This window comes from Babylonia areolata, chromosome 26 (assembly GCF_041734735.1).
Source record: "Babylonia areolata isolate BAREFJ2019XMU chromosome 26, ASM4173473v1, whole genome shotgun sequence".
In the NCBI taxonomy this organism is placed as follows: Eukaryota; Metazoa; Mollusca; class Gastropoda; order Neogastropoda; family Buccinidae; genus Babylonia; species Babylonia areolata.
The window spans coordinates 10,264,905-10,399,904 of NC_134901.1; the positions used below are offsets into that span (position 1 = coordinate 10,264,905).

At 41.4% G+C, this 135,000-nt stretch overlaps 4 protein-coding genes across 8 annotated transcripts in view; 1 reads left to right on the forward strand and 3 right to left on the reverse strand.

Moving 5' to 3' along the window:
• Positions 1-25,796: 25,796 nt before the first annotated feature.
• On the reverse strand, positions 25,797-47,559 carry LOC143300598 (centromere protein L-like). 3 transcript variants are annotated; one of them, XM_076614378.1, is made up of 12 exons: positions 47,334-47,559; positions 44,665-44,788; positions 43,149-43,235; positions 42,602-42,726; positions 40,738-40,822; positions 39,723-39,770; positions 37,663-37,826; positions 36,232-36,319; positions 34,890-35,004; positions 33,408-33,510; positions 29,566-29,625; positions 25,797-28,966 (listed from the first exon to the last, which is right to left on the reverse strand). In XM_076614378.1, the coding sequence occupies exons 2-12, from the start codon at positions 44,768-44,770 to the stop codon at positions 28,880-28,882; spliced, it is 1,068 nt and encodes a 355-aa protein (XP_076470493.1). In that variant the 5' UTR covers positions 44,771-44,788; positions 47,334-47,559; the 3' UTR covers positions 25,797-28,879. The 3 variants fall into 3 exon arrangements, with proteins under 3 accessions (XP_076470493.1, XP_076470492.1, XP_076470491.1); XM_076614377.1 differs by having other exon boundaries at positions 47,330-47,559; XM_076614376.1 differs by having other exon boundaries at positions 47,320-47,557.
• A 4,222-nt stretch (positions 47,560-51,781) lies between these two features.
• LOC143300178 (uncharacterized) lies at positions 51,782-78,043 on the reverse strand. 2 transcript variants are annotated; one of them, XR_013057627.1, is made up of 15 exons: positions 77,983-78,043; positions 75,586-76,386; positions 72,743-73,180; positions 71,144-71,332; positions 69,983-70,067; positions 69,070-69,544; positions 66,060-66,154; positions 64,409-64,493; positions 62,867-63,014; positions 61,643-61,780; positions 60,234-60,387; positions 57,994-58,108; positions 57,107-57,345; positions 56,276-56,687; positions 51,782-56,183 (listed from the first exon to the last, which is right to left on the reverse strand). XR_013057627.1 is itself a non-coding variant. In XM_076613736.1 (14 exons), exons 1-14 carry the CDS (start codon positions 78,021-78,023, stop codon positions 56,484-56,486), a joined length of 3,207 nt encoding a protein of 1,068 aa, XP_076469851.1. In that variant the 5' UTR covers positions 78,024-78,043; the 3' UTR covers positions 51,782-56,483. The 2 variants fall into 2 exon arrangements, 1 of the variants encoding a protein (XP_076469851.1); XM_076613736.1 differs by having other exon boundaries at positions 51,782-56,687.
• A 22,851-nt stretch (positions 78,044-100,894) lies between these two features.
• On the reverse strand, positions 100,895-106,891 carry LOC143300670 (glucose-fructose oxidoreductase domain-containing protein 1-like). Its single transcript, XM_076614507.1, has 4 exons — positions 106,765-106,891; positions 103,884-104,102; positions 102,219-102,500; positions 100,895-101,788 (listed from the first exon to the last, which is right to left on the reverse strand). The coding sequence occupies exons 2-4, from the start codon at positions 104,061-104,063 to the stop codon at positions 101,063-101,065; spliced, it is 1,188 nt and encodes a 395-aa protein (XP_076470622.1). The 5' UTR covers positions 104,064-104,102; positions 106,765-106,891; the 3' UTR covers positions 100,895-101,062.
• Positions 106,892-118,285: 11,394 nt separating this feature from the next.
• Positions 118,286-135,000, forward strand: part of LOC143300445 (CD109 antigen-like) — a 153,263-nt gene continuing 136,548 nt past the window's right edge. The window contains exon 1 of one of the 2 annotated variants that reach the window (XM_076614109.1): positions 118,286-118,362. The gene's annotated coding sequence lies outside the window, so the exon portion shown is untranslated. Of the gene's footprint in view, positions 118,363-131,617; positions 131,641-135,000 lie in introns of those variants that run through there. The other variant, XM_076614111.1, reaches the window with a different exon arrangement.

Below are 135,000 nucleotides of genomic sequence, written 5' to 3' on the forward strand. Positions count from 1 at the left end.
GTTCGAGGAATTCGTTTGCGTTTGAGTGCGGTTTTTGGTGCGAATGGTTTTGTTTGTATGATTTTTTTTTTTTTAATCTAGTATTGCATTGGGTTTGCTACGGCCTCTGTATATGGGGTGTAACAGATCATACAGCATGTTAAACCTATGTTTAGCATAAGAATATATGTACTGGATTCAGTAGAGGATCCTCGACCTGGATGGAGTTTATTTTCCTTTGTGTATAGTCATTCATGGTCGATTTAGGAAAATGCAGTTTAGAATACTCTGAAGTTCCCACAGGAAGACCGACAATTGGTCGAATTATTGAACAAAACTGTTTTGTTCTTTTTGCGTGGCTCTCTCTCTCTCTCTCTCTCTCTCTCTCTCTCTCTCTCTCTCTGTCTCTCTCTTTGAAACACATACAAAAACACACGCGCGCGTGCACACACACAAATACACAGCCACACACATAGGCACACGCACGTACACACAAACATACTCAGACAAACACACACGCATGCACGCACACACACACACACACACACACACACACACACACACACACACACAGGCACATACACACACACACACACACACACACACACACACACACACACACACACATAGGCACACGCACGTACACACACACACACAACACATACACATACACACACACACACGCACGCACACACACACACACACACACACACACACACACACACACACACACACACACACGCAAACAGAGAGAGAGAGAGAAAACACCCAATGTTCTCCAGAGTTCAGAATGTTCGTTCCATAATCCTTCATTCCCTGTACTCCAGTGCAGGGACATACATCTCACGTCGCACAGGCTGAGCTGAAAGAACAACTCCCCAATAACCCCCCCCCCCCCCCCACCGCCCCTCCCCCCACCCCTCACACACACACACCCTCCCCCTCCCCCTCCCCTCCACCCCGCCCCGCCCCTCCCTTTGGCATTGCCAGAGCTCTGCCAGACAGGCATCACAAAGGACAGGAATGTTTTGTGGGGCCAGTGTGACGCAGGCAGAATGGTCAGTCATGGGTCATATTCACTGAGAGGCATCGCAATAAATTGTCGTTGTTGTTTGTTTGTTTGGTTCCCCCACCCCCCCCCCCCCCCCCCCCCCCCCCCCCCCCCCCCCCCCCCCCCCCCCCCAACGAGACCCAACCCACGCAGGTTCCCTGTCATTAATTTTAAGCTTCTGAGACAGACAGACTGCAAAGGGAGATAATGATTTCCCCTTGGAGCCTGACACCACTGGGTTTTTTTGAATTTTTTTGTTTGGTTTTTTTGTTGTTGTTTTTGGTGTGTGTTTTTTGTGTGTGTGTGTGTTGTTTTGTTTTGTTTTTGTTTTTGTTTTTTTTTTTGGGGGGGTGTTTTTGTTGGGTTTTGTTTTATCTATTGCATATCACTTGCTGAGCAGTGTCACATTCGTCTAGACTCGCTGGATGTCGGGGGTAGAGGGGTGGGGTGATGCCTTCTTCTTTTTCTTCTTTTACAAATTCTACTGCTACTTCTTCTTTGGCTTCAACTTCTTCTTCTTCTTCTTCTTCTTCTTCTTCTTCTTCTTCTTCTTCTTCTTCTTCTTCTTCTTCTTCTTCTTCTCCTTCTTCTTCTTCTTCTTCTTCTTCTTCTTCTCCTCCTTCTTCTTCTCCTTCTTCTTCTTCTTCTTCTTCTCCTTCTTCTTCTTCTTCTCCTTCTTCTTCTCCTTCTTCTCCCTTAACTCTGTGAAGAGTCACTAGGTCGCCGCACAGAAGAACTGTTCACCAGATTCCTCCAGGTCTGTCTGTCTGTTCGTTAAAACCTTTGGTCTCTGCAGGTAGTTTTCCTTTCAAATCTGCAAGGTTGTCAGTCCAACGGGCGCAATAGCCAAGTGGTTAAAGCGTTGGACTGTCAATCTGAGGGTCCCGGGTTCGAATCACGGTGACGGTGCCTGGTGGGTGAAGGGTGGAGATTTTTACGATCTCCCAAGTCAACATATGTGCAGACCTGCTAGTGCCTGAACCCCCTTCGTGTGTATATGCAAGCAGAAGTTCAAATACGCACGTTAAAGATCCCGTAATCCATGTCAGCGTTCGGTGGGTTATGGAAACAAGAACATACCCAGCATGCACACCCCCGAAAACGGAGTATGGCTGCCTACATGGCGGGGTAAAAACGGTCATACACGTAAAATTCCCACTCGTGTGCATACGAGTGAACGTGGGAGCTGCAGCCCACGAACGCAGAAGAAGAAGAAGAAGAAGTCAGTCCAACCTTCTTTTTTTTTCTTTATCCTTCAAGAGTTCATTGTAAAATTGTTTGAGCAAAGCAGTTGTGTCTTGTCACCAGGCCACACTAAGGGTGCGGGGGGAGGGGGCGGGGGCGGGGGGGGGGTGTGGTGGGGGAGGGCAGGGGGGGGGGGTTCAGCCCATGCTAAATGCACGGCCAACTGCAGGGCTTGGAAAGTTGGTAGTGGATTTAGTGGCTCGTTGATTCAGGAAAAACGTCATTTTAGAGGACCGCTTTTAGCTCGAGGAATTCGTTTGCGTTTGAGTGCGGTTATTTTGCGTACGGTTTGATTTGTTTGATTTTTTTTTTAATTAGTACTGCATTAGGTTTGCTAAGGCCTCGGTATTTGGGATACAGCAGATCATTTAGGTGTTTTGTGTGTTGTCACCAGGCCATACTATGGGGGTGTGGCGGTGTTGAATCCATAGTTAACTCACTCAGTACGGCCAGTCCTCTCTTCTCCTCTACACAGACCCCTCGGATATCCAGTGGGTGTCTCAATGACCCAAACGTTAGCTTCCGTCGTCAGAATTGTGGTATTCTTTGTCAATATTCACCTCTTCAGTATAAGAGCCTTCCGCTTGCAATATTTTGATGATGATAATTGGGGTGAAACGCTGTTAACGTCGTCTCTTTCACCGTTCGTATGGAGAGAGTAAATGCATGGCGATCCGCTGGGCCTGAAGGGAGTTTTGAGAAACGTCAGAGAGGTGTGTGTGTGTGTGTGTGTGTGTGTGTGTGTGTGTGTGTGTGTGTGTGTGTGGTGTGTGTGGTGTGTGTGTGTGGTGTGGTGTGTGTGTGTGTGTGTGTGGTGTGTGTGTGTGGTGTGTGTGTGTGTGTGTGTGTGTGTGTCTGTGTCTGTGTCTGTGTGTATGTCTGTGTGTGTGTGATATCGTAATATTACTACTCATTCAATGTTATTGTCTTTTTGAAAAGCGCAATGCACACATTTTTCTTTCCACTTTCTCTGTCTCTTTTTCTCCTCAGTCTCCCCTCTGTCTATCTCTTTTTCTCCCCTCTGTCTATCTCTTTTTCTCCCCTCTGTCTGTCTCTTTTTCTCCCCTCTGTCTATCTCTTTTTCTCCCCTCTGTCTGTCTCTTTTTCTCCCCTCTGTCTATGTTCTCCCCTCTATCTATCTCTTTTTCTCCCCTCTGTCTATCTCTTTTTCTCCCCTCTGTCTATCTCTTTTTCTCCCCTCTGTCTATCTCTTTTTCTCCCCTCTGTCTATCTTTTTCTCCCCTCTGTCTATCTCTTTTTCTCCCCTCTGTCTATCTCTTTTTCTCCCCTCTGTCTGTCTCTTTTTCTCCCCTCTGTCTATCTCTTTTTCTCCCCTCTGTCTGTCTCTTTTTCTCCCCTCTGTCTGTCTCTTTTTCTCCCCTCTGTCTGTCTCTTTTTCTCCCCTCTGTCTATCTCTTTTTCTCCCCTCTGTCTTTCTCTTTTTCTCCCCTCTGTCTATCTCTTTTTCTCCCCTCTGTCTATCTCTTTTTCTTTCCCATCTCTTTCTCTTTCTCTTTTTCTCCCTCTTTTTCTCCCCTCTGTCTATCTCTTTTTCTCCCCTCTGTCTATCTCTTTTTCTCTCCCATCACTTTCTCTTTCTCTTTTTCTCCCCTCTGTCTTTTTCTTTTTCTCCCCTCTATCTTTTTTTCTCCCCTCTGTCTATCTCTTTTTCTCCCCTTTTTCTCCCCTCTGTCTATCTCTTTTTCTCTCCCATCTCTTTCTCTTTCTCTTTTCCTTCCCTCTGTTTTTTTTCTTTTTGTTTTTTTTCTTCCATTTTTGTCTCACCCAATATTTTTTTTAATTCAGTCATTGTTTTTTCACTTTTACATCTCTTTAAGAAAAAAATAAATAAATAATAAAACTCTTCCGTCACCTTCTTTTTCAGATTAATCTGAATTTGGAGAGGAATTTCGAATGAGATAGAATAATCAAAATGACAAATGATTGGCTCAAATTTCCTTTCAGAGAGAGAGGGGGGGGGGGGTTGGAAGGGGAAGTGAAGGGGGTGGGCTGGTAAATCAAATATTCTAAATTCATATGAGAGGATTGAAAACGAGATGAAAAGCTTGTTGACTTAGTTTTATGACAGGCAAGAATAAGAAGAGAGAGGGAGGGGGAGAGAGAGGGGCGCGGGGGGAAGAGAGAGAGAGAGAGAGAGAGAGAGAGAGAAGACAAGACAAGACAAGACAAAATCTTTATTATCTAGGGTTATAGATAAGCAAGTAACATGCTTTTTTTTACATCCAGCCCTCTCCCTAAAGAGTAAATAAAGCTAAAGAAGCGAAAAACAGTAAAAGGAAGAAACAAAATCAAAACACAATCAAAATACATCAATACACATACAGTAATTTCCACCCTAAGCAATATAAGAGGGGAAAAAAGCATCACACACACACACACACACACACACACACACACACACACACACACACACACACACACACACACACACACGTGCACTCACTCACTCACACGAGAGGGAATCCACATAAGAAATTGTCGAAAGCAATATTGGATTTCAAGTGACGTCAAGTTTTCTGAACTGGTAAATTTTTAGATTCTGCATAAAGTCGTAGTGGAAAGTTAAAGAGAGAGAGAGAGAGAGAGAGAGAGAGAGAGAGAGCTCGAATTCGAACTCGAACTCGAATTCGTACTCAATAAATAATTGAATTGACGAATGAATGAAAGCAGAAAGAAAATCAGTAGACAGCAAAAGCAAGAAGAAAGTAGAATGACAGACACACAGACAGAGTCTGTTGTAGTTGGGTTTTTTTGCGTTTTTTTCTACCTTTATGATAAAGAGAGACAGAGAGATTTAACTCACTCAGTACGGCCAGTCCTCTCTTCTCCTCTACACAGACCCCTCGGATGTCCAGTGGGTGTCTGAATGACCCAACCTTTAGCTTCCGTCGTCAGAATTGTGGTATTCTTTGTCAACATTCACCTATTCAGTATAAGAGCCTTCCGCTTGCAATATTTTGATGATGGTAATTGGGGTAAAACGCTGTTAACGTCGTCTCTTTCGCCGTTCGTATGGAGAGAGTTAAACTTCAAATAAACGGATGCAGGGGGGGGGGGGAAAAAAAAAAAAAAAAACCTGCTGCTTTGTTGAATTTCGGTGAGGGGGAGGGGAGGGGGGGGGGGCCTGGGAGGGAGGCGCGGTGAACGAATTGCTTTTATCAATTTCGTATGAGAAAATAAAACAGCTGAAAAGGCAGACCTCTCCAGTCCATTTCCTTTCGTCTCCGGCTAAGAGAAAGAAGTGACCAGAGAAAAAACACACACACCACTGAACTGCATGCACCCTTATTTCCCTGCCAGGTAAAGAAGACAGAAAATCAAGACACTGTCCTGAAATTGCGTGTGTGTGTGTGTGTGTGTGTGTGTGTGTAATCTTTTCCACATTTTCGCCTAACATTTTCGTATTCATCAGAGGAAATGGCTATTGAAGCTGTGAAGTGTTTTCAGCTTTGTTTCTTTTATTTTTTTTTCTTTCTTTCTTTTTTTCTGTTTTTTTTTTTCTTGCATCACTCACATGCCGCTCATTGTTTTGTTTATTTTGTTTTTGTTTGTTTTGGTTTTGTTGTTGTTTTGTTTTTTGTTGTTGTTGTTGTTGTTTTTTTGTTGTTTTTTTGTTTTTTTGTTTTTGTTTTTTTGTTTGTTTGTTTGTTTTGTTTTTAGCGATACTGATGCGTATTAATTCCGGAAATACCAAGTCTAAATCTAGTCCAAAAAAACTGAAGATGACGGTCCATATTAGATATAAGATAATTCTTTACTGAGTATAAGTATAAGATCTGTGTAAATCAAATCTATCACTCGACTGTACATACTTCTCCCAAATTTGCCATTTACAGTCTGTTAAACGCTGACTAAAAGTGTGTGTTTTTTTAATATAATCTCACCGACCGCTTGAAATACCCATACATACCCAAACCCAACTTCATAAAGACATGTCCGTAAATTTGACACCCCAATTTTCTTTTTCCTCAAAGATCTTAATCATAAGATTTACGTGGTAGACTGCCATTGTTCATCTTTAACAGTTTCAACCAATAACGAACACAGTTTACTGCAGAATTTATTTATATATATATACTTTTCCAAAAAGTTCGGAATTAAAAAAGAAATCATGGTTGATTTCTACCGAGCAGTCATTGAAAGTGTGATAACCTTCGTTATTACTGTTTGGTACGGAAACATTACCAAGGCAGAAGTTGCAGCCCTTAACAGAATCGTAAAAACTGCCACCGACATTACCGGGGCTGATCTACCTTCTCTAGAAGACATACATTATAAGCGGCTACTCAAAAAAGCAAGACCAATCAGCCAGGACGAATCACATCCAGCTTTGGGGATTTTAGAGATGCTCCCCGTGGTCGGCGGTACAGGAGTAAAAGGACGAAAACCAATCGCTTCGCCAATAGCTTTTTCCCCAAAGCAGCCAATGCCCTATCTCTCGAACAAATCCAGTACGATAAATAGAATTGTGCCATCGACAACCATCTACCTGAAGATCTAGTCATCAACCCCATCCACATGTAATATGCGGCTTCTGTTCAAATGTGTGAGAGAGAGAGAGAGAAGAAGAAGAAGAAGAAGAAGAAAAGATAATGCTAGCGGTTTCGTTTCAAATGGCTTTTCTCTGCAACAAACGATGGGCAGGTGAACTGCTCTCCGATCTTTATTTTGTAGTTCGTAAAGACAGGATTACGTAAAAAAAAATTTAAAAAAAATTGAGACTCTCAGTTTATGTTCTTCATCGTGTTGATTTATTGTTGTTTTTTAAAGTGTGTTGTCATTGGTAAAAACAAATCTTTATTTCCTTTCTTTTTGGCTCATTTTTGTGTATACGTACAACGTGAGTCCATGTCATAAACTTGTGTTTTGTGTGTGTGTGTGTGTGTGTGTGTGTGTGTGTCCTGAACCCCCTTCGTGTGTATACGCACGCAGAATATCAAATACGCACGTTAAAGATCCTGTAACCCATGTCAGCGTTCGGTGGGTTATGGAAACAAGAACATACCCCGCATGCACACCCCCGAAAACGGAGTATCGCTGCCTGCATGGCTGAGTACATAAACAAAATGGTCATACACGTAAAATGTTACATGTCTGTGAGTGTGTATGTGTGCGTGCCTGAAATCTGATTGAATGACACAGGTAGGCAGCCTGTTGTGCAAATGATCCCGTGTTTGTAAAGCGCTTAGAGCTTGGTATCTGACCGAGGATATGCGCTTATATAAATATCCATATCAATCAATCAATCATTGCAAACTTGAACAAGTTTATATTCTCTGGAAATACGTTGTCCGTTCAAACCAAATCTGCGTTGATGATAGGGAAGAATCGCTCAATGCCTTGCATTCTGATCATAATAACCATGCACTTCTAAGTAGAGCACCAAAAAAAAAAAAAGACGCCAAAAATGTTCTGCAAAGTCAGGTTACTGACTTACTTTCCCCAAACCTATTGCATACTCCTACACTTGTTCACATTCCTGTTTCTGTTTGGGCTCCTTTGTGTTACTTTGAGTAAATCAACAACAACAACAACAACACATAAAACAGCAACAGCAACACCACCACTAACAACATCAACAACAAAAAACAATATCAATAAGATTGGGGTGGGGTTTTTTTCAGAAGGAGAAAGAAACAAAGAAACGTGGACAAAAGCATCCAGAGTCTTCTTTCTCTGTGAAGAGGTTTTTTGTTTGTATCCTGTTGTTGTTGTTGTTGTTGATGATGATGATTTACAGCGCTCCACCTTAAGCAGTGACGTCACACGTCTGAAGGAAGCCAGTGTTTCACATTGGAGATTGGTTGTCGGATTTCTTGGCCAACAAAACAAAAGGATTTTCTGTCCACCTTTCTTAGAGCTGGAACATCAAACTGAAGTAATTGTTTTTGCCTTCAATCGCTTCTTCTTTCAGACCCGGATACGAACCCGGCCCACACGCATCACAAGACCTTTTCACAGCGTAACTTGAAATCACACCAACACACGCAACTCTTCTTGTGCAGGTTTGATGAAGCGCTCTTTCGACGGATTTTCTTCGTCTTCTTTTTTCTTTTCTTTTTTTTTTCTTTCTTTCTTTCTTTGTTTTTTATGGGTGGGGTTCAGGTTGGCCGATCTTTATTTTCTGTTAATTTTTCAAATGATACTTTTACGCGTGGAGAGAGCAAAGTACCATGACTGCTTGCGATTGTGGATTTGGAAAGTTCGTGATGTCAATGCTAATCGACTTATTCACACACACACACACACACACACACACACACACACACACACACACACACACACACACACACACACACACAACACACACACACACACACACACACACACACACACACACACACACACACACACACCAAGTAAACAAGCAAACAAACACTGATTCTTTCAATGACCTGGAAAAAAAACACCCCAAAACATCAGTGCCAAAACAGCGGACCAGGTTCAGTTCCTGTCCGCACTGCTTATCGCAGCTACCCCGGAAATGGCTGGCTGTTTCTCCGATCCTAACTCTGGTCAGACAGCTGGCAGCCACCAAACTGGGCTGACCAGTTCACTGGAATGAAAAGCTCCCGTCTCGTGAACACGTGGTGTTGGGTTGCTTGGGCCAGCTTTGCAGTGCGGAGTTTGCTAAGCGTACAGATTGTTCAGTTTTCTATGTAATTAGCGTGGACGTGAGGATGTTCTGTAATGAAGAACTGTGGGAACGAGATTCTCTTGAAGACGCTGGAGACGAACTGGCCACAGGCTCCGCAAGCCTGCATCCAGGACAGGCCACACCTGGGGACAGCTGGGGACCATTGTGAAGAGGACAGGCCACACCTAGGGACAGCTGGAGACCATTGTGAAGAGGACAGGCCACACCTGGGGACAGCTGGGGACCATTGTGAAGAGGACAGGCCACACCTGGGGACAGCTGGAGACCATTGTGAAGAGGACAGGCCACACCTGGGGACAGCTGGAGACCATTGTGAAGAGGACAGGCCAGACCTAGAGACAGCTGGGGACCATTGTGAAGAGGACAGGACACACCTGGGGACAGCTGGAGACCATTGTGAAGAGGACAGGCCACACCTGGGGACAGCTGAAGAGGACAGGCCACACCTGAGGACAGCTGGAGACCATTGTGAAGAGGATAGGACACACCTGGCAACAGCTGGGGACCTTTGTGAAGAGGACAGGCCACACCTAGAGACAGCTGGAGACCATTGTGAAGAGGACAGGTCACACCTAGGGACAGCTGGGGACCATTGTGAAGAGGACAGGTCACACTTGGGGACAGCTGGAGACCATTGTGAAGAGGACAGGCCACACCTGGGGACAGCTGAAGACCACTGTGAAGAGGACAGGCCACACCTGGGGACAGCTGGAGACCATTGTGAAGAGGACAGGCCACACCTGAGGACAGCTGGAGACCATTGTGAAGAGGATAGGACACACCTGGCAACAGCTGGGGACCTTTGTGAAGAGGACAGGCCACACCTAGAGACAGCTGGAGACCATTGTGAAGAGGACAGGTCACACCTAGGGACAGCTGGGGACCATTGTGAAGAGGACAGGTCACACTTGGGGACAGCTGGAGACCATTGTGAAGAGGACAGGCCACACCTGGGGACAGCTGAAGACCACTGTGAAGAGGACAGGCCACACCTGGGGACAGCTGGAGACCATTGTGAAGAGGACAGGCCACACCTGGGGACAGCTGGAGACCATTGTGAAGAGGACAGGCCACACCTGGGGACAGCTGGAGACCATTGTGAAGAGGACAGGACACACCTGGGGACAGCTGGAGACCATTGTGAAGAGGACAGGCCACACCTGGAAACAGCTGGAGACCATTGTGAAGAGGACAGGCCACACCTGGGGACAGCTGGAGACCATTGTGAAGAGGACAGGCCACACCTAGAGACAGCTGGGGACCATTGTGAAGAGGACAGGCCACACCTGGGGACAGCTGAAGACCATTGTGAAGAGGACAGGCCACACCTGGGGACAGCTGGAGACCATTGTGAAGAGGACAGGCCGCACCTGGGGACAGCTGGAGTGACTGACACAGGACCAGGATGGCTGGAGAGTGCTTGCTGGCGGCCTGTGTCCCAGACGGGGCAACAGACGTCGGTGAGGTGAAGAGAGGAAAAATTCTGAACACGTAGCAGCTAAGACCGCCACATGTTTCATCAAACTACTTTACCAGCGCTGCGACTGTGGCAGAGACAGGGTGGTGTGGGCAAGGGGTACGGGGGAAGCGTCTGAGTCTGAACAGTTTACTGGTTCGGGCAAAAGCCGGTTTCAATGGATGAGCACCTGCACAAAGACATTAAATAGCATTCACACACACACACACACACACACACACACATATATATATATATATATATATTACACGTAATAAATAAAAAAGAACGCAAAAGTAAGCAAATAAGGAATTTTGTTTGTTGTTTGTTTGTTTGGGGGTTTGTTTGTTTTTTGTGGGTTTTGTTTGTTTGTTTGGGGGGGGGTTTGTTTGTTTGTTGTTGTTTTGTTTTGGGGGGTTTGTTTTTGGTTTGTTTGTTTGTTTGTTTTTTTGTTTTGGGGTTTTTTTTATACAAAACTAGCAACAGCAAGGATTACCTTTCGCCGCTTTTGATAATCTACTATGCGCTACGGATCTGGAATGCCTTAAAATATAGGAAACTATGCGCAGTGATGTGTGTCTGTGGTTAGAAGCAAGAAGAAGAGAAAGCTTCCAACTCGATGGACTGTTGTAATATTTATCAGGAATGCGTTCTTCTCTTAGTTCTGCATACCTAAGGTACCTCAGTACAAAAATCGTACTTTCGTTTCCACTTCATCTATACAGAAAAGTCAGGAGTAGTCACCGGCTCTTTTCAGACACGTAATCTACGTATCTTCAGAGAGGACACACCCAGCCGTAATATGACCAGATATCGTTTATTCTCTCTCTCTCTCTCTCTCTCTCTCTCTCTCTCTCTCACACACACACACACACACACACACACACACACACACACACACACACACACACACACACACACATGTTCGGGTTCAGAGAGATAGGATGATGCGAACAAAGATGATTTTAATGATGAATGAAATGTCAGACGTTCTTCTGGAAGAAACATCTATTCTTCCTATCGATTATTAAATATCGGGAAGAAAAAACTACTGAGACTCGCGCACTGCTTTCCTGCTCCCTCCCCACCACTCTCCCCACCGGCACCCCCACCACTCCTACCTCCTCCCTCCTCTCCACCTACAGCCGTCTTCTTCAGCTTCCAGTCATGATAGCGTGTTGATGGAGGAAGCAATACATCCTGTTACGTTTTGTCTGAGAAAAGCCTCAGGTCGATTTTCGCGCTGATTAGATTGGGAGGAGGGGGGTGGGGGGGGGGAGGGGAGACAGAAAGAGAAGAGGGTGAGATGCTGAGTCTTCTCAACCCCCCCCCCCCCCACCCCATCCCCCCATTCCCCATCCGCACCCCCTCCCCCCCGCCTCCCCCCCCCTCCTCCCCGCACCCCCCGGCCCTCTCCCCAATTGCCATTGTCTTGGCATTTGTGGCAAACATACTTTAAAAGTCGGCTTGTTTTGTTTTTTGCCATTGTCTTGATGATGGTAGGGTCCGGGTCTTAATGAGTTAATAAAGAAGGTGATCGGTCGTTCGGTGAATGTGTTAACGATCGGTCGTTCAGTGAAGGTGTTAACGATCGGTCGTTCAGTGAAGGTGTTAACGATCGGTGGTTCAGTGAAGGTGTTAACGATCGGTGGTTCAGTGAATGTGTTAACGATCGGTCCGTCAGTGAAGGTGTTAACGATCGGTCGTTCAGTGAAGGTGTTAACGATCGGTCGTTCAGTGAATGTGTTAACGATCGGTCGTTCAGTGAAGGTGTTAACGATCGGTCGTTCAGTGAAGGTGTTAACGATTGGTCGTTCAGTGAATGTGTTATTGGTCGGTTTTCTGTTTAAGGGCGTAGGGAAAATTACACATTAAATTTTTAGTTTTCGTCGTCTCTCGGTGTCTGTCTGCCACTCTGTGTGTGTGTGTGTGTGTGTGTGTGTGTGTGTGTGTGTGTGTGTCTGTCTGTCTGTCTGTCTGTCTGTCTGTCTCTCTCACCCCTTCTCTCTCTCTCTCTCTCTCTCTCTGTCTCCTCTCTCACCCCTCTCTGTCTCCTCTCTCCCCCCTCACACACGTACACACACACACACACACACACGCACACACGCATTATACGTGCACACCGTGAACATGCACGCACGCACGTGCGTACATACACAAATTCACGCTGTACAGAATAGGAGAGAAATGCAGACAGGGCGACAGAACGAGTTTTGCCTGAGGACAAAGACTGGGCCACGGACAGTTTCAGTTTCAGTTTCAGTTTCAGCTTCTCAAGGCGGCGTCTCTGCGTTCGGACAAATCCATATACTCTACCCCACATATGCTAGGCAGATACCCGTGATCAGCAGCATAATCCAGCGCGCCAGCCTGGTTTGAAAACATTGTATGGATACTTCTGTCCCTAAAAGAGTGGGTTTCATCTTCGGAATTGTGACAGAGAACAACTCTTTTGTAGCCGGGGGATCTTTTTCTCTTTTTATTTCATTTATTTATTTTTGACTCACTTGTGTAAACAAAGTAAGTCTATGTTTTAACCCGGTGTTCGGTTGTCTGTGTGTGTGTGTGTGTGTCTGTGTGTCTGTGTCTGTGTGTCCGTGGTAAACTTTAACATTGACATTTTCTCTGCAAATACTTTGTCAGTTGACACCAAATTAGGCATAAAAATAGGAAAAATTCAGTTCTTTCCAGTCATCTTGTTTAAAACAATATTGCACCTCTGGGATGGGCACAAAAAATTAAAAAGTAAAGCCTAATTATATGCAAACTGCATTTACTGTTATATTTATATTTTTTGTATTCTCTAAACTTGGCAGTTTGATCTGATATTCTGACCCAACAACAAGAGCAGTCGTTATTATCATTTTTTTGTTCAAACAGGAACCTCTTTTGCTAAGCATGGAAGTTTTATTTATTTTGCAAACGTTTTGGTGCAGATAGAAAAACAGGGAAATTACTCTGTAATTAATGCTAGGGGACTTAATTTGCTTTAAACTGATCTTTCTCATCTTAAACATTACATTTTGAAATTATACTCAATACATAAAAAGCTTGGATTTTTTTTTTAAGTGTATCACAAGTGAGTCTTGAAGGCCTTGCCTCTCTTGTTTTTATTGTTTCTTCCTTTTTCTTTACAGTGCGCCATGTGAATGCTGCAGGCGGGACCTTGGTGTTTCGTGTCATGCTGATGACTGGATGCCCAGTTTCATTCTCCGTTCAAATTTGGGTGGAAGGGCCAGAGGGGGGGCATCCAGCGTTTTGCGGGTTTTTTGGTTTTTAGTTGTTGTTGGGTTTTTTTTGCTTCTTGTTGTTGTTGTTGTTGTTTGTTTTTGAGCGGTTTTTTTTTCTTTCTTTCTTTCTCTCTTTGTTGTTGGTTTTTTGGTTTTTGTGGGGTTTTTTGTTGTTGTTGTTTTTTTTGGAGGGGGTTGTTTTTTGTGGGGGTTTTGTTTGTTTGTTTGGGGGGGGGGGGGGGTTGTTGTTGTTGTGTTTTGTTGTTTTTTGCTCGCCCCACAATTTTGGATACTTTGTTTTATCCGTTCCCATGGAGGATGATGATGATGGGATGATGACGATAGATGATGATGATGGATGATGATGATGATGGATGATGATGATGGGATAATGACGATAGATATTGATGATGGATGATGATGATGATGGATGATGATGATGGGATGATGACGATAGATGATGATGATGGATGATGATGATGGGATGATGACGATAGATGATGATGATGGGATGATGACGATAGATGATGATGATGGGATGATGATGATGATGGGATGATGACGATAGATGATGATGATGTATGATGATGATGATGATGGGATGATGACGATAGATGATGATGATGGTTGATGATGATGATGGGATGATGACGATAGATGATGATGATGATGATGATGATGGGATGATGACGATAGATGATGATGATGGATGATGATGATGATGGGATGATGACGATAGATGATGATGATGGATGGATGATGATGATGATGATGATGGGATGATGACGATAGATGATGATGATGGATGATGATGATGATGATGGATAATAGTGATGGTGATGATGGATGACGATGAATGATGATGATGATGGATGATGATGATGATGATGATGGATGATGATGATGATGGATGATGATGATGATGGGATGATGACGATAGATGATGATGATGATGATGATGATGGGATGATGACGATAGATGATGATGATGGTTGATGATGATGATGGGATGATGACGATAGATGATGATGATGATAGGATGATGACGATAGATGATGATGATGGATGATGATGATGGTGGTGGGATGATGACGATAGATGATGATGATGATGATGATGATGATGATGATGGGATGATGACGATAGATGATGATGATGATGGGATGATGACGATAGATGATGATGATGATGGATAATAGTGATGGTGATGATGGATGACGATGAATGATGATGATGGATGATGTGATGATGATGATGGATGGATGATGATGATGATGACGGATGATGAAGATGCTGCTGGGGTTGGGGTGTGGGGGGTATTTAGGTTTGGGACTACTTGACAAGGTTGTACCCTCATGATAATAATATCCCGGCGTCAGCCTAACTGAGAAATACAAACCCTCGCTGTGTTGGTCAGGAACTTTGAGCAACACTCCCAAAGACGCATCCGTGAAGTGGATAACCCTTGACTGTGTGATCCCTATGTCTCTGTCTTGTCATCTCGTGAACAGCTCCTTTCTCCGTGTGGAAGCTCTGGAGGAGTGATTAACAGATGATGACTGTTGTGTGTCTGTGTGTTTACTGTGTGTGGTTCGTTCGTCGGGATCGACGAGGACCATCTAGTCATCCTGGGGGTGGGTGGGTTGGGCTCTGTGGGTGCGCAGATGACTGGTCAGGCCAATCCGCGCCTGGAAGGTTCTGACGCAGTGTGGACAGGGGATGGTGGCGGCTGTCGGGGACTTGCTGGCACTGCTTTTCCTGGCCTGTCTGCGTTGCTCTGCTGCAGCGATTCTGTTGGCCTCACAGGATTTGGCGCCTTTGTTGACAGCTGAACGCCACTTTGGTCTGTCCATTGCATTCAGCTCCCATGTGTCGTGGCTGATGTTGAAGGCCTTCAGAGAAGCTTTCATAGTATCTTTGAGGCGCTTCTTTTGGCCTCCATGGGAGCGCTTGCCATGTTGGATTTCGCCTTACAGCAGTTTCTTGGGGAGCCGGTGTTCTGGCATGCGAACTACATGTCCTGCCCAGTGCAGCTGGGCCTGCATCAAGATGGTGTAGATGCTGGGCAAGTTTGCACGAGTGAGCACCTCTGTTTACTGTACATGTGGAGAGACACACGGACATGCAGAGAACAATCAGAGAAAGGTATGCTGAAGCTTCCTCCATTTTTCTTGCTTGCTGGCTCACTTGCTTTCTTTCACGGGAAGGAAAACTTTCTTTTCACTCTTTCGAGTTTTGGAAAATGCAACTAAGCTATTCAGGCGTTGGTTTTTGTATTCTATATCTGTTTTGTTTTATTTGTTTGCTCGTTTGTTTGTTTGTGAAACTCGTTTGAATATTGTCACACGAGGGCGCTGATAAAACAAAACCAGTCTTTATACTTCACACTACGTGCAACCTGCTTGTTATGACAGCATTAACGACCCTTGAAATTATGAAACGATTGAATCGGATGACAGCCCGCAGTAACCAGAAACCCTAATATTGTCGTCGATTGGAAAATGGGGGTGAGTGGGGAGAGGGGAGGGGTAATCAATTTCCTGCGTTGCCTGTTATGGGGAAGGTGGAGGTAGGAAGACGGGGGTGGGGGGTGGGGGTTTGAGGTGAGGGAGGACAGAGGGGTTGAATGACAATCCTGAAGAATCCCTGCAGCCCGAAGCACTGGCGACAATTAAATCGGCAGCAATAACAAGGAAGGAAAGAGTGAGGAGTGTGGCGGGGGGTGGCGGTGCGGGGTTAGAAGGGGATGGTGGATTCTGGTGATTATTCTTTTAGCTCGGATGATTTCACAGATATCTCCATTTTTGCGTGTGTGTGTGTGTGTGTGTGTGTGTGTGTGTGTGTGTGTGTGTGTGTGTGTGTGTGTGCGAGCGTTCGTGCGTGTGTGTGTGTGTGTGTGTGTGTGTGTGTGTGTGTGTGATTCGTTTTCGTCAACGTTAATGGTGTTCCTGAAATCATCACCCTCCTGCATCTCAGCATAATTGTTGTCTCTGCTGTTGTTTTTGTTGTTGTTAAACATTATCATCTTTCTCTGTGTCTCTCAGCCTCTGTCTTTGTTACTCTGTCTCTGCCAGTCTGCCTCCTGTCTGTCTCTCTCTCTCTCTCCCCCCCCCCTCCCTCTCTCTCTCATCCTTCTTTTTCTTTCTCTCTTACTCTTCCCCTCCCTTTCTCTTTCCCGCTTGTACCTCCACCACTCTTTCCATCCTTGCTCCCCCCCCCCCCCCCCCCCCCCCCCCCCCCCCCCCTCTTCCCCCTCTCCTGTTCGTTGAGTTTTTATCCTGTTTTCAACTACAATGAAGTGGCTGGCTTGACGACTCTCTCAGGCGAAAACAGCGGTTGCTTCAATCAAGCTATTATTCATTCTCGTTTCGGAGACTCCCTCCAAGGAAAATACAGACTGATTGCTGTTCATGCGCTGTTGGGATGTTCATTTGTTTCTGTTGCGCCGAGAGGGTTTTTTGGGGTTTTTTTTCAATTTTTAATATTCTATTTTTTTTATAGAATGAACGAATAAACAATGATTTTAATTACTGTTATTATTATCATTGTTGTTATTATTATTATTATTTATCATTATTATTATTATTTCTAATGTATGTTGAATTCTTGACCATAACAGATTGGGGAGGATAAAAAAAACATCTGTCGAGCCATAGTTTCGTGTTTTACATAACACAAGCGTAGGAACGCTCACCGGCGCGCTCATGCAAGCCTGCATGTATGCCCACGTGCACAATCATGCACCCACACACGCTCGCGCCCACACACACACACACACACACACACACACACACACACACACACACACACACACACACACACACACACGCACGCACGCACGCACGCACGCACGCATGCGATTCCACCACCACAACATCCACCACGGCCATCGTCGCCGTCGATTTGTCAAAATATGAGACACATCAGTTGGTTCGTTGTGCAAGTGAGAAACTTGTGGAGCTTGACAATTTTGAATTGAATGCGGAACTTAATTGGAAGCCAATGCAGCTCTTTAAACAAAGGTGTCACTTGCTCACGCTTAGATTTCCGCGCTACAAGTTTAGCTGCACTATTCTGAACTTTCTGCAAACGACTGATCCGATCAGCTGGAAGACCCACTGATACCGAACTGCAGTAATCCAGACGTGAGGTAACAGCGGAGGAGACAAGTCTAGCCATGGCAGTCTTTGAAAGATATGAACGAATGCTGGCCATTTTCCGAATTTCGAGACAAGCTGCACGGGGTGGGGTAGTGGTTAACTCTCTCCATACAAACGACGAAAGAGACGACGCTAACAGCGTTTCACCCCAATTACCATCATCAAAATATTGCAAGCGGAAGGCTCTTATACTGAAGAGGTGAATGTTGACAAAGAATACCACAATTCTGACGACGGAAGCTAAAGGTTGGGTCATTCAGACACCCATTGGACATCCGAGGGGTCTGTGCAGAGGAGAAGAGAGGTCTGGCCGTACTGAGTGAGTTAAGGCTGTCGTGCGTGGCAAGCATGGAACAGGAACCTTGATAACTTTGAAGAGGGGAAAGGGGAGGGAATGTGTGCGAGGAAACAAGTCCCATCATCCATTCCCATTTCGCCCCACTCCACTGCTGCCTGCCAAGGCCACGAACAGCGCCAACGTCATATCTTTTGGCATCGGATCTCTGGAATGAGGATGATGGATGCCTTCGCTTTCGGCCTGGACGTCTGCCATGACGTATTTTGTACAGTCAGTGGGGGGGGGGGGGGCGGTGACGTCAACGTATCGCACCGTCAGCCGGGGAAAAAAAGGGGAAGAATTAACCTGCAGTGAATAATTTGATAAGGGGAGGAAAAAAAAAAAACAACCTCCTACATGAACCAACAACCACTCTCTCATTCAGTTCATTCATCATTGTCGTAGTCATGCCATAACAGTGATAAGAATCTTTGACGAAATTCTGTCCACTGAGGGAGGAAAAGGAAACTGGGTCTGCAGTGTGCCTAACTGCGAACAGCACTACGAAAGGTTCGTGTACCGCCCGGCCGCTTCGAGGCGTTCTCACCAAACACATTTCACAATTTAACGTCTGCTTCGACCTCGTGCTGATACCTTAATGATTATCCATTTCCAAGAACCAGTCAAACATCAGCTATTTCCGTCTATTTCCGCGGTTCTTTCTTCTCTTCGCGCACCACTGCCGACCAAGTACACAAACGTGCTCTCAAAATCCTAAATTGGAGGGAAGCAAGTTGTTGGTTTTGGACTTAAACCTTGACACAATCTAAAATACCTTATTTGATTGGATATGTTGAATACGCATATCAAATACCTGATCTGATTGGCTAAGTTGAATGCGCATATTATTGGATCATTGCACCAGACTGTTGTATTGTTGGTTTTGATCACACACACACACACACACACACACACAAACACACCTTTTATAGAGCGCCTAGTTCAGCATCGTTCGCACTCACATCAAAATATTCTATTGCAAACGACAGTATTTTGGAGATTGCTGTCAAAACTGGCGTTCTGATCTGTCACCAACATGCTTTCTTAAATTCTCTCATTTGTGTGCAGGTATACCCCCACCTTCCGGAAATTCATTGCAGGAAATGTCCTCTTTTCTGCTGATATCTCTCTGTGTGTCTGACGTTTGCTTTTATCTTCTCTCGTCTTTCCTTTTCAGGTCTCGCTGGTCAATTCGCTTTTTTTTTTCTAGAAAGCCTTTAAACCTTTGTTCTTTCTCTGGATTTAATAAATAATTGGACACTGTATTGCATCTTCTTTTGATGCTTGAGAGATGTGCAGTGCCTATTAGCAGTTTTTTGGGGTTTTTTTTTTCAATTTTATCTTTGTTTATTTCATTTTTATTTTTGTTGTATTTTGATTATTATATATAACTGGCTATCATATGCACTTATGTTCATGTCCAGGTTAAGTGTTTTTTGTTCGTTTGTTTTCCACTCCTCTAGCGAAAAATTGACAGAAGTTGATGTCAGAGACAATGTCCGGGGTTCATGTGCATGACTGTGACTGGACAGTACAGAGCAACTTGTACCTACTTTTCTTTTCCTTGTGTTGTCCAGGTTGTTAAGAGAGGTACACAGAGAGAGAGGAAGAGAGAGAGTGTATGTGTGCGTGTGTGTGCGCGTGGTGTGTGTGTGGGGGGGGGGAAGATGTGCAATGCGGTTTGGCTGACTGAAATGGAGAGGCACGTAAATTTCAGTAATCTGTGTATTTGTATATAGCTATTTCCATTTGGTGCCATTTAATTTATCTTTTTATTTTCTATTCTTTTTATTTGTCTGTTGTTTTCTTCCTATGTTGGGCATGTGCTGCTGCCAAAACGAAAATCTCTGTACCAAAGTATAGACAATAAAATTTGTGTATTGTGTAGTGTATTGTGCATTGTTGTAGGGGAACCATCTTTACATTTCTTCCTGACTTTCTGTGGCCCTGTGTGGTCGGGTGGGCAATATAAGCAAGAAAGAAGAACTTGTGAGTGGTGGCCTAACAGACTCCCTTTCTGGAAAACTAAAACAAACAAACAAACAAACAAAAACATGCTAATTATACATATATCAAATGACAGTCGGAGTCCAACTGCAAAGAATAACAAACGGTTTCTGTTGTCAGTATGCAGACAATTAGTTCGCTGTCTCAGCTTTGATATATCAAGACACCCAGACAGCGAAACCCGGTAACATTAAACGTCTTTGTTTGTTGGGGTTTTTTTTTTTTTGTTTTTTGTTTTTTTTTAACACATCTACCTTCCCTTCCTCCCTCTCCCAGCAGACACACACACGCCACTTCCCCCTTTCCAAAGCCCCTCCCCCCCCCCCCCCCTCTCTCTCTCTCTCTCTCCCTCTCACCCCTTAACTACTGTTTTTATGGTGTTATCCCTATTGTCAGATTTTCAGTTCCTCTGCCTGTTGTCCTCTCATCCCCCACCCCCACCCCCACCCCCCACCCCCTTCCCCACGGTTTTTCACAGAAACACACGAGGAAGTTGGCAGAATAGTTAAGATGCTTATCTGCAAAGACCATGTCCATATTGGCCTGGGTTTCAGTTAAACCCTGTCTCTCCCTTTCTCCCAAGGTTGACTGGCAAATCAAACCGAGCGTCAAGTCATTCATATGCGACCCGTGTGCAGCATGCACTTGGCGCACTGAAAAAGAACCCAAGGCAACAAAAGGGTTGTCCTCTGGCAAAATTCTGTAGAACTCCACTCTGACAGGTACACAGATATGTATGCATATACTCACTCTAGACCAGAGCGTTGGGTTACACACACACACACACACACAGAGAGAGAGAGAGAGAGAGAGAGAGAGAGAGAGAGATTTGTTCAAATACAGTGACACCAAACTGAACTGAAACTGCTCCTCACATGCTCTGTTAACCTCAATTTTCACCACTGACTGAGACACGTCCATACTGATTTGTGTTAACCACGGATTCCTACAGAGATCTGAGTTTTCCATAACATATTTCTTTCTGTGAACTTTGGGCTGCTCTGTTGGGAAGGGTGCGTCCCCACAGTGCATCACCACCCATCCTTTTTTCTGTCTGCCAGAGTATTTCTCTTCCTATCAAAGCGGGTTTTTCTACAGAATTTTGCCAAGGACAACCCTTCTGTTGCCAACCTCCGTCATTCTGATTCCCTCGTATCTTTTAAATCTCGTCTCAAAACTCACCTTTTTCCCTCAGCAATAAGTTCAATTGTGGCAGGTCCACTTCCTTTGCGTTAGCTGTGCTTGACTATGTGTGTATACATATGTATGTGTATATAACTACATGCATGTATATGAATGTGTATTGTGTGTGCGTGTGCGTGTGTTTATAAATATAAAGTTTGTGCCTGCCTATGTGTGCGTATGTGTTAGGGTAGCTGTTAGATACACATGTATGTTAAAATGTATGTATGCAGCGTGTGTGTGTGTGTGTGTGTGTGTGTGTGTAGTCACATTTTGGTGTGTGTATGTAACATAGATATGTTTTATGTTAACAAAAGCGTTTTTGTAAAGCACCTAGAGCAGATTTCTGGATAGTGTGCTATATAAGTATCCATTATTATTATTATTATTAAGGGTTCCTTATGAACGCTTGAGCGCATGCAGCAAATGGCACCCCGGTTTATCGTTTCGTCCGAATAACCTGTGTCCAGACCAGAACTCAAGGTCCTGTGGAAGGGAAGAAACTATTGGCGAGTGTGGGGGTTTGATCCCACACCCTCAGATTCTCTTGGACGTTTTACCACTATGCCACCATACCACTAGAGTCATGTGTACGTATAGGTCACACTTGCTTTAGCTCGTCACTGTTCCTTAAGGGTGGTTTTGTTTTTTGTTCGTCTTTTTGCTGTTCCATCCTCTGCACAAGTTTGAGTGGCACGACTGCCGCACTGCTCATTCCCAGCGCCCCCCACCTCCCTTACACACCCACACCTGGGTTCATCCATAACGGTCACAGCATCAGCAACCCACAGGGAACTGTCGATGTTAGGGCACCAGGAGGCCTCACACCAGAGGAGACCCTGCACTGCTGCTGAGTCACTTTTGTGGTGTTCAGTAGTGCCTGATTTAAGAATTAATTCAAGATTTAATGTACTAAGCACACCACCTGCTATGCCCCCTACTGACAACAAAAGCTTAGTCGCGGAGCCAGAGTTAGTCTCCCCAAGAGTGGACCCAGACTGAGTGAGTCTCCCCCAGAGTGGAGGCAGAGTGAGTCTCCCCCAGAGTGGAGGCAGACTGAGTCTCCCCCAGAGTGGAGGCAGAGTGAGTCTCCCCCAGAGTGGAGGCAGACTGAGTCTCCCCAAGAGTGGAGGCAGTCTGAGTGAGTCTCCCCAAGAGTGGAGGCAGACTGAGTGAGTCTCCCCAAGAGTGGAGGCAGGCAGACTGAGTGAGTCTCCCCCAGAGTGGAGGCAGACTGAGTGAGTCTCCCCCAGAGTGGAGGCAGACTGAGTGAGTCTCCCCCAGAGTGGCCCCAGACTGAGTGAGTCTCCCCCAGAGTGGAGGCAGACTGAGTGAGTCTCCCCCAGAGTGGCCCCAGACTGAGTGAGTCTCCCCCAGAGTGGAGCCAGACTGAGTCTCCCCCAGAGTGGAGGCAGAGTGAGTCTCCCCCAGAGTGGAGGGAGACTGAGTGAGTCTCCCCAAGAGTGGAGCCAGACTGAGTGAGTCTCCCCCAGAGTGGAGACAGAGTGGAGACAGAGTGAGTGAGTCTCCCCCAGAGTGGAGGCAGACTGAGTGAGTCTCCCCCAGAGTGGAGGCAGACTGAGTGAGTCTCCCCCAGAGTGGAGGCAGACTGAGTGAGTCTCTCCCAGAGTGGAGGCAGACTGAGTGAGTCTCCCCCAGAGTGGAGGCAGACTGAGTGAGTCTCCCCAAAGAGTGGAGGCAGACTGAGTGAGTCTCCCCCAGAGTGGAGGCAGACTGAGTGAGTCTCCCCCAGAGTGGAGGCAGACTGAGTGAGTCTCCCCCAGAGTGGAGGCAGACTGAGTGAGTCTCTCCCAGAGTGGAGGCAGACTGAGTCTCCCCAAGAGTGGAGGCAGACTGAGACTCCCCCAGAGTGGAGGCAGACAAAGTGAGTCTCCCCAAGAGTTGTCACATCTCATGACAAATAAGTGCTCAACCCCCTCGTTCACCCACCCCATCTAGCTAGAGAGCAGTGTGGGTTGTGCTGTTTGCACGAGATACTCAGTCTGTCTCGGTCTCAGTTCAGGCTGTCACTGAACTGAGATCAGCCTCTTCCTTGCTAACAAATGACAAGATTCTGGGCTTTTCGCCCGCGACTGTCAGAGGAGGCAGCCGCGCCAGTCTTTGGATTTTCAGGGCTGTTTGCCCGTCTTGACGCTTGTAGTGGGGATCAGTTTCCTCCGAGTGGTCGTGGTCTCTGTGTTCTCTGTGTGAACTTCCAGCCTTGGGGTAGTGGTACCTCTCTGGAAGGTAAGAGGAGACTGTAAAGACAGTCCTAACCTGTGTTCTGTCTGTTCGTCTTGCGTTCATGTCCGTGTATGAGAAAGTGAGAGAGAGGAGGGAGTGAATGTTTAAGTAAATATATTTTGCGATTTCATGTGCATTTGTAGGATGCGTATGCGTTTTAGACATAAATTTTATAAGAATGTGATAAAATAGTTACGTGTGTTGAAAGGGTTCAACTGTAAAATCTAGATTTAAGTTTTCCTTGTGAACCCCTTCAGTTGTTAGTTCTATTAATGTGTGTGTATGTGTGTCACTGTATTATATATGATACATAAGCTAGAATATTCCAAACTACCCCCTTATCCTTTTCCGTTACAGTCCTTGCTCTTGGGTGTGGTTGTTGTCAGCCTTTTAAACTTCCGAAATAGCGCAGCTGAGTAAAATTGGAACTATTCTGTAGCCCATGTGTTGATCAGGGAGGGGTTAAACTGAAATTTTGTAAGATTTGTTTTCTTTACGAATTCTGGGCTAGGTACATTTTGGTTGTTTAATTGGGTTTGTCCAAAAGTGAATCCTACCAGTGGATAATAGGATATATACAGTGTTTTCAGCGTTCCCATTTCGTGCTCATCCACTGACTTCCCCACCCTTCCACTGACCCTCCATTGTCTCCGGGAACCCCTCTGCCTGCCTTTGGCTTCCTTAGTCCAGGCCTCCGTTGGCTGCTGCCGCCTGCCGCTGGCTTCCGTCGCCAGCGTTCTCTGGCCTGGCGCTCAGCTGTCTGGGTGTTCGTCTGTTCGTCTTCGTCGTCACTGTTCGTGTTCGTCGTCGCTGTTCTTCGCGTCTGTCGTCACTGTTCTACGTCGTCGTAACTTACTGTTCGTCGTCGTCGTCACTGTTCTTCGCGTCTGTCGTCACTGTTCTACGTCGTCGTAACTTACTGTTCGTCGTCATCGTCACTACTTCGTCACTTCATCATCAACGTTGTGCTTGTTTCCATATCTTAAAGCTGTTTTTTTTGTGTGGGTTTTTTTTCGTGTGTTATTATTTATCCATTCTGTTATTTAAGTGTTGTTGCAGCTGGGGTTGTGATTGTTTGTGGGCAAGTTATGTGTGTGATTAAACAAATGCATGTGAACCCTGAATTGTTGTAGTCTGTGTTTGTGTTGTCTGGGTGTTAGTGCTGGGCTGGGTGGGGGTTTCTAGTCCGCTCTCTTATAGAGCGTGACAAGAGTGGAGCCGGAGGCCACTACGTCCCCACCCCCCACACCCACCCATGAATCTGCAGACACCAGACATTGACAGGACTCATCCTAAGCAGGTAAGTGTGTGGGTGGGGGTGGGGGTGGGGGGGGTTGAAACTGAGGACACTATGAGAGCAGGGCATGAGAAGCCACAGATTTTGGGACTTTTTTTTTTTTCTTTTTATCGATCGAGGAGGATGGTGATAATGATGTTGCTGTGGAGATCCAGTTAGGTTTAGGACTATGTGACAAGACTGTACTCTCTGCTTCCTTTGATAATGATATCCCGACGTTAACCAGGCTCAAGAGATACAGACACTTGCAGAGTTGGTCAGGAAATTTGAACAACACACCCAAAGATGCATCTTCCCATTAACTCTCTCCATATGAACAGCGAAAGAGATGACGTTAACCGTGTTTCACCCCAATTACCATCATCAAAATATAGCAAGCAGAAGGCTCTTATACTGAAGAAGTGAATCTTGACAAACAATACCACAATTCTGACGACGGAAGCTAAAGGTTGGGTTATTCAGACACCCACTGGACATCCGAGGGACCTGTGTAGAGGAGAAGAGAGGACTGGCCGCACTGAGTGAGTTAAAGCCATAGCACACTAACTCTGAGAAGGAGCTTGCCACGAGCCAAAAAAGCCCACCTCTGCTGAGAATCGAACCCACGTCCTCCCAGCCGTATGTCTGAGATGCTAACCACTTCGCCACGACAGCTTCCTTTAGCTATTTCACGGATGTGAAACAGAACTCCTGTTCTTCCACTACACACTCAGCACAAACAGCCATACACACAGACACACATGCTATTTTACAGGATGTGTGTGTGTGTAGATGGCTGGTTTTGACAGTGTGTGTGGTGTTTCTGTTAGTGGAGTGTGTACAGTGCATTGAGTTGTATTTGCAAGACTACGCGCTGTATGAAAATGTTTTATTATTATCGTTACCGTTTTGAAGTTTGAAAAAGACTACACAGATTACATAGAAGAACTCCTTTATTGACCAAACAATGTGACAGTACATGAAGCATCAATTCATCCAACATATATATGAGCATGAACAAACAAAAGAAGCATCAACAATTTATGTACATTCTCATTTTTACAAGAAGCAGATAAAACACTGAAACTTTCTCATTTTCAAATGCACAGTCCTTCAGATGTGCACGCGCACACACACACACACGCACACACACACACACACAAACGCGCGCGCACACACGCACGCCCACATACATCCAGAATACACGCACTTAAAAAAATAACCACCAAAATCTATTTCAAAGCATCTGTAAATCAATACATGGAACAATTTTTTGTCAATGAATTTCAAATTCAACTTTTTCCTTTCCTTTCCTTTTTTATTTTTTTACAATACAGCATAAAAACATCTTATAAAATCACTATTTTTTGGCAATAAAATTTTCAATATAAAAGCATCAAAACCATTTTGTTTTTCAAGAATCTAAAAGCTTGACAAGCAAGTGAAACTGGGGTTCTAGTCAGATCCAATTTACAGCTCACTCAAAAAAAAACCCAAAAAACAAACAAACAAAAAAATTAACAAAGAAAGAAAGGAACCATAACCTTATTTTTCTGATATCTTGTTCTCGTTACATTTTTGCAAACTCTGGTCTGACACTGTCAGTTCCAGACCAAAACTTCACAAACTTGAAACAGCAAATCAACATATCCGATAAATTTTTCCTGAAAAAAAAAAAGAGAGAGAGAGAGAAAGAAAAAAGACTACACTCCTGGCATCAGTCTATCTTGTACTTTTTTTTTGTTCAGGGGAGAAATATAAAAATAAGAGAAAAAGAGGCTCACAATGTAAAATGAACTGACAAACTGAAAAGTTTATCCATCAGAAAATTAAAATACAAAAACAAACAGGCAAACTGCAAAACTGTCACACTGAGGGGGAACCAAAAAAAAAAAATTTTTTTTAATAAAAATAAAATAAAATAAAAAAGGAACGAATGGAACATTGCCAAATACAGAATGCACCAGCTGAGGGCCTGATATTGTACTGAACTGAACTAACTGAACTGAACTGTGTTGTGTTGTGTTGCGTTGTATTGTATTGTATCACTCTGTGTGAAATTTGGGCTTTCATCATATTGTAGCTAACAGGAGTGTGTGCACTGTGAGGCAGCCATCATATTGTAGCTAACAGTGAGTGTGTGCACTGTGAGGCTGTCATCATATTGTAGCTAACAGTGTGTGTGTGTGCACTGTGAGGCTGTCATCATAATGTAGCTAACAGTGTGTGCACTGTGAGGCAGTCATCATATTGTAGCTAACAGCAAGTGTGTGTGCACTGTGAGGCAGTCATCATATTGTAGCTAACAGCAAGTGTGTGTGTACTGTGAGGCAGTCATCATATCGTAGCTAACAGTGTGTACTGTGAGGCAGTCATCATATTGTAGCTAACAGTGAGTGTGTGCACTGTGAGGCAGTCATCATATTGTAGCTAACAGTGAGTGCACTGTGAGGCAGTCATCATATTGTAGCTAACAGTGTGTGCACTGTGAGGCAGTCATCATATTGTAGCTAACAGTGTGTACTGTGAGGCAGTCATCATATTGTAGCTAACAGTGTGCACTGTGAGGCAGTCATCATATTGTAGCTAACAGTGTGTGCTGTGAGGCAGTCATCATATTGTAGCTAACAGTGTGTGCTGTGAGGCAGTCATCATATTGTAGCTAACAGTGTGTGCTGTGAGGCAGTCATCATATTGTAGCTAACAGTGTGTGCTGTGAGGCAGTCATCATATTGTAACTAACAGTGTGTGCACTGTGAGGCAGTCATCATATCGTAGCTAACAGTGTGTGTGTTTGCACTGTGAGGCAGTCATCATATTGTAGCTAACAGTGAGTGTGTGTGCACTGTGAGGCAGTCATCATATCGTAGCTAACAGTGTGTGCACTGTGAGGAAGTCATCATATTGTAGCTAGCAGTGTGCACTGTGAGGCAGTCATCATATTGTAGCTAACAGTGTGTGCACTGTGAGGAAGTCATCATATTGTAGCTAGCAGTGTGTGTGTGTGTGCACTGTGAGGTAGTGATCATATTGTAGCTAACAGTGTGTGCACTGTGAGGTAGTGATCATATTGTAGCTAACAGTGTGTGCACTGTGAGGCAGTGATCATAATGTCAATCCCAGCATCATGATCCCCTGCCTTCGTGGTATGGCACACGAGGCATGGAACCCGCGCTTAGGCACCCAGCGAAAATCCGACCCCCAACAGAGAAAGGAAAGACAGGATCGACTTAGAGGCAGAAAAAATCGAACGAATCGAGGGTGCCGAGTCGAATCGAGTACACAGAATGTAAGCATACAATAAACACAAGCCGCATGCAACAAAATAAGGCCAAAAGGATACGCTGAACAGCCGAAAAAAGCGTAAGACGAGACAGAGCGTAAACCTGACAAGATGGCGTGGAGAGCCTTGGCCAAAGGAATGATTAAGCGCTTATAGTTTTTAGAGGCGTTTGATTGGCTGAGAGCGGGTGGGCCCATCTTTTCACTGTTAGCCGCGCGAAATTTGGCCAAGCAGAGCAAACCAATAGGCCTAGTTTGCATCAGTTTGACATGGTACAGTATATGACACCAAACATAATGTAGCTAACAGTGTGTGTGTACTGTGAGGCAGTCATCATATTGTAGCTAACAGTGTGTGTGCACTGTGAGGCAGTGATCATAATGTAGCTAACAGTGTGTGCACTGTGAGGCAGTCATCATATTGTAGCTAACAGTGTGTGTGTACTGTGAGGCAGTGATCATTTTGTAGCTAACAGTGTGTGGCACTGTGAGGCAGTCATCATAATGTAGCTAACAGTGTGTGCACTGTGAGGCAGTCATCATATTGTAGCTAACAGTGTGTGTGTACTGTGAGGCAGTCATCATATTGTAGCTAACAGTGTGTGTTCACTGTGAGGCAGTCATCATATTGTAGCTAACAGTGTGTGTGCACTGTGAGGCAGTCATCACATTGTAGCTAACAGTGTATGTACACTGTGAGGCAGTCATCATATTGTAGCTAACAGTGAGTGTGTGCACTGTGAGGCAGTCATCATATCGTTGCCAACAACTGAAACTGTTCCAAAGCCAACTCTGACATCAACCGCAACACTTGCCAAGCTGCATCCGCCGAAAATATCTGAAAAATCAATCCATCCAAAATCAATCCATCCATAAAAAGATATAGATATCATCATCTATAAAGTAAGACTAAACGCTTGCAATATTTTCTACAGATTATCTATAGATTATGACTAAACGCTTGGAATATTTTCTATAAACTGTTCGACAGATGTTATCTGTGATTGTTCCAGCAGTATTCCAGTACACCATTCATTGAGTCTGACTCTCCAATTTTCACAATGCAATATAAGAACAGAGGGACAGGTTTGAGCACAAGACACAGCAGTATTCAATGTGTTTTGTATAGTTCCCAGCAATCTGTAATATCCACTGCTATTGTCATGCACCATTCTGTAACTGGCGACTGATTAAAACAAACAACATGACTAAAAACTCCTCCACCCAACACCCCACAACCCAGCTATCTCCCTGTTTCTTTATTCCCCAGTCAAGTCCCTCACCAACTCTCCACACTCAGTGTGTGAATGTCTGAGCTGAAATATAATGACTGCATACGTGTCTCAATTACCTTACAATTAACAGACGACAAACCAATGAGGTGAAGAAGAGAAAGGCAGACAGAGAGACAGGCGCAGTGCCGGGAAGACGACTCACCTTCAGTCTCCCTTCACCAAGGTAGGCCACAGCCGTTCCCACCCGCACCAGTTCCATCTTCTGTCACAGTCAGAAACACTGACACATCAGCACTAATGCCACTAACACAAACAGTTCCATCTTCTGTCACAGTCATAAACACTGACACATCAGCACTAATGCCACTAACACAAACAGTTCCATCTTCCGTCACAGTCAGAAACACTGACACGTCAGCACTAATGCCACTAACACAAACAGTTCCATCTTCCGTCACAGTCATAAGCACTGACACATCAGCACTAATGCCACTAACACAAACAGTTCCATCTTCTGTCACAGTCATAAGCACTGACACATCAGCACTAATGCCACTAACACAAACAGTTCCATCTTCTGTCACAGTCATAAGCACTGACACATCAGCACTAATGCCACTAACACAAACAGTTCAATCTTCCATCAGTCATAAACACTGACACATCAGCACTAATGCCACTAACACAAACAGTTCCATCTTCTGTCACAGTCATAAGCACAGACACATCAGCACTAATGCCACTAACACAAACAGTTCCATCTTCCGTCAGTCGTAAACACTGACACATCAGCACTAATGCCACTAACACAAACAGTTCCATCTTCTCTCACAGTCATAAACACTGACACATCAGCACTAATGCCACTAACACAAACAGTTCCATCTTCTCTCACAGTCATAAACACTGACACCTCAGCACTAATGCCACTAACACAAACAGTTCCATCTTCCATCAGTCATAAACACTGACACATCAGCACTAATGCCACTAACACAAACAGTTCCATCTTCCATCAGTCATAAACACTGACACATCAGCACTAATGCCACTAACACAAACAGTTCCATCTTCTGTCACAGTCAGAAACACTGACACATCAGCACTAATGCCACTAACACAAACAAGTTCCATCTTCCGTCACAGTCATCAACACTGACACATCAGCACTAATGCCACTAACACAAACAGTTCCATCTTCCGTCACAGTCAAAAACTACACATAGACAATACTGTCAAAAAGTTTATTTGTCACAGTCATCAACAATGAACATACACAAAATAATGTCACTAACACAACTTTCCACTTCGCACACTCATCAAAACTGAACATGCATAACTACATGCACAGTAACACAAACATTCCATCTTATCACAGTAGAAATTGAAATAGACTAATGTCACATAAACTAATCAATCAATTTGCAGTACTACAACAAAACACTGAAACAATCAGCCAACCACTAAACTAAACAATCAATTTCTGTCAGTATAACTACACACATCAATATCATCTAACCAAACAGTTCAACTGCACGTCAAACCCTTGAGCACGATCAGCACAAAGCACACTAACAAAAATCCTTTCTGTCACAGTCAGAACAAAGACACTCAAGTCCTTATGATGCACTAAGTCACAACAGCATCTCCTCAAAGACTCATGACAGCATTCAGACTAATCCACAACACCTCAAACATTCCATTCCGTTAAGTCAGAACAACAGACACATCAAGACTAATGCTATCTAACACAAACAGTTCATCTCACACAGTTTATGAACATGTAGTCAGCACAAAGCACCTACAAACCCTTTCGATCATGTCATCAGACACAAACACTCAACCCACATCAGCATGTTACAGCACAACACCACAAACACCCTTTATGATCACAGTCATAGAACACAAAGCACCTCAAACACCCTCAGATAGCATGTACACAAACAAAATGAACATCAAAAACATATACAGTTATCAGAACAAACATCAAACTTCATATAGACATGTTAGTAAATACAGCAAAGCAACCTTCAAAAACATTTTATTTCACAGTAAGACAAAAGCACACAAAACTATTTCAAATAGCTTTATCCAGAACACAAACATCACACTAACTGAACACGTTAGTCAATACTCAAAATCACAAACCCAAAACCATCTAATGTAGAAATTAGTAAATAATTAATGCACCTAAACTCATGTTAGCATAGATTTTCGCAGGTGAACTACAAACAAATACAGTTAAACAAATACAGGTTTTCCAACACAATAAACTGAATGTTAAAATAAATTTTTGCAGGTAAACTACAAACAAATACAGGTTTTCCAATACAATGTTCAAGGCACCTCAAACCCCTTTATGATAGCACGTTAGTCAGACACAAAGCACCTCAAACCCCTTTATGATAGCATGTTAGTCAGACACAAAGCACCTCAAACCCCTTTATGATAGCATGTTAGTCAGACACAAAGCACCTCAAAACCCTTTATGATAGCATGTTAGTCAGACACAAAGCACCTCAAAATCCTTTATGATAGCACGTTAGTCAGACACAAAGCACCTCAAAACCCTTTATGATAGCATGTTAGACACAAAGCACTTCAAACCCCTTCATGATAGCACGTCAGTCAGACACAAAGCACCTCAAACCCCTTCATGATAGCATGTTAGTCAGACACAAAGCACCTCAAAACCCTTTATGATAGCATGTTAGTCAGACACAAAGCACCTCAAAACCCTTTATGATAGCATGTTAGTCAGACACAAAGCACCTCAAAACCCTTTATGATAGCACGTTAGACACAAAGCACCTCAAACCCCTTCATGATAGCATGTTAGTCAGACACAAAGCACCTCGAAGTCCTTTATGATAGCACGTTAGTCAAACACAAAGCACACACAGACACAGACACAGACACACCCATGGAAGAAATAGATGTGGATCTATAGAATACAGTTATGGAATGGAGTGCCTTGTTCATACAGACACTGCTTGAAAAGGAATGTTTCTACAAGACATGAGTGAGGGACTGTGACAGATAGAAAAAGGCAGATAATTCCAGGTTTGTACACCTGAAGAGCTAAAAGCCCTCCCGCTGCGTTTCTCTCTGTTGAATAATTGGGATAAAGTACGGAGTTCTATGGCAGTACTGATAAATCATTCATGCATTACAAAAAACTGCTACTCTGACAGCAGTGGCAAGCTTCAGAAATATGACTGAAACAAAAACAGTAACAATGTTCTTTTCTTTCTCCTTTCCATTCCAACCCCACTCACTCCGAGTTGAACTCTGAAGCACTTCCACCTCAGCTTCAGTTTCAAGGAGGTGGCAAACTGTGTGGACAGATCCACACACTCTACACCACATCTGCTGTAGGAAATTTTACAGATATGTGGAAATTTTTTTTTAAAAGGCAGCAGCAGATGCCTGACCTCGGCATAAACCCTTTGCACTGGTCCGGCCCTGAGAGCCTGCACCAGGGTCGTGTAAAACATGAACACAAAATGAAGCAAACAAAGTAAAGAAATAAGATGTGGAGTGATGGCCTAGAGGTAACTCGTCCGCCTAGGAAGCGAGAGAATCTGAGCACGCTGGTTTGAATCACAGCTGAGCCACCGATATTTTCTCCCCCTCCACTAGACCTTGAGCGGTGGTCTGGACGCTAGTCATTCGGATGAGACAATAAACCGAGGTCCCATGTGCAGCATGAACTTAGCGCACGTAAAAGAACCCATCACAACAAAAGGATTGTTCCTGGCAAAATGCTGTAGAAAAATCCACTTCGATAGGAAAAACAAATAAAATTGCACGCAGGAAAAAATACAAAAAAATGGGTGGCACTCGCAGTGTAGAGACGCACTCTCCCTGGGGAGAGCAACCCGAATTTCACACAGAGAAATCCGCAGTGACAAAAAAAGAGAAATACACATACAAACAGGTTGAAATATACCAAAGTGAAAGATACACAGAGGGCACTCACCCAGAGTAAACAAGAAACAGGCTGAAATATACCAACGTGAAAAATACACAGAGGGGACTCACCCAGAGTTTAACTCTGAAGCATTCATAGAAGTGCTCTTCCAGGCTCTTGACAAAGGCCCCCACCTCCTCCCCTGTGAACTCCTCACTGTCTGCTGATCGAATGCTGGGCACAAGGTGACAATAACTTCACTTCCACTTCAGCCAGTTCATGAGCACTTGTTTTGAATTATTTTCTTAAAAAACAACGACAAATGAGTGAATGGTGTTGGTTCCCATGCTCATCAAACGAATGCATACAGCAATGCAAAACCACTACACATATACACATATACGCACAAAGTTTGTGTTATAACTTTTTGTCTGTTTGATCCATTATACTTCCATGCTAAATTCTTTCAAGCCTGGTTTGAAAACGCACCTTCCCCAACAACAGTAATTCTCCAGACATCGTGTTGGCATGATCTGGTTCCAAATGATGCATGTTATATTGTGGGGAAGCTGTTCATGATTTGTGTATGGCAGGGTGCTTGCAAGTGTCTGTGCAGTCATATGTAGTGCTTGCATGAGAGCACGTTGCAGGGATGTGTCTTCTGGAGGACACCGTAGGTGTGTTGGTGCTTGTTCAATGGAGGTGAACCAGCGTATTCTGGCACCTGTTTCTGTGTGTGTGTGCATGGGGTGGGGAATATGAGGGGGAGGTGGGAGGAGGGTGGGGAAATGACATGTAAAGCGCTTTGAGCAGTATTTCTGGAAAAGCCACCATGTAAACATTATTATTACTATACTTGTGACATGCAATTATGCATGTAAACATTATTATTACTATACTTGTGACATGCTATTATGTTGAATATACCCACCAATACTATCCTTATAACAATGTGCTGCTAGTCATGAATGCTTTGACAACATAATAAGCAAATTCCATCCCTGCACACACACACACACACACACACACACACACACACACACACACACACACAAAAACCAACACAACGCACACACACAACACAACACAACACAACACACACACACACACCAACACAACACACAAACCAACACAACACAACACACACACACAACACACACACATATACGCACACAAGACAACACAACACAAAAACACAAACACAACACAAACAACACAACACAACACAACACACAACCGACAACACACACACACACACACACAACACACACACATACAAACACAGACAATACACACACAAGACAACACACACAACACAACACACACAAACACAATACAACACACACAACACAATACAAACAACACAATGCAACACACACACACACACAAACACACAAACCAACACAAGACAACACAACACACAAACCAACACAAGACAAGACACACACACACAAACACAAGACAACACACACACAAGACAACACAACACACACACACACACAAACACAACACAACACAAGACAACACACACACAACACAACACAACACAACACACACACACACACACACACACAAACAACACAACACAGTCAGCAAAGAGCACACAGCCCTACCTGTCCCACAGAGCTTTACAGTCCATGGCGTCAATGGTGTAGGTGATACGACTCAGGCCCTCACACTCCTCCGGTGCAGCGTACAGCAGCTCCACAGACTTGTTCTTCCTCTCCTCTGGGAACCAAAATATTTCAACAGTAAGCAAAAAAAAAAAAAAAAGAAGTTTTTAATCAAAATGAATAAATAAATAGCTAGGTACATGACAAGTAGTAAATAACTTTGTGTTACAACTGTTCATAAGGCCTGCAGCAACAAAAATGCCAAGGACGTGGTGACCTCAGTTTCGATACCCCTCCACTTCCATGCTTGGGGTGAGTCCTGTCAGTGTCATCAGTGTCGGCAGATTCATGGGGGGCTGTTGTTTGAGGGGCGTGGTGGCGGTCTCCACTCTGGGAGGGACGCTCACTCAGTCTGGCTCCGCGACTAAGCCATTATTGTCGTTAGTAGGGGGCTTAGTAGGTGGTGTTCTAAGTACGTTAAAACAGAACAGGCACCACTGAACACCACCGAAGTGACTCAGCAGCAGTGCAGGGTCTCCTCTGGTGTGTGGCCTCCTGGCGACCTAACATCGATGGCTCCCTGTGGACTGCCGATGCTGGAACTGCGATGGACGAACCCGGGTGTGGCCGTGTATGGTGGAATCTAAATGACCGGCGTGGGAGTAATGCCACTGAAACGGTGCAGATGATGGGGCAGCAAAAAAAAAAAAAAAAAAAAAAGCCAAGGAGGGGAAGGACTTGTGTTTCATGTTCTGTCACATGTATTGGTGACTGTGGACAAAAAAATGGCAAAAAAAGAAATAAAATCATTTCTCCTTGTTACTGTCTTTAGTACCCGCATAAACACGATATTTTCTCCCCCTCCACTAGACCATGAGTGGTGGTCTGGACGCTAGTCATTCGGATGAGACAATAAACAGAGGTCCCGTGTACAGCATGCATTTAGCGCAACAAAAGGGTTGCTCCTGGCAAAATTCTGTAGAAAAATCCACTTTGATAGAAGAAACAAATAAAACTGCACGCAGGAAAAAATTTTTTTTTAAATGGGTAGCGCTATCAGTGTAGTGACATGATCTCCCTGGGGAGAGCAGCCCGAATTTCACACAGAGAAATCTGTTGTGACAAAAAAGAAAAAATTCAAAATACACACACACACACACACACACACACACACTCAACCTGAAACTGTTCCACTCCACATGGCCACCATCACACACACACACACACACACACACACACACACACACACACACACACACACACACACACACTGACACACACACACACACACACACACACACACACACACACACACACACACACACACACACACACACTCAACCTGAAACTGTTCCACTCCACATGGCCACCGTCCAGGCCAGGTCCATGGAGGTGAGGATCAGGGGAGACAAGCGACAGTCAAAATGCATCTGAAACAAACCCACACAACCAAACAATCATTACACTCATGACAACTCAACTGCTTCTCAAGCTCCACAAACAACAATGACACCAACAAAAGCATTCAAATAGCACTGAATCTTGTGCAGAGACAAATCAAAGCACTTACACATCAGCTATTCACACACATGCATGACTTTAATTCAAACAGATAAAAGACAAAACTTTAAATACATGTACACAGAAAGCTAGAGAAACCAGGAAGAGGCAGGGAAGGGGGTTGGGCTATTTTGGAAAGAAGCAGGTTTTGAGACTAAACTTGAAAGAACTGGGTACAGAGATCTGACAAAACAAGGGAGGGAGCTCATTCCAAGTGCAACCAGAGAGCAGCCCAGCGCAACCAGAGCTGAGAGTGACTATGGGTTCAAACAGGAAGACTGGGACCACACAGTTGAAGGTTATCCACTTCACAAGCGTGTCTTTAGGAGTGCGGCTGAACTTCAAGACCAACACTGCAGGTGTCTGCATCTCCAAGCCTGGCTGATGCTGGGTTGTATCAGGAGAGTTCAGCGTTGTCAGGCAGCCCAGGACTCAATCCCTCAAACAACACAACCTTCACCAAACCAAGGCCTGAACACCCTGACCTTCATGGCCATTTGCCAACAGGTCCTCTACTCAACTCTACAGTTGTCAAGTAGACCCAAACACCCTGACCTTCATAGCCATTTGCCAATAGGTCCCCTAACTCAACTCTACAGTTGTCAAGTAGACCCAAACACCCTGACCTTCATGGCCATTTGCCAATAGGTCCTCTACTCAACTCTACAGTTGTCAAGTAGACCCAAACACCCTGACCTTCATGGCCATTTGCCAATAGGTCCTCTACTCAACTCTACAGTTGTCAAGTAGACCCAAACACCCTGACCTTCATGGCCATTTGCCAATAGGTCCTCTACTCAACTCGACAGTTGTCAAGTAGACCCAAACACCCCGACCTTCATGGTCATTTGCCAATAGGTCCTTAAACTCAACTCTACAGTTGTCAAGTAGACCCAAACACCTTGACCTTCATGGCCATTTGCCAATAGGTCCTCTACTCAACTCTACAGTTGTCAAGTAGACCCAAACACCCTGACCTTCATGGTCATTTGCCAATAGGTCCTCTAACTCAACTCCACAGTTGTCAAGTAGACCCAAACACCCTGACCTTCATGGTCATTTGCCAATAGGTCCTCTAACTCAAAGAAAGAAAGAGCACTTCCAGTGGGACTTGAGGATAGCAGTGAAGGAGAAAGAGAGAAAGACAGACAGAAAGAAAGAAAGAAGGAAAGACAGACAGACAGAAAGAAAGACACACAGCAAGAAACAGCACCTCCAGCCAGGACTTGAGGATGGTAGTGAGGGCCACATTGGCCTTGACCAGCAACAGGGGGTAGTAGGTGAAGTGCTTCTTCATTCCCACACAGGGGTTCGATTCCAGGTCCACCCCACACAGCACTGCCGTCAGCAGTACACGCCCTCCATTGCTGTTGTTGCCTGTCACAAGGAATTCATCGTGTGTGTGTGTGTGTGTGTGTGTGTGTGTGTGTGTGTGTGTGTGTGTGTGTGTGTGTGTGTGTGTGTGTGTGTCTGTGTTTTATGTTGCATATAAATGGTATGTGTGTATGTTTTATGTTGCATATAAATGGTATGTGTGTATATGTTGTGTTATGTTGTGTGTGTTATATATGGTCTGCATGTCTAAGTGTGTGTGTGTGTGTGTGTGTGTGTGTGTGTGTGTGTGTGTATGAAAAACTTGTACATGAAACATTTAAAACTGAAAACGCAAACAACAATGACATTATGTTTGAGTCCCAAAAGTGAAATATTAACTGAGTTTGCAAAGTTTCTCGAATGTAAAATGCTCAGCAAAATGCCCAAATGCAGTGCCTGTGCTGTGGGTGAATGGAAGCTATTTCAACATTATTTCACAAGTCTTGTTAAAAAAAAAACAAAAAAAAACATAAGGCAAAGGCTTTATGGCTCAACCGAGATCCTTTGTGCAGCATGCACTTAGCGCACGTAAAAGAACCCACGGCAACAAAAGGATTGTTCCTAGCAATATTCTGTAGAAAAATCCACTTCGATAGGGAAAACAAATAAAACTGCACGCAGGAAAAAATACAAAAAAATGGATGGCACTATAGTATAGTGACACGCTCTCCCTGGATAGAGCATCCCAAATTTCACACAGAGAAATCTGTTGTGATAAAAAAAAAAGAAATACAAATACAATACATAAGCTTAACCCCTTGACCACTGCTACAAGTATGCTTGTCAGTGAAGGGTTGTCACCTCACTGAGATATGATCTATGATTTATGATTGTGTGCATGCACATAAACTTGTGTGTGTTGTGTGTGGGTGTGTAGGGGGAGGAATAGGAATGAATAATTTTTAATTATGTTTGGTATCTTGTGTTCAATTTTTCCTTTTTGATATTTACGTGTATGTTCTATTTGTAAACGCCAAGGGCTTAATTTCAAGATTAGGTGTAAATGCACATAATAATAACAATAAGACAGACCTTCTTTTACCAGGACTTCTTCCTCGTAGGGGAATAAGACAGGCCTGTGATTACACAAATTAATTTCCAGGTGGATTTATTAAGTATCTTTGATCTGATTTTGGGGTCTCGTAACTTTTGTTCAGCAAAATCAATGACACCATTGTTAAGTGCACAGTTCAGTTCAGTTCAGTTCAGTTCCTCAAGGGGACGTCACTACGTTCTGATCGATCCATATAGATACACTACACCACATCTGCTAAGCAGATGCCTGGCCAGCAGTGTAACCCAACACACTCATTCAGGCCTCCAGTACACAGAAAGCAGTGACTGCACCTCAAACCTATGCCACACCAATCTCATTCTTCTTCTTCTTCTGCGTTCGTGGGCTGCAACTCCCACGTTCACTCGTATGCACACGAGTGGGCTTTTACGTGTATGACTGTTTTTACCCCGCCATGTAGGCAGCCATACTCCCTTTTCGGAGGTGTGCATGCCAGGTATGTTCTTGTTTCCATAACCCACCGAATGCTGACATGGATTACAGGATCTTTAACGTGCGTATTTGATCTTCTGCTTGCATATACACACGAAGGGGGTTCAGGCTCTAGCAGGTCTGCACATATGTTGACCTGGGAGATCGTAAAAATCTCCACCCTTTACCCACCAGGCGCCATCACCGTGATTCGAACCCGGGACCCTCAGATTGACGGTCCAACGCTTTAACCACTCGGCTATTGCGCCCGTCACCAATCTCATTCCAGCAAGGGTCAACAGTCAAGGGGTTAACACATACAGATCACACCATGAGCAGAACAGAATGGAATGAGAGACAGAAGGAAGTAAAACAAAACAACAACAACAACGACAAAAATGCTGAAGACTAACCTTTGTCAGGTTTACTTGTCACCAAGATCTGAATGGCTTCAGGATCACCTGAACACACACAAATCAAACAGGAAAAACAGGAACAATTTTTTTTTATTTTCTTTTGTCCCCACATCAAAATTTACAACATGAAAGTATCAAAAAACAACAAAAAGGAATATCAAAATATTAGCAGTTTTATTCCACCATCACCACTAATCAGTCACATCTGTGACAATCAGTGTACTTTGATCACAATGGTAATCAACCATCTGAATCTTCAATCAAACACTTAATCACTTGATTCCAAACAATATTAATGTGACCTTTTGTTTGTGAAACGTTTTGACTAAGTATGTGAGGAAACATTCAGTCAAATCACTACTTCTTTCCCATTCTGAATCACCTGACAACCCTTCTGTCATTTTGTCTTCTACAGAGCAACTGTACCGACACCACAACCCAATACCAACAAAATGTTACAAATAATAAAAAGAATATCACTGCACTGTTTCTCAAGTTCTGAAATATCTCCTAGGAATGGATGATTATCCAGTGAATTATTCTTTACAGGGTTATTACAGATGTTTAATTGCAAAATTTAAAAACTTAGAAAATAAAATAAAATAAACCCTTCAAAACATGAAAGGCCAAAAATTCAGTTAGGAATCCATATTGAATGGATTCAGATTTCATAAATAATCATACTTATGATTTTAAATTCAAATTCAAGAGAAACATTTCACAGCTGTGCTTTATCACTGACAAAAACAGTTATCAGTAACATACAGAGGCCAAAATTAAAAACTGTTAAAAAACATGGGTCATTTTTTAAAAACTCTCAAGGACTTAGCAAAGACATGTAATTTTTTCGCAATTCTTATTCTTCTTCTCCCTCAACTCTGTGAAGTCACTGGGGCGCCACACAGAAGAACTGTTCACCAGATTCCCCCAGGTCAGTCTATAATGTGTCAACTATGTCTCTGATTCTTCAATTCTTTTTTTAACAACCTGTATGAACCCAAATCAGTCCTACCTGCAGCCACTCGCAGCCCTTCGTAGACACTGAATGCGCACTGCTTGCTGTTGGCATTGTCCACTGCAATCTCTCTGTCTCCTTCCTGAAATACAGGTCAGCCACACACAACTAGACACCACTTAAGACTCAAGACTTTTCTTCTGTTCTACTCCCTCAACTCTCTGAAGTGTCACTGGGGCGACACACAGAAGATGTGTTCACCAGATTCCTTCAGGTCTGACTGTTGTGCATCAAAGCCTGGGTCTCTGCACAGGTCAGGGGTTCTTCTCTGTTAATGGTAACCATGTTACCCAGTACTACCTGCCGCATGTGGGGAGTAAACCCAACAAGGAAATCCGATCTAAAGAAGGATGGGCTACGTCAGACTTGACTTGCCCAAGACACACAGAAACCGAAGACTTCATTAGCTTGGAACAGAAACTTAAGAAAGATTTGGTATGTGCATGGGTTTTTATAATGACATCAACCAGCAGCCACTCAACACCTAAAAATCATAGAAAACAAGGGTGGCTGACGCATGCTCTCTAGTCTCTCCCTCCCAAACCAACCCCCTCGCACACAGACACAAACATGCACAAAGACGCACCTTCTGCACAAAATAATTGCAAAACACAACAGTAAGACCATCACAGAGCTAGTGCACTCATTCAAGGTTTAAAAAGTGTCTTTTTCAAAACAAAACAAATTAATATTAAACAATTTTGTTTCTATCGACTTGCATTCTGATCACCAATGTTCTGATGAGGCTGGGAGATACGAAGGCATGTCCTAGGTTATGTGCATGAACATGTCTTCACAGAACTTGTGCCCATTTTTCTCTTCCATGCTGTTTTCTTTTCAGGTTCTATGGGATCAGGAGTTGCAGATATTTTTGACAGAAATGTTTTCAGTCATGATATGGTCCGATGCGGTAAGCCTGGCATTGACCACTTGAAGGAGAATAAGAATTTCACAATATTAATAATAATCATTATTATTATTATCATTTTCATCATAGTACATAAATAGCACTTTCAAACCTCTCAAAGCTCTTTTCAATAACATGTCAGTCAGACATGAAGTACACAAGAACACATACACAAGCATGCACACATAAATACAAATGAAAGAAATAGATGTGGATCCATGAATAAATATATATATATCTAAATGGAATGGAGTGCCTTCATTATTCAGAGACTGCTTCAGAAGGGATGTTTTTAGATTTGTTTGAAAGGATGCGAGTGAAGGATTATGACAGATGTAAAAAAAAAATAAAAAAAAAAAAAAGAGGCAGTGAATTCCATGTTTGTACAGTTGAGGAACTAAAATCTCTCCTGTTGTTTCTTTCCACTGAATTTGGGGACACAAAAGATTCTATCATCAGTGGAAAAGTGGAGAGGCCCAGAAGGGACATAATTTGCTTAAATGGTCAGATCTATGTTAAAATGGATGTATGCAGTGTGTGTGTGTGTGTGTGTGTGTGTGTGTGTGTGTGTGTGTGTAGTCACATTTTGGTGTGTGTATGTAACATTGATGTAATTTTTTATGTTAACAAAAGCATTTTTGTAAAGCACCTAGAGCAGATTTCTGGATAGTGTGCTATATAAGTATCCATTATTATTATTATTATTATTATCATTATCATTATTATTATCTATACAAAGATACATTCCCAGAAATTACATAATTTATCAAAGCAGAAACATCAGATAAGAACAACAATAATGTTGTATAAATAATGATGGTGATAATAATGATAATAGTAACAATAAGAATAATGATGGCAATAATGATAATAATAATGTACATTTGTGGTGCACCCTTTCTCTTCTAAGAGCTCAGGGCCCTTTACAGGGAAGAACAAGTTACAAGTCCCTACCTGCACAACGTAGGTGGCAAGCGACCGCCCATACTGTTTGAGTGACTGGGGGTGGGTGGAGAACCTGTACAGGGGGGACAGGTAGAACACCTGCCAGGTCTTGCCAGTCAGCCCCGGTAAAGCACCTGAAGGAACACACACACTGCAGCGCTACAACATGGAGTGTTGCCCTGGTGGTCATGTGTCCACCTAGAAAGCCAGAGAATCTGATGTGCACAGGACTGAATCCCACACTGGGCAGTATCTGTGTGTGTGTGTGTGTGTGTGTGTGTGTGTGTGTGTGTGTGTGTGTGTGTGTGTGTTGGTAACAGTGCTAGTGGGTGACTGGTCACACTGCTCCTCATAAAAGAAAGATTTAAGTATTTCTTTGGAAATGTATTCCATAACAAAATGATATGTAATTCACATGGAATACTATGTTTTCCATTGTGACTACTACACCTGAACTAATAATACGATGTAACGATCTGAGACATCCACATCACACACACCCACCCCCACACTGACAGAGACAACTATAACTGATGATAATATCAGTGTTACACACCTGGTTTACCAATACTGTGAGAAGCAGGAGTGCGTCTCACTCTCAATCTGCCTGGTGTGGTTGGGGAAGATGAAGCCGGCTTGGGATCTGCACAAACAACATGTGGGTTGAATTCGTTTATAATTTTTTTGTAAATGCTATTTATTGTTTTGCCTGGGTATTTCCTCACCTCCTAATGTGTATTGTATTGTGTGGTATGGTATTGCATTATATTGTATTGAACTGCATTGTGGTGTAGTGTAGTGTCGTGTCGTGCAGTGCAGTGCAGTGTAGTGTACTCTTTTTTTTTTTTTTTTTTTTTTTTGTCAGAACAGATTTCTGTGTGAAATTATGGCTGTTCTCCCAGGGAAAGCACATCACTATTTTTCTCCTTTTTTTTTCAGCCTGCCGGTGTATTTGTTTTCTGATCAAAGTTAATTTCCTACAGAGTTTTGTCAAGGATAACCCTTTTGTTGCCATGGTTTTTTGGTTTTTTTTGTGTGTGTGTATGTACATATGTGTTTTGTTTTGTTTTTTGTGCACTGGTTGCATGCTGCACATGGGACTTCAGTTTATCATCACATCCAAAAGACTAGCGTCCAAACCACCACTCAAGATCTTGAAGATCAAGAAAATTCTGGCAAATAAAGGATTTGATCCTGTGCCCTCAGATACTCTCACTTCCAAGGCAGATACATTTCCACTTGGCCAAAATATGCCACAAATGCATCAAGACATGTTGTAGAATCCTGACATCAGGCCATGAGTGAGCGATATGTTGGGATGGTGGGGAAAAGCATGCACTGAGCAGACTTTGCCACAAGAGTGAACAGGCAACTGTTCCATACTGTATTCTGCTTTGCTATAATTCTGGCAGTACAAATTTTTCCTGCCCTGTCTTTGGTCTGAGAGTGAGACTCATAATTTTTTCAACCGCTTGTGAACTGCATCTAACATGGACACAAAATAGTGAAGTGAAAAGGTCAAGTGACTCCTGAAGTTTACTGAACCTGATTAAGATTGTAACCTGCTGACCTGGTGTGCAGAAAGCTATAAGAATAAATCTCTATGTACCATGTCTTGCTAGATAAGTAAATGTATGGCTATGAGTATGACTGAGCAAAAGTAAAAGAGCAAAAGACCAGGTGGATGGGTCAGGGAGGTAAAGGTCTTGAGAGTGAAGGGGAGGATATATGCTATTTGAAAAACCCTTGCAATATCACTTTTTTTTTCCAGATGAAACTATGAGTCAGTCTTGCAAGTTACGATAACAATACATCTGCATCTACATCTAGGCCTATAATTGTGAACGCTGCATAGGTGATGTTAGCTGTCAATCCATACAGCTTGTACATTGTATTTGTATTCACCATAATCTTAGTGTTTGCTGTCATCATTAGTGGTGCCGACTTCAATGAAGGTCAAGACAAATGTTTTCTCAGTATGTTGAATATGGATTCTCTTATATTTATTGAAAAGAAAAGAACCTTATAAAAAAAAAAATTAAAAAATTTTTTTTTAAAAAAAACAACTGTACCTCTAATTCTGCGTTGTCGAGGGGTACGCCCATATGGACAGGTTCGCCGTGCACTGGTGTAGGATAAGGCCAGTGATGTGGAGGCTGTAGTTTTTGGTGTCTCCATGGCATAGTGAGCATCCACCTACATCAACATGTTCTGGACAGTCAGTACTTACCTTACAAAAGTTACAGTATCCTAGGTTCAAAGTACCCACCCGTATGAATGTCCGGGACAACAGAACATTCTGAAGGACAACACATAAATGCATGGACCCTGTAATTGTAAATCTATGTTCTCTCTCTCTCTCTCTCTCTCTCTCTCTCTCTCTCTCTCTCATGCTATGTCTCTAATACAGATTGTGACGAGTGAGACAATGACTCACATTACTTGAGTACTTGTACTTCACCAGTAACACTAACAGTGACATACTGACAAAGGCTGAAAGAGACTGCAACAGTGCCAGATAATCATTATTCATACACACACACACACACACACACACACACACACACACACACACACACACACAAACACTTTATCAGGATCAGGATCAGGATTTGGGGCATTGTTATACACAACTTAGCCATTTTTGGCTTTTTATGCCCCTTCAGATTTTACTCTTTTTTATTGTTGGTCAGGTCGTTGACTAGCTCAGTCATTTTATTCATCAAAGTCGTATTTCATTTTTGTCAATAACTCATGTTTATCTATTATGAGGTTCTTAAAAGTATTTACTAGGTGCACATTTAATACTGTTTGTTAATTTGTTCCAATAATTTGTTACTCTGTTACTAAATGTAAACTTTCTGAAATTTGTTCTGGAATATCGTTTAAATATTTTGTCTGTACTGTTTCTTGCAGTGTCTACCTTTGGAGTACAAAAAAGGCATGCTTTGTTTACATCGTCAAATCCATTAAATATTTTGTACGTCTGTATCAAGTCCCCTCTTTCTCTTCTTGCTTTAAGTGATGGTAGTTGAAAGTACTTTAATCTTTCTTGATATGAATAATCTTTTAATTATGCTACAGATCAGCTTTGTTGCACTTCTTTGAAACCGTTCTATGGCTTGTGACTGCTTTATTTGCATCGGGTACCATACAGTGTTTCCATATTCTAGGATAGGTCTAACTAATGTTTTATATAACTGTAAAAAAGTAACATTATCTATAAATGTAAATGTTCTTTTTATTATTCCAATCATTATGTTCGCTCTGTTTATGCTATTTGTTACATGTTTGTCAAATGATAAATTTTTGTCAAATGTGACACTTAAGTCTTTTTCCTCATCACATTTTGATACTTTTATTTCTTTGTCTCCATTTTAATTATGTACTCTTTCTCTGGGTTTAATTTTCCAATATGATGTACTTTACATTTTTTTAGCATTAAAATACAGATTCCATGTGTCTGACCATTTTACTAATGTTCCATTATCTTTTTGTAAGTCCTGATAGAATTTTGGAGAGTTGTATAATTTTGTGTCATCTGCAAAAAAATTACATTATATACTCTTTAGCTGGCAAGGGAGATCATTTATAAATAAATTACATAGTATAGGTCCTAATATACTACATTGTGGTATGCCACTTATAACATCAGCTTTACCGGAGAAGGAACTATCAATCCTAACCCTTTGAGTTCTTTTTGTTAAAAAGTCCCTTATCCAGCAAAGTGTGTTTCCTGTTATTCCATAAGATTCCAGTTTCTTTAGTAGTCTTTCATGTGGTACAGAGTCAAATGCTTTTTTGAAGTCAAAAGTATACACATCTATGTTTTCTCCCTTATCTATCTCTTTTGTAAAGTCCTCCATCACTTCCAGAAGTTGAGTCACACACAACCTATTTTTGCAGAATCCATGTTGGCACTCAGCATACAATTTAGTATCAGTCATGTGTCTAACAATAGCCTCTCTTATGAATGATTCTAATATTTTACATAAGATACATGTTGAGCTCACTGGCCTGTAATTCCCTGGGTCTGTTCTTGTTCCTTTTTTGAAAATTGGTACAACTATTGCTGTTTTCCAGTCTGTGGGCACAGTCTTCTCCTCAACTGATTTGTTAAAGAGTATGTGTAAGGGGACTGCAATCTTTTCACTCAGCTCTTTAAGTAGTTTTGATGGAATGACATCAGGACCACAAGCTTTGTTTAGATTCAGAGTTTGTAGTTTCTTTTTTAACTTCAACCGAAATGTATACACTATCCAAAATCATACCATTTGACTTTGAAGCTGCATTTAGAGTAGGTACAGTACTTATATCTTCTTTTGTAAAAACACTAGAAAATAATGAATTCAAAATATACGCTTTTCCACTGTCTGTTTCTGCTGTGTCTCCATCTTTAGTTACTAATGGACTCACTCCTGTTTTCATTTTAGTTTTTGATTGTACATATCTCCAGAAAGCTTTAGGGTTATCTCTACAGTCTACATTCATGTGACAGTTTCTTTTCGAATTCTTTTTTTGCTTCCCTTACTTCTTTATTGCATACATTACGTTTGTTTGTTTGTTTGTTTTTACAAGTTTCAATGTATTTGCATTCATCCACCTTGGTTTCTGTTTATTATTATTTTTGGTGGTTTGCTGTGGGACATTGAGTATCAAACGCAGACTTCAAACGCTTGCCAAGACTCAGTTAATCAAATACAAACTCACAACGAAACGAGACTTACTGAAGAATACCTGTCTCAATATTTCCACAGCTTGCTATGAAGCACAGTCTGCAACGAGTGCAAAAAAACAACACAATATATCCCCATTAATTTGGACGACCCGCCATATTGCTCGCGTTTGATTTTCTCACTTCCGGTGGGAGTTGGCCAAACTGGAAACCATCCATATGAGGACAATCTTTTTCGTAGGTAGAGTTGCGACCTTAGCATCGGCAAGTTTGCTTAGCTTTAAGAATTTTTCCAACTTATATTAATCTGCGGATTAATCTGAAGAAAAAATCTAAACGCTAAGCAAACCAAGCGATGCTAAAACCATAGAAAATGTATGTCCAGTAATTGTTCTCGTAATGCAACCCAGGTCAAAAATATTTTAGAAATGTTTTAGTTTCAGTTTCAAGGTCTTGAAGCACGCGGACATCCATATGCGCTACACCACGTCTGCCATAGAGAAGAGCAACAGATGCATGACACTGATTTAAACACAATTCTGTGGTCAGGCCATGAGAGCCTATCCCACATTTGTCTTAAACATTAACACATGATAAACAAGAGAGGCAAGGCCTTCAAGACTCCCTTGTGATAAATTAAGTCCCCTAGCATTAATTACAGAGTAATTTCCCTTCTTTACTATCTGCACCAACACGTTTGCAAAATAAATAAAAATTCCATGCTTAGCAAAAGAAGTTCCTGTTTGAACAAAAAATGAAAATAATGACTCCTCTTGTTGTTGTGTCAGAATAAGAGGTCAAAGTGCCAAGTTTAGAGAATACAAAAAATATAAATATAAACAGTAACTGCAGTTTGCATATAATTAGGCTTTTTTGTGTGTGTGTGCCCATCCCAGAGGTGCAATATTGTTTTAAACAAGATGACTGGAAAGAACTGAATTTTTCCTATTTTTATGCCAGATTTGGTGTCAACTGACAAAGTATTTGCAGAGAAAATGTCAATGTTAAAGTTTACCATGGACACACACACACACACACACACACACACAGACAACCGAACACCGGGTTAAAACATAGACTCACTTTGTTTACACAAGTGAGTCAAAAATTAAACTGAAATAATACTATGAAACCAAGTTTGAAACATGGTGAAGGGAAACATACGTAGAATGCAAATGATTGCAATAAAAACAAGAACGAAAATGCTCAGTGAAACCATTAACAGATCTCCAACAACTAGAGAAATGGGAGGAACGATGGGACTCGGCGTCATTCCACCCCGGGAAATGTATCACCCCCCTGGTTATCAGTCCCAAGAGAAAGAAGAAGCTGCAGTGCTGACACCATCGTACCAGCTGCACAACCAGACTTGCCAATGTCACATCGGCAGACTATTTGGGGGTCACGATCACACAAGACCTAGATTGAGATCTCCATGATGTTCAGAACATCACGAACAAAGCTAACAAAACGTTAGAGTTTTTTGCATCGAAACCTTGGAGTCAGTAACACCAGACTAAAAAATACAGCCTATAAGGCTCTGGTGCAGCCTGTTCTGGAATATGCAAGCACTGTGTGTGTGGGACCCGTACAAAGAAGGGCAGATCACAAAAATTGAGGCCGTGCAACGAAGATCAGCACGTTTCGTTTTAAACCGTTACAAAAGAACCGCCAATGTCACCAACATGTTACACCACCTCGGATGGACATCCCTACAAAGCCGACGTAAGATCACAAGGCTCACCATGATGTACAAAATCATTAACAACATGGTCCAGGTAAATCCCAGGAACTAAAATTGAGAGCACCTAAGAAGAGGGACAGAAGAGCACATTCAAGGCAGCTTGCTAGACTTCAGTGTCAACGGGACTACCGGATTCACTCGTTCCTCCCGCGAACCATCTCTGAGTGGAACGATACTTTGACCGAGGCTGTGGTTGGAGCTGCGTCCCCTGGCGTGTTCACGTTGGGAGCTCGTAAATTCCACCAGTAGTGTGTGTTTTTTTGTTTGTTTGTTTTTGTTGTTTTTGTTTTTTGGGTTTTTTTGTTGTTTTTTTCGCCCCCAGCCCCTCCCCCCACCTTTAAAAGTGTCAGAATAATCAGCCTGATGATTGTGGACACTACGGATGATGATGATGATGAAACCACATGCTAGCACAACATGAGCACACACCAACACAAGTGCACATGCACACACACACACACACACAAACATGCACACACACACTCACACACACAACGGTACACAACATGAATTGTTGGAAAATGAATTGTTTTAGGACAAAATATGTCAGTAATGTTTCTTGCATCTGTGGTGCTCACATAACAACCGATCATATACCAACTTGCGATATGTTAAAGTCTCAAATCCCTGAACTGGAATCATCTTCAGTGTTGACGATCTTCAGCAGTCCATTGCTAATGTATGACTTTTTCAGTTCCTTGTTAAATAGTCCTGTTGGTTCGCTGTTATAGTTGTTAGTTTTTCATTAGAAATATGTTATATTGTTATGTGTTTTTTGTTTGTTTTGTTTTTTAAACAAAACTTAAATCAGTAATTTTCACACACACACACACACACACACACACACACACACACACACTTTCACTTACTCGTATGCGTACACAGTAATTCCACCCCCCCCCCCAAACCCCCCCTCCTCCCACTCGATTTTTTTCCTTCCCTCGTCTAATATCACTTATAGTGAAAAGACGTTAAATTAAAGAACGAACGAACGAACACACAAACATGCACACACACACTCACACACACAAGGGTACACAACATGCGTGCAATAATCTACAGTTTCACAAATACAAAGGCCCAACTCTTAACCGACAAATGTACCCAATTGGCCCAACACTGCACATCATAGTACACGAATCAGTTTCCCCTCCCCCACTCCCCCACACACACAAACACAACTCCACACACACACAATAGAAAAAACCCCATGAAGGGGGATTATGCATGCACATTCACACACGACACAGACACACGCACAATGTTGATTCCACAAAAAGAGATTTCAGTCCTATGCATGCAGGAGTTCACAACACATAAAAGCACACAAATTCCTATTGATTCCAAAAAAAAAAAAAAAAAAGATTTGAGCCACAAGCATGCAGGAATACTACAGATCCAGCGTAAGATTCCAAATTTTCATTTAAGGATAGTAGTTCTCTCCACATATGCTTGAAAAGGGAGAAGGGGGTGCAATCATATGTGTTAACTGCACAAATTTTCTGCTCGAGATCAGGCATCATGTCTATGCCCAACATAACCATGTAACAATGGTCGCCAATTCATAGGCTTCTTCAGCCTTTTGCCTGAAGATATGGAATTTCTTCCCCCCATATTTTTTGTTCCTTCCATGTTAAACATTGATTGCATTTATGTATGACAAGCTCAAAAAAGTTTCAGTACAATCCAAATGCTTTTATAACACTTTTGTGCAGTGAAATAAACCTGGACAGAGTTAGTTACAATCTTCAAAATCCATCATTCAGTTGTTTTGGGTCTTTTTTTTTTAATATGTGTAAAAAAAAAAATCAAAATTTAAATTTAAAAAAACAATGATAATATATATATATATATATTATTCTGCAGCCTTTGGAGATGGACTTGTGCTTTTTTTCTTTTTCTTTTTTTTTTTTTTAATGGGGGAAGGTCTGGGGGGAGTAGACAGCCCTGAACTCTAAAATATATTTCCCTGCCATTATTTTTATTTTGCTGATGCTCTGTCTAGCTTCTGAGATACACCTGTCATTCAAGTGTCTATCTAATAATTCTTTTTAAAGAGTATTCATGTGGTGGCAATGTGGCTAGGAAGAGTGTTTCACAAAATAACTCAGTTCATAAGAAAAAGTTGCTTTTTGTTTGTTTTTTGTTTTTAATTAAAAAGGTATCAGAGTTGGTAAAACATGTTGTCAGTGTCAGTGGATGTTCCCTTGTGTGAAAAGATTTAACCAGTGTTGTAACTGTGGTCTGAACATCTGTGAAGAATTTCATACATCTCAATCATACCACCCTGTCACCTCTCAGTTTAAAGAACTATTGTATCAACATCAACACATTTGCAATTATTATTTTTCTCTTTAATTGCCAGACCATTAATTAAGCTTGGCAGCTTGGTGGTAAATTTCTTAACCAAGAGACCATTTTGCCATGGTAGGAAGGCATGCTTGACAGGTGTGATAATAAAAACTGATATAAAATGCATGTGGAGAGGGGGAAGCGTAATGAAGGGAAAAGAGAAAAAGGAGAAAGAGTGTGTAAACAAGTGTTGTGTCGAGTCGTGTGTGTGTGTGTGTGTTTGTGTGTGTGTGTGTGTGCAGTCTGTATATGCCTAAATGAGTAGCAGTTGTTGTTTTAACGTCTATTCACTTTGGTGACTTTAGACCGGTTTCCGAGTGAATGTGTGTATGTTTTTGTGCATGCATGTGCACATTCAATCACAAAGAAAAATTCTTACAATTTGAAGAACGACAGTGACAGATAATCCTTTGAACAGTACACAGACATCAACTCGGTTATCAAGATTCTAAATGTTTATTCAAACATAACATTGAATGGTCCTAAGAGTGAGAAAAAGAAAGTAGATAAAATCATTTCTCTGGCTCTCCCAAACCACAACAAACATGTTTCAATGCAGAAGATGCATTCAATATACACTGTTTTTAACCGAACCAACACACAGCCGATGGTTAATTAAAAAAAACAAAAACTCACATACAAACTAGACACACATGAATATAAACACATTGGCATAAAATCATCTCTAATGTTATCCCAGCCATACAAGTGTTTAAGGGCGCCGTTTCTTGGCATTTTATGTATATGTGCCTCAGCTTTGAAAAAAAGGACAAAAAAAGACAAAACCCAGTAAAAATGGCCAAGAAAAAATAAATCATTATCTGTTCCTTTCTTCTGGCAATTTGCTACTGGGTCTTGTGGATAAGTGATGATGGGCACAGAAAGCATAAAAAGTTTTGCATCAGACACACACATCTTACAAATCTTGCCTTAATTAGTTCCCCTCCAAAAATGTTGGAGGAGTGGTGGCTTAGTGGTTATGCACCCAACTGGACGTGAGAGTCCACAGGTTTGAGCCTGGCATAGACCTGGGGTTTTACTCCCACCTCCATTGGACCTTGAGTGGTGGTCTGGGTGCTGGTCTTTTGGAGGATATGATCAACCTAGGTCTCATCTTGGCATATATAAAAGAACCTATGGCAACAAGAAGAACTTTCCTTGGAAAAGTTTCACAGGAAAAAAAAAGCAGACACTCGATAAAAGAAAAAAAAAAAGTTGGTGCAAGACTATGACATGCTCTCCCTGGGAATAGCTTTATTACTATTGTTGCTTATGGTCCAACTGACCGCACATGACCATATCAGGACTGCCCAACTGCACCAATGTCCAACCGTGTCAAACACAAAACTGTCACATACACCGACCGCACATGACCATATCAGGACTGCCCAACTGCACCAATGTCCAACCGTGTCAAACGCAAAACTGTCAAATACAAACAAAAAAAAACCACATTAAGATAAACCTACAAAACACAGTTCATGACACATTATCCTGACTATTTAACTCATTTGGGCTAAGATTAGGCCTTGCTGAGGACATCAGCCATTCCTCTGAACTAGTGCCTGTCCCAGTGTTTAAATTCACTAATCGCCAGAGCTTAACAGCACAGATAGTACATCATAGACTGTGGAAAACAGAAAATAGTGTGAAGGCTTGCTTGAAAAAAGAAAGGGGAATGGGCTGGGATGGCAGAAAAAGCAGACAACAGTGAAGGAAGAAAAAAAGGCAGAAATAAAGAATGCAACAGAAAAGTGGAAATTTCTATCACAGAATTTCCAGAAAGCAGAGAGCTATTTATACTGAAAGACCCCTGGCATCCGACAGGGGGCTGGGTAGAGCTGCCTGAATTCTATGGAGAGAAATCTGCTGAGGCTGAAGTTTAACACAATACAACACAACAAAGCAAAACAACAAATAAGCTCTCCCATACTGCTTTTCAGTAATGACCACCAACCTTTCAGAATCGAAATTCGTAATGAAGGTTCAGAAAGGGGGGCTGGCTGAAGCATTTTTCATATTCAGACAGGCAAAATGTGAAGAAAACACCAGACGCACACAAAAATGATGAGATCAAAAGTGAGCTCTTCACAAGTGACTCTTCAGCTTTAACGTTTCTGCTGCGTTTCACTGATTTCTCATGCACAATGATAATATTCTGGCCACCAAGTGGCATTTTGAAGCTACATCAGCAAATTGTACAGACGGCATTACTGTCTGCTTGGTGAGACAGGTCGATGAAAGGAAACTGTTCCTTATACTGCAAAGAGAAGCACTGATGTACCTTTTTTTTCTTTCTTTTTTAAAATTTGCTGCCCGTATTGTTGAAGACTTTTTCATAAATGCTATTTGGTGAAAGCAAATTAGCACAACAGGCATGTCCTAAATATTTTCATGTGTACAAAACTAGCACATTGGTCGAGTTTTTCAAGATTTTTTTTTTTTTTTTTTTAATCCATAAAAAAAAAGTTGTTTTTTTTTTTTTTATTTCTAAGTTAGGAAATGGTATTTTTTTTAAATTGGGAATTACATCCATAAAAATTATGGACAATTTGTGTTGGTTGGCAGGTATATGTATTGCTCATCTTTCTATCTTCAGGTCCACAAAGGTGTGCTGCACCATGACTGGAAGTGTTTTTATTCTGCTGCCAAAGTCTTAGTGCCATATATATATATATATATATATATCTATATATATATATATCTGTCAACCACCATTATATTCAACTATCCACTATCATTGCATGAAATCAACTATCACATAATCTTTTGATTATCAAGTTTGTTGTTACCTTGGTTCATTAATCGTCTTATCAGATCAGTTATAAAAAGCCTTCCAAATTAATATGCTTGTTGGTTTGTTTGAACAAAAGCGAATTCAAACCAAAGGATCAACAGCCAATATACACAATAAAATAATATATGATTCGCTAATTATCACATCAAATCAACAACCCAATAATCTTCTCAATTTCAGCACGTTGCTTAAGTTGTAACTGCCTTACTCACAGTGTCATCTTCTTATGGACTTGTGTGAAACTTGGGTACAAAGATATCGTTGCATCACGCTCTTGCAATATTTCAGAACTGCACTGGCTCCCAGGTATTCAACCCATCACTATCAAAAACATCAGTGCAGTTAACACTCTGATACATCTGTGGGTAAAAACTGTATGATGCTTCCTTTAGAGAAGAAAACTGAGTCCATTCTAACTACTGGCACCAGTGCAAACAGATCATTAAATCTCTTCTACTTCTACTTGTGCTAAGTGTATTCTTTTACAATCTGATACAGGTTTCCAGAAAAGCATATTGATATTGCCTCTAAAGAAAGCCCATGAAATTTCAGCTTTCTGGTTAAATCATGCTTTAAAAAAAAAATCAGAAAAACCAGCACCTTCTTTGACCTCTGATAAGCCTGTTACTTAAAACTTTTTAAAAAGAAAAAGAAAACAAAAAATAAAGAAAAGAAAAACAAACAGTAAATGCCCTTAACTTGAAATGGCTGTAAAACATGTCTGACAGTTTTCACACTGTCTTGCAATATCAACAATAATGCAAATGAGCTCAATGTGATACCAAAGTCATAAAAACATGACTTTTCAAGATATGTACATACATTCATTCACAAACTCAATAACATGAATGTCTTTACAGTTATTCTTTTCTTTTTTTAATTTTCATTTATCTATTTTTTTAAATATAACATTTCAAACTCTTTGCTGTGTGATTCAAACAACTCGCACACATGCACTGGAATAAGAAAAACATTTTCTGCACATGTAAAATTGTGTGCACGCACACATGCACATGCACACACGCAATCCTTCACACATTCTTTGACACACACATTTGAACAAAGTTTACATAGCTGCAAACAAAACCTCACGTCCAGAACAATACGGTGGGACGTGGAGAGAACAATCAACTTTTTTCCTTTCACCTCTTACAAGCCCGCACACATTCCCAAACCTATCACACATTTAAAAAAGTGAGTCACTCCACAGAAAACAACTTTAGACATGCAGAATGTCCACTACACTTGCCCTTTGGGTGAGTGAAACAGTCTATACGTCTAAGCCAACTTTTCTCTCCTTCACTGCTATCAGGATGCTGAGTGTGAAAGAATCCTTTGAGTGAAGTTCGAATTTAGTTGTGTTGGAACAGCGTTTCCAGGAAGAGGACAGTGACTTTTCTTTACAATCCTGCACAGCAATGAGGGTCTGAAAGAAGTCAAGTTGTCACACTGGAAGAGGATGAAAGAGCTAATCATTCTACCTGAACAGCAAGACGGGTCCAGGTTGAGAGAGTTTACATTTCATTGAAGTCTTCTTTGAACTAAAATCCTTTCCTTCTGGCTTTAAATCTTCTGGCCCAGAGCTAAATCTTCAAAGTTGGGGTAAAATTAAAAAACCTTCTCCTCTCCCTGGGGTTGTGGTCTTTGTTAATCAAACCATTTCCTGAAGAAAGGTGTGGAAAGAGTTCTTCAATCATAACAGTTTCAGATTTGAAAACTCTCTCTCTTTCTCACTCCCCCCATGACCCCCTCCACCTGCCCACCCCACTTTGGGTGAAATAAAACCCTCCTCCCGTTCCTTGGTGGGAGGAGGGATGGGGGGAGGGGAGGGGGGGGCTTTGACCTCTCTCTCTTTTTAAGATCGATCTACTCTTAAAACCTCCTCCTCCTGCTTTGGGCTCATGGTCTTTTATTTTGATTTTATCCTGCAGGAAAGGGTGGAAAACGAGATCTTCAATCATAACAGATTCAGATTTGATAACACTCTCAGCCTCTTAGTGCTTTTGGATAAAGTAAGTAAGACCTCGGGTGGAAAAAAGAGATCTTCAATCGTAACAGTTTCAGATTTGATAACACTCTCAGTCTCTTAGTGCTTTTGGATGAAGTAAGTAAGACCTCGGGTGGAAAAAGAGATCTTCAATCATAACAGTTTCAGATTTGACAGCACTCTCAGTCTCTTAGTGCTTTTGTATGCAGTAAGACAGGCCTCCTCTTCCTCCTCTTGTGGGGGTGGTCACAGTGTTAAATTAGATCTTTTCCTGCAGGAAGGGGTAAGTAAGCAAGACCTCCTCTTCCTCCTCTTGTGGGTGGTCAGGGTGTCTGATCAGATCTTTTCCTGCAGGAAGGGGTGGCTAAGGGCCTGACTGATGCTGAGCCTCTTGGAGGGGTCCAACATAAGCAGCTTGTCCAGCAGGTCCTTCAGCTGGGTCACCTTGCGCAGCTGGTCCTCGGGCAGCCGCTGGTACCCGATGAGGTCCGCCAGCAGGTCCTTGGTGGGGTGCAGGCTGCTCAGCACCGTCACCTTCTCCTGCACAAACACACATTGCACAATACTTCATCGTCATCTCAGTGAGAGAGCTTCAAAACCAAAAGCTGCACCCTGGGAAGTCATTCCAGACTAGAACTGTGAGGTGCCTGCTGGCAATTAATGTTATCATATATATACATGAAATTTAACCAAGACTTACTTTACGGAAAATGAAGACACCTGGGCTTCGATTTATTATCTAATCTCTTAATATATATATAATGTAAAGCTATGATTGTGTTAAGGTTAGTTTTTTGTTGTTGTTTTTTTTAATCCCCTGGCAGAAAACTGACAGAACGGTTAGCATCAGAGACATGTCCTTGGTTTGTGTGCAAGAATTTGGCCCCAAGGCAGAAAACAACCAACAGGGGTACACAAACATACTGCTACACCAGCCTCCTCCACCCGGACTGCCTTACCCGCTGGGTGACCTTGTCGACCTCGTGGTACATGAAGTTGTATGCCGCGTCAAAGTGCTGGTCCTTGAACATGCCCTTGCGGATCATCTTGTTGGGCATCTTGCCCTTCAGGTCCATCATGCACTTGAGCATGTCGTTGTTGGACTGCCCAGCAAACATGATGCGCCCCGTGTACAGCTCGTAGATGGTGCAGCCCACCGACCACAGGTCGATGGAGTGGTCGTAGCCCATCCCAATGACTGCAAACACAATGACAGGTGTTAGCGGTTAGCAGAAAAAGAAGTTTAGTGTGGCACCGCCATAGTGGCAAAGCGGTACATTCAAAGGAAATTTTTTTTCCTAAAATTATGTTTAACTAACACACTTACTGTGACCCACTGGTGCAGACTCCAGCAGGGGTCTGGATTTCTGTCCTAACCACTAGTCCGCTATGTGAAGAAACTGAAAGAAGCCGCGGCAAAGAGCCTCCCCTGGAAAGTTACCTCCCTAGCATCCTCTTTGTGACTGAAAAGTATACGTAATTAAATATCAATTTCAGTTTCAAGGTGTCAAGACATGTTGATGGCTGCAGATGCAAGTGTACACTAAGAACATGAATCGTCGTCTGCCATGTTGATGAGAAGCACAATTAAAGTCTGAGTAAAAATTCTGTGAGGATTAGGTGGTGGCTGTTTATTTTAAATTTTCATTTTATTCTAGTTTTTAACTTTAAACCCAGGCAGAACACAGTGCTGACAGAAACAATGTTTTATTTTTCCTCATTACTACAGACAGCCCAAATCAAAAACTTTTATAAACCTGGTTCTTTTTTTAAGGCCTTTAAAAAGGCATGTAATTTTTTTCATGAATTCTTTCAAAATGTGTATGAACCCTGTCCAGTCACTCACTGATCTCTGGAGCTCTGTAGAAACGACTGACAAGGTACGGGGTGATGTCATTCTCTGACACATGGGAGGCCGAACCAAAATCACACAGCTTCAGCATCAGTTTGGACTCATTGACCTGTGGACATACATACATACATGTACACACACACATATATATATATATGCATACACACACATACATGTACACACACATGTACATGCACACATACATACAGAAACACTTATAGATGTACACACACACACACACACACACACACACACACACACACAAACATACACCTGTAAATCTTTATGCTGAACTGCAAACCTTTCAACTGAGCCCCAAATCTTCAAACTGAGTAGCTAGTTTTCAAACACGCACGCACGCACGCACACACACACATACAAAATCTATAAATCTTTATACTGAACTGCAAACCTTTCAACTGAGCCCCGAACCTTTTAAACTGTGTAGCAAGTCTTCAAAATGAACTGCAAATCTTCATGCTGAACAGCAAACATACTGAACAGCCTGGCACAATACCTACAGAGACACGCCCCCTTGCCTGCCATAACGTGTGAAGAAGACTGTAGAGGAGGAGACCGAGGGAAGAATGCAGTACCAGTGAGGAGAAAAGGAAACAAAGAAAAAGCCAACAAAAGAAAGCCAGTCAAAGCATGTCCTCAGTAGCCCAGCCAACCACAAAGGGCCCACTTCCGGGTCAGAGCTGAACCGAAGAAATACTGGCAGAAGTAGCAGAGAAACTAAACAGTCAAGACTTTTAGAATAAACTGAAGAAAGCAACAACAACAAACAAAAAACAAAAAAAAGCAGCAGATCTGAAGAAAGTGAAGTCTGGGAAACAAATACCTGTAGGATATGACACAGAACAAAAGGACGCAAAACACATGACAAAAGACACACACATGCAAGAGAACAAACGACATGACAAAAGACACACACACATGCAAGAATACAAACCAGATGACAAAAGACACACAAATGCAAGAGTACAAACCAGATGACAAAAGACACACAAATGCAAGAGTACAAACCAGATGACAAAAGACACACAAATGCAAGAGTACAAACCAGATGACAAAAGACACACACATGCAAGAGTACAAGCCACATGACAAAATACACATACATGCAAGAGTACATTCTTCTTCTTCTTCTTCTGCGTTCGCTCGCATGTATACGAGTGGGCTTTTACGTGCATCACCGTTTTTACCCCGCCATGTAGGCAGTCATACTCCACTTTCGGGGGTGTGCATGCTGGGTATGTTCTTGCTTCCATAACCCACCGAACGCTGACATGGATTACAGGATCTTTAACGTGCGTATTTGATCTTCTGCATGCGTTTACACACGAAGGGGGTTCAGGCACTAGCAGGTCTGCACATATGTTGACCTGGGAGATCGTAAAAATCTCCACCCTTTACCCACCAGGCACCGTCACAATGATTCGAACCCAGGTCCCTCAGATTGAAAGTCAAACGCTTTAACCACTCGGCTATTGCGCCCGTCATGCAAGAGTACAAACCACATGACAAAAGACACACACACATGCAAGAGTACAAACCACATGACAAAAGACACACACCTGCAAGAGTACAAACCAGATGACAAAATACACACACTTGCAAGAGTACAAACCAGATGACAAAATACACACACTTGCAAGAGTACAAACCAGATGACAGAAGACACACACCTGCAAGAGTACAAACCAGATGACGAAATACACACACTTGCAAGAGTACAAACCAGATGACAGAAGACACACACCTGCAAGAGTACAAACCAGATGACAGAAGACACACACCTGCAAGAGTACAAACCAGATGACAAAATACACACACTTGCAAGAGTACAAACCAGATGACAGAAGACACACACCTGCAAGAGTACAAACCAGATGACGAAATACACACACTTGCAAGAGTACAAACCAGATGACGAAATACACACACTTGCAAGGGCACAATCAGCACAGATCCAGTAACAGACAAAAACAAACACAACCAAACACATGAATCACTGCACACTATAAGAAAAGATGGGTGAACGTGGAGAAAAGTTGCTCCACAGACATGCATGCAACAGAAGCGACACACACACACACACAAACACACACACAATCAATCAATCAATGAAAGGATGAACTCAATTTAGTCCAGCCGTCCCTGATGACAAACATCTCTATTTCCCTTTAAAATAAAACAAAACCAAAAAAAAAATGACGACGATGACTCACCAAAATGTTGTCCGGCTTGATGTCGGCATGGAGGATGCTGCAGCGTTTCATCAGCTTGAGAGCCAGCAGCAGCTGCTGTGTGTAGGAGCGGACAGCCTTGATGTGCAGCCCTATGTCCTTGCCGTACTTCTTCAGCACCTCTCGCAGGTTCATGCTGCCCACAACACAACAATGGTACTGCTGAGCCTTCAGCACACATGCCTTCCCCGGATTCTGACGATCAGTACCACAGCTGTGCCTTCAGCACACATGCCTTCCCCGGATTCTGACAATCAGTACCACAGCTGAGCCTTCAGCACACATGCCTTCCCCAGTCTGACAATCAGTACCACAGCTGTGCCTTCAGCACACATGCCTTCCCCAGTCTGACAATCAGTACCACAGCTGAGCCTTCAGCACACATGCCTTCCCCAGTCTGACAATTAGTACCACAGCTGTGCCTTCAGCACACATGCCTTCCCCAGTCTGACAATCAGTACCACAGCTGAGCCTTCAGCACACATGCCTTCCCCAGTCTGACAATCAGTACCACAGCTGAGCCTTCAGCACACATGCCTTCCCCAGTCTGACAATCAGTACCACAGCTGAGCCTTCAGCACACATGCCTTCCCCGGATTCTGACAATCAGTACCACAGCTGAGCCTTCAGCACACATGCCTTCCCCAGATTCTGACAATCAGTACCACAGCTGTGCCTTCAGCACACATGCCTTCCCCGGATTCTGACAATCAGTACCACAGCTGAGCCTTCAGCACACATGCCTTCCCCGGATTCTGACAATCAGTACCACAGCTGAGTATTCCTCACCCAAAATAAACCACAACTACAGCCTCCAAAAATCCAGAACATACCAAAATAATCAACATTTGCTCACAGCCATAAAACAGCACATATATAAACAAAACAAACAAAACAACAAGAAAAAAACACTGTCACACATAAACACCGAATGACCACTGAAACAGTAACTTACTTTATATATACACTATGAACAAGATGGAAAGTATGTGCATCTAAGCTGCCAATGTGACTGTCTTTAGAAAGGAGCCACTCACATTTTTTTTTTCAAAGAACAACCACATATTTTTCTTATTTTCATAGTGTGGTGACATTCTTGTTCCTTTCTGGATCAACAATGGAAAAACTGGGATGATAGGCATGTCTGCTTTAGTGGCTGGCACCAGATCTGCCTACCTAACACTTTTACTTGAGTACTGGATGACAAAACTGTGTGTACTTAAGTATCAAATGAAAAATTGTGAACTCACATTACCTCCATAATTACACATGCAATCATAAGAAGTTGTGCCATTTTCTAAATCTTCCCTCAGTCTGATTTCAGACAATAGTCTAAAACGTCTCATGCCTACTGCCTATGAAACACACCACCTTCAGGTAACAGTACCAACCTGAGAGACTCGAACACCAGACACAAATGATTTTTGTGGAAGAAGTGACGATACAAGCGCAGACAGTGGAAACGATCATCAGGGTCGGAGTCATTCAGCTTTCGGAGAAACTCCAGTTCCTTCAGACCTGTTTTGTGCCTGCAACACCATCACCACAACATCATCAACCACTGTCACAAAGGTCCATCAACATCATCAAAAAATTCATTAACAGAAAACAAACTTTTTTTTGCAGATCTATAGAGATGCTGAGCTGATTAGTGCCAGACAGTCCTTACTCTTAGCCACACTCACTTACATCCGAACTATTTACATGTATAACTTTTTTATATGTCAAACTTTTAACCTATTCCAATCCATTCCGTGATTTTACTGCTAATTTACTTCATAACAAAAGTAGCTAGCACATGTTGAACGATTCCATAGTGATTGACTTTTCCAGCAAAATGGCTGACAAACAAATCATTTATCAAATCACTGGAATGCTCATCATGATAATGCAATATTCAATTCAGTCCCCTTTTCAGACTATTGATACACACTAAACAAGCTGATGGTGTAGTTAGTATTATTCTGTGTGTTCTGTCCTGAATATCTCTTTCTTTCAACTGTGATAAAGAAATAAAATGTCATGCCATCTTAAAACCAAAAATTAACCAAACTCTAATCCAGCAACAAAATGGGAGCAACCAAAGCAAATTTGCAACAGATCTGAAGGCTAAGCGAAATAAACCATTCACAATCCTGAAATACGGTTTGACCCAGAACAATTACACGTTGAAAGAGTTAACTTTCTTTTATGTTTACTTCAATCCAAATTTGGTGTCAACGGACAAAGAATTCCCAAAGAAAATTAATTTGATAAAGTTAACAACACACACATACAGCCAAATCAGGGTTATGATATAGACTCACTTCCTTTACACATGTGAGCCAAAAGCATGTGGCTCTGTGCAATTTCATAAGGAAAATGTAACTGGGTTAAAAAAAAAAAAAACAGAAAAAGATTTTTACTTTTTATTTTTTGTTCAGCTGAAATTGCCAGATGACTAGTTCTACTACTAGCATAATTATCGCTGGCTCAGTTGCCAAAGCTGTTGTTGCATATTTCACCAACACACACACACACACACACACACACACTATAACACACACACACGCCCAGCTCACGCTACATCTAAACCAACAACCCTCGTCCAACCCTCCAAAACACCATTCTCTCACATCATCTCATTGTTGCGGATGATCTTGATGGCCACATCCTGATTGCCGCGGGCAGAGTCCCTGGCCCGCACGACGTTGCTGAACACACCCTGCCCTGTGTAGCCGTACACCGTGTACCGCTTCTCCAACAGCTCTCCAATCCTCACACCTGTACAACACATCACACATTGGTATCAACAACAACAACAATAATAATAATAACACATCCCTCCTGCTGTCTCACTATGCACACCTGACAATTGCACTTTGACTAAAGGTCCCATACTCTTTTACGGCCACCGGGACAGTGATTTAATATCCACTGTGTAAAGAGCTCCACATAGGTAGGCAGCGCCCAATTCTATCCTTCCACCATTTTAAACTTCCTCTATGGACGTCAGGTGCCCACTCACACCTGGGTGGAGTGAGGAAAATCAGAGTAAAGTGCCCTTCCCAAGGACACAACACCAGGCTGAAATGGGGGCTTCGAACCCTGATCACTGCTGAACACAGGACCAGGTTTCCAACACCTGATTCTGCCATGATGTCTCCACAGTGCACTGCTGTCTGTTAATTAAAACTGATCGTTTCTCACACAAAGAAATATGCTTGCTTTTATAGGTTGTCAGTTAATGTTAAAGGCGATGAGGTGGCCTCATGCGGGCACATCCACCTAGGAAGAGAAAGAATCTGAAGGGCCAAACCCCACTCTCTGCAGAATTTTCATCCCCTCCACTAGGCCTTGAGTGGTAGACTGCATGCTATTCATCTGGATGAGATGATAAACAGAGGTCCTGTGAGCACATGTAAAAGCATCCACAAGAACAAAATGGTTATCCCTGGCAAAATTTGGCAGGAAAATCCATTTGGATGGAAAAGACACTCACAGACAGGAACACAGGAAAAAAATCATATGGGTGGCACGGTCACTGTGGCAATGCACCCACTGTGCAGTCGATATTTCAAACCAAAAAAGTGTGTTTTGACAGTTTCAGTTTCAGTAGCTCAAGGAGGCGTCACTGCGTTCGGACAAATCCATATATGCTACACCACATCTGCCAAGCAGATGCCTGACCAGCAGCGTAACCCAACGCGCTTAGTCAGGCCTTGACAAAAAAATACAATCAATACAATGCATCATGCCGTCATACCTCACTACTCAACAAGTGCGCTTCTGTCTGTTCAAACTGATGATTTCTCACAGAGGAATACACTTTGAGGTTTCATTTCCATCTGTGGTTATACTACTTTTAGCAGTGGTTCAGAGGTCATCGCATAATCAATAATCAGGCTGGTTTCATGACAGCTAAAACATTGTTTGTAAATGGCAACTGCATTGCAGGGAATCTTAATCAATTTCTCAGTTTCTCAATTAGTCTAATTTGATGACTTGTGGGGGGATGTTCATGTACACAGATAAAATGTCTTGTTCTGTACAAGGTGAATTATGGTGATGTTGTGAAAAGTGAAGGTTGATATGAAACATAGCATTAAAAACATGGGTTTACTCATATAAAATCATACAATATAAAGTACAAAAACCAAGAAGATGACAGTACGTACGGTAGTATCCCTCCGCATCGTCCCAGTTGTCAGTGAGGTTGGGGTTCTCTGTCACACCCGTCATCACTCGCTTCAATGTGGGACTCTGATCACATATGACATAGTCCTTCATGATTATTTTCACACTGCATAGTCCCATTACAAATAATCTTCATATTCACACACGGCATTATCTTTCACGAATATCCTTACACAGCACAGTCCCATTACAAATAATCTTCATATTCACACACGGCATTATCTTTCACAAATATCCTTACACAGCATAGTCCCATTACAAATAATCTCAAGTTCACACATGGCATATCTTTTGTAGTTTCATGAAAACTCTCACAGACTTAATCCCATTACAAATATTCTCAGGTTCACACACAGTAAACTGTACAGTCCATGAATATTCTAGCATGGCATAATCCAGTCAGAAACACTCACTAATACTTACTAATACTCCTTCATGAATATTCTAACATGGTATAATAATCCCATTAGAAATATTCTCAAGTTAACACACAACATAGTTCTTCATAAATATAGTCTCACATGCAGAGTTCACAAAAGTTTCTCATTACAAGATCTAAAAACTTTTTTTTTTTTAAACCAAAAAACAAAAAACTTAAAACCATCACCAAAGGTAAAAAAAACAAAATTAATCGTGTCAGGAATCATATGAAAGGCATGATATTTTAAGAGCTAACTTATGCCCCACAGACGAGAACTTGTCAAGGGCTTGGATTTGGGAAACAGGGCCCAATTCTCTCCTTCAACCATTTTAAGCTTCCTCAACTGAAATCAGGTACCCATTCACACCTGGGTGGAGTGAGGAAATCAGAGTAAAGTGCCTTGACATCATGAGGAGATCAGAGTAAAGTGCCTTGACATCATGAGGAGATCAGAGTAAAGTGCCTTGACATCATGAGGAAATCAGAGCAAAGTGCCTTGACATCATGAGGAAATCAGAGTAAAGTGCCTTGACATCGTGAGGAAGTCAGAGCAAAGTGCCTTGACATCATGAGGAAATCAGAGTAAAGTGCCTTGACATCATGAGGAGATCAGAGTAAAGTGCCTTGACATCGTGAGTAGAACAGAGTAAAGTACCTTGACATCATGAGGAGATCAGAGTAAAGTACCTTGACATCATGAGGAGATCAGAGTAAAGTGCCTTGACATCATGAGGAGATCAGAGTAAAGTGCCTTGACATCATGAGGAAATCAGAGTAAAGTGCCTTGACATCATGAGGAGATCAGAGTAAAGTGCCTGGACATCATGAGGAAATCAGATTAAAGTGCCTTGACATCATGAGGAAATCAGAGTGAAGTGCCTTGACATCATGAGGAAATCAGAGTAAAGTGCCTTGACATCATGAGGAGATCAGAGTAAAGTGCCTTGATATCAAGCTGAAGCAGGGCCTCCATCCTCGACCACTGGTGAACACAGGTTCAAAAGTCTAATGCCAAACTGACTCCACCACACCACCTACTTGCAAGTCCCAAAACTAAAACCCAATTAACAAATAAGAACAATATAACAACAACAAAAAAAGAAGTGCATTTACTACTTGACTACTGCCATCTCATCTTCTTTTCCCTGCTCCACCCCAGTGATCTGGCTCTGACAGACCAGACCTGGTCATGGAAGCATACTGATACTCACATTGTAGTTTTCAGCAAACATGTCATCGTTCTCAGCAAAAATATCCAGTCCTTTCTTGGACCTATTGGCGTTCTCTGCCTCATCCGCTTTCTTTTCTGCAACACACAGCAACAACAGTCAATCACATCTGTGACGCAACTTCCTGCACTGTGACAACTTCCTGCACTCAGTGGAGTGGTGGCACGGTGGCCTGGTGGTAACACGTCCACCTAGAAGCGAGAGAATCTGAGCATGCAGGATAAAATCCCATGCTCACCAGTATTTTCCTTCCCTTCCACTGGACCTCAGTGGTGGTCTTGAAGCCAGTCGTTCAGAGATGATATAATGAGACGATAAACCTAGGTCACGTGTGTAGCATGCACTTAGCGCACAAAAAAGATCCCACAGCAAGAAAAGGGTTGTCCATGGCAAATATTTTCAGAAAAATCTGTTTTTATAGGAAAACAACTACACTTGTAAACAGAAAAAGGACACAGAAAAGAAAAGAAGAAAAAAAAAAAAAAGCACTATAGTGAAGCCCTCTCCTTAAGGAGGGCAGCCCAAAGCCCACACCAAGAAATCTGCTGTGACAAAAAGTAACACAATACAATAAAAAAGGGTGGATCATTTCAAAAGGATGGATCGGGCCAGGCGCTCAGTTTGATTCTCACATTACGCACAATCGCACACAGCTTTCACTGCTGAAGTACACACTTTGCCACTTTTTTATTCTTCTTCTTTTTCGGGGTTTTTTTTTTTTTTTTTTTTTTTTTTTTTTTTTGCTGTCCCAATATCTGCACCATCCCACCCACACCGCTCATTCCAGGCCTGCCATACACAGTCAAACCAAGGTTCATCTTCTCAGTCCCAGTGCCAGCAGTCCATGTTAGGCTGCCAGGAGACCACACACCAGAGGAGACGCTGCACTGCTGCTGAGTCACTTTGGTCTTAAGTTGTGCCTGTTCTGATTTTACACTCAGAGCTTGGTCTCCAACCAAGGCTATGCACTATATAAGTATTCATATCGTCATATGTGATCATGATTGTGTGTGCAAGTGTGTCTTTGTGTATATATAATGATGTATGTATGTGTGTGTTTGTGTGTGCCTTTGTGCATACATGATAATTACATGCATGTGTGTTTGTGTTTATGTGTGCATACGTGATTGCATGTGCGTTTGCATGTCCGCATGTGTGTGCGTTCGTGCGTGCGGGTGTGTGTGTTCATGCTTGATTTTTATGTGTATACACAAGGTTTAGTGTTTGTGTAAGCACACATGTGTCTGTGTGTTTGTGTCTGTGTGTGTGCTTGTGCATGTGCATGTGCATGCTTGACTTTTTTTTTTTTTTATCAGTTTCATATTGACAGATTTGTACTCTACTGTAGATCTAATTTTCTAGATGTCTTTTCACTTATGCAAACTGTCTAATTATGTGCATAGTGTTTTGGTTTTGTTTTCTTTTGTATTTTCAGCTGATGAGGCTGAGGGCAGTGTGATACATCCACCAATAATTCTAAAGAAGGACATCTGTGACACCTGAAACACCTGAAGAGCCCGAGCCCCCCACCCCTCCCCCCTCACCCATCATTCGCCCAACTGGTCACAGTGAACAGAAACAGGAGTTCTTGTTTACGAAGATCAGGGGGTTTGTTTGCCCAGAGAAGAAAGGTCTGGTCTGTCCTTAGCCCGTCAGCCTCAAATCTTCAAAGGCCACCCCATCCCAAAATCTGCCGCCTTCCCCCCGGTCTGCTAAAACTATCCACCAGCCAGGCCACACCACCCTCCGACAGGACTCGGGGCTTACCAAGAAAAACAAAAGAGGACTTGGAGTATAAAAAATAATTGACTGAATTGTGACCCTGGCTACAAGGGTGTGGATAAAACTGGTGAATACTATTAATATGTTGTTTCGTGTGCCTGTTGTGTCACCTGCCTGTCTTCAATAACAGTGTTATACAGGCGAACTTAAGTGACACAAATATACCACAAATATACGGGAAAGGAAATTTTCTTCCTAAAATTACGTTTAATTAACATACTTACCATGACCCACTAAAACTAACTCTCTAACTCATGCAGATCAAAGTTCATGCATTCTTGTACTTTTTCAGAAAAATTGGGGAGCGATTCTGACTTACAGCTGTTTTTCTACGTTTCTTTGTGGAATTGAGAAAATGCAAAATGTTGCCCATTCGGTTTTCATGCTTGGGCCCAGCCAGCATGCCTCTGAAAATATTTATTTTAATCAAACAGCAATGATTTGGTGACAATGAGTGAATTTCCAAAGTTCTCTGAGTCAGAGAACTTTGGAAATTCACTCAAGTGAGTCATTCTTGACATTTTGGTACCAGTTAATTGCTGGGGAAAATTCATTATTAAAATATTACAGCCATGCAAATGTTCCCTAACTTTAAACTGGAACGTCAGAGATCACCTGGAGACTCAAATGCATGTATCTCATAAACTAATAAAGATAACAGAATTCTGTTGTTTTTTGTTGTTTTTCTCTCTACTTTCAGATAAAACTGTTATCTCATTTTGTGAATATTTACCATTATCCATGATTTATATGTGCACCACTGCACATCTATATCTTTCTATATATCTTAACTACCTATACCAATATACATCTATAGATATATAGATATATATATAGATATAGATATATATATATTGATATAGATATACACACACATATACCATTTCACATAACAATGAGTGTGAAGGACAAAGAACAAAATTTATTCAGTTACAAATTGGCGGGGTGTGGGTTTGCTTTATGGGGGTGTCGGGGATGGAAATAAGGAATGTTTTTTTTCTGACCCATTAATTTTGAAAATTACCCCAATGATTTTTTTTTTAATGCACCAGTCAAATGACCCACGGTGTCCTGAACCAAACGTAAAAACTCTGTATTATCACATTATCATATCACCAAAATATTCAACAGAATAATATCTGCACTGATCTCCCGTTTCATACAATAACAGCATCACTGTATTCTTATGACACACAACAACAAAGAGTACCTGCACTCTTCTCCTGCTTCATGGCCTGTAGACGTTTCTCGTTCATGGAGCTCTCGAAGTCCACCGAGTTCTCCTCCGACTGTTCCACTGCGGCCGCCCTGTCTGCTATCACGTCACTGTCGTCCGAGGAACTGCTGCTGTCACTGTCACTGTCACTGTCGTACGTCCTCGACCGACTCCGCCTCTCCTTCTCTCCCCTGCTGCTGCCATACTGATGCTGCTGCTGTTGCTCAGAGTCTGTTTTCTCTTGGTGAGAGGGGGGGTACTGGTCTGGTTCCGGTCTGCTGGGCGGTGGTGGCTGCTGTGTGGTGGGGGTGCTGGTGGAGGAGGTGGTGGTGAGCTGTTGTTCGCCTCCATTCTGGTTCCCTGCTTGTTGTGTCGTCGTCACTGGGTCTGGTGACATGCTGTACAGCTGTTCGTCTTCCGCTGTCAGTGCCACGGGGGAGGGTTTGGCTGCCGCTTTGTTTTCCAAACTCTGCCCATAATGATAATAATCACCATCATAATAATGATAATAATAGTAATTATTTATAATATCAATCGTAATTAGAGTAGATCTATATAGTGCTATTAAACCTGTCAAAACATGTCAGATACAATGCACATAAGATCACACACACATACACACAAGCTCACACACACACACACACACACACACACACACACAAACACAACACACACACGTTTCAACAGTCACTCACACAATCTGAAACATATGAACAATAAAAACACATCAAAAACACACAAACAACTCCCCACCCCCACCCCCACACACGCACACACACATGCCCAAGCTAAAAGAGTTCAGCAGTGTGCACATACATAGAAATTTCCAAGCATAAAACTGAGGAGTCAAGATAAACTTGAAAGACTACAAAAACCAGTAAACAGTCAGACAGTCACAATAGGTTACCTGCAAAAGAGCCTGTCGTTGCTGCCTACGCTTTTCAATGATGGCGTCTTCATCCTCATCGTCGTCAGGAACCTCAATATCAAGTCTGAAACATCAACCACCATTCTAGAAACCATGCTCAGGATTCCATCAAGTCTGAGCAAAACAAAATTCAATAACTTTTCCAAAACCCTGCACTATATTTTCCAAGTCCCAGACACAAATTCACACAAAACTATGCAGAAACACATATGTTGCACAATAAAAAGGTGGGAAAATGAAATGATAAATATTTTTCAAAATCAGTAAAGATGCAAAGAAATCTGTAATGAAAAGCTGAGAAAATGAATAAACAAAAAACAGAAAAGCATTTTTTTTTTAAACCAATAGACATAGAAAAGACATTTGTAAACAAACATCAATTACAATCAAGTCCTTGACTGTTGAACCTCAGTGAAATGAGAACACGGTGGCAAAAGTTTGAAAGGCAGCTTACTGAGCTTTGTGTTCATATAACAGTATAATTAATCACTGAACAAAAGTAATGCAATCCCAAGATGATGAAGTCCAAATGTGGAATGCTGAATGACATCCTGACTTGTAAACTGTGTCATAAATATCAAGGAGGTAACAGCCCTTCACTAACAAGGAGGTAACAGCCTTTCACTAACAAGGAGGTAACAGCCTTTCACTAACAAGCATACAGATCAACAGCAGTCAAGGAGCTCCATTTTTGCTGCCACAGGTGACTTTAGATGACAAGACAGTTCACCAACAGAGGCAATTTTAGTCAATACTGAGGGCCATGTTAAACAGACTGTTTTTCACTTTGTAACAAAACCTGACAGCTGTAACCAACATTGCCACACAAGAGGAAAATGACCAACCTTCCAGCCTTGACTGAGCTTGAAGTGAACGAGTACACGGTGTTGTTTTTATACAAACCAAGTTGTGTGACTGAGAGCGTTGAGTCTAAAATTTCTGGTGCATGGGCGCGTTTTTCACACAGAAACTTGGCGGTGAAAAAGTTAAACAAACCATACCCAGGTTATAAAACACGAATTAGAAAGGGAGCATACAGCAACAAAACTGACATAACACAATCTATCCCAACAAACAACCAACATTCAAATGGATACACACGACACATCATGAATTCTTCTCCCAGTTCCATATTCTTACTCTTCCTCAGACGATTCATGCTGAACGACCTTCATGCCCTCCGACAAACTGCCCTTGAACTTGTCCTCTGGCCGTTCTCTGGAGGAGTGACGTCTGCGATCTCTGTCTTTTGATCGGTCGTAGTTTCGGTCTGACTGCCAGTCTCTTCGACGATCTGAGTCACGGGGATCATACCGTTGTCTTCCTCCTCTGTCAATGACATAGCGCATACCGTTATAGACCAGGTATAATTCAGTTCAATTCAAATGACTTCACAGTCTGCTTCAAACAATGAAAACAGAAAAATTTTCTTTTGGTGCATTTAAATGCTTTTCAAAATTCAACAGATAAATAAGTGGCATATATAAAATAAAAGGTGAACTTGTATCCCTCCTCGATTACTATGTACATAAAAATCATCAGATAAAAAATATAACATTTAGGTAAGAAAACTGTTTCATTTAAGAAACAAGTGAAATTTAGATATAAATGAATAAAAGTACACCCTTCTTTCAGTACTATGCACATGTATATCAATCATCGATTGTATAAAAGGAAAACATCCAGGTTCAGAAAAATACAGCTTTCTAGGACACCAACAGCTGGAAAGTCTGCAGAACACAGCACAACACCAAGACTGTATGTGTCAATCATAAGGGAGCCTGAAAAAGAGAAGTTGTAAATTTTCTGGACATTTTTACTCTTGTTTTCATTGCATTTCTTAACTTGCTGCACCACACACACACACACACACACACACACATGTGCATGCGCATGCACACACATTCACGGAGGTCAAAAACATCAAAATCTGAGTCTCCCATACCAGTGTGAAAAGATGCCAGTCACGATCCTATGAAAATGAAAATGAAATTACAATATGCAAGAGTGGACTCCTCAAGAAAAGTGCAATTTTGACTCATTTCACTGGCAAGAACACCTCCCCAACCCACAGCTGTGAACATCTCACTCACCAACCTCAGATTTTCTGAAATTATGCAAGAATCCCCAAACAAACCACCTCACGTTTCCAACAGCAAAGGCTCAATGATGCCAAGAGAAAGAATTTCTCCTCAGATAAGCTGAACAGTCTAAACTACAAGCCTTACATTACACTTTCAGAGCTTTGGACAACTGACAGTGACTCAAGTCTTTTTTTCTTTGTATTTCTGGGCTGCAAATCCCATGTTCACTTGATCTGAAAGTGGGTTTTTCATTATGAATAACCATTTTTACTCTGCCACTTGCTACACTGACATCCATGTAGCGAGTGATGCTTCATTTATAGGGGTGTGCATGCTGAGTATGTTCATGTTTCCATAACCCACCCATCACTGACATGAATTATCATGTGGTCTTTAACGTTGGTAACCTTTTTCATGTGTACACACACGAAGCGGAAGGGGATTAAGGCACTAGCAGGTCATCACACATGTTAAGCTGGATGATCGGAAAAAAAAAAATCCCTGCCTTCAACCCATCAGATGCAAATTCCAGGAATGATCCCAGGACCCACAAATAAGGAAGAAGCCAGTCTGTCTCGTCTTCCACAAAATCAACGGGTTACGTCACCCCCTAAGAATGTCTGAGTTACAGCTGACGTCACAACAAGAAGCCTACCTCCTTGGTGATGGTGGAGATCGACGTCGTTGTCTGTCCGCCATGTCTCCACCAGGGCGCCCTCTAGGGGGAGACATCTGACCGCCCCGATCCCGCTCCCTCCTGTCCCTGTACTCATTCCCTCCCCCATAGTCACGACCCCGGCCTCGGCCATAGTCTCTCGACATATCACTGTTGCGGCCGCCTCGCTCATTGCCATAATCCATCAAGTGCCTGTCTCTCTGCTCACTGGCGTGGTTCTGGGGCGGTGACTGGTCTCTGTTTCGGGTGGAGGTGGAACGTCGGTGATCGCCAGATGGTTCTCGTTGGCCGTGAGATCGGTCCTTGTGGAAGGAAGACTCTTCTTTGGCGGAGCGGGACGGGGGTGGTCTTTCCGACCTTGAGCTGCCTCGGTCTGCTTTCTCTTTCTCCTTCTCTTTCCTGGATGAGCGTTCCTTTCTGCACAGCACATACAGCACAAATGTTCTACACAAACACCAAGTTATACAAACATCAAGTGGTAATAACAACTAACTGTGCAAATGAAATTTGGTGACATTATAAAAACAATAAAAACAAACTTATAAAAAAGAAAAAGAATAAACAAGCTTATCAAAACAATGATAAAAAAAAATGTTCTTTTGTTCAATCTGCATTTCACTTAAGCTGATGGGTATCAGTCAGTGGAGGACAAGAGCAAGGTTATGCATCTGGTAGATTCTTTGTCGTTGATGCTCACACTACCCCAATACTCAGGGCCTGCTTCAAACACAGCGTTCCCACAGATGTGACCAAACAATTCTCAGTCCCTGCTTTTTCCACACCTTTTCCAGACCAGACTGAATATTTTCCATACCAACCAAAGCCAAAATGAATATATAAAAAAAAAAAAAAAATCATCTGCTACACTGCTGACAAATCAAACTGACACTTTGACAGATACCCTGATATCAATGTTCCATTTTCATAACTTTTTCAATATTGTTTGTTGTTGTTTTGTTGTTGTTTTGTTGTTGTTGTATGTTGATATTGTTTTTCAATGCTTTAAGTTCACTTTTGACTGGTACTGGTTAAAGATTTTGTAAAAATCAAAATGCTTTACCAAACCCTCATGGGCAAATATATTTTTCAAATACTTTTCCAACCCTGGAAATGGTTCTTTCATTTTCATGGAATTTTTTTTTTCCAGATTCATGATTCTGTACAAACTCTGTGCACAGTTGACCTAGGTTTGACATTATTCTGGAAAAAAAGTGATACAAGATATAACCTTCTGAATTTAAACTATAAATTAATCAATTTCATGTCTGAAAAAATTACCTATGGATCACTCTTTATCAGTCTTTAGTAGAGCTTTTTTCTAATGAATAGTACTATTAGTGGTATCAAAATCTGAAAATGTTATAGCTGGCACATAATGGTAATCTACAAATAAATTAAATCACATTACAGCTGTTGTTTCAGCTCTAAATATTGCTTTTGGTGTCAATCAGAGTTTGATTCGGTCTCCTTTTCAGCATCTTATTATCAGCAAGAAATGTACTTATATTTTTTCTATGCCAGTTTTTATTTGAAGTCTTAGGGTGGGTTTTTTTTGTGTGTATGTTTGTTTTTTTTTTCTTTCTTTTACAGAAATCATCAACAGTACAGTTTATAGCAAGTGATGAACATCTTCATGTACCATGCAAACTCAGTCACTTTGAATCTTTTTAACCAGAGAAAGTAAGGGCTAATCTAGACATTTCTACATAACTCAATACATAACTGTTACCATCACGATCATCCTGACCAGTGTGCAAACTGACCCTGTAGATAACTACAGGACATCAAATGCCTGAAATTAGACACAAAAGTGACAGCAAGTGTATATTTATATAAGCAGAATTTTACACTGTTAGATAGGCACTATTAATCAAAACAAAACTGTCTGTGATCCTAGACGTTCAAGCAAGCAACAAGGTATCTGTTAAAAAAACAAAACAAAACAAACAAAAAAACTCACAATAACATAAATTAAATTGTTCCTATTGTTTCAAACTAATTAAATTCAAACTGAAAAGAACTGTACACAATGTGTATTCTACCTCGGAACCAGATTACAATGAAAATGAAATGCACCGGAGCACAGCAGAAACTCTTTATGCCATGGAACTCGATTCAGAATTAGTTGAATTCCACTGACATTATATGATCACAGTTCTCCATCAAACCTAGCACTAACCTAGTAACAGATTTTAAATTAACAACTAGATTTACCTGCATTAACAGACTGTGGTATCTGAAGGTTAATCTGTTCATCTTACATTTGAATTCCTCAACCCTCCATAAATGTGGTTAATCTTTTTTTTAATATAAAGTAAGTTTCTTGCAAGCATACACTTCAGTCAGTATCTGAAACGAAAATTTCAGTGAAAAAACCCTACCTGAATGAATCACATTTTGAATTAATATTACTCATCAACTAAAACGATAATGTAACAAAAACTAACAGAAGAAAATCTTACATTGTATCCAATTTTATGTCAACAAATTAAAAAAAACGGGGGGAAAAATCATGAAGTACGAACATAAATTATACTAAAGTAAAAGTATAACTATAATACTGTTAATCAAAAAAAAAATGTTTTTATCAGAATATGCAAAATATTTTACCCCTCAATCTCAGGCAAAAAACAATACCAAAAATGTTTTAACAACAATCTTCAAATTATTAAATAAACTGACATACAGATGTGTAGTATATAAAAGTTTTTAAAAACTAAAAGTGATCATTGATAATCTGATTTTTATACTTTTTTTTAGCATGAACATTTTTGACAAAATTGTCTGTAGATGAAAATGACACATGAAAGAAAATTACGAACTTGTTGGGACTCTTTCTGCTGCTTTTGTCTGCCTTCTTGTGTTTCTTGCGGTCACCGTCTCGCCCTGCCCATCCCTTCTCCTCTTTCTTTGGTGGTGCCACCTCCACCCCCACGCCTGGCATGGGGCCCTCCGTCAGCTCTTCAATGATCTCAATGTCAGGGCTGTTGTCTTTTGCCTTGGCTATCACCACCTCCTCTTCCTCCACATTGATCTGCTCGTTCACCCTCTCTGTTAACACCACTGTTCGATAGTTCCTGGCATCAAACTCATCATCGACGTCAATGACCTCTTCAGAACGGTCACTACGGTACCCCTGAGGCTGCTCCAAACTCCTGCTCCTGCGACGTTTCTTGGCAGCCGGGCGAGTGACACGAGAAGGGAGGGTCTTCTGGATGCCGTCCAGAATTTCGCGAGCACGACGCAGCTGCTCCTGGTGCACATCATGCTCAATCTCTCCTTCTTCTTCTGACTCCGAACCATAGTCCTCCGCGATCAGACTGATAGCATTCAGAGCTGACCCTTCAGCATTGCCACCGTTAAGCTCCGCTCGCAGGCGAGCTCTTGTTTCCTCTAATCTGTCTAGCTCTTCTTCCTCTTTTGTTTTGGGTCTCTTGGCCGGAGCTGCTCCCTCGTCAGCATCAGCGAGTTCTCGCTTATGATGTTTCTTCTTCTTGTGTTTGTGGGACTTGTCCTTGCTGCTTTTGCCAGCACCACTGCTGCTGTGTTTATGCTTGTGCTTTCGTTTGTGTTTCTTCTTGTCCTTCTTGGACGAGCCTGATCCACTCTCATCTGACTCGATACTGGAAAAAAAAAATCAAAGCACAAATATCAATTATCTGATTCTTCTGAGTGGGTCAATATATACAGGGTTGTTGTTGTTGTTGGGTTTTTTTGTTGTTTTTTTTACATCATAAACAATAAAAATGTTTGCAAAGATGAAATATAATGACTAATTTGAAATGAATTAATCATTCATATTTTTCTTTTTCTTTTTTTTTCTTTTTTTTTAATGAACTGAATAAATAACCTAAAAACCAACAAAGTAATAACATAAAAACTATTCCATTTTCAATTTTTGTAAATTATACTTTGAATGGCTTCAACAGCACATTTATAAATTAAATCACTTTCCATGATCCTACATCTTGCTCAACCTGTTCACTTTTATAATGCTCTAATTTCTAAAGCTCTCTGTATTCTGACAGATCAGATATTTCTGAACATGTGGATGCTTTGAACAACAACAAAAAATGCAAACTGAAGATACAACTGTTGAACAGGAAAAGCATGCAAATAAACATTTACTGCTTTAGCCACAAGTGCACACACACACACACACACACACACACACACACACACACACACACACATGTAGAGCAAGAAAATCAGAGGCACTGAGTGATTAACTGAGTTTGTTATTGAGTAGACTGTTGTACAAATTTACTTTCACAATTCTGAGAAAATCTGAGATTTCGTACATATATGTATATCAAAATTACTGATATAATATAGTCAAACAACACAAATGCATGTATGATGTGTATTGATAGTGACAGTAATCGCAATATACATGCAAGAATGTCTGAATGTTCTGGCATTTTAATTTCAAAAGAAACCATTCTACTAGCATACACTATGCCTGATTAAACCTTTGAACAGTTCACTATATAATGATCCAAAAGCACATTATTGGACATTATCATGAGGGCAAAAGGCTTCTAGCCGATAGCCGAATATTTCTGTGATTCTATGACCACTCCATAAAAAAGATGGTAGGAAGCAACATTAATATTTCTGCTTTGATATGAGTATAATATACTGAAAGAAAAAAACCCAGTAAAACTAGCATTCAACTTCAAGCATGCATCACACCGTATGATTTCATAAGTTCAACGTCCAAGGAATGGACAGCCTAGTACTTGATGATCTCTGTGCGTCAAGCATCTGCTTTTTCTTCTTTTTATATATTTATTTATTTATCTATTTATCTTATAAGTTATAGAAGATGTGGTGAGTGTATATTGATCAATCCACATGCTCTGGGGCCTCATTGTTAGTGAAGCTGAAAAAGCCCTCCTTGTGGAAACCAACAGATTCCTATCCGTCCAACATGTATTCATTCACATCAACATGAAGACATTGCGCGCGCGCGCGCGCACACACACACACACACACACACACACACAATGATCAAAGATTAAACTTTCGAACGTTGACTTAACGAAGTATGAACCGAGACAACTGAAACTAGTTAGTGACAGTCGCACGTGGTATTGAGAACGACCCGCTTAGTTAAAAACAGTCTTTCCTCGATAAGCTGGTGTGTCTCATTTACAAACAAATTTAGATGCAAAAGTTAAATAAGAGATTCTGTTTTCTATTTTTTTCCTGAATACCTGATAATTCTTGCAGGAGGTTCTGGCCAAGCGTCAGCCATTTTGTTTTTCTGAGGCCGGAAGTTTACACTCACTCCAAATAAAGAACATGATATTTTAGAAAATCTTCCGAATGTTGATTGACATGAGGATGACGACTTTCCAATGTCAAACAGAGGTATCATTCAAGAAATAAATAAAATAAGATAAAATAAAAGTCATAAATGGGTCACGTCATTCACATCTTCTTCTTCCTTCGTGGACTGCAACTCCCGGGTTCACTCGAGTGGGCTTTGACGTGTATGACCGTTCATTTTTTTCAGAACCGCGCCATGTAGGCAGCCATACTCCGTTTTCGAGGGTAACTTCACTGATTCACATGAATTGCATCTCAGACTGGGGATTCCACTTCAGACAGGAACATTCAACCTCACTGAGTGAGGATTTACGCGAACACGGCCTCAGTATCAGTACCTCTTTAGATGTCAACAAAGACAAAAATCGCGTCAGTCTGTCACTGGAGACAGTCCAGATCGAGCTTCTTGTCCCTGTCCCAGCCCCGAATATATTCGGCATGCATGCACCTGAAGATGGCACATAGGTAAACACGGACATCCCACTGGGATCACCACACCCAGTTATATATATCATCTGCGTCCAAACTGTGACCTGTACTGAGGTGTACCTGCCTTCAGTCAATGATGTTTTTGTTTGTTTGGGGGTTTTTCCCTCTCATTTTGTTTCAGTTATTTGCCTTCTGTGTATCTTTCTTTTTTCTTTTCAGTTCTCGAGTTCTTCTCTTTTCGGAGGGGGGGGGGGGGGGTCGATGGACTGAGGGGGGTGGGGGTGGGGGGTAAATTATTCGCTTTTTATCAGTGCTCGATACAAACATGCTGCACGCCCTCAAGACCCCAGCAGCACGATGGGCACCCTTGACACCGGTATCATGGCAAGCATTCCTTCAAGTCGAACTCCTCCCTGTATATCAGTCGATCAACTTCCGGTTAACTATCACTGACTCGGAAGGCTTTTGACGGCGTAGACAGAGACATCCGATCAGTGGACACTGCTTCGACACTTTAGCGTGCCCACCAAGCTGGCAACATGATCAAGAACAGCTTTGATGGAATGAACTGCAGAGTCAGTCACGGTCATCTATACGGGGAACATTTCACCAGACATTTCCACTGATGTTAAGACTGGTGTCATACAAGGATCCTCAGTCCTGTCTCTATACCTCTTCACTCTTGCCATTAATTGGTTTATGAAAATATTTACAGAACACAGAAGAAACAGAGTCCGATGGGTGCTCAGTATTAACTGAAACAGTAGATGAACTCAGTGAAATTTGCAGGCGTTTTGCCAGCTGTCCCACAACCACGTATTGGCCGGCAGATCAGTGCAGGATCAGACTGCTAACAGTACTATCGGACACCTCATTACAGTGAGCTTCAACCCCCGTACATCAGTCCACAAGAACAAGATGTAATGAGAGAAAACGGAACCAGTACTGACTAACAACTCGGAGTCGGCACTCGGCGAAGGTAATGTGCTGGAAGAAGTGAAATGGTTCGTACATCTTGTAAGCAGGATTGGCAAGGCCAGATTGAGCAGCCTTTGTACAGTTCATGAGTATCTGCGGGAGCTCCAAAGTGCTGAAACAAACTAATATATAATTTTTAAAAAATATATGGTTTTTGAATTCCGAACATTGAGTCAGAAATTCTGCTGCATGGTGCTAACACAGTATATAAGTAGTGGAAGATGACAAAATTTGCTCCTAGCAAAGCGCTAACGTTCACCAACAGATGTCTGAGAAGAATCTTCCAGAGCCACTGGTCAGAGGAGATCACTGAGAAACATCGACCTGTGGATCAAGACACAACACTAGTCAACTGAAAGTGAAACTGGAAGAAGAAGGAATAGACGCACACTACGAAAACAAACGTCAGGCATCACCAGACAGGCCCTGACATGGAACTCCCAAGGGAAGATAATGAGAGGCCGACCTAGAAACACCTGGTGAAGAGACTCCCAGACAGACACCAAAAAGATGGGTCTTACCCGGAGTGTGATAGTATCAAACGCACGGCCTCTTGTTGATGGCCAGAATACCTGCAGTGTGATACTACAATTAAACGCAATATGAACGCCTCTTGTTGACGGCCAGAAACCCAGAAGGGGGTGAAAGACCGAAAGTAAAATAACACTACACTTGTCTCCTACACGCAAGGATTGCAAGAGCAAGCGCAACTTTTGGTAGACTCAATGCAAATGTCTGGAACAGAAGAGGCATTAGTCTTGAGACCAAGCTAAAGGTCTACAGAGCAGTAGTTCTCCCCACACTACTGTACGCCTGCGAAACTTGGACAGTGTACCAACGACATGCCAAGAAGCTGAACCACTTCCACACAACATGCCTCAGGAAGCTACTGAACATCAAGTGGCAAGACAAGACCCCAGACACAGAGGTGCTCGCAAAAGCCTCCCTTCCCAGCATCTTCACCATCCTGATGCAATCCCAGCTTCGCTGGGCTGGACACGTGGCGCGCATGCCAGACCATCGGCTGCCCAAAAGGCTCTTCTATGGCGAGCTGCAACAAGGGAAGAGATCACACGGAGGTCAGAAGAAGCGCTTCAGAGATACTCTGAAAGACTCTCTGAAAGCGTTTGATATCAACCCTGACTCCTGGGAGGAATCTGCAGTGGACCGTGACAAATGGCGCGCTGCTGTGCACAAAGGCGCCAGGTTGTGCGAGGCCAACAGGACTGCTGCAGCTGTTGAGAAGAGGCAGGCCAGAAAGTCACGGGCAAACAAGCTCCCTGACAATGATATGCCTGTCTTTGTCTGCCCCAGCTGTCAGCGAACATTTCGTGCGCAGATTGGACTATTCAGCCATCTGCGCACTCACAGATAGATTCATGAGCATCCTTCCCCCCACCCCACCACCACCCTCCCCCCATCCCCCATCCCCCATCTGGATCAATCAATCAATCAATCAAAAACACTTTATTAATCCACATGGAAATTAAGTTGTGCAATCACAGGCTCATTGTAAACACCGGCATAAAATCATGCGCAACATAAGAAGAGATTAAAACTAGTCAAATAAGAATTCCCAATAGCTGACGATATACTAACCCCCCCACTCCCCACACACACATACTCATGTTAAGACAATAGGGTATTGCACAACAATATTTACAAATGAAAACATCCAACAACAAAAAAGGGCATAAGATTACTAAAAATGACATGCGCGCACGCACGCACACACACCCACACACACACACACACATGCACACACACACACACACACACACGTTAAGACCATAAGGTATTGTACAACAATACATAAATAAAAACATCAAGGGAATAAATCGTATATATAAGTAAAATGCACACACACACACCCACACACACACACACACACACACACGCACACACACACACTCACACACACACAAACAACGTATGCATGCACATAACATATGTCACGCCAATAAGATTAGAACATTAACATTAAGATACATGAAATCCAAGTAAAATAAGAAAATATTTAAAAATCACTTCCGATCACACACACACACAAATGCTTGCTTGCCCGTGCTCACCCGCTCAGTCCCACATGCACGCATAATGTCTGCTCCCATACACTCGTCTGCTGGTGAAGTTCAGGTGTTGCTGTGGCGAGGGGGCTTGGGGGGTGGGAGGGTTCACTTAGTGTATTGGATGTTTTGATTGTGTGCGCGAATGGCTGTAGGAATAAATGAATTAATGTATCGAGATGTTCTTGCGCGTGGAGCTCTAAACCTATCACTTATGTCTGACCTTCTGCTATTAATGTCATCATGTAGTGGGTGTCTTACGTCGGTCAAAATTGTTATTAGTCTGTCAGTCAGTTTTCTATTGTGCATGTCGCTAAAGGTGTCTTGTCTTATACCCACCACCCCACCCGCTTTCCTAATGACTTTTTCCAACCTGTCTTTGTCATGTTTGGTCAGGTTTCCCCCCCAGCACACGGCTCCGTATGTTAAAACACTACAGACAACAGATGTGTAAAACATTTGGAGCATCTGCTTGCATACATTAAAAGATTTCATTTGCAAAAACACCGTGTCGCCACTGAGCGCAGCGCCACCTCTTCCAGGTGACAACGATGGTCATCATCGATCTCGATGGACACACCACCACACGCAAGGAGACCTTCAGCACTTGATGGAGTGGTCTGCCCAAACCTGCAGTGATTTTGACATCACTGTTAACAATGGACAGAGGTCAGGGGTCAGAATGTCAACACACATACCACACTCGATAGTATTTTCTTCCCCTCCACTAAACCTTGAGCCAGTGGTGGTCTGGATGCTACAGTCATTCGGATGAGCCGATAAGCGGCGAGGCCCAGTGTGTAGCACGCACCTTGCGCACTTAAAAGAACCCATGGCAACGAGGCCAGTTGTTGTTCTGGCAAAATTTGGTAGAAAAATCCACATTTCAATAGTAAAATAAATATATACACATGCAGACGATAAAAGAAGAGGAAGATGGTGACGCTGCACCGGCTGTGGCCACGCGCTTCACCCGGGGAGGGCTTTGGAAATGTTTTCGTACCAAACAGTAATAGCGAAGGTTAGCACACTTTCAATGACTGCTCTGTAGAAATCAACTATGACTTTTTTTCTTTTTTCTTTTTAAATTCTGAACTTTTTGAGGCGCCGAAGAAAGTACAGGCGCTGTTGTGCTTTATTAACAATTTTTTTCCGTATTTTTCTCCCATTTCAAATCTTTGGAAATGATCAGTCCGAGAAATTTAAATTCGCTGATGATCTCTGCTTGCTTGTCTTTAATGACTTAAGTGGTAAGGGGTCAGATCTGGTCTTCCTGGAATCTAAAATTAATTCTTTTGTTTTTGATACGTTGAGTTCTAAGCTGTTTTGATCACACCAGCTGACAAGTTCCAGTTTGCTCCCATTCAGGGAGAAAAGTTGGAAATCCGTATCCCCATGGAAATCTATCTCTCTCTATCTAGATATCTATCTAGATATGTACCTCATATATATATATATATATATATATATATAGAGAGATAGATAGATAGATAGATACTTGAGTGCACGAACTCACGAGCACACAAGCACTCTCATTCACACACACACACACACACACACACACACACGATATATCTTCACTTTTCTTTCTTTTGTCTTTTAGTTGAATACGTCATTTCCTGGTGTCTTTTAGTGTTTCTTTACTTCGTTCTCCTTGAACAGTTATACTTGATCAACCCTCGAAATGTCTGTCTCTCTCTGCCTCTGTCACGGTCTCTCTGTGTCTCTGTGTCTCTGTGTGTGTGTCTCTCTGTGTCTCTGTCTCTCTGTTCTTGTCCAAAGCCTTCACCCATAGAAACAAGTCTATCTTTGGTTAATGACGCATGATTACATACCAATCTGCCCATCTATCTTTTGTCTTTTTCTTCTTCTTTCTGTCCCTCTCTCTCTCTGTCTGTCTTACTCTGTCCTTTCTCTCTTTTCTACCCTTTGTTTGCTTTACATATATTGGCGCTGTTCTTTATAATGAATGTTAACACGGAAGCCCCCACCCCCACCCCCCTTACCCCTGTTGTCACGGGCAGAAAGGCCTAAACAATAAACCATTCAGACTTCAGACTTCTCTGTGTCTCTGTTTCTATGTCTCTCCGTGTCTCTCTGTCTCTGTCTCTCTGTGTATTTCTCTGTCTCTGTGTCTCAGTCTCTCTCTCTGTGTCTCTCTCTGTCTCTGTCTGTCTGTCTAAACGAAACAAGAACAGTTATACTTGATCAACCCTCGAAATGTCTGTCTCTTCCTGTATCTGTGTGTGTGTGTGTGTGTGTGTGTGTGTGTGTGTGTGTGTGTGTGTGTGTGTGTGTGTCTCTGTGTGTCTCTTTGTCTGTGTGTGTGTGTGTGTGTGTGTGTGTGTGTGTGTGTGTGTGTGTGTCTCCGTGTCTCTGTGTGTCTCTTTGTCTCTCTCTCTCTCTCTCTCTCTGTCTCTCTCTGTGTTTCTCTGTCTCTGTGTCTCAGTCTCTCTCTCTCTCTGTCTGTGTCTGTCTCTCTGTAATGATAAATATACTGAAATGGTTTAATTAATTAACTCTTTTTAAAAGAGAGAAAGAGAAAGGTTCTTAGCTGATAACGAAAACCTCTCAGATGCTAATCAGTTGTCCACATGTGAAAATGAATCGGAAGATGATGTCCACCTTTTGTTTCACTATAATGCTTACAACGACAATATGAAAAACTGTTTAAAAATGGACTCGTTCACCGGTGTTCCTGATCAAAATAGTGTTGCGAACACTGACTCTTTCATGTAATAATCAATGTGTTCTAAAGGAGCTAGCGAAATCCATTGCAAAAACAATGCAAATAAGAAAAAAAGAAAAAGGAAATTATTAGTGACAGTAATTACTCTTGCAGTTCGTTTCACGGGTCATTATGATGGTTATTTTCATCTTATCTTATCTTATGCATAGAATCATTTTAGCGGGAACTTTTCGACTGATCTGGCACAAAATTTTCATTTTGAAAGACGCAGCAAATCTCAGGTCTCTGTTCTAAATGAGATTGACTCATTCAATTTGAAACCCAGCCTGTGTTACTCCAGCAAACCAATTTTGCTCTGGAACCAGACCCCATCATAATATCAAATCCCTCATTGGCACAACAATTAATCCGGCTATTTTGAAAACACGTACCAGGTACACTGATGATGTTCAGTGTTGACCCTTTCGTTACCAATCCACACTTTCCTGTTCTCTGCATTATCGTTATCATTCAACCAGAAGCAAGGCACCTCTGGCATATGACCTCGAATATTATCATTATTCTTTGTACCAAATTAGTTTCCGCTCTGAACACTTTGCATTTTTTGGGTAATATCTTGAGCTATGATGTATAATATGTATAGGTATACCCGGGGACTGACTGGAACCCCCCACCCCCACCCACAAAATTGCCTGTTTATGACACTCGATAATAAAGAATTATCAATTAATCAATCAATTAATCAACCAATCTCTGTCTGTCTGTCTGTCTGTCTGTCTTGTCTCTCTCTCTCTTGCACGCACACACACGCTGTTGTCTGTCCCAACCTCTTCTTGCTCTGATCTGCAGGCTATGAGGTGATTGATTCATTGATTCAAGGGAGCACTGTAGTCCAACAACCTAAAAATGGATAGAGCAATCGCCGCGGGTGGAGGAGGGTGGACTGTTGTATGGTACTGGATTGGATTGGATTAGATTGGATTACTTTTTGTCACAACACATTTCTCTGTGCCGTTAAAATCTTTAATTCGAGATGTGCCCTCTCCGGGTGAAGTGCGTCGCCACAGTCGGTGCAGCGTCACCATCTTCCTCTTCTTTTATCATCTGCATGTGTATATATTTATTTTACTATCAAAGTGGATTTTTCTATTAAATTTTGCCAGAACTACTGGCCTTGTTGCCATGGGTTAAGTGCGCAAGGTGCGTGCTACACACTGGGCCTCGCTTTATCGGCTCATCAAATAAAATAAAATAACATTTTTGTCAAACATCTAAAGCACAACATGTTTTTTTTCATCTGAGATGTATCAGACAATATCTAATCTTTTTTTCTTTTCATTTTTATTGCAGTTTTTATTAAACCGATAAAAGATAACTTAAACACACACAAAAAAGAAAGCAACCACTGCTTGTCCTGTGTTAGACTTTTATTCAAACGATTTTTTTCTTTTCATAGCTCTGTGACAATTGTGTACATCATCAGTGTCACTGATGTGAAAAAGTGACATCATTTTATCATGATTGACGATTTACTAAGTACTGACATTGATTGAGAGGTCTTGGGTTGTGGGTCTATAGAAAGTGATAAATATTTTGACACTGACCCAAACTAGTAGCTTTGTCTTGTTGTATGGTTCGTGTGTTTGGGAGGTGAAGGAGGCAATTGCACTCATGCACTGCTGTTCATTCCGTCACATATTCCCGCACATACATTTGCAGTGACACATCCCCAGAACACCACACACACAGAGTACAGAATCATGGACAGTTGATAAACAACACACACACACACAAACACACACAAATATCCACAGATAAGACAGGTATCAAAGCACACACACACACACAGAAAGAGACAAACAGAGAGATATTCACACACACACACACACAGAGAAAGGGAGGGAGCGAGAGAGAAAAAAACAGAAACAGAGAAAGACCAAGACAACACTTCAAACACCCAACACAAAAATCCTTCATGATGAAAAGGAAAACCCAGTGGAATCCTGTATTTCATACCTCCATGGACCACACCACACACACACACACACACACACACCACACACACACACACACACAAACACACCACACACACACAAACACAGAAAGGGAGACAGAAAAAAAACCCAGAAACAGAGAAAGACCAAGATAACACTTCAAACACCCAACACAAAAATCCTTCATCATGAAAAGGAAAACCCAGTGGAATCCTGTATTTCATACCTCCATGGACCACACCACACACACACACACACACACACACACACACACACACACACACAGAGTCAAGGGAGACAGAAAAAAAAAAACAACAGAAACAGAGAAAGACCAAGATAACTATTCAAACACCCAACACAAAAATCCTTCATCATGAAAAGGAAAACCCAGTGGAATCCTGTATTTCATACCTCCATGGACCACACACACACACACACACAGAGTCAAGGGAGACAGAAAAAAAAAACCAGAAACAAAGACAAAGACCAAGATAACACTTCAACCACCCAACACAAAAAGGAAAATCCTGTGGAATCCTGTATTTCATACCGCCATGGACCACACTCCAACAGAACACTCTTGTCATGACGTGCAGGTAAAACACAATACTCAAAACAAAATACTGTCCACTTGGATAACAAGGAAATATTACAATTATGATAATAATAATAATAATAATATATATATATATATATATCACAACAGATTCAACAACAAAACATACCACCCTGAACAGCAGAGCCATACAAACTGAGAAGTAATCAAACTGATTTTCCATAGAATCATTTAAAAACATAAAAACAGACAATAATCAAACCAACAATAACAGTTTGAAAAGGACATAAACACGACCAATTTTACATCATTAACAAGCTCAAGAAAAGGTTGAATTACATTTTTTCTTCTTCACATTATGGTCTGGGGTATGGAAATAGTGGTCTGACATTTCACACTGCTGTTCTTGTATAAAAATTTATTTTAAAAAATCAACAAACTGGAATTTTCTTAACATTATTAAAAGAAAATAATAGTGACATTCAACTTCATCTTGCTTTAATGAATAATTATTATAGTACTTCTTCTCCATACTTTTAATGCTAAAATTCTGGAATGCTTTGAGCAGTCAACATTTGATTGTCTTTTCTTTAAAATACAAAAATTGGCATGAATCTCTTTCCTTTTCTCTTTGTTTTTGATGTTATTCAATGATAACAAAATTAACAATGACACACTGGTTTTTTTTTTAACTGTTACTGTAAATAAAAGGCAATCCTTCTACTTCTTTCGTCTAAACAAAAATAATCTATGAAAAAGAACAGAATACAAACTGAAAGAAGGGCTGAGGGGGGTCGGGGGGAGGGAGGGGAAGGAGAGGGGAGGGAGGGCAAGGAGGGGGGGAGGGGGAGAAACAAGTAAACAACCATTATCAGATCGATCATTCCAGAACAAACAAACAAAAAATTTTTAAGAAAAGAAAAAAGACATAAATCCAAACAGCAAACAAAACCAAGCAATATGTTCAATATCAGCAGCTAAGCTATTTCTTTGTTGGCAGTGAACACATTCTGCTATCTGAGCCCATACAACCCATATTCTCATGTATAAAACTTGTTTTTATGCCATAAGTGATTTTCCAATCAGTGGCTCTGAGAGGAAAAAACAAACAAACCAAAAACAAAACAAAATAAACAAAGATGTGTGTCAAAACAGTGATGATAGCAATGGAGGAAAGAAGGCAAACGATATTCTAATAACATTCCAGATCTCTTTTCCTGTTCATCTGGATGTGTTCACCACACAATGGAACACCAACATGCACCAAATCCCTGCTCCTCACCATCACAAGCAATGCATATAAATAATTACTAATCAATTAGTGATCTGAATATAAACTGACAACCTGCATAAAAATAAATCCATACGATTGATCAATCCACAATTCCAACATGAACACCCATCAGCACTCAGCAGTCTCTCTTGATTGGTCACTTGAGGACGTCATTTCACATGACATGATGCAATGAGTAGGGTAGGTAGGCCTAATTTTGAACAGCATGCAATTGCGAACGGTTCGTGTACCGCACCACTTCGAAGTGTTCTCACCACACACAGTTCAAAATTTAATGTCTGCTTCGACCTCATTCTGATACCTTAATAAACATCCATATATATTTCAAGAACCAGTCAAACATCTGCTATTTCTGGCTATTTCCGCGTTCTTTCTTCTCTACACACACCACTGCTGACCAAGTTTATAAACATGCTCCAACAATCATAGAATCAAGGGAAGCAAGTATAAGGGACTTGAACTTTGACACACTTTAAAACAGCTGACTTGAGGGAGTGAAGGGGTTACAGAACCTGACAAACAAACAAAAGGAATAGAAGGATCCCTCCTCCTACCTTCCTGCATGTAACTAGTTCAATATCAATGGGGGCACTTGGCACAGGGGCACTAGGGTCACTGTTAACAAGGACAATACAAATAAAATGAAAAAGGAAAATATACCAGGAATTTTCAGCGAATGCCATAAGCACTTTGAGCAGGAGTTAACCCATCAGTTAGACAGCAGAGTCAAACTTGTGCAAGTGAACTCTTACCAAGTGACCGCAGTGTGAAACGGGAACAACGCTACACAAAAAAATACAGTGTTGCTACTTTGGAATGAGCTCAGAAATTGTTGTTGTTGTTTTTTAACAGTTACCAGACTGGTTAGAAAAACAGTTGAAATAAAAGTTTTTAAAAATAAGAAATAAAAAGGAGGTCAGAAAAAGCAAAGGAAAGAATGAAATGATGTAGAGAGAGAAAGGGGAGGCAAGTGGGAGAGGGGAACAAACTGAAATTCACTTGTCCTTTCATGGAAATAAAATAATGCCACAAAATAATCAAAACAATCTATCCAATAAAGGCAAGAGATTCTAGTATGCCAATAAGTTGTGAAGAGATAGTGTTCGGAGCATGCATGATTACACATGTAAGTGCACACACACACGCACACACACACACACACACATTAATGCATGTCTCACACACAAATGCTCATGCATGTCTCTCTCTCTCTCTCTCTCTCTCTGTCACACACACACGTGCACACCCACACACAAATACATGTCTCTCTCACACACACACACACACACACACGTGTACCTACATACAACATTCTTTTCATGCCAAATATCACTTGAAAGTGAATCGACAAATGAACCAACAAACACAGAGCTTCTATGACTTCAAATATACACACAGTTTCAGACCATGGACAGGTAGCAAAATCACACCACAACATTGTCAATACACAGGTACAACCCTGATCTGAACACAGAAATCAGTGCAAATCTTTTGTTTAGCCATGTATCAGATTCTGGGCAAAAACAACCTTGACAAGCAAAAAATGGCAGTGATGGTATTTCAATCTTATTTATCTATTTTATCAATAGACAAGACTGGAACTGAAAAAAAAGAGGATGTCTGGCATAACTTGTTTTGGACAATATTTCATCAGTAAACATGTACAATAACCTATATATACAAAAGGATCACCATTATGTTTCTCTCAATCGCAACTTAAAATCTAAGGACAGGAACCACTGCGTTTCTTTTCATTGCAACTTATATTTCAGACAATGACATGTTTCAATGAATTGTTAACACCAACAAATCTCACAGAGAGGGGAAGAAGAAAAAAACGGTACACCGTCTTCCTCTGTTTATCTGATGTAACTGATATACTTAGGAGATGACATAATAATTCATCGTAACAAAATTCTTATTCTGTTTATGCAGTGCATTTTGATCACTTACACACACACATGCACACACACACACACACGTTTATCTATCTATCTATCTATTATGTATATACATCTCTCTCTCTCTCTCTCTCTATATATATATATATATATATATACACACACACACACACACAGACAGACAGATAGACAGAGAGGCAAGACAAACACAGACAGACAGAAAGAGAGAGAGTAATAAATCCAGACCCTGGTGCCTTTTGTTTTCCACGAGGAAGGGGCAAAAACATTGAATACTGGTTACCTGACTATCGTGGGTCACACACATTTGTGGGGGAATCTGTTCAGACCCTGACACACTGATTTCCCTGTTCCGTCCATGTCTCTGTGCACAGCTTTAGGAACAGGGTGGTGGAGCCAAGGGCAACAACTACTGGTCATCAAGAGAACTCCTATCCTGACTATCTGCATGAGCACCAAGTGGAGAGTTTTTATTTGAACATTGAAAATTTACTTTAAAAAAAATGGATTACTGTGTTAAACAAAAACAAAAAAGGTACAGAGGCTGATTTGGCAACAAAAGAAAGGCACAAATTATTAGGCAAAATCGTTCTCTTAGAAAAGAACAAATAGGCACAAATTATCATTTCAAAAACCACCATCAAATGGTAAATTATACAGATTTTCCTACTTTACTTTTTGCAGTATCATTTCTCAAGTGATCAACTTGAAAATAGCTTCTTCTTCTTTTTTTTAAAGAAGAAAAAAAAACTAGCATCATCTTCTATCATTTTGCCTTCAGAATATTTTAAGTGGTTGATTTTTCACAGCTCTTCAGATTACGTTTACTGTGTCAATGCTTCATGTGGCCTGCATGAAACGGCTTTGTGTCTGTGTGTGTGTCTGTGTGCATGTGTTGATTACAAATGCTTTCTATGCGTGTGTTGATTACAAATGCTTTCAATTTCAATGGGATCCAGTGGTGCACAATTTCCTATCGAAGCAAACAGGAATCACAACGATGACTTGACACGGACTGCATACAGAAAAGACCATGTGCAGTGCCGCTGTGGCAAAAGCAAGACAACAGTTAGTTTTTGTACTGCTATAAATGTTATCCAAACAACAACAAATTATATGTAAATAATGGCAACTTCAAAACACAGCCAACAGTATTACCAGTAACAGATCTCTGGTCTAAATATACAGATAATAATCATACTTAAACTGCCTTCAGTCCACAGACTAAACATTGAAACCAAGTTCTGCGCACCTGATGGTTGTGTACACATTTGGGAGGTGACTAATGGCAATTCCATTGTGAGGGGGTTGTTTGAATGTGGAAAAAGAGTGCAGATTTTTCTTTTTATATCATACAATTACATCATTTGGGATGAAGCAAGGTGAGAAATTACAACAGAAGCTCTGTGGATCTGTCTGTAATACTCTAAGCAATAATTAAGACATGCTTTAAAATATGTATTAAGACTTACACTAAAATAAAAACTAAAAAAACTTCTTTCAAAAAGTTATCCACTATTATCAATGTAGTTTGGTTATTTTGTCATGTAAAACCTTCATGAAGGTTTTTTTAAAACATTTTTTTAGAATTAAGTTTAGCATTTGAACAAAATATTTTGGATTTTTACCCAATTCTGAAACTGTGCAACGCCTCAGTTGGGCACCTGTGACCATGTAACTTTCATTCAGCAGTGAACTGAGTTCACTCACAACAAATCCCACCCAAGACTTTCCTGTGTCAGGTTTGCTGCTGAAGGTGGGCAGACAACCAAAATATTCAAGTAACTGAAACTTTGCGATTCTAAGTAAAGAAACCTTTCTACTGTTTGTATCAAGAATCAGAGAATCTTCACCAACGAATATTCAACATGTCCATTACAACAATCACACATATCTACTGCCGGCGCCATCACATTTCTTACGTAAGTAATCTGGGCACAGATAATGAAAGGTCGGGTCAAAGGTAAAGGCACCAAAGTCAGACTGAGGTTCTCCATACTGACTTTTTGCAAGTTCACAGCATGCTCTCTGGCAACCATATCAAACTAATAATGATTGTTGGTACATCTGAGCCCTGCCTTAAGAGCACACACTCACTTTTATACACACAACACACACACACACAAAATGATCCATCAAAGGCATCCATGCAACTTCATTTGGGTTCCTTCTTACTGTGGGATTTATTCAAATGAGCGGTCAGAACAGGCTGCCAGAAAGGCAGCACACAATAATTATGAAGGCTGAATCCTTCCGAGTATTACATTATATCTACAAAAGTGTTATAAGTGTGTAGAAAAAATATCCTGTAATCAAAATAAAAATAGGATAGGACCAAGACTGCCAATATTACTTAAACTCCATAAAGTTAGTCAAACTTAAAAGTCAGCAACCCAAAGGCTTCCTTGAATACTTTATCTGTCTCCCAGTCCAGACCAGTTTATAAGTTTTATTCATCGTATGCATTTGAACACCCTTTGAATGGAATTTTTAAAGTCATACAGTATTTGGTTATATGTGGAAATAAAGCTACCAGTAATGTCTAACAAATACTTGTTTAGCCAGGGGCAGTAGTGGGGATAAGCTCCCACAACCTATAAAGTGCTCCCATAAGGCATGCATCTCAAATAACCTCTGACAACCAAGCCCAACTCCTGGCCTGCCCATGTGGCTTCGCTTAAAAGCTGGGTGGAACTGCTTTTACTGACAGGAGAAGGGGCGAAAAGGCGGGTCTCTGGCGCCTCAAAACCAGATGCTGCGGGCAGATGGAGCTCGTCATACTGGGAGGGCAGTCCATCTTGGGGAAGGAAAACCCTGACTCCAACCTCCACTGCCTTGCAGCATACCTGGTCATGGGAAAGGCTTCAGGAGTAAAACCCTGACAAAAATCCAGAGTTGGAGCCCCCAAGGTGGTTGGACATCGCAATGACATTCTTCTGGCAGCTCCTGCAGCCAAACTGGTGCTGAACATATCATTCTGCGTTCCTTTGGATTACATAGGTGTGGCTGAGAGGGGGATTCTGATAACTGGGCAACCCAGGACTTCCGTAAACTTTGCCCAGGGTCACACCCTGGAGAGGTCTCCTCAGTGCCGCTGTTGCCACAGCAGGCACTGCAACTCAACAACTTAACTGAACCAGGCGCAGAGTTCCACTGTCTCCAGAGACAGGCGGACGCCAACAAACAACAAACAAACAACAGTTGTCCAGTGTCCAGGAACAAGCCAAGTGGTCTTTCAAAAACTCATTCACCAGTTTCCACCAAACCTGTATTTATCCTTAGATGTTTTGAATAATCATATATTACTTCAACAACTTTCTGAATGTTTGAATCAAGTGAAGTCAAGATGGTATCAATACTGTTTTCGCTATAACAAGCATGCATCATACAAGAATGTTAGAAATATGATTTACTCTCAGTCAGTCCAATCTATCATTACTATTCCTCTTCACTAACCTGCCACTTTTAAGTTTGCTTTCTCTGTCTCAGCCATCCAGCGCCACCTTTTCCCATCACTCCCTCTTCCCCCTCACCACTCCCAATGCACATGTACACACACTTTTTTTCTGTTTTTTTATACATTTTTTATATGATCACTAAACAGTGAAAAGACTTTAGAAACTGAAGAAAGAAACAAATACAATTTTGCAAAACACACAAACACATACAGATCTGACAACCCTTAACCAGACTTGAAAGTAGCATATTTTCATTATTTGAAAGAAGCAAAACTGTTTCTGTCAGGGTTTTTTCCCCTCTGTTTTCAACGTAGCTTGCAAATTTCTCTCTCCCCCCCCCCCCCCCCACCCCCACTCAAAAAAAAAACAAAAAAAACAAAACAACAACCAACAAGCCTAAGATATCACAGCAGATTCTTCAGCCTCTTGAAGCTGACTTCCTAAATCACAGATGAAACTGGCAAATCGAAAAAGACTAAAACAAATTTAAAAAAACAAAACAAAAAAAAAACCTGCGTGTGGGCTGTGATATAAGACTCACTTCAATAAGAAGTGTCAAAATTTTGGACCATACATGTATCCTGTATCCTGTTTTCAAGGGCTATGAGTACTCTTCTGTCACAGAAGATGAATCACTTTGTGCATTCCACCACCTGACACCTTGAAGTCTGGTCTGGCATACAGTATATGTGGTCTGAGAATGACAGACGGAGGCAGAATACACTGGAATTCTTTGCAGTAAGCCTTGCGATAACTTTGTGTGACTTGGTCCTTTCTTTGCTGTTGATGCCACTTCACTGCTGTTTTCTAACAAAGTTTTTCAACAAGAAAGCACAGAATGAGGGGATCAGTTTCCAGAACAGTCGTCTCAAGGACAGAAGCATAGGAATGCGTAAAAGGAAATTTTCTATCTAAAATTAGGTTTAAATAACATACTTACCGTGACCCAACTAGTGCAGACTGGCAGGGGTCTGACATTCCTGTCCTGTGCAAACTACTATCTGCCTATGCGGAGAAAAAGAGAGCAACTACGGCCGATAACCTCCCGGAAGTAGGTAACCTCCCCTTTGTCCCGCTAGCTAGCGCCCTCTTTTTCCGGCAGCCATCTCGACACCTGTTCCTGTGCTCCGCTCAAGGACAGAAGCATAGGAATGCGTAAACTGAGCTTTGATTGGCTCATGCTGATCGTAAGTCATCAAACAAAAGCCTGACAGTTACATGCCCTGAACACCATTTAACCAGTTACCTAGTACACATGGTTTTACATGTATCCCCATCTTTTTACCCCACCATGTAGGCAGCTATACTCCATTTTCAGGTGTATCAGTCATTTGAATTCTTATTAAAGAAATTCTGTATCACTGCTATGTTTCGGCAACTTCAGTATTTATACTGTGAGTGTAGAACAGTGTGGCACTCCAAAGCTGTGGAGCATGCTATGCTACAGTTCTTATTCAGTAGGAGCTGGCAGATCTGCACACACACACACACACACACACACACACACACACACCTGTCAAGAGTGGTAATTAATAAGCTTGCACACTTCAAAACCCATACATTCTCATTCAGAATCTTATCATAGAAATACCTTTCTTCAAAAAAAAAAAAAAAAAAAAAAAAAAAAAATCGATTTTTAAAGGGAACTACAACAACATATCAAGCTGCACCAGAACTCAAGATTACCGAAAAATGAAAAGAAACTGCCTGAATTATAAACTGTGCACAACCCACAGATGCCATGGAAAATCTGAAAGGACTGCAAACATTATGAACAGCCCTCCTAAGCAATCAGCTCCGTAGAGAGTATCGTGGATAAACACGACTTTGACAACACTGTCACCATATCTGGACACACACAAACATCGAAATTAAAAAAGAAAATAACAAACAACAACGACATAAGACAAGCTACAGACACAAAGAGAGAAAGTAAGAGATTTTTTAGGGACTATAACAGTGATGAAGGAAAATTATTCCTGGTCACGATAATTACACTGCAATGCACTTCTTTTTTCCTAAAAAAACATGGTCATAGTCATTACACAGCAGTGCATTTTTTTTCTTCAAAAAGTCACATTACTAATTTAAGGAAAGTTATACATGTTCATATATATAATGTAGTTTTACACACAGCCATTTGCATTTTCAAATGAAATATTAAAGAAAAAAATCCCCACCCCTCCCCCCAAAAACCCAACACCCAGACAGATGATTAAAAAAAAAATGTAATAAATGACAGCAGCTTAAACACACAAAACAACTCTTCACTTATTGTCTCAAACTCATGATTTCCACCTTTCTCCACCATAGGTGCCTTACCATCAATTTTGCCCATTTTAGTTTCATTTAAAATCATTACTACAAATTAAGATAAACACAATATGTTATTCTGTTCGGCATATACAAAACAAATTATCCAACTACAAAAAAGAAAAAGAAAGAAAACTAAAGAAAAACCCACCAATACATGTGTGCTCACTCACAAACACACACATACAATTCTCAGTATGCGTAGAAGCTGCATATGATAATTATAAAAGTGCATAAACAGAAACTGTTAAACTTCAAGATTCTCTCATTTAAAATTCTCAACATGCATAACAATTTGAATTTTCATACAGACATTTTGTTCAAAGAGAGATTCACACAATAAACACACCCATTAAAAGTGTGTAATAACATATGTAATGTTCAACGTGTATCGCAAACCAACCTGATAATTATCAACACCAGTTTCTGTAACAACTCTGGAAAAAAAAAAAGGAGAAAATAAAAAGCAGACTTGTAAACAATTCTGTCGTCAGTAAGTTACTTAGTTACATGTCAAACATTGATTTTCATTTTCACTTGCCTCTTTAATATTATCATTGAAAATCATACAATTTTAAGATATCAGTCAAAACTGAAAATTTGATTACACACACACACACACATACACACACACACACATATATATATATATACACACGAATACGATGAATTACTAAATGTAATAATACAGGATAACATTTTATACACACACACACACACACACACACACACACACACATACATATACATACACCAATACGATGAATTACTAAATGTAATAATAATACAGAATAATATGAATATGTGTTTAATAGAAAATATTTAGAAATCATATCGATTTCAGCTTCATTTCCATTGTTCTTCCTGTCCTTAAAATCACCAATGGAACTCTTATTGATGAGCAAATCAGCTTTTTTTTTTTTTTTTTTTTTTTTTAAACCTCTTTTAACCTTAATGGTACAAAGATAAAGTAAAATTGAAACAACCATGCGACAAAAAAGAGTCCACCAAACAACCTTATGAACCGACCCAAACAAAGCTGAATTTCAAAGCCTCAGTCAGTGCACAGATCTCTGCACACCATTTTGGTCAGTACCTGTGGCAGTGGCAGTAGCAGCATGATAAAGAGATCAAACACCAGTCACAGTGATTCAACATCACCCTTAAAACTAATCAACTTTCTGCTGGTTCAACAAACTTGGAAAGTTTACAATAATATAAATAAAATAAATCAAAAAGATCTTTTTTCCCCCCTCACATCGGTTAACCAGTCATAATATCATATGGAATATAACCTCAAGAACTCAACAGTCTGCATGGAAAATATTACCTACATTCTAAAAAAAGAAAATTACTTTAAAAAAAAAGTTAGTTGTAATAATACAGCTTACTTATTATTTACAACCGTTCAAGTTGACGGATCCACCATGCGTGAATTTTCCATGTAGAAGATATAAATTTATACACGACGACACATCCACATTCAAATACAAAGACATTAAAAGACAGGCGGGTGGGCATATGATCATACAGATATCCTAACAAATAATGAACATCATCAATATTTTCATCACAAATATCATCACTATCACATCATCATCAAAAAGACGCTTATTCAAACTGAAATTTTAACAACACTGTAATTGCAGAAATGGTGATTTCAAATTCTAGTGATAATATGTTAATTGAAAAAGGGGAGAAGAAATAGTAATATAGATAATGACTTGAGCCTTGAGGACTTTCAAACTCCAAGAGAAGACTCATGGACATCTTACGGTAAACAATTTTAGGTTCTATAGCCTTTATGGTTTCAGTGGCAGTGAATTCATTGTCAGTGTGTGGAGGGGCTCAGCATAGGAAGGCAGGGGCCAGTACTCTCCTTCCAGTGCTGAAACTATACCCAACTGAAGACACCTGGATAATGATTGGAAAATCAGGAGCAAATTGATTTCCCAAGGACACAACACCATGCCAAAATGGGGCCTTGAACTCTGATCACTGGTGAACACTGCATCAATCATCTTATGCCTGAATGATTCTGCCATGGTGCCCGCAACCCAAAACAAAAGTGACCTACAGAGCAGGCCTCAACTTGGACAAAAAAATTAACAGATCAAAACTTCTGAGTACGTAGCTTCCGATCTGATATATATTATAAAGAAACCCATCTCCAGCATTTTTGTAGATTTCATAAAACAAGAAAGAATCTAAAAAATACACAAAAAAGGAAAATTGCAACAAATACCAATTTCATAAACTTCATATCAGCTGATATGCTGCAACAGCTGTTAAAAAGATTAAGAAATAAAATAAAGTTTTTTCGGTTTTTTTTTTTTTAAAGCATAGGGCACATCAATTTCGGGTAATATTATTTGATCAATACACAATTCTATATCTCATTCTTTTGGTCAGCTGCAAATGCCAAAGAGTTAAAGCCCAACTGATATGCTGCACTACAAATTAAAAAAACAGATCTGTATTGACTACCATTTTGATTTTCGCTGCATTTAAAAAAGGGGGGGGAAAATCAGCAAATAAGCTGAAAATAAGCAAACAAATGGACAAACAAAATAAACAACAGCTTTCTAACATAATTCTTGCAAGAGATATTGGGGGAAAACAATGAACCTAATTTGGTCTTTAAAGAAACTTCTTATCTCACCATCATGCAGCTAGCGAACAGAGGGAAAAGCAAACTGGTTTGAACGGAATCAAATCTATGACTTAATGAAAACCAAGCACATGTGATGTATATTGCACTATCATTTCAGTTTGCGAGTTGTGTAGCTCCCTGGGCAATATGGTACTATAACTGCTATTTGGTCGTGATCTACATAATATCATCTTGTGTCACTTGGTCTTGTCTTGTCTTGTCTTGTCATTATTTTTACAACACATTTGTCCATAAGAAGTTCAAATTGGTTAAGACAGCCTCAGTTTCCACCATACCTACAATTTTTTGCTCACTTTGCCTGATGCAGACACTGTGCACTACATTTATATTATATACATTTATATTACAGTAACACAAGCAGAATACACATGCATCTGGTCTGCCGCTTCCTCACTTCACAGTCATAACTTGGCTTTGGATACATCTCCAAACACCATTGGATAATACAGAAATAACTAATATTTCAATACGACTTTCAACAAGATTGAGATTTGTCACCTCTGAAGAGGAATCACAGATCTGTTAAATAAAAAAAAAAAAAAAAAAAAAAAGAAAAAGAAAAAAGAAGACACAGACCACATTAACTTCAGCAATCTTTAAGCATGGGCAAGTCACAGCACACAGTCAATTACTTGCTGTTTTAAATCAAACATTGCTCTCTCTCTCTCTCTCTCTCTCTCACCAAGGAGCAAAACAATTATGCAACTTTGTCAGTTCATACTGTCTCCTTTCCTCTTCCCAATCTCCAATTGCAATTTAAACAAACTGATTGTTTCTGTCCGTTTCTTATGCGTAGATAAAAGTATGTACAGATGTAAGTATACACACAAATTTACACTGTACATATTTATACATGAACACACATCCCATAATTTACTCTTTCTCTCAGGTTTCCATGAACATCCCAACGCAACAATACGCACATCTCACTTTTCACATTGATCAAAATACACTGAATGATTCATACATCTCACAGACGCAGCCACATGTTAGTCAAAACAACTGTCACTGACATCATACTTTTTCTGTTGATCAAAAGATAAAAAGGTCCCATACCATTTCACAGCCAGCGAGCCAGTGAATTCATACTGTCCTCTCCTTCCTCAATCTCAGCCTCCCCAAAATGTTGTCAGGTACCCATTCACATCTGGGTGAAGTGAGGAAAATCAGAGTAAAGTGCCTTTTTCAAAGACACAACACCATGCCCAGACCATGCCTCGAACTACAACTGGTGAACACTGACTCAGAAGCCCAACGCCTAACTGATTCTGCTACTTTCTGCAGCCGTCACCTATACTGTCAATAGCTTTCCCTTCCCTGTTCCCACACAAGCAGAAAAACCTCAGACTTTCTCATTCAGATCATCTCACAATATCAAAAATGTGCACTATGATACACCAAGAGATATAAACAAACCATATTCAAAGCATCAATGCAAACATCTCATAACAATCAACAAGACCATTTTCAAAATCAAACCTTCTCAAAGACAGAACATCTTATACAAGTATCAGACATATATACTGTACTGTACACAGATCACGTCTATTCAAATACACAATCAGATATATACACACTATGTCTGTTTACACTGACAGACCCTCAGACACAGACCACATCTGTTCACATGATAAGATAAACAGACCATGTCTGTTCACACAATAAGATAAATAGACCATGCCTGTTTACACTATCAGACACACAGACCATGTCTGTTCTTACTATCAGAAACGTACACCACGTCTGATCACAATATCAGACAAACAATATCAGACCATGTCTGATCACACAGACCATGTTGTCTGTTCAAACTGTCACACAGGCCATGTATAATCACACACATACAGAGACCACATGTGTACACACTACCAGACACACAGACAGAGTCTGTTCACACACACATTGACCAACACCTGTTCACACTACCAGACCATGTCTGTTCACGCTAACAAAACACACAGACCATGCCTGTTCACACACACACACACAGACCAACATCTGTTCACACTACCAGACCCTGTCTGTTCACACGACCAGACACACAGGCCATATCTGTTCACACTGCCAGATGCACAGGCCATGTCTGTTCACACTGCCAGACGCACAGGCCATATCTGTTCACACAGACAGACAGACATACAGACCATGTTTGTTCAGACATCAAATACATTACAGACCATATCTGTTCACACTACCAGACACACCAACCATGTCTGTTCACACTGCCAGACACATAGGCCATGTTTGTTCACATTGCCAGAAACACAGACCATGTCTGTTCACACACACACACACACACACACACACGGACCATATCTGTTCACACTGCCAAACGCACAGACCATGTCTGTTCATGCTACCAGACACAGACCATGTCTGTTTACACACACACACACACAGACCATATCTGTTCACACAGCCAGACACACACAGACCATATCTGTTCACACTTCCAGATACACACACACACACACACACACAGACCATATCTGTTCACACTACCATACACACAGACCATGTTTGTTCAGACATACATTACAGACCATATCTGTTCACCCTCCCACACACACACACACACAGACCACCACGCCGTGGTCACTGGAGTGAGAAAGTGCTGCGGCGCATGGCTGCGGACAGGAAGGGGTTGGGTTCGGTCTCCTGGTCCTTCAGCACCACACTGACCCACTCCTTGCACTTGGAGGACTGCCGAATGGCGTCCACCACCGTCTGCACGTAGAACGAATCCTCAAAGGTGGCAGCGTTGGCCAGCGGCTCGGCCACCCACCCCTGCCTCTCCTCCACTCGATTGAAGGCGTCCCTCACGCACTCCATCATGCGGATCATCCCTTTCATGTAGGGCGTGGGGATCTCCCGCCGCACCGACTCAGATATCCCAAAACTTTCCACGTCTTTGTAGTTCACAGGGTCGAAGTGAAGCAGGTCCTCCTTGACACGCTCGCGTTTCTGACCATACAGGTCACTCCCACGCACTGTCAGCCGTCCCCGGTCACCCAGGAGGATGATTTCGTGCGTGAACTGCCCGGGCAGGAGGCCGTTGAGTGTGACCGTCACGCTGGCACCTTTGTCCAGCTCCAGCTGGAATGTGCAGAAGTCGTCGCTGGTGATCTCGCGGATGCCTTTGATGTTGGTGGTCTGCTTGGTATAGGTCTTCAGCATGCCGTGCACCTTGAGCGCCCGCTGGCCCGTCAGGAAGGTGACCAGGTCGATGATGTTGGAGCCATACAGGTTCAGGGCCCCACCGCCCATCATCTCATCACACATCCAGTCAAAGCGGTCAGAGTAATTGGTGGCAAAGTGAACCTGAGAAAACAGTGAGGAGATTAACCAGTAGCAGACAATAACTGGCAGCTGGGACATTTGTATGAAGCACTGGAGACTACTAGCACATCCAAAAAGCTGATCTGAGGCATAAAATGACGATAGCGTAGAAAGTGACAATGTCAGCCAAACGCTGCAAAATATTACTAACTTGTATGGACATTTGTGAAACAATTTGATACCACAATTTACTCTTGTTTTGTAGTTTTTTTTACTAACTTACATGGACATTTGTGATACAATTTGATACCATAATTTACTCTCATTTTGTAGTCTTCTCTGTCAGTTCTCACCTCTGGGCAGCTTTAACAACCAAATGGGCCCACAAAATGAATTCATGGCTGCATGGTTTTCAACAGCATCCACGGAACATAACAACAACTGGGTTAAAAAAACAACAACAACAACTCACCTTGACCTCACAAACATTGATGTTGCCAATGAAGCCTTCTTCGATCAAGGCTCGCATGCGGGTGACGGCTGGCAGAAAGCGCAGCCCATGACACATGACTGACATCAGGCGGGGGTAGTAGCGGGATGCATGCACCATTCGCAGTGCGTCGCGCTCACGGGGACCAGCGGGTGAGCCGCACAGGACGTGTTTGCCAATGCCCAGGGCCTTGGCTGCAATGGGGGCCTGCAGGTGAGGGGAGCAGCTGATGAGGACCACGTCCACGTCCTTGTGCAGCAACACCTGCACGGCACACAGCACTCTCTCTGGGTTCATGCACGTTTTTAACCCGTTGACTGTCTACACTTTCTGAGCCCAGCTGTATTCCATTTGCTGAGCAAAAAAAGCTGTATCAGTAAAACACCTGCACGGCACACAGCACTCACTCAAGGTTCATACACGTTATAACCCCTTGACTGACAACACTTTTTGAGGTCAGCTGTATTCCATATGCTGAGTAAAAAAAGCTGTATCAGTAAAACACCTGCATGGCACACAGCACTCGCTCAGGGTTCATACACGTTTTAACCCCTTGACTGACAACACTTTATGAGGTCAGCTGTATTCCTTACGTGCTGGTTTTTTTTTTTTTTGGGGGGGGGGTTTTGGTGTGTGTGTGTGTTTTTTTGTGTATGTTTATATAAAATTTACAAAATAAATGTTTAAAATGCATTTACAAGTTTCGGCATTGGTCTCACATCACTGTAAATATACTATTACAGTATTAGTATGCCTTGAATCATGCATGTTTGTTTAAAGAGAAAAAAGTTCCACAAAAATATAAACTCAAGGGGGAATTTACTTCTGAGAATCAGAAAACAATAGGGTTAAGCTTTTTTCATTTTCAATTTTACCATCCAACTTTCCAAGCAAGTTTGGTTCACTTGTGGCTTCCAAGAAAATGCCATGGACACTCACAAACACAGTGACAAACACTATCCGTATCTTAGTAATGTATACACAGAGACACATTCACACAACAACAGACACACACACACACTTCATCCTTCTTTCAAAGACTGGGTATTTACACACAAACACAGATTCACTTTGTTTTATAGTAATGACTTTGAGTAAAACCAGAATTCAGCCACAGTGCATTTCAGCATAATTAATCAATATAAATAATTATAATGGTTGTACTGATTCTTTATTACATATTTCATTTATCAATGCCACACATGCATCCACACATATACATACATGTTTGCACATGCATACACTGTAAAACAGACACATCTACACACACATGCACACATACACAGCTATGCTGACTTCATTTTTATTGTCCTTAGATCACCTGAACAGAAATGAGCACAGCAAGATATGTCATCCTATTTTAATCAGCCACCTCTCCTTTTCTGTTGAAATGAAAGTTCTAAAGTAACCTACAACTACAAGTATGACAGAAACATTATGATCTTTACTAACCATATGCTTTTTGTGTTTTTTAATATATCTTTTAACTCCAGCCTCAAGTCAAGAGAGTTTGTGCATGGTCACTGTATGTTATAAAAGCAGTCTGCAATGCTCAAGATAAAACTTACCAGTTTCTGCTATTAAAACATTACTGCTGACAAGACAAAAACCACAGCAACACAAAATAAAATAACCGCTACCCTTCACCTCATCTATCTTATCTGTGTGGAAATCAATGTCCAGCTCAGCAGCCAGCTGCTTTGCCTCTTCGGCAGTCCGACCCCATGCAGCAACGACTGTGAAGCCACACGTCTTGAAAATGGGCACCAGGCATCGAATCGCCGCTGTCGTTCCAAACACTCCAACGCCAGGCAGCATTTTGCGCATCTTTTCTTCTCCACTGCTGGTTTCTGCTCAATTCCACACCTGGAAAATAATAATCCCTTACACTTAGCAAAAAGTAAGTTTAATTTGAAATAATAATGATTTGATTTGTCAACCAAACACTGATTCCAGCCGGCTGGGAAGAATTAAAGAAAGGATTTTGTGTGAGTCCTGATGAATTTTCTGGTAACAGTTCAGTCATAATTTGAGTATAGTGATCTAAACTTAACACTAAAATTAAAAACAAGAACAATGGTTATAAAAACACATTTGACTATAACTTTGGTTTACATTTTAAAAAAGGTAATACACAATATGCACACTTTCATTTATAAATCAGTATCAGTATGGTCAATGACTTTCCACACACCGGCTACTTCATCAGTTCATGGCACTGAGAAAAATCTCTTTTTGATTGTATCAATCATATGTCAATATGCTGCTTTGTATCTTTATCTCCAACTCCACACTGTATATATAACATACATAAAAACATGTGAATATTCATATAGATTTAATGTTCCATCAACAAATGAAAGCAGACCTGAATTAGCTTATCAGCCTAATGGCATTATCATTTTTGTCGTGCCCCCCTCTCTCGTCTTTCTTTCCCTCTCTCATTTTCCTCTAAGATTTTTGTTGTGAAAAGCAGAATTTAACACAAAAAAGTATATCTACAGACTCTGGAATGTTTCTAATGAAAAACAAACAAAAAACCAGGGGGAAAATCCATGCTTTCTCACATACTGGCAAAGAAACATGGGATGGCAAGAAAGCATGGGCAAACAACATTGCTCAGGTCATCCAGAATAAACTCCAGCCAGAGCTCTCCAAACTGCCAAAGAAGAAGATACTGCAGTTCCAGTGCTTCCACACAGTAACAATAATGATAATGATGATTATGATAATGCTAAACCCAAACATCTATTAATATATTACCACTATCATTATCATTATCCAATGCTGCACAAAATATTGATAAAACTCATTCTCACTCATGATGCAAGAAGCATCAAACAAAAAATCGGAATGAGCTGACAATGGAGACTAGTATAATTATAGTCAGCCAGACAACTTCATTTTTTTTTGTCCACCCTGCAGGTCCCAACACACACACACACGCGCGCGCACACACACACACACAGATACACAACAGGTGATTCTAGAGGGCAATATATCAACACCAGTCGACATCATTTCAGGAGTCCTGCAGGGCACAGTCCTGGGTCCACTTCTCTTTCTCACCTTCATAAAATATCTTCCTAACACTGTCAAGATCAGTATCGCCAACTTTTTGCCAATGACTGTCTCCTCCTCAAATGAATCACCTCCCCTCAAGATAGCCTCCAAATACAAGACTTATCGATTCTGGAACATTGGGAATCAACCTGGCAAATCAGCTTCAACCCCAGCAAATGCACCATCAACCGCATCTCCCCAAGCAAGAAGGCAGCTGTAAAACCAACTATGCTCAGCCTACATGGGCAGACACTGGAAACAACAGCATCCAGCAAATACCTCAGCGTTACCATCACACTTCACAGAGTACCTATCCTGGGGAAAACACACAGGCACACAGTCAACAAGGACAACAGAGCTGCGGGTTTTCTGAAGCGGTACTTGGTGAATGCTCTGCCAGCGTCAAGTCAGTGATGTACAAGACCATGGTTAGATTGGTCTTAGAGTATGCGTCCACAGTCTGGGACCCAACCTGTCAGACAGACGTCATGGTGCTTGAGAAAGTACAATCTAGGGCAGTCCGCTACATCTTCAACAACTACAGCGATCAGACACCAGGCTGTGTGACCAGCATGCTTTACATGCTGCAGTGGGATCCTCTCACAGAAAGAAGACAACACAACCGCTTCACCATGCTTTTCAAGATCAATAGCAGCATGGTTGACATTAGTAAGGCCCTCTTCTACACCAAAGGGGATAAACGGACAAGAGGAGCCTAAACACTTTTCCAGGAATGTGCCACCCACCCAGCCTCTGCAATAGATTCTTTCCTAGAACCCTACGCCAGTGGAAGAACCTGCCACCCAGCCTCGGGGATATTCCTTCCATGGAGGTCTTCCATTAGTTCCAAGCTGGTCTGGGGCTGCATAATGACTCAGCGAAGAACTAACCAGCAGCACCATGTGTGCAATTTTTTTTAAAATTTTTATTGTTTTAGACCAAGTCTGAGCTATGGGCCACACACATACTAATTACTATACACAATTACTGAGTTAGCTCTGCAGACTCCACCGCTGGACAACACACATTCATCAGAACCCAGTCCAAGACATGGAAGAAGCGCGCGCGCGCACACACACACACACACACACACACACAGTCATTGGACCATTCAGCACTACGGTAGTGCTGTTTCTAATTTGTTCATTTTACGTTCCCATTAAGCTTCTAAGTATGCGAAGCTGAGGTTGACGTGACAATGACATTACCGCAGACATTATTCGGTTTATGCTGACTGTTGTTCGAACCTTTATCGATGTACATCATGGCGTAAGGAACAAGATTATGAATCAAGAACATTCTAACATCAACCAAACACCAAAACGGTGTAATGGGGTATGACTAATCTAATATAGTACTGGTAATGAATTACTGATTCATCATCGTCCTTTCATCTGCAGATCAAAAGTATCCGCATCATCATTCATATCAGTGCGTTATCCTCACTTTAATTCTTTCTTCTCACCTGTTCACTCCATTGAAACAGAAAGACACAGTCAACAACATGAAATGGCAGCAAGCATGAGCATCTGTTTCTCTTCGTAAATGGCTTTATATCCGTTTTCGAGCAAGAAAATGCAAGACCTCCAAAGAATTTTAATTTGTTGACGATTCAGAAGACATCTTGATACAGAATGCTTTGTGATAGCCGTTGTAGAAAAAACAACAACAAAAAAACCCGATTTTTGCTGAAATCACACATAATTTTGTTATACATATTAAAAAAAAGAAGAAAAATATTGATTTTGGAGGCACTAATTCTACTTTAATTCTCCAGATGACCTAATGTCAGTTTTCTGTGTGTACGACATTGTACGCACACAGTGCCTTGCACAGTGTCGTCTGCTTTGCATTGAAAGTATTGTAAAGGGAGACAGCCTGGTCATGCACATGACTTATTCTGCGCTCCGGTTGTCGCACTTGTAACTGCCAACACAAACCAACATGGATTAGTTTTCACAATGATTTTAACAAATGACTGTCTTTGAAATGACATATTCTCCCTTTCCTGTTTTATCTATGAAGTTTCAGCCTCACTAGTGGAAGTGTGCGTAACACCACATCTGCAAAAAAGAAAAAGAAAATAAAAGGGGGAAAAAAAGGGGGAAAAATGGAGCTGGTGGAAACAGAAGACCGGTCATGCCCAATTCAAGCCTTTAAAGTTTAAAGTCTGTCAGAGGTTTGTTGCAGCAAATCATAGTATTGGTCTGTTGTGAGAATCGGTAGGGTGTTGTAAATGACAAACCGACATGGATTAGCTTTCACAATTATTTTAACAGATAGATGTCTTTGAAATAACATTTCCCCTTCAATTTCCTCAGTGCCGGTTTATCTATGAAATTTCAGTCTCATGGAAGTGTGCGGACTGGTACATAGTATTCGCAACACCACAACTGGAGAAAAACAAAACAACTTTGAAAAAAAATCATGGTGCTGGTGTAAGCAGATGTCGACTGACCATGCACTATTCAAGCCTTAAATGTATGCCAGATGTTTGTTGCAGCACATTATATTGCCGGCCCGTTGTAGAATCGGTATGGTGTTGGATTTCAAATCCAAAGGTCAGGGCGCGGTCCTCCATATTGGCCTTGCATTGCGGTGTGCTTGGGCAAGTCTTCAGTTTGGCTCCGGTTTTCCTCAATCCGCCCAGACTGATGTGAAGTGGTCCCATCCGTCTGACTTGGTTGTGGAAGGATAAAATTGTGGAAGGATCGAGTGGACTATATAGGTCCCTTCTTCCTATGCCGAGCCCTAGATACAGCAGTGGATAATTCTGTGAATTCAGTCACTGCCGTAAGAGGATACTTTAACGTACTTAGGACACCACCTACTAAGCCCCCTACTAACGACAATAATGGCTTGGTCGCGGAGCCAGACTGAGTGAGCGTCCCTCCCGGCAGAGTGGAGACCGCCACCACGTCCCTCAAACAACAGCCACCCATGAATCTGCCGACACTGAAGACATTGACAGGACTCACCCCAAGCACGGAAGTGGAGGGGTATCGAAACTGAGGTCACCACTGATGAGAGCAGGGCATGAAAGGCCACAGACTTTGAGACTGTTTTGTTTATATTGATGATGATGAAGGAGGAGAAGGAGGATGACGATGACGATGTTGCTATGGGGGTCCATTTTGGTTTGGGACTGCGTGGCAAGGCTGTACCGTCTACGGTTCCTGTCATAGTGATATCCCGACGTTAACCAGGCCCGAGAGATACAGACACTTGCAGTGTTGGTCAGGTAATTAGAGCAACACACCCAAAGACGCATCCTTGAAGTGGATGACACTCGATTGTGTGGTCCCAATCTCGCCATTTAAGCCCACAGCACACTCAACTCTGGGTAGGAGCCGCCGGCCACGGGCCGAAAAACCCGCCTCTGCTGGGATTCGAACCCGCGTCCTCCCAGCCGTCAGTCCGTGACGCTAACCACTTCACCACGGCGGCTGGTATGCTGATAATAATTGATCAAATTAAGTGGGGAAGAACGCCTGACCAGAAAGCCGAAGAAAAAGAATCCACGGCACAACACCGATCGAGTTCTTCCGGGCAAAACTGCGTAGAAAACTATTTTTTCAGACACGTTTGACAGCACGACACCCGCATTTGCACAATAACATCACGCTGTCAGCGTGACTGGCCTGACGTTATCAGCCAGCCCATCACGAGTGCAAAGAGAAAAGGAATTAGACTCCATTTTCCGATCATTGCCAGAGACCATTTTTGCCGCCCCTAGCTGTGACGCATTCGCTCATCTAGTGGTTCATCTTGTCTCTATAAACTCTGATCATAGTTTTTGTCATGATAAGCTTATACGAACCTTAGTTCATGTTTTCTCCTCGTTGCGGAAGACACCATGCAGCCTCTCCTCACCACCTCTCAAAACCCACACCCGCCTCCAAAGAAAAGGTTGAATTACTGGCTGTTCAATGTATTGTTTGTTTTTGCATCTCCCCAAGTTCACTTTGTCGTTCTTGCTGATTTTAACATACTACAGAAACTGCTACTACTACTACTACTACTAATTACCAGTTTGGAATTGACTGACTAGCTGCGGAAAACAAAATGTTGTCTTTTCATAGTGCACGACTGTTTGTAATCGATTTGTGGACACTATATATTATTCTCTACTGTTCTTTTCCTTCTTTACAGCAGATGTGGTGTAGCATATATGGATCAGTCCGCACGCTTTGATACCTCCTTGAATCTGAATCTTCTTATTTTTATTCTCCTCCTCCTTTGTATTTATTCATTTTTTCAGTCTAAATTTTATCTAGTTATTCATTTTACAGCAGATGTAGTGCAGCATATATGGATCAGTGCACACGCTTTGATACCTTTTTGAAATTGAAACTGAAACCACTTCTTCTCCGCCTCCTCCTCGTCTTGTCAATTATAGAAATATTAATTGTGATGACGACACGGACGACGACGATGACGATGATGATCACAATATCATGATGACCACCACCATCACAATCTTCCTCCTCCTCACTGTCAAATACTGGAACATTAAGTGCAAGAACCATCGCTGGGCAGTCTGAAGGTGGGATGGTGGTTGGAGGGGGGCATTATTAAGTTTGCAGAGTGTAATTCGAGATACTGACAAACGACATGATCGTGATGGTGTCAATTGAAGTGCCACGTACGTACGATACCACCCAGAGAGCCGTGATGTTTATGGTACAAAGCCATAAGTAATTTAATTAATTGGGGGCTATAAATGTCAAAGTTATTGTTCGTTAATCATTGACTCTCATAGCCTAGGCCATTCTTCTTTCATTTAATGTCAATGGGGTTTCATCATCAGCATCATCTTCTCCTCCTCGTCATCATCACCATTATCATTTTGGTGGCAAGTGTCACGATTCCGCCCAGACAGCTGTGATGACTGAGGTACACAGCCATCAGTAACTTAACCGGTTAGGGAGCGCCATCGCATGATGTGCAAAGCTAATGACAAACGGTTTGTTGTTGTTGTTGTTGTTATTTTACATCTGATTTACGACCTTAAACAAACTCATGCATGCAAATAGCGACGAAATCTGTGAAAAGAAAGCATGCTGGAAAAACAACAACTTTTAGAAGTCATGAATGCAGGAAAATCAAACCAAAAATATCTTGTGTCTGTTGAGTCAAGATCGTTCAGAAGGTCGAAAGCATCGAGAACTCTGAGCAGGGCATCTGCGTGTCAGCTAAGCTGTCATTCCTGCTGATAGTATGACATCACTGATGAATGACGCAAAGCTGCTCACCATGCAAGCAATGACGCACTCAAACTGTTTGTACTGTGATGAAGTGAAACTCCCCACCCCCACCCCCCCAGCAGATTTATCTGTGTGAAGTCCGGGTTGCTCTCCCCGGGTAGAGTGAGTCGCCAAAGTGCAGCGCCACCTTTTCTTCTTGTTTTTCTGTGTCCAAGTGAAGTCGCTTGAATATCAAAGCCGTGAATTTTTCTTTAAAAAAAATGTTGCCATGAACAATCCCTTTGTTGCCTTTACCTTTTGCCTTGGGTTCTTTTTATGTGCGCTAATAGCATGCTGCACACGGGACCTCGGTTCATCGTCTCATCCGTCTCAAGGTTTTAGTGAGGAGATGTAAAAATATCGGTCCGGTGCGCGAATCGAACCCCTGGATACTCCTACTCCTAGTTTGGCAATGTACCACTAAGCCACCGCTCCACGGAGGTTAACCCCCCACCCCCCACACCCCCCAAAAAAGAAAAAAAAAGTTGTACATGAAATCAAAGCACTTCACTGATGAAACGAATAGCCAGGAGGCATAATCATGCCCCTCCACCCCCCAACACTCCCCCTTTCTTTCGGAGTCTATCCATCCTCAAAGCAGATGGCAAGATAACGGAAAAAAAAGAGAGAAAAAAAAGAGCCTATATTCCTGTCGCTAAGCAACGTTACATTGTCAGCAGGGTAGTTGCCTTGATGCCTCTTCTGAAATTGTTGAGCCGTTTATCAGAAACAGATTTTTTTTTTTTTTTTTTTTTTTTAAATAAACGTTCTGTCACATACAGAGGGGAACTGCGACCTCAAATTCAATACCGGAACCAATAGCAAACAACAAAATTAAGGCAATGTTTAGGCTATAACTCAAACAGAAATACGATATACCAAGACATGAACCGAATCTTTCCCGAGGGATGTTTGGAATAACATCAAAATTATTCAACTTTCTACATAAATGTAAGAGAAAAAAGTGTTTCACGTATGGAGCGTGAAAACGGGACCAAATGAAGTTTTGATTTTTGTTGTGATGCAACCTTTTCTGTCACATTTATTTATAATGTTCTTCCATTTCGTCAGTATATTCCTCTGTTTGTATTAGCATCCTTTCGCATGCAAGTCTGCACTGAACGTAGACTATCAATGTCAGAGAAGACACTCAGAACATGGTAATATTGTAAAGACCAAGTGGAAGAAGAAGAATCAACCAACCAACCAGCCAAGCAAACAGACAAAAGGACACACACGCGCGCGCGCGTGCACACACACACACACACACACACACACACACACACACACACTCATTCACTCACACATTCATGCACACATAAACAAAAACCCACCAAAAAATTAAAAAAACCAATACCGTGCCATCACCGTCGCCATCTTCAGTCACGTCACCATGATGGTCATTGTCGGAATCCCACGATTTCTCTCGCTTTGCGAATAATCGTGGGCTAACAATCCGTATCAATATGACTGAATTCGCTGCCTAACATTCTTAGGCTGTTGAGGACTAGGGTAGTACAGAGAGAGAGACAGAGACACAAACAGAGAGACAGAGACAGACTGACAGACAGAGAGGGAGACTGAAAGAGAGAGAGAGAAAGAGAGACAGAGACAGAGAATGAATGAATGAACAAATGAATGAAGGAATGAATGAATAAACGAACAACTTTAATGTCATCAACAGTGAACATACTGTTTTACATGGGGATACACGGCTTGTCGTTTTTTTAACGTATAAAATGAAATCCTTTCGAAAGTCTACATCAGCGACAAAAAGTTTTGCGTTTCTCGTAATATACTGTATGTGTGGACTAAAGCATACAGAACAGAAATATGGTCAGTTATCGTACTGAACCCCGCCTCTTCTATTAATTTTGTCTTCTAGTTCAGCCTATGCGTAAGTCTTTTGTTTATAACAAAAGTGTAAATTTTACTAGTCGTCAAGACTATTCGTCGATCTGTATAGTTATCATATAACGAGACGCAGGCTATTCGTCGATCTTTTAGTTATCTAGATCAGTTGCGTCTCATTTTTATTCTAAAAGAATTATAATAACAATAGATTTTTACCGCTTTACTCACAACGCTAGTCAAGGCTATTCTTCTGTAGTTATCAGGATATTTGCATCTCCTTTTTCTTTCGATTATTATTATTATTTTTTTTTTATGAATTGAAACAATAAAATATGTAGGCTGTATACCTACCACTGACTGAGATGGGAAAACGCCAGTGTCGAAAATTTTATCAAACAAGACAACCAGGTAGTCGACAGTCCATTATACTATTGCTTTCATATCTTATCTTCGTTCAGCACTTCCAAGACAGAAGCTACAGCCCTTAACAGAATTGTAAAAAAACAACAACAAAAAAACAAACCAACTGCCACCAAGATTACCGGGGCTGATCTACCTTCACTAGAAGACATATATTATAAGCAGCTACTCAAAAAAGCAAAATCAATCAGCCAGAACGAATCACATCCAGCTTTTGGGATTTTCGAGATGCTCCCCTCTGGTCGACGGTACAGAAGTACAAGGACGAAAACCAATCGCTTCGCCAATTGCTTTTTCCCCAAAGCAGTCAATGCCCTGTCCCTCGAACAAATCCAGTATGATGAATAGAAATGTGCAATCAACAGCCATCTACCTGAAGATCTAGTCATCAGCCCCATCCATATGTGACATGCGGCTTCTGTTCAAACGTGTGTGTGTGTGTGTGTGTGTGTGTGTGTGTGTGTGTGTGTGTGTGTGTGTGTGCGCGCGCGAGCAGTGTGTGCATGTAAGAGAATGCACAAGTTTTTATATTGATATGCACTTTGTGTGTGTGTGTGTGTGTGTGTGTGTGTGTGTGTGTGTGTGTGTGTGTGTGTGTGTACAGTGTGTGCATGTGAGAGTATGCACAAGTTTTTATATTGATATGCACTTATATATATCATAATTTCTACTGTATCTGTATTTGTATATGATTTTCGATTTATGTTCGTATCTTGTTATATATATATATATATATATATATATATATATATATATATATATATATATATATATATATATATATATATATGTGTGTGTGTGTGTGTGTGTGTGTGTGTGTGTGTTTGTGTGTGTGGAGAGAGAGAGAGAGAGAGAGAGAGAGGGGAGGGAGGGAGAGAGGGGGTGGGGGTATTCACTTTTGGTCTTAACCCCTCCTGAAGGGGAATGTGAACAATAATTAATAAGCAGTTATAAAAAGTAACGAACAAATAAAAGAAAATGAATGACATATGACAAATAATACAGGCCAGTCATTAGATTAGGAAACAGCAATTTCTCTGTACTTAAAAGTTTATAAAGACACATTATATTCAGTATTGCATAGACATATTTCATACAACGGTATCATCAGTAGAACATGATTACGATAAAATTAATCTGAAGAGTCAAGGGTGTCGACAGTATTTTGGGCCGAATATATTTTTCTCTAATATTTTTGAGTGCTTCGCACCCAAGAGCAAAACGCACTACGTCATATACTCGCATATTTTAAATCTCGTCTCAAAACTCACCTTTTCCCTCAGCAGTAAGTTCAATTGTGGCATGTCCGCTTCCTTTGCGTTAACTGTGCTTGACTATGTATGTATACATATGTATGTGCACATAACTACATGCATGTATATGAATGTGTATTGTGTGTGCGTGCGTTTATGTAAGTTTGTGCCTGCCTATGTGTGCGTATGTGTTAGGGTAGCTGTTAGATACACATGTATTGTTAAAATGTATGTATGCAGTGTGTGTGTGTGTGTGTGTGTGTGTGTGTGTGTGTGTGTGTGTGTGTGTGTGTGTGTGTGTGTAGTCATATTTTGGTATGTGTATGTAACATAGATGTAATGTTTTATGTTAACAAAGCGCTTTTGTAAAGCACCAAGAGCAGATTTCTGGATAGTGTGCTATATAAGTATCCATTATTATTATCATTATACACTCAGGTGACCTTGAAGCAGACTCCTTCATTTCTTTGTATCTAAAATGATGCACGGTGAAATCAGAGACGTCTTGTTTAAACATTGTCGTTACACAGTTCAAATGTTTATCCACACTGAAAAGCAAGTATGGTTTCATATCATGCAAATCACAAAAAGTTCTGAACAAATCACACCTGTCACTTGTGTGAATATGCCGATTCCAGTCCTGTCTCATGCAGTCTATCGAACGTTGTCGAAAGACATTTACAAAACCAACTTCACAATCCACTCCCTAACTTAATCGCGCATGTTCAAACCCATATTCAAACGGCAGGCGCGCTTCGGTGAAACCCAGTTCTTTTTGCCCCTTACAGAACATTTGTTGAGTTATATGACACTCTAAATTCTTCAATTTGCAGTTCATTTTCTTAGCCAGTAGCAAATACAACTAACTGCACAGTTAACATATACAACGTTTTGTTTCACCATATACGAAGTTATTTGGGTGTACACATATCAACACCAAGATTTAGCAAACAGATGAACAGCTTCACAGTGCAGCACAGCTTTTTCCAAACCATTTATTTCTGAGTCGTACTGCCCATAATATGATTGGTTGAACTTTAGAATTGAAAACCTTTGATAAAAAAAAAAAAAATCACTGTAATGAATTATTCCTAAGAACACGCAGTTAAGCACTTTTGGCCCCACTAGCAAGAACTGTACACACAGCGACAAAACAAACGTGTGGAGAAAAGAATCATAAGTACCTGTAGACCATTGACATCATCACAACATCGTAGAACCACTTTTCTCTTGCACTTAGAAAGCCATCCCTTCGGTAACCAATGATATATATATATATATATATATATATATATATATTCATCTATTTGAGTCTGCAATCTTACAACCGTTTCTGAAATTAAAACGCTATCAGCCAAAGGCAAGACAAGACAAAATTCTTTATTTTCGAGGCGTGCTTTTTTACGAGAGAGAGACAGAGAGAGAGAGAGAGAGAGAGAGAGGGGGGGGGGGGGGTGCGGGGGGGCACCGTGTTTTCCCAAAAGGAATGTCAGTCAGGAAAAACAAATTGCTATACGTTATAGGTTACATCACATCAGCAACACCTCGAGGGGAGGCCCATAGGACTAAATCACGGACATCCTCCCCTGACCAATCAGAAGTTCGGGAGTCATCCGGGAGTAGGATGGAAAGGAAGTGCGAGTGTGGGAGGTGGAGGAAGTGGGGGTGGGCCACTATGAAATAAAGTTTTTGTCTATTCAGGGAAATGAGATAAGCAGTCACCCCCTTTCCCCCTACACACATCCCAAGGACGCATGCAAAACAAGAGCGTATAAAGACAACAACAACAAACAACTGAACAACAACAACAAAAACAAACCAACCCAAAATCATTGCAACCCCCCCGCCCCCCTGCCCTATCGGAAGTTGAGGGAAGGAGGTGGCAGGGGGTTCATCCAGGAGAAGAATGGAGAGCAGGAGTGGGGAGGGACTGAATGGGACTGGATCAAAATGAAATAATATAACAAAACAAAAAACATAGGAAATTTTCGAATGTTTGTGAAAATGATTTAAGCAGCTAACACGCCGTTCGTTTCCACTCATCTTGGGGACATAAAAGAAAAAAACATCAACATTGAAACACACACGAGAAAAAAAAAGGAAAAAAGAAGAAAAGATATGTTATAAAGATAATTATTGCGCGGCCAATTATATATATATATATATATGCAGCACAAGAAAAGTATCAAACTCAGTAGGAAAACACACACAGACAGACACACACACGTACGCACGCGCAGAATCACGCACCTACGTGCGAGCAAACACTAACACTGACACACACACACACACACACACACGCTCAAAAGAGGATCTGTGTCCTCCGATGAAATGTCAATCGGAAAGAACAAACTACTGTATACCTACCTACATTACAGGCCACATCACATACTTTAGAGGGGATACTCATGTGGAACTGAATCGTGTTTATCCTCCCTAGCTGACCAATCAGAAGTTGGGCCGGGGGGTGGGCTGCGGTGGCCTGGGAGGGGGGGGGGGGGGGGGAGGGGGGAAGGAAGCGGGTGGGGGTTCATCCCGGACATGTAGGGAGAGGAGGAGGGGACATAGGAGTGATTGAGAAGACTTGGACCTGTATGGATCGTTGATTAATGCATGGTTTATTCATGTATTGGCCATGGCCCCTGAAAGGAAATATGAACATATAACACAACAACAAACAACACAACAGCAAACAACAAAACATCAAGTTGGCGTAAACGTTCTTTTGAAAAGCGATTTACCAAGATGAGACGGAGAAAACACGACTGAACACTGAAATTTTATACATGTTATATTAGCTGTATGCGGCTCTAGTGACATAAGGGCTACAAATCAGAACAAAAATTGTGCCCAGGTGATGCAAAACAGGCAAAACGGAACAGAAAAGAATAACGGCAGATTTGGAGACAAATAAATTCTTTATAGCTTAAAGTCCATGTGACAGGGGGTTACCGTTGTGTCTTTTTTCTTAGAGAGAGAGAGAGAGAGAGAGAGAGAGACGGAGAGAGAGCCGGAGAGAGAGAGAGAGTATCAGTATCTCAAGGGGGCGTCACTACTTTCGTTCAAATCCATTATACACTACAACGCATCTGCCAAGCAGATGCCTGACCAGCAACCGGCGTAACCCAACGACGCTTAGTCAGGCCTTGAGAAAAAAAAAAAGAAAATAGAAAAGAGAGACAGAGACAGAGAGACAGACAGAATGCACACTCAGTTTTTTAAATTATTATTATTTATAGTTACTGACTCACACAGAGGAACTGAGGTGGCAGAATGGTGTTTGTCAGTGAGGATTCGACTGTCTGCCAATAATGACGTATAAAGTGTCCGTGCCTGTGAGGGTCAGGTTCGATTCCCGGCTCCGACGCCCTTTCTCTCAAGCAGTTTGATTGGAAAATAAAACTGACTGAGCGTCTTGTCATTCGGTTGAGACGATAAACCGCGAAGGTCCTCAGTAGCCGTTTATTGCACACCATTCAGGCACACCAAAACTGAAGTTTCCATGTCAACATGTGATGTAGCTCCGTCTCTCAGTGTGGCGGCGGCAAACTTCCGACTGTCGACTGAAGAAATCAGCTCTGATAAGTACACAAACATGCACGCGTGCACCCAAGGCCTGACAAGCGCGTCACGTTGGGTTACGCTGCTGGTTAGGCATCTGCTTGGCAGATGTGGTGTAGTGTATATGAGTGGATTTGACCGAAAACAGTGACGCCTCCTTGAGATACTGATACGCTCTCTCTCGGTTATGCTGCTGTCGGTCATCTGCCTCAGTAGAGCAGTATCAGTATCAGTAGCTCAAAGAGGCGTCCGACTGCATTCGAACAAATCCATATACGCTACACCACATCTGCCAAGCAGAAGCCAAGAGAGCTGTGGTGTAGCGTGTATGGTTTTGTCCGAACGCAGTGATTGACGCTTTATCCTTGAGAAACTGAAACAGAAACCGCTCAGTAGTTTTCATTTGTTGGATAAATCAATGTTTCACTATGTTTATGTCCAGTCGAGCTTTTGCAGGATTTTAACGAAGGCCCCAACAGAGTTCAGCCTTGTCAAGTTGTCACAAACAGAAAACGGGCCTCCAATGCTGCATCACCATAACACGATCCTCATTCATCATGAATATCCTGGGTCAATCACTGCATACAAACACGTTTATTGATTGGTCGAAATCCAGAAGAGAGTTAACCAATGGAACACTGGCTTGCAAGATCTATCTTTAACTTTCCGAACATAAATAGTGCGTAGCACACTGTAGCGAACAACGCTGATCCATTGGAACAGGAAAAGGTGGGTCTGTGTGCGTGTGTGTGACAATGCGTATATATATGTTTGAGAGACTAATTCTAGTTTGCAGTGTGTTTATGGATTGTAAAACTGGTCGAGCCGTAATACCCATGCATTTGCCGTTGCGCCGAAACATTTCGAACGGATGTCGGCCAGAACGTCGCACGGATGGATGCAAGCGCATTGTGCATGAGATAACGCACGGTGTGTCTGAAGAATGCATGCCAGTTCGATGAGCGAGTGTTGACCGAATTGTGTGAACAATAATTATTTGAACGACGCATAGATAGACAGAATCACGGGTCACACCAGAAATGTCGAACAAGAGAATCAGAAATCAATCGTGCTGATTGACGTGTGTGAACAGATTCTGTGGTGACACGGCCTCTGTGTGTATGTGTGTGTGTGTGTGTATGACTTGGGAGTTACCATTGACGATGATTTGAAATTTGATAGACACACTATTTTGTATTATTAAAGGCAAACAGAGTACTCGGGATTTTAAAAAAGAGCATTCTCATATGATATTAACTGGACAGTGACACTTTGGTTAGATTATTTAGAACACTCGTAAGACTACACCTTGAATATGGAAATGTTATTTGGTACCCGCTATTTAAAAAGCAATCTGTTGCAGTTGAGAAAAGAGGAAGGTGGCAGAATGGTTAAGACGCTCATCTGCCAATACAGAGTCCGTGAGGGTTTGGGTTCGATTCTTGCTCTCCCCCTTTCTCCCAAGCTTGACTGGAAAATCGAGCTGAGTGTCTGGTCATTATGATGAGACGATCATCCGAGGTCCTGTGTGCAGCATGCACTTGGCGCACTGAAAAAGAACCAGTGGCAATGAAAGTGTTGTTCTCTGGCAAAATTCTGTTGAAGAAATCCACTTTGATTGGTTCACAAATATAGAAGCATGCACTCAAGGCCTGGCTAAGCATGTTGGGTTATGCTGCTGGTCAGGCATCTGCCTAGCATAATTATATGGTGTAGCATATATGGATTTGTCCGAATGCAGTGACCCTTCCTTGAGAAACTGAAACTGAAACTGAGAAAGTTAAAAGAAGGGCAACAAGGTTTGTTGCTGGAATGCAGAATAAAATACATGAAGAAAGATGGAAATGACTTGATTTGCCGTCTTTAAAATTTCATAGAATTAGAGGTGATTTGATACAAACATACAAAATAATAGTATTCATAAATTAGACCAAGAGACCTTTCTAGAAAAAAAAAACAACTTTCACTGACATAACAAGGAATGCCACCGACAAACTATTTATTAAGTATTCATGGACTGATATTCGAAAAAAAAAATGTCTTAGCAACAGAATTGCACCTTACTGGAATGCACTACATTTGTATGTTAAGAGGGCTTACAGTGTTAACACTTTCAAAAATCTCCTTGAACGAGTAGAAAGTATTAGCAAGTTGAAATTCATATATGATGTGATGAATGAATTATAAAAATTATTATTATTACTCCTGAGTAAATGCACTGGCAACTCCAATTGATGTTTTCTTTAAACTGGGACACTAAAAAGTTGCAAGGCTCATGAAACATCCCAATAACTGAACTAACTGAACTGTGTGTGTGTGTGTGTCCATGGTAAACTAAAATACTGACATTTTCTCAGCAACTTCAAGACAGAACTTTGCTGAAAAACCTGTTTTGATCAAATTGTTTTCAATAATCTGCCAACTTGATGGCAAAAATAGTCACCCCAGTGGTAGAGTCTCTGTGCATTGGCCATTAGCAGGGGTGTCAGAATTACACTGGCTTAGGCCATAGACTAAATGGTTCAATTTAGAATGACAGGTGTTGAGGAAGCAAGCTGGTGTGAAAGCTGAGTTCTGGATTTTTTTTTCCTCTTCAATGGGGTTTTCTCCCAGCTTGCGTGTCGGCTCTGTTTCCCACAGATCTGGGTTTTGCTGCAGCTTCAGTGACAAAATACAAAACAAACACCAAACGACAACAACAACAGCAACATAATAAAAAAGAAAAGAAAAAAAAGTTTCATAATTTTTAATCTTTTTACTGAAAGCAAGTTTTTTTTGCAAATTTTTGCACCATATGCTTTGTCATTTATGTTGCCATGACTGTAGTTGTTGGGTCAGCTTTTATCCATTTTGAACCTGATTCCAGTCACATGTTTAAGTCATAATTGTTTGGGTTTTTTTTTTAAAATTTAAAAAAATTTTTTTTTTAATGCAGCACATATTTTCTCCCAGACTGCCAGAGCCAAAAAAGAAAAAAAAGAAAAAGGAAAAAAGCCACAAAGGAAATAAAAAGCTCACCATCTGTACCTGTGCAGCTGAAGTTGTAACAAAATAATTATATGAATTCATTGAGATATATATCACATGCTCAGGAAACAAGAACTGCCTCTGTTTGCTTTATTGCGCACATATTATGCAGACATGAATTCAGAATGGTCGCCTTCACTGATGCCATTTTCCACGCCATTGCTTTGCATCATGACTGACAGTTAGGTATTCTGGTTTGGTTTTGGTTGCCAGACAAAATCATCACATACTGCAATGTCTGAAAGATACCTGTGTGAAAAAATACTTAATAATTGTTGTGGTCTTACACATTGATTAAGGAAAAAAAAAATTAAGAATTAAGAAAAAAAGGACTGTTTGTTCTTGTACTTTTGTGTAGACAGGCTGTTTCTTTCATGTTCACTTGTCTCTGTGAGTGAGGGTTTATTATTATCATTATGATTATTTATTTATGTGTATACCTTTTTCCCTGGCTGTACTGAAAGTAGGATAATGAAAACTGTCTGCTCATTGATGCTTTTTCCAAGTTAATTCACTGTGTGTGTGTGTGTGTGTGTGTGTGTGTGTGTGCGTGCATGCACTCAAAAGTGTGCACTCATGTTTGTGTGATTTGTGTACAGATACACGCTTGTGCAAAATACAAGGGCTAGTTGAGTGTGTTAGATATTTTTGTTCATGCTGAACTTGAATAATATTGTATTTAGCACTTTTGAGATGTTACTGTTTCACATTTTGGGGTGTTTAGCATATTTAGATTGAGTAAGAGGTATCAACATTATAGCAACAGTGATTTTGTTTTCAGTTTCAATTGATGTAGCATCAAATACACACAATATTAATATTGATAATGATAATGGTAGTACATTTATATTTATACTGCCTTCAGACCTCACAAAGAGCATTAAAAAATACACTTTAGACTCAAAGGAGACAGGCACACACACACACACACACACACACACAAGTGAAAGAAATAGATTACAGGTTTCAGGTATAGAAAAGAGTGCATTATTTATGCTTGAAAAGGATTTTTTTGTTTTTTGTTTAAAGGATTTATGTTAGAGACTGTGAAGGAATGTAAAAAGCAGTGAGATTCAGATTTGTACATCTGAAGAACTAACTCACTTTGTACCTTTAAAAAAGTTTTTTTTGGATAGTTGAATGCAATAAAAGTTAAATTATAGTTAAAAGGAACAAAAACATCTTTTCTTATTTCTCTCTGTCTCGTTTTCTTTACCCTGTCTCCATCCTCAATAAATTTAGTTTTTATGATTTTATTTAACATTCATTAACATTACTTTCCAGAAAGCAATATACCCAAACAAACTACAAGTTCAGGCTGTTTGGGGGAAAAAAAAAAATCAACTGTGTTGAAATTTCTTGCTCCTGTCTTTTTGCAGGTCAGTCAGCACATGTGTAAGTAATAAAAACTACAAGAAAAAAAAAGGCAGCAGGAAAAACAAAAAAAGCTTTTTCTTAAAAACTTTTCAAATGAGTCTTTCATGTCCATCCTCCTACTTGTTCCCAATTTGTTCCTCCTATTTGTTCCCAATTTCCTCCCAATTTGTTCCTCCTATTTGTTCCCAATTTCCCAAAGTATCAAAAAAGAAACAAAGAAAAAAACCCAAACCAACAAAGAAACAAGGAAGGCAGCTTGCAAAAAAACAAAACAAAAACAACAACAACAACAAAACAACCGTGTCAAATAAAATTACAAATTTAAAAGAGGAAAGATCAACACTTCACCATCTGGCAGATCAAAAAAGGGATTGAACAGCTGGCCTCACTTTCCATATCAGCTCATTGGGTTTTTAATGTTATCTACATTTTACTTATTTCATTTTTTAAGCATTCCAGATTTTCAGACACACTGTAAATACCAAAGCTTTATTGCCCAGGGCATTCTATGGCAGCTGGGGCATGATTCTCTTCTTCTTCCTTTTCTTTTTTTATTATTAATTTTTTGCTGATTGCTGGTGCCATTTCATATGGGGGAGTGGGGTTGAGGGGTGGGAGGGGTTAAGGTTTGGGGTTGAGGGGGAGTATCCATATTTCAGTATTTCAGTTGGGATGATTTTGTCAGGAAAGGGGATTGGGGGATGAGAGGGTGGGTAGCTAAACCCAGCCAGGCTTGTTCTGTCAAAAGTCCCTGCATCATCAACATTGCATGACATTACTTTCCCTTTTGAATGGTTTATAGGAGGGTGGAGCAGGGAGAGGGGGGCTATTGTGTGTGGAAGGGTTTGTGGGGGTGGGATGGGGGTCAGGAGTTGGTCTGGGTCAGAACCCAGTTCTGATTTTGAATACTACTTACAAATTGATGAGGATATCTGTGGCAGTTTGGATACACTACATCAAGATGCTTTTTTTATTTTTAATTTTTTTTTAGATATATATGAAAGTCATACTAGCTTATATATATATATTAAAAAAAAAAATTAATTTTTAATTTTTTTTTATCATGATGGGCATAAAAAATAACAACATTAATCGCAGGTACATCCAGCAGAAAGATGGAGGAGTAGTGGAGCAAAATTGTCCAATTTAAACAGCAGACTCTTTTAGTTAGTGGTAAATTGACAATGAAGCCAGCATTGCAGCAAATGTAGCTGGGAACATTTAGAAGTCTTTGCATGATGATAATAGGGTAAAAGTACATTTAAGTAGCGATTTCAAACCTCTCAAAGTGCTGTTCAGTGTTGCACCTGACAAAGGACACACACACACACACACACACACACATGCACACACACACACACACACACACACACACACACATACACACATGCACACACACACACACACACACACACACACACACACATTGGCATACATGGAAGAAATAGGCGTTGATCCGTAGAATACACAGATATACTGTGCCTTAAAAAGTTGATCACATAGAGACTGTTTTTTAAAGGAATCTTTTGTAGTTTGTTTTAAATGATGCGACTGTGAGTGAAGGACTGATATACTGAATAAATGATTCACGTTTTGATATTCTGCCCACTAGTAGTTTTTTTTTTCTTTTGAAACTTCAGAATCACAAAAATGTTAGAATCAGAAGAATCTTTAAAACCTGAACTCTCTTTCTTGATTTTAAGCCCTCGTAACTTTTTATTTAAATTTTTTTGTGGGTTTTTTTTGTGTTTCTGTTGCTGCTTATATTCTTTGTTGACAGCTGTTTAAAGATACAATTCAGTCAGTTCTGAAATAGAGGTGTGTATCTGACATGGCATGCGTTGTGGGTGTGGGTGTGTGTGTGCCTTGTTGCTTGAAAAGACACAGAAAAAAAGTTCATTTAAGTAATGCTTTCAAACATCACCAAATGCTTTACTGAACTGCATCAGTCAGACACACACCTCCACAAATACACCCCCCCCCACACACACACACCCTCTCCCCCCCCCCCCCCCCTGCCTCTCACACTTGTATTTTACTTTCTGTTCAACAGGAAGCTGATGTAATTCTTTAAAAAAAGAGGAGTAATGCTCAGACTCTACGTGCTATCGGGATGGGTTTGGTGGCAGAAGTTTGAACTTTTTGGAGAGGTTTTTAAGAGCTTCTGTAGATGGACAGCAAAAAGAGAATTGCAAATATTTAATCTTCAGACAAGTGAGTCAAAAATTGGTTGTAAAGTTTGCATCTTCGGTTGTTTTGTTATTTTGTAAAGTTAAAGGATGTGGGATGTGGGGTATTTGTTTCTGCTACAAATACATAGTTCAGACAAAACATCTTGAAGTGGGCGTAAATATCATACAACTCTCAAACAGAGTTTCAGTTTCAGTTTTGAGGTGTTAAATCATGCAGACTTATCCTGAAATGCTATAGTATACCACATCTGTTTTGGAAAAAAGAAAAAAAAAAAAGTCAATGTGCTGGTCAAGCCTTGAAATAGAGAGTGACTGGCCCTGTTCAGGGTCAGAGGCCATCACCAGGTGTCAGGTAAATGGATATGTGTGGTGCCACATTGTGACACTGGCCGGAAAGAGGAATGGATGGTCATGCAGTTTAACGAATGAACTGACCCTGCATCACACAGCCAGCATCAATCAGAGAGCATGGCCTCTGAGACATCTGAGTACCTCACCTGACACACAAGTATGTCACTGTTATGTGAATTGGGGTTGATGTTGATGATAATGATAGGGATGATGATTGTAATGATAATAGAAAACAAATCGTAATTGTTATTATCATCATCATCATCATCATCAGTGATAGTAATGATAATATCTGGGATCAGTGTTATGCAGACTGTATTGCACACCTCCCAGTCAGGAAGCTTGAGATGTTTTGCAGTTAAAGTTACATACATGTATGTGTATACATGCACTCAAGTGTGACAGGTAATGGGGTATACACAATCAAATGCACACACACACAGACACACATAGACAAACAGACACACAGACCCAGACACACAGACACACACACATAGACACACAGACACAGACACACACACACACATACACACACACACATGGAGCAAGCCCTGTAAATCCATTCTTACGCGATTATCTACCTTCAGTTAAGTTCCTTCCTCGTATCCCTCTTCCCCCAGCTTGAGATGTTTTACAGTGAAAGTGATACATACAGAAGTATACATGTACTCAAGTATGACAGGTATACAGAATCAAGTGCACACACACACACAGACACAGACACACATACACACACACACACACACATGCCCACACACTCACACACACCCACATCCACAGCCAGGAAGAATTCAAGAAGTTAATAAGATAGTAGGCAGAATGGATGAAGTGTTTTTTGAGAGACTTTTAAAACTAAACTGGAGAATCCAGTTCCAAGTGAAGTACTGAGAAAGGCAGTTCTGTTCCATTCTACTGGGTCGGGATGGGGGAAGTGTGCTGGCCTTGGGATTTTTTGTTTCTTCAAATGTAATATATCAAAACTCATAACAGGTTTAGTGTTTGACAGTGAAATCTTATACTTATTGCAAATATTGTTTCTTGTTTATTTAGTTATTTTTTTTGCCAGTAGCAGAATTATTTCAGACATTCAGATTGATATGGTTGTTATTGAGGAAGATACATTTTGATTGAGAGGAGCATTGTTTTTTCTGGTTCTCGTAAGATTTTTCTGTTGCAAACAAACAAAAAAAGCTGTCTTTTTTGCAGGTAGGAAAACGTTAGTATTCCGATTTTATCAGATTTTATATCAGATTGTTATGGGTAGTGTGTAGTTGATAATCACCAGTAGTGAAATGTCTTTGTGCCTGTATGCATTTTGTGTGTTTGTAAAAAGTTGCTTTAATGTTATTAATGTTTTACTAAGCTCCTGTAGAGTTTATTTGGAGAGCTGTCATTATCCGCAAATGCAACTGAGCTGTCACTGTGAAATTATATTTAGATAATTGATATTTTTTTCAGTACTACAATCCCGAAGAGATCTGTACCTACCTATCTGTCTATCTGTCTTTTATTTTATTTATTAATTAATTATTTTTTTTTTATTGAGGCACTGCATTTCAAAACAGGTTGTTGTTTTTTTTACACAGAAAGATGATGCCATGTCTCAAATCCTAAACACTGTGGGGGGAAAGCTTGACACAGGAAGATGATGCACCATCTGTGTGACTAGTAAAAGATGACTTTTCTGCTAGAAAGAGGAGGTGCTGACTTACAGGAAGCATCTAAAGATGACTTTGAATGATGGAAAGGAAAAGAAAATGACAAGTGTTAGGTGGGAAGTGGGAGTTAATTCTTTTTCAGCAGTGAAGGTTGTGACTAAATGATGTGGGGAAAACACAAGTGCTGGGTTAATTATGTATCGGCAGTGAATGTTGTGACAAAATGATGTGGGGAAACCACAAGTGCTGGGTTAATTCAGTATCAGCAGGGAATGTGACTAAATGATGTGAGAAAACCACAAGTGCTGGGTTAATTATGTATCGGCAGTGAAATGTTGTGACTAAATGATGTGGGAAAACCACAAGTGCTGCGAGGGAAGTGGGAGTTGATTCCAGCAATGAAACTGCTGAAAGGCGTGACTGTGATGCAAGAAAACCCACAAGGACTAAGAGGGAAATGGAACTTCATTCAGTGAAAGGTGTGACTCTATGATACGAGAATGTACACTCCTGCCAAGGAATATAAAACTATCCAATTCATTGATGTGGGTACTTATATAGTGCCCCATGCTCGGTCAGAGATCAAGTTCTAAGTGCAAGTAAGGTGTGACTATTTGATGCGAGAAAAACCATTAGCCAGCACTTGGAACTGTGAGTTCATTCCATATCAGCATTGAAAGGTGTGACTGTATGATACCTAAAGGTGGATTCCTGCCATGTCTGAGGGCTCTGAGGAATGTTTGGAGTAGTATGTCTTTATGGGCTGCTGGAGAGGAGCACAGCTGGGGAAAAGGGGTGTGGGGTTGGGGGTGGGTGGGGCTGTGTCTAGTTAAGAAAGATTTAGGGGGAGCTACCTGAAGATGCCAAGAAGGAAAGGCTGGGGAACAGAAAGGGCTATAAAGCAAGGGCTGCACTGATAACATTAATTAGCATCATTTAACTCTCTCCATACAAATGGCGAAAGAGACCACGTTAACAGCGTTTCATCCCAATTACCATCATCAAAACATTGCAAGCAGAAGGCTCTTATACTGAAGAAGTGAATGTTGACAAAGAATACCACAGTTCTGACGACGGAAGCTAAAGGTTGGGTCATTCAGACACCCACTGGACATCCGAGGGGTCTGTGTAGAGGAGAAGAGAGGACTGGCCGTACTGAGTGAGTTAATGATCGTGGGTGAGGATGGAGGATGGAGGGGTGTGTGTGTGTGTTGGAGGGGTGCAGTGTTGTGGAGAGGAGACCGAGAGAAAGACTTGAGGGATGAGGGGGTGGAAGTGGAGAAGGAGAATGAGAGAGAGAGAGAGAGAGAGAGAGAGAGAGAGAGGATTGCATTGCATTTTGTGTGTACATTACCTTCACTTGCATGCATGCATGAAGTTTCATTGGCTCATCTGATCATAGGAAGTGTGTGTGTGTGTGTGTGTGTGTGTGTGCATGACTGCATGAATGTGTGTGTGTGTGTGTGTGTGTGTGTGTGTGTACATACATACATACATATATGTTGGAAATAGCATAGAAATAAAAGGCTGTCTTTTTTTTTCTTTAGAATAATAATAAAACTTATAGTCCTTACAAAGTTAATAAGATGCAACCAGCTGTCCAACTAGTCCACTAGCCAATCAGCTAAGCAAGCAACCAACCAACCAGCTACCAAATATCAGACCCTCTTACAATTCTCCAGTTTAAAAAAAAAAAAGAGAAAAAGAGAAAAAAAGAAAATCCATTAACTTTGAAATGAGAACATGCTGTTCTGATTACCTGACATTCCTGTCCCTGCTTTAAGCTAAATAATAATAATAATAATGAAAATGAATGGGCCTTTAACTTGAGATTATCAATCATCAGATCAATAAACAAACAACTACAACAACAAAAAAAAAAAATTGGGGGTGGGGCGGGGGCTATTTGGAGAAGTGAGTGGGGGGGGGGGGGGGGGTTGTGGGGGAAGAAAATGAGGTGCCTTTAGAAGAGATGTTGTTGCCATAACAACCATGTGGTTTCTCGTGGAGGCCACCCAGGAAGAGTGATCATGGACGTGGCTGTTAGGATTAGAAGACGCGGGGAGAGGTGAGGATGGGCGCAGCAGAAGCTGACATCATTGACACCTTCCCAGGTATTGTGCTGAGATAGTTCAGAAGGACAGTCTGTCACCAAAAGCAGTTGGTAATTTTGTCTTCTGTACATTAATGTCTCAAGACACTAAGCAAGCGGTATTGAATCAGTATGTGGTTCCAACTTTGGAATGCAGTTAATGATTAGTGTTTACATGTTTTACCTGAAGCAGTTGATGTTTGATCTGAACATGTTTCACCCATGATAATCACCCAGAGCAGTTATTTAATTCACAGCTTCCACTGATATTTGATTTACATCTTTCACCCAAGGCAGTTGATATCTAATCTATACTGTAAAGTATACATGTTTCACCACACAAAGTAGTTATTTAATTTACAACTTCCACCCAAAGCAGTTGATATTTAATCTTTTCACATTTCACTACCCATCATCTTAGAAATGGGTAGTGAAACATGAAAAGATTCAATGGTTTCTCTATGCAATGGAAATTTGTGAAGGACTGCAACTCTCAAACTGACAGGCAAGATTGCTTTGGCTTTTTGTGCTGCAGCCTTGGGAGCTGGTTGGCCTTTGGCGACTGTCCCATTGCTCACTGTACTAAAACCCTTTTGGCCTAGAGATTGGGGATGAAACTTCGGCAAGACACTCATCACTGTAATCAAATTCTAGCCCAGATAGTCTGGATAGCAGTTGCCCCCACTGCTGTTCTGATGGTCCTAGTTGGACATGACTGACTATCATACTTCCATCATTCTTGATGAGTGTTTTCCACTCTTGTTTCAGTTAGTGTGCATGCCTTGCTAAGGTGGTTTTGTTGACTCACTTGTGTAAACAAAGTGAGTATGTTTTAACCCGGTGTTCGGTTGTCTCTGTGTGTGTGTGTGTGTGTGTGTGTGTGTGTGTGTGTGTGTGTGTGTGTGTGTGTCCGTGGTAAACTTTAACATTGACATTTTCTCTGCAAATACTTTGTCAGTTGACACCAAATTTGGCATAAAAATAGGAAAAATTCAGTTCTTTCCAGTCATCGTGTTTAAAACAATATTGCACCACTGGGATGGGCACAAAAAAAAAAGAAAAAAAAGAAGCCTAATTATATGCAAACTGCATTTACTGTTATATTTTTTGTATTCTCTAAACTTGGCACTTTGACCTCTTATTCTGACCCAACAACAAGAGCAGTCATTATTATCATTTTTTGTTCAAAGAGGAACTTCTTTTGCTAAGCATAGAATTTTTATTTATTTTGCAAACGTTTTGGTGCAGATAGTAAAAAAGGGAAATTACTCTGTAATTAATGCTGGGGGACTTAATTTATCACAAGTGAGTCTTGAAGGCCTTGCCTCTCTTGTTTTTCTTGTTTGGTTGACCTGCCTCTGCAGAGCATCATCACTTTGACATGGGTTGGGAACTTGCATGTTTCAGTAACTTGCAGAGTTAGTGGGTGCCTCTTGTTGTGCTGCTGTTATAGGGCCACCCATGATAGACCGGCCAGAGTGTTTTGCTTCTTCTATTTCTCTCCTGTAGTCTGAAGACCACAGTGCACTTGCACTGAGGCGATCCTGCAAAGCACAGTGCACATGGAGAAGAACTGTGTTGATGCACTTTTCTTTCCTTTCTCAAGGCCTGAATAACCGCGTTGGGTTATGCTGCTGGTCAGGCATCGGCTGAACAGGTGTGGTGTATTGTATGTGGATTTGCCTGTATGCAGTGTTGAGCTCTACATCTAGACTACAAGCTGTATACCTGAGGGAAGCTAGCTAGGACAGGAAGTGGTTGGGATCTCTGGTAGCGGGCCTTAACTTGTGCACTGGGCACGGAGAAGGTTGGACAACAAGCGAACTAACTAGTTGACTCAAACTCTTGGCCCGGAAGAAAAAGACCATGACAGTATGTCCTGCCTGCTAATAATGCCCGCCAGTGATCATGGTAGTTAGCTGAACAGTGGGTGGGTCTGCACAAATTGGAGAAGTGTGTGTTTGTGCGTGTGTTCAAGACTAAAGTGACTAGTGGGGTAATGAAGGGTGTTGCTTCTCAGTCGCTCAGTGAAGGCCAGTGACTTAGAGATGGCAAATCTCAGCACACCCCCCTGAACGTGTGTCTCTGTCAGGAGGTACTCAGGTGGGTCCTGTGACTAATCCCTTGACCGCTGAAGCGGAAATGTCAAGGACCTTGAGCTGCGGAATGGTAATGAATTTTTGACTCACTTGTGTAAACAAAGTTAGTGTATGTTTTAACCCGGTGTTCGGTTGTCTCTGTGTGTGTGTGTGTGTGTGTGTGTGTGTGTGTCTGTCCGTGTGTCTGTCCGTGTGTCTGTGTGTCCGTGGTAAACTTTAACATTGACATTTTCTCTGCAAATACTTTGTCAGTTGACACCAAATTTGGCATAAAAATAGGAAAAATTCAGTTCTTTCCAGTCATCTTGTTTGAAACAATATTGCACCTCTGGGATGGGCACAAAAAAATAAATAATGAAGCCTAATTATATGTAAACTGCATTTACTGTTATATTTATATTTTTTGTATTCTTTAAACTTGGCACTTTGATCTGATATTCTGACCCAACAACAAGAGCAGTCATTATTATCATTTTCTGTTCAAACAGGAACTTCTTTTGCTCAGCATGGAAGTTTTATTTATTTTGCAAACGTTTTGGTGCAGATAGTAAAAAAGGGAAATTACTCTGTAATTAATGCTAGGGGACTTAATTTGCTTTAAACTGATCTTTCTCATCTTAAACATTACATTTTGAAATTATACTCAGTACATAAAAAGCTTGGATTTTAAAAAAAATGTATCACAAGTGAGTCTTGAAGGCCTTGCCTCTCTTGTTATTTTGTTTTATTATAAGGAAAAGATTAAAAACAAAGAAAGAAAATTTTTTTTTTAATTTTTATAAAAAAGACAGGTAAAACAATGATGCACTTTATAATGATATTATCATTGAACATGTTACAGAGTAAGGTGTGGCATTATCATTATGTGTTTTTCATGGACACAGTATCTGACTGTGGCATGTGTCTCAGGTGGGGTGAGGAGGAAGGACTGGGGGGGTCAGGGAGTCAGGATGTGGAAGGGTGGGTACACAAGACTGAAGTGGAAGGTTTAACTCTCTCCATACGAACGGCGAAAGAGACGACGTTAACAGCGTTTCACCCCAATTACCCCCATCAAAATATTGCAAGTGGAAGGCTCTTATACTGAAGAGGTGAATGTTGACAAAGAATACCACAATTCTGACGACGGAAGCTAAAGGTTGGGTCATTCAGACACCCACTGGACATTCGAGGGGTCTGTGTAGAGGAGAAGAGAGGACTGGCCATACTGAGTGAGTTAAACTGCATGTTTGTGGTGTGTGTGTGTGTGTGTGTGTGTGTGTGTGTGTGGTGTGCATGTGAGATTGTGTACATGCATGTTCCTGCTGAGTTTTACACTTATTATGTCCATTTATTCTTGGCAACATTTTTTTAATATATTTTTTTTATTGTGTGTGCGTTCATGTATTGTATGTATGTGTGAGGGTGTGTGGTGCATGCATGTGTGCATGTGTGGTGCATGCGTGTGTGTACATGAATGAGCGCAAGCATAGTGTGTGCACGTGGAGCATGTGGTGCCTGTGTGATGTGGGTGTACATGTGTGCGCATGTATGTACCCATGAGCGCCTTCATTCATTCATGTGTTTGTTGTTGACACGTAGACGAAAAGACAGAGAGAGAGAGAGAGAGAGAAAAAGACAGCGCAAGGGAGAGAGAGAGAGAGAGAAAGGGAATGACAAAATGTCATGTGGTGGAGGAGGAGAGACAGGCTGTTGGGTGAGGATTGTATGCATTGAGCAGGTAGAATTCTTACCCCCGGAGGGAGACATATCAAAGTTGGGACCCCGGCAACAAGACAAAGGCCTCTATGCTGGATGGGGGAGGGGCATTAATAACTATGTCATCACGCCTAGGGGGACAGCTTTATGTGTCTTGGGAAGTGTGTGTCCTCATGTTGAGGGCAGAGACTGTGGATCTGTGTGTGTGTGTGTGTGAGAGAGAGAGAGAGAGAGAGAGAGAGAGAGAGAGAGAGAGAGAGGAGGACACTGAACTGGAAAGCAAAAATAATGTTTGGGTTGGGGACAGGTGTGTGTGTGTGTGTGTGTGTGTGTGTGTGTGTGTGTGTGTGTGTGTGTGTGTGAGAAAGAGAGAGAGAGAGAGAGAGAGAGAGAGAGAGAGAGAGAGAGAGAGAGAGAGAGAGAGAGTTGTGAAAAAAAAGTTGGGGGCAATGAACTGGAAAGTGAAAATAATGTTTGTTTGGGGTAGGGACAGATGTGTGTGTGTGTGTGTATGTGTGACATAATTCATTTACACAGTGTGTGTGTGTGACTTAATTTTTTGTGCACAGTGTGTGTGTATGTGTTTGTGTGTGAGTATGTGTGTATGTGTGTGTGTGAATGCGAGCACGCATGTGTGTGTGTCGTGTGTGTAGGAAGTATTGGCGGAAAGGCCAGCAGTAAACATACAATAAAATGACACATTGTTCCCCACCAAGTTGTGTGTGTCAGAGCAATGAATCTTTCATGGCTGTCAGCTAGCCGCGCCAGGAAGCCAGGACTGTAAGCTGTATATATGTGAGTGTATGTATGTATTCATTTTCATGAGGATCAGAAAGCCATTAATGTTGAGATTTCAGTGTTTTTTTTCTAAGTTGACTGTGATTTAGGGACACCCATAAAACATAGCAAAGACATGGTCTTGCATATAACACATGGGATATTCAGAACATGAGTTAACGAAATGATTCTTAAGTGGTGTGTATCTCTGTATTTTGAACACATGACAGAGTATTTTTTGTTGTGCTTATTTATAAACAGCGGGAATGTGTGTGTGTATATGTGTGTGTGTGTGTGTGTGTGTGTGTGTGTGTGTGTGTGTGTGTGTGTAGTGCATAAAAGCGTGCGTGAGTGTGTGCACATGCATGCATGTGTGTGTCGTGCACTTTGTGTGCACGCGCGCGCGTGTGTCACTGTGTGTGTGTGTGTGTGTGTGTCCTTATGTTTGAGTTGTTTTCAGAATTAAAAGTGAAGAATGATAAAGGAACTTGAGCAAAATGGGGGGGGGGGGGGGGGGGAATCAAACCATCTTTGTACCAAACAACTTACAGGTTTTCAGTTGGACTGTGCAGTAAATCTTGTGCAGTATCAGAAAACTTTTTAAATTTGTCAAGAATATAATCAAGAAAACTCTGAATAAGAATGCTTTTAAACTCTGGCATTCAAGTATTATGTAGATACTTTTAATAGACTGTCTGCATAAACACCAGATATAGGCTGTCCACATAAGCATAAATGTCTCTGCTGAAATTAGTTAGAGGTGTGTGCACACACTTACACACACACACACACACACATACACACACACACTTTATTTCTCTATATCTCTCTCACACATGCACACACGCATATGCTCACTCACTCACACCCACACACACACACAAACACACACACACACACAAAACAAAAACAAAACATCAACAACAAAAAAACCCAAACACTGACACACACACACACACACACACACACACACACACACACACACTTTATCTCTCTATATCTCTCTCACACATGCACACACGCATATGCTCACTCATTCACACCCACACACACACACAAACACACACACACACAAAACAAAAACAAAACATCAACAACAAAAAAACCCAAACACTGACACACACACACACACACACACACACACACACACACACACACACACACACTTTATCTCTCTATATCTCTCTCACACATGCACACACGCATATGCTCACTCACTCACACCCACACACACACACAAACACACACACACACAAAACAAAAACAAAACATCAACAACAAAAAAACCCAAACACTGACTCACACACACACACACACACATACACATGCATGCTGTCTCTCTCTTGCCACATGCAACAAGAGCTGATAATCATAATCTTGTGTCATCCAACCAGCCAGGAGTTGCTTTCCCTTGTCCACAAACGTCACACATTATGCATCCTGAACCCCTTTGACAGTACATTATGAACCCCCCCCCCTCCCCCTCACCCCACCCACACACACACCCTTCCCTCGCCCCCCACCCCCTAAAAAAACAAAAAACAAACAAACATACAAACAAAAACAAAACAAAACAGCAACATAACATTGTACGGGTACCGGGCAGTTCCGTGACCTAGTTTGCATTGTTAAACCCTGCACCCCTTTCCATGGTTGAGTGCTTTTTTTTTTACTCACCGGTCATACTCACCGGATAGTTTTTACCCCAGGGGGAAAATCTGGCTAGATCAGATAAACTCTGGGTGAGGTCCATGTAAACTGGCCTGGAATAACCCCCTGTAAAGGCTGTCACAGACCTTGATTAAAGGGTTGGGGGTCAGTAAAGGCCGTCACAGAGTTTATTAAACGTGTGGGGGTTGGGGGGTGAGGGGTCAGTAAAGGCTGTCACAGACCTTGATTAAAGGGTGGGTGTGGGGGGTGGGTGGGGGTCAGTAAAGGCCGTCACAGACCTTGATTAAAGGGTGGGGGGTCAGTAAAGGCCGTCACAGAGCTTGATTAAAGGGTGGGGGGTCAGTACAGGCCGTCACAGAGCTTGATTAAAGGGTGGGGTGTGGGGGGTCAGTGCAGGCTGTCACAGAGCTTGATTAAAGGGTGGG

What these genes read in the sequence shown, in the direction of transcription:
- LOC143300598 (XM_076614378.1), bottom strand. Translation starts at nt 44,770, where the DNA reads ATGGAGACACCAAAAACTACAGCCTCCACATCACTGGCCTTATCCTAC. An exon ending in TCACAGTATTGGTAAACCAG is followed by an intron (nt 42,727 to 43,148) that starts GTGTGTAACACT and finishes GTGTTCCTTCAG; the next exon opens with GTGCTTTACCGGGGCTGACT. An exon ending in AGGGCTGCGAGTGGCTGCAG is followed by an intron (nt 39,771 to 40,737) that starts GTAGGACTGATT and finishes GTGTGTGTTCAG; the next exon opens with GTGATCCTGAAGCCATTCAG.
- LOC143300178 (XM_076613736.1), bottom strand. Translation starts at nt 78,023, where the DNA reads ATGGCTGACGCTTGGCCAGAACCTCCTGCAAGAATTATCAG. An exon ending in GAAGCAGGAGAAGAGTGCAG is followed by an intron (nt 66,155 to 69,069) that starts GTACTCTTTGTT and finishes TGTGTGTTGCAG; the next exon opens with AAAAGAAAGCGGATGAGGCA. An exon ending in TCAAGCCGGACAACATTTTG is followed by an intron (nt 58,109 to 60,233) that starts GTGAGTCATCGT and finishes GTATGTCCACAG; the next exon opens with GTCAATGAGTCCAAACTGAT.
- LOC143300670 (XM_076614507.1), bottom strand. Translation starts at nt 104,063, where the DNA reads ATGCGCAAAATGCTGCCTGGCGTTGGAGTGTTTGGAACGACAGCGGCG. An exon ending in ACACAGATAAGATAGATGAG is followed by an intron (nt 102,501 to 103,883) that starts GTGAAGGGTAGC and finishes TGTGCCGTGCAG; the next exon opens with GTGTTGCTGCACAAGGACGT. An exon ending in TCAATGTTTGTGAGGTCAAG is followed by an intron (nt 101,789 to 102,218) that starts GTGAGTTGTTGT and finishes CTGTTTTCTCAG; the next exon opens with GTTCACTTTGCCACCAATTA.